This window comes from Marmota flaviventris, chromosome 8 (genome assembly GCF_047511675.1).
Source record: "Marmota flaviventris isolate mMarFla1 chromosome 8, mMarFla1.hap1, whole genome shotgun sequence".
NCBI lineage: Eukaryota > Metazoa > Chordata > Mammalia > Rodentia > Sciuridae > Marmota > Marmota flaviventris.
Genome location: NC_092505.1, coordinates 37,419,701 through 37,563,879, shown reverse-complemented (window position 1 = coordinate 37,563,879; position 144,179 = coordinate 37,419,701). Strand labels below are relative to the sequence as shown.

At 33.8% G+C, this 144,179-nt stretch overlaps 2 protein-coding genes, 2 long non-coding RNA genes and 1 other non-coding gene across 5 annotated transcripts; 3 read left to right on the top strand and 2 right to left on the bottom strand.

The window, feature by feature from the left end:
• Positions 1–59,104: 59,104 nt before the first annotated feature.
• Positions 59,105–71,518, top strand: Pou1f1 (POU class 1 homeobox 1). The gene is given in 5 exon segments (XM_027929204.2): positions 59,105–59,297; positions 67,143–67,367; positions 69,337–69,501; positions 70,280–70,340; positions 71,200–71,518. Coding segments are annotated over 5 exon segments (855 nt in total). The 3' UTR covers positions 71,411–71,518.
• A 2,054-nt stretch (positions 71,519–73,572) lies between these two features.
• Positions 73,573–108,721, bottom strand: Chmp2b (charged multivesicular body protein 2B). Its single transcript, XM_027929265.2, has 6 exons — positions 108,436–108,721; positions 92,239–92,330; positions 85,558–85,752; positions 80,815–80,917; positions 76,767–76,873; positions 73,573–76,575 (listed from the first exon to the last, which is right to left on the bottom strand). The coding sequence occupies exons 1-6, from the start codon at positions 108,467–108,469 to the stop codon at positions 76,465–76,467; spliced, it is 642 nt and encodes a 213-aa protein (XP_027785066.1). The 5' UTR covers positions 108,470–108,721; the 3' UTR covers positions 73,573–76,464.
• Positions 108,722–108,766: 45 nt separating this feature from the next.
• On the top strand, positions 108,767–116,960 carry LOC139706699 (uncharacterized). Its single transcript, XR_011708308.1, has 3 exons — positions 108,767–108,841; positions 116,489–116,554; positions 116,909–116,960. It is a non-coding gene; the product is annotated as an uncharacterized lncRNA (long non-coding RNA).
• LOC114087853 (small nucleolar RNA SNORD43) lies at positions 113,571–113,631 on the bottom strand. Its single transcript, XR_003581910.1, has one exon. It is a non-coding gene; the product is annotated as a small nucleolar RNA SNORD43 (small nucleolar RNA).
• Positions 116,961–117,412: 452 nt separating the features above from the next.
• LOC139706698 (uncharacterized) lies at positions 117,413–119,458 on the top strand. The gene is made up of 3 exons (XR_011708307.1): positions 117,413–117,495; positions 118,704–118,848; positions 118,958–119,458. It is a non-coding gene; the product is annotated as an uncharacterized lncRNA (long non-coding RNA).
• Positions 119,459–144,179: the final 24,721 nt, after the last annotated feature.

The window sequence follows — 144,179 nt, the reverse complement described above, 5'->3', positions numbered from 1 at the left end:
TGTTCACCTCAAGGAAATTGAAAAATATTAAAAACCAAGGCTTCTTTCCCCAAAGGGTTGGTTGTTATACATTTACCATAATAACACTGATGGCAAAGCATAACTTCCTACATAAAGGGGAAAAACTGGAAAGACAGACTGAAGTCATATTGTCCAGGGTTTAAATATTGATCAGACCTGTTTATTGTTGCTGCAGAACTATAGTAATTCACTAAAGTTTAGTTGCTTTAAAAAATTGTAGAATTATACTCAAGATTGCAGTCAATAAGTATTTTTCCCATTGCCTTTTTTTTTTTTTTTGTACTAGGTATTTGTACTAGATATTGTAGAGCACTTAATCACTGAGCCATATTCCCAGCCCATTTTATATGTTGTTTTGAGACAAGGTCTCACTTAGTTTCTGAGGGCCTCGCTAAGTTGCTAAGGCTGGCTTTAATCCTTTTGCCTTAGCCTCCAAGTTGTTGGGATTACAGGCATGCGCCATTCCATTGCCTCTTAATAAAAGGAAGCAGAGTTATGATTTGTGTTTTTATCCAAAAAAGGAATACTATTGTGGACTTTCCCAATTTAGTGACATCTTAAAAACTTTTCTACTCTAATTGAGGATCTGCCTCTCTTTTGCATTCTGGAGAAATGTTAGGAGCTGGAATGGCTGACAAAGCAGGTACAGCAAATGATACTAGGGGGACATCAAAAATTCCTGGAAAAATTGTCACATTGGTTGTTAAATGCAAATTTTATGAATGTTCAGGGCAGTTGAATGTTCCAAGAATTGTTAGAGAAAACAGATGGTAAAAACTGCTTGTTAGGAACTGCTATACATTGGCCTATAAAGAACATCATAAAAAATATTATAGACTGGGCAGCAGGGAATAACAATGCATGAATGGGAGCTGAAGAAAAATATGGCTAGTGGCCAATTCCCAAACTCTGAGGAGTTAATGAGGAGGAAATGACAATGCTGAGCACATCTTCATAAGCATAAGTTCTACTCCCCTTATGTTGAGCCAACACAGCCACGTTTTTATTAATATTTTATTAGTACAATTAATTATACAGAATGTGGGTTTTATTGTGGCATATTGATATGTACATTAAAAAAAAAAACTTACCTAGCACAAGTATTTTCTCCTCCTCAAGAAACATCACAGACTTCTCATGTTTAGGAACAGTAGACAGCACATCAGTCCTATACTTGGGGTTCATTTTAAATAACAACTCATGAAAAAAAGTCACAAATGTAAAAAAAAAATGACACTAAAATTACCACAAAAAAGGCTTATTTACAATGTAAGAGCTAAAATAAGAAAGCAGAGCTGGACCTTATTTGACCTCAGTTGTGAATGTGGGCATTTGAGTGACTCAAAGATGCGCCGCCTTATGCATATTCACAAATGATCGTGAATGATCATGAAAATTCCAAAAGTGTTCATATTGCAGTTACAGAAAAATTTTAGTAAGTAAACTAATTCACAAATACAGAAATCCAAGAATAATAATGATCTCTTGTGTGTGTGTGTATGTGTGTGTGTATACTTGTTTAGCATGGTTATGTTATTTAAGTGCCTTTATACATAGAGATATAAGATAATTAGATAAGAAACAGATTTTATAAAATATTTTATAAAATACTTTTCCATAAAAATAATAATCATTTCTGTATATGAAAAATTTTCTCTCAATCATCACAAAAATAATAAATGCATTAAAATTCTACTGATGAAAATTATTAACATTTAAATACATAATAATTTTCCATAATTACCTATTTAATTGATTAATCCCAATAAAATACCAATAGTTTCTTTGGGGAAATATTTGGAATAAATCTGCACAAATATATAAGAAATTGCTCTCTTATTTTCAAAAGAATAATATTGAGGCAAAATTTCATAGCAAACATAAAAAAGCTTTAATCTAAAAAAAAAAGAAATGATGGAGCATGGTACACTAACCAGGAATATATCTTATTATATATAAGCATGTACCAATCAATGACGAGATATTACACCTTCAGAAAATTAAGCAATGAAGAATAATGGGTTAATGTCAACTCCTATTAATTAAAGTGAGTATGGATTTACACATATAGTTTAGAGTTTCTGTTCAAATGCTACTTCAATATTAATGACAAGTGTCACTAATATTGAAGTAATTATTAAGTATTAATTACAAATATTTCTATGTGATTCTCTAATTTAGGATAAGTCACTTAAACCTGTGCATCTTGAATCCCTCATCTGTGTGATATGGTGGTTGGTCTATTATTCTATCAAGAATGATTGAAAGCCTTATACTCAGTGGTTTCAGGCTCAAAGGTTCATGAAAGCTAAATGTGTTCATCTCTTCTTAATTCCACTTTTAGTGACAGCAAGTTGGTAGCTTGATGCTGATCACAGTGGGAGGTTTTACACCAGTGAAACTGACAGATGCTACAAATCCGACCTCAGCCACTGAAAATCAGTGTTTAAACATTATCAGCATTCCATTTCTCATACCTTTATAGATAGATAATATCTGTTATAAAACATTTGTTAATGCAAAACAATTTTGAATGAGTAGAAATTGTAAATAGTGAGAAGGATTTTTTTGTGGAACAGAAGAATCCTTTGAAATTTTTTCTGGTATATACAGTTAGAGATTGAGAATCTTGTGGAGAGATATTTAAGATATCTTGAAAGAAAGTCTTGTTAAAAAGTCCAGTCCAGGGCTGGGGATGTGGCTCAAGTGGTAGCGCACTCGCCTGGCATGCGTGCTGCCCGGGTTCTATCCTCAGCACCACATACAAACAAAGATGTTGTGTCTGCCGAGAACTAAAAAATAAATATTAAAAAAATTCTCTCTCCCTCTCCCTCTCTCTCTCTCTCTCTCTCTCTCTCTCTCTCTCTCTCTCTCTCTCTCTCCCGCCCCCACTCTCTCTAAAAAAAAAAAAAAAAAAGTCCAGTCCAGTGTTGGTAGGCTATGCAGGTGCATCTCTATTTAGTAAAGTGCCTCCAGTGCCTCATCACAAAATAGCAACTTCTATACTTCATGATGTTTTGTCCAGGGACAGATGTCTGTGCAAACATTTCCCTGTAGACTATGCTCTGATCCATGCCACTTACTGTAGAGAAATGGCTATAAGAAATTGCTGTCTTATTTTCAAAAAGTAATATTGAGGCTACAGAGACAGTGACATCATTAATTTGCTTAGTTTGCTTTGTTCCTTGTGTGATCAGCTTCCCAAGGAGTAGTTTTCATGGCAAGAGTGCAAGAAAGCAGCTTCTACAGTAAACACTAACTTGCCCTTGTTCCCAGCATACATGAGAGAAAGATGGTGTCCTTAAAAATGTATGTATATATGAACATTACAGCCCAGGCTCACACTTATTGTTCCGTTAACATGGTTAGGTTTCTGGAATGGAAAGGGGGCATTAATGACATGTTCTTTTGCAGCCCCCCCCCTTTTAAGGATTATATAGACAGTGACACCCAGATGACTATCTATTAGAGTGACCTGAGCCTACTCATTAGGCCTACCTCTCCCTCCAGTGTTGATGATTTAGCTGGGTGGCAATAGAAGCAGAAATCAGTGTTTTTCCATAAGTTCCTGAAATAATCCTACTGGACAGTTAGATTGATGAAAGGTAATAATGTTTCTAACTATACAATTAGGGGACCTAAACTTCAAATTTCCCTTTTATGATAACATGTGCTTGATTATAAAGATTTATTTATCTTTTTAAAAATTTCAGTCTTTGTACCTCTTTGCAGATCTATAAGGGAGAACATGGTATTTAAAGGACCATAACACTACTTTCTTTGATGATAAATAAAAGACAGGGTGATCAAACTAATGAAGTAAGCTATGAATGGAGTGAGTATTCTTCTAAAGCTAGTATATTATAATTTGCAAATCAATAGAGGAGAAAATTGGAAATAAGGTAAACTTATTAAACAGATAGCAAACAAAAATGAAGAAAAGTAAGAGATGCACAGAAATAGCAATATTTTCAAAAACACTGAGATTGTTATGGGAAGCCACTCCAGAAAATACTCTAAGTTCGAATTTCAAATCAAAGAGAGTTTTATTTACCTGGTCAGGGACTGCTTCTTCCAAAGAGAATATAAGCACAAAAACCATAATTCAGTAACTTGCTTACCATCATGTAAGCTAGCCAATCATAGAAATTAAAACATTTGTAAGTGAGACCTGTGGGCTTTAGGCAGGACTGGAATTTTCCAGTCAGCAAGCAAGCAATAAACAGAAGCTAAAAAGAGCATTAGCTTTGCAGTTCAGTTGACCACAGCCCTGGGTTCAAGCAGGTGCTAGACAGTCGCATCCTGAATTTGGGCGGGGGTCGGCAGGGTGAGAATCTACTTCAAAGTCATGTAGACCCACAAGGGCATTCAAAACCAGGATGTAGCTCACCACAACTACCACTGCATCCTGAGTAGGGTACAATTTGTGGGGTACAAAGTACAGAAAGACAACTTTTTTTATAAGAAAACAGCTTTCATTTCAGTTTCTCAGAAACAGCTCTTATAACAGTGTATTATAGAAGGCAGCAAAATGGAATCTTAGGTCTGTCTATGACAGTTCTTGCTTTACAATTGTCTTATCTCATTTATCAAAATTTTATATCTATAATCTATATTTTTTACTAATCTATAAACTTCCACTCTTATTTATTGTATTTATCAGTTCACCCCACAACAAGATGTTAAAAAGAACTCTACATACCAATAATTATAAATATAGGTGAACTAAACATGGCAGTTAAAAAATGAAGAGAGAACACATTTTAAAATTTTCCAATTACATGTCAATTATGAGGTATACATCAGAAAACTCAAGAGAAAGCTTTAGTCATTCACTCTTTTATTTATTCTACAAATTTTTACTAAACAATATTCCATGTTCTAGCAGTACAGTGGTGTTAGCCAGCTTTGTATTGCTGTGACAAAATACCTGACATAACCAACTTAGGGAGAAAAGATCTATTTTGGTTCATGGTTTCAGTCCATAGTCATTTGGCTCCACTGTCTTTGAGTTGGTGGTGAGATAGAACATTACGGTGGATAGTACATGATGGGGCAAAAACTTCTAACCTCATGGAGGCTAGGAAGCAAAGAAAGAAAGAGAAAAAGAAATTGTGTCTCAACATCCCCTTCAAGCACATGCCCTTAATGACCCAACTTCTTTTCACTAGGCCTCCCATCCCCAAAACAACAAGGCTGGCAACAAAGCCTTTAGCATATGGGCCTAATAAGCATATGGGACTATTATCTAATAGTCTTAACCAAATCCTCACCTTCTTGGAGCTTCTATTCTTGGTGAGTGGGGGTGAATTAAAGGAGATCAAAAGATAATATAATAAAACTATGATTTACAGTTGGTTTATAGTATATTAATAGGGGAAAGTGTAGTGGGAAAAAATTAAGTAAAAAGATCTATAAAATATACAGAGAGGGCAATTTTAAATAGAATGGACGAGGAAGCATGACTGAGAAGGTAAAACTTGAGTGAAAAGTGAAGGAGAGAAGGGATCAGCAGCATATCCCCAGCTAGAGCTCCTCAGGAGAATCACCCAGTCTGGGAGCCTGGATGTTCAAGGACTCACAAGGAAGCCCCAGTAGACAAAGAATGAATAGAGGAGATGAGGGGAGGGAGATTGAGACAGATTGGAAAGGATATTTTGTACTATTGTAAGGGCTTCAGCTTTTATTCTGAGGGCAATTAAAAAGCCACTGAAGTGTTGTGAGTAGTGGATGGGTCTAGCTTGTAGTATAAAAAAAAAAATTCTAGCAGCCCTATTGAAAATAGAGTGAAGAGAGACCGACGAGATAGGAGTATGTAGCATTCATTCATGTTAGAGAGAAGGATGACTTAGACTGGGATCATGGCAATGGAAGTGCAAAAGGGTTAGGCCTACTAGATTTTCTGATAATTTCATGAGAACAAAGAGGACTCAAAGATGACACTAAATAACTGGGAGTATATAGTTACCTCTGAGATGAGAAAGTTTTCAGAAGTTACAAATAAGAGTGGATGAAAATAAAATGTTGATTCAATTCACTAGTGACCTTGATAAGGACAGTTTCAATAGAGAGTAAAGATTAAGGAAACATGTGACTTTGAAGAGGATGAGACAGGATGGATTAGAGTGAGTTTACCCAACTGTAATTATATTGTAAAGAAAGTGCTATAATGAAAAAAAAAAGAATGGGGTAGCAGTTGGAGGGCAAGGACATTTTTAGACTTTTTATTCATGGACTATGAAGTGAATGTGTGCTGAGGAAAACCTCAGGTGGGGACAGACTTTAGATAAAGGGAGAGGACAAAATTGGTACATATAGGCTGATATACAATAAGGTTAAAGAAGCTTAAGGTTCACATTCACAGGTCCTTTCCAATGTTCATGGATGTGCTCTAGCCATAGGTTGGCATTGTCACATACGTTGGTGAAATATTTATATGTAAGCAAATTATTAAAATCAGCATTTCTACCTGATTCATCTTTCCTTCCTCACATTAAGTGCTCTCAAAGTGGCCACATGTATGGGAATTAGGCTAAAGGGAATAGAATTGAGAGATACATTTTGTTTGGGTTCAGCAAGATATACTTTTGTAGTTGGCAGTCACTTCTGCATGATCTGATGTAGAATGGCTTCCAGAAATTCTGTCTACCACTCTACCACAGGTACTGACTCACCTGGAATCCTGACACGAAGGTACAGGATCAGAGGTCTTAACTCCACATGAAAGCCATATACAATGCCCAGACATGAATTACGTTAGTAACAGGGGAGTAAAAAACTTACAATGTGTGGAATCAGAAACTGGTCTCTGAAAAATTCTTCAAATAATCAGGTATCTAAAGTTAGAAGTGGAGGATTTCTTCTCTTATCTGGGACATATATGATTATACAGTATATAAAATCATAATTGTACTATCCAGTGAAATACTTTTCATATATTCCTATATTAATGCAATGTGAATTATTTCTAACATTGAAAACCCAAATTGCTTCTACATTTTCTACTAATATCAAAATCAGTAATTCGTGAAGACAAGACACATTTTCAGGCTGGGATTGTGGTTCAGTGGCAGAGCACTTGCCTTGCATGTCTGCGGCACTGGGTTCAATCCTCAGCATCATATAAAAATAAATAAATAAAATTATTGCGTCCATCTACAACTATAAAAAAATTTTTTAAAGACACATTTTCTAATAAAAATAAGAAAAAAACTGTCTTGGGGTTTTTGATAGTCCAATTAATAAAAGAAGTGAATCATGTGAACATATTGAAAACTATTTAAATACTTTGAAAATTAGCAACAAAATAATGACATTGATTTTTTAAAAAATATGCCACTAGACTTGGTCCTGAGATTTCCCTGTTGTGGAGGATGCATAGAGTAGGCAGAGTGGCCTTATTTATGTGATTCTGTAAGAGAGGAAACAGATAGTGGAAGAAGCGTACCAGAGACTGATTAGAGTGCTTAAAAAGAATGTTCAGTTGGGTAAGAAGGAAAATTAGAACACAGGAAAGTGAGAAATAGTCAAAGTAGTGGTATTAAGGAATATATGTCCTTTTGAGGTATAAGTGATGTTAAAGCTAAGCTACAAACAATATAGTAAGTGATTAGGGGAAGCTGAATGTTTCAGATAAAGATAATGATGATATTACTGTTATAGTGATGACATCACCTATGATATATGTACACTAATTGTGGAAGTAAGTGGGGGGGACATCAAGGTATTGAGTGGCCAATATCCTGGACTAGATCATTAAGTGGATATAGAAATCAACAAGTTTTACAACAGGAATAATGCTGTAGAAAGTAGCAGATTGCCAGGGGCTCCTGTGGTTAGAGTGGGTACAACTCAGTGTTCTTTGATGACAGAAACAGGAGATGGGAGGAAATGGTGGGGTCAGATTATATGAGAGTCAAGACTTCAGAGAGAGGAGTTGGAGAATGGTCTTAAAACTAGAATGAGGAACAAGTGGAGATCTTCCCCTACTGAATGCCTTCCCAATGACACCATTGATGTACAGAAGGAACTGCAGAGAGATCATTGTTCCCTTTAGCATATCAGCAGAAAGTGAAACCACAATAAGAGCAGTGAAAGTGTGTAACAGAAAAATGAAACCAAACTACTCAAACTACTTGATTATGATGTATTAAAACAGCCCAAACCCATTTAGTCCCTCTCTATGGATCTTGAAAGCCTAGGGTCTCCAAATCCCTGGAGCATATCAGTGCATGCTAACTTCAACTGCATTGTGTTGTCTGTTTTCTCCAAAAACCTGAATCATTTCTTCTTATTCAGATGGCTGTCTCTTATGCAGCAAAATTCAGAACAAAGATTCCAAAATCTAGTTATACTTCTTTTGAAAGAGAATAGACAGTTAAAAGATTGTTTTTTTTTTATTAATTCACAGTTACAAAATTGCCAAAAATAAGGGGAACATGGGGATAGATTCATTAATCAATTAGCCAACATGCTCCCTATAATGAACAATTATCCATTTTAAAACATTTATCTAGGAGAGACTGCCAGAACTAGAGACTAAAGCAATGTCATGAAAAAAGTGCACTCTGTTTGATAAACCCAAGCAAATTGAACCACTTATAGATACAAAAACCAATAAACACTGTAGTTTGCCTTCATTATAGCTGACATTATGTTTTAAAGAATTTTCTATTCAATAATGATCACGAAACTACTACTGTACTGTTTCATGCCCGCTGCCTTTTCATAATAGCAGTCTGTAATTTTTCTAAATTATTTTATTAACCACCAAATGGAAGAGGCCCATTGTTTATGTACAGTTCTCATTTGAAACAGAAATTAATGTTTAATTATATTATCATCCATTGAGAATAGTCATCTGAGCAATTTACAACCAGGGAGTCCTCATTATCTATAAAAGCCAAGTGTAATCAATTAAGTTAAATGCTTCAGTGAAGCTGAAAGAATTGCCCCCTAAATATTTATTCTGATTACCTGCCAAGAGTATAATGTACACATAGCTAAGACACAAGTGTCAGAAAGATAATATTAAGCAGATTGGTCTCTCTAAATCTTAGTATTAAGCAGTTAACAATGACCACAAAATTGAATAACAGCCAATGTTGAAAAATAATATCAACAATAGATTAAAATGATTAAACATGTCTGTAATAAGTTGCAGGAAGTTTACCCTCTGAAATCATGAAGTACATCCTATTTTCACCAAGTTAAATCTATGATAATTACAGCTAAAGTCATTTGCCCTGTTAATTCAACTAGTAAATAGTAATGTTTTGTGGGTGTTCCAGTTTGTCTTCATCTGACTGATTTACAATTGAGCAAAAATACAATCTGTGTTTGAATTGCTCATGTCTATCTATAGGAGATATATATATATAATCTTGATCTCCTTTTTTTTTTTTGTACTAGGGATTGAATTCAGGGACACTAGACCACTGAGCCACATCCCCATCCCTTTTTTATTTTTTATTTTTTTATTTTGTATTTTATTTAGAGATAGGGTCTCACTGAGTTGCTTAGCATCTCGCTATTGCTGAGGCTGGCTTTAAACATGCAATCCTTCTGCCTCAGCCTCCAGAGCTGATGGGATTACAGGTGTGCACCACTGCATCTGGCTTCTTCATCTCCTTTGGAATTTATATTCCATTACCTACTGGCTGTTCATGGAAGATTCATTCATATTATACAAAATTAAATTTTTATCTCTCATCCATCCCTTAACCTATCCCTAGTGTTTTCTATCTCATTGTCTGGCTCCACCACCCTCCCAATTTCCTACCCCAGAAACTCAATTGCCCTCCTTGAACATTTCCTCTACCTCAGTCTGTATGTTCCTCCAACTGCCCTCTTTCATCTACTCTAACTTAATGTTATCATAAAATGTCTGTTGCCGTTCTGGAGCAAACTATGCCAGTGCTTCACAGACTTTATTTAGTATATGACTCACTTGAAATCTTGTCAAACAGTGGCTACTAAGTTAGTAGTCCTGGAGTACAGCTTGAAATTCTGCATTTTTTAAAAGGTCCCCAGTGACAACTGTGCTGCTCCTCCACAGACCATACTTGGAGTAACAAGGTGCTAAACATCTTCTAGGAACCAAGGATGCTACAATCACTCAAATTACTGTCTTCAGGTGGACTACATCCTTGCTAGAGAAGGAAGAGAGAAAATAAATACACGAGGAAAAGAAGTGCTATGAAAAGTCAAAGCCGAATAAAGGGATATAATACTAAGGAGGTAGGGAATGAAAGAAAGGTGAACTACTTTTTTTAAGAGAGAGAGAAGAGAGAGAGAGAATTTTTTAATATTTATTTTTCAGTTTTCAGCGGACCCAACATCTTTATTTTATTTTATGTGGTGCTGAGGATCGAACCCAGAGCCCCGCACATGCCAGGTGAGCGTGTTACAGCTTGAACCACATCCCCAGCCCCAAGGTGAACTATTTTATGGGTTGCTTGGGGTCAACCTTTCTGTTAAGAGGACTGAGACACATAAATGAGGGTCTGAGACATTTGGAAATACAGGAAGAAGATCCCAGGAAGAAACTGTCTACTTATCTCCACTTCTACCAGCTTGTTGATGTACCTTCATTTCTAGTTTGTACCACTGCTGAAGACCTTCCACTTGTGCTGGCATCTGATCCATCCTCTACACTATACCCAGAATGGTCTTTCTAAAGCATAGATATGAACACGCCATTTTTTTTTTTTTTTAGCTGTAGATGAACACAATACCTTTATTTTGTTTATTTAGTTTTATGTAGTGATGGGGATTGAACACAGGGTCTCACACATGCTAGCAAGCACTCTATTACTAAGCTACAACTCCAGCCTCCATCATGCCATTCTTCTTCTAAAAGCCCCAGACAGCTTCCGTTATTCTCAATATAAAATATTATTAAGTCCCTCTGGGCTAGGCATATTCTACCACCTTTCCCTCTTTCCCAGCACTATCATAGTGAAGTAAACAGTGGTTGGGTGTGCTTAATGTGTAACAGATTCGATTCCATATTTTAAATTACTGCTTACTGTATCATTGCTAGATTTTAGAACTACCAAATCTTTCCTTTCACCGTTAACTTAAGTAAACCTAAGACATTTCTTTTCCTTTACCAATTTTGCTTTTTATAGAGAAAATGTAGATTACTTTAATTCTGAATACTTGCAATAAACTGAATGTGAGAATCTTTATATTTGAAATTTAAATTTCTCTGAAACTTGGGTGGGTTACAAATTTAGAACTTATTTAATTGCTTGTAATTTTCCAAGATTTCCAAATTTCTCTTTCTGTGAGAAAATATGGGGTTAGTATACATCTTATAACATTGTCTCAAAGTTTAAACTTAACAGAATGTTACTATAAATTTCTGATTATCTTTTTTAAAGTATAGTTTCTTTTACATTTTTTATGTGTTTTTATGCCTGGTTAACTCACAAATTATAGCCATAGAAGTAAAAAATCAACAAAAAAAAGAACTATTAATGCATGCATCCTCAATTAGAATGAGTAATAGATATGCTAATTTCTATATTGAGATCTGCTTATAAATCTATGGATGCTTATATCCTCACATATAAACAGTAACGATGAGAGCTTTGGGAAACGAGGCCCTTGAAGTGTAGTGTTTCTCCTATTTAATTCTAATCAACTGTTAGCTATAATTATTTTATGTCAGATACTGGCCAAGACAAGGAAAGTCAGGGATTTTTTTGTCATTCAGTTTTCATAACACTTGGTAATTTGAATAGAAGACATTAAATGTACTCTATCTAGCAAAACACAGGGGTTAGAAATATCTGAAATGAATGAAATGGGGCTCAGAATCTCAAATGCTAACATGCATCAAATTAGTTTCTCAGGAAATTTCCATAGAATACAGAAACAAACTATAAATAAGTAAATTTCAATTTCAGACCCATATGGATGAGCATTCTAATCTTGTTTCCTGTGCACATTTTATTCTTTTCTTCTCTTTCCAATTAAAACTCCCAGAAAATTTATGACATTATAGTTTAATTAAATAATGTCAGTTGCTTTGTAAAACTTAGTGACAAAATTTATTAGTTTTCATGAATATTTTTGAGCAGGCTTGGGTCAGCTAGATTTTAAGCTTTGGGAGTGGTCAGCTTAGGTAATATGCAAATTACCTAAATATGGAAATCCCTAAATTATCAAAATAATATACAAATATCTTTAGCTAGGCGGTAGCTTGAAGCTGCACCTCCAAGATGGCTGAAGTTACCTGACTTGCACTGCAGCTGCTGGATGGATAGAACTGCTATAGACTTTTTTTCCAAAAGGATCCAACATATTACATGAAACCTGGTTTTCAAAACAGCAAAAGTGGAATCTGTCAGATCTCATAAATTCTAGTCCTGGAACTAATAGAGGGTCACTGCTGCTGCATACTATGGGTCAAAGCAAGTTATAGGCTAAAGCCAGAATAAGGAGAGGATAGTTTCCATCTCTTGGTGAGAAGAATGGCTTGCATTTAAGAAATGGAAGGAATTGATGGTACCCATTTTTGGAAACATTGTACAAAATACTGATTATTTTTTCCCATGGGCTTATTCATTTTTAATTTTATCTCTAGAATATAATGCTTTCCTATTGTGTTAAAGAAATTCCAAGCTTCCTTTAACTAGTAGAAAAATCTATTAACAGTGATTCCTGCAGTGATCCAATCCAGAGATAAATAAGTTTGGTCTTTCATCTAGAAAAGACTCATGAATTTCTACAAATTACAGTCTCAGTCTGCATTATTCATATATAAAATCTTTATTCCTAACTTACAGATTAAAATAAAATAAAATTACCAAAATTAAAGTGTTTTATATAGAATAACTGTGTAATTTGAGAGGTGTTACTGAAATTCATTGGCTCACAAGAATGATGACAAAGATTAATTTGTCTTACAAATCTTTGTGTTAGATAAGGCATCTCTCATGGACACTTACCAGTCTGAGACTCAAGCTTTTGGTACAATCCAAAGGCCTTCTCTGGGACAAGTAGCTATCCAGGGCATACTATTTTTTTTTTTTTTTGAAAGGTAACAAGAACATAAGAAAGCAAGCAAGAAGAAATACAAATGTTTTCTAAGATCTTTTAAAAAGTATCCATGTTGTATTTGCCAAAGCAAGTCACTTGGCTTAGCATAAAATGGGTGGGGAAAGGCCACACTTTTCACACACTCTAGTGAACTGCAAGGTCTCATGAGATAGGGAAGGAAGTAAATAATGGCAAATGGCATTCCTATTGTTCACAGTCAGTTTTGGTCCTTCTCACAGAGTGGCAGATATGGCTACTGATGCTCAACAAAGTAAAAAAAAAAAAAAGTTCATAATAATGATCTTGAGTCATCCAGAAAATACTACATCATGTACAAGAATTGTAATTCTTTAACATATCCAAATGTTATTAAAGTGTTTCAACACTAAAAGGGGTTTTCTCTAACTTTACTCACACAAAAAATTTATTCCTGTTGGAATAAGAATTAGAATGCAAATAACTAACACATTATTGCACTTAAATTGTCCCTGTTCCAGTGTCCTATTTAAAAATATAATTCCTGTAATACAGATCGTATTGTTCAGGGTTTTCTCTGTATGCACAACCCAAAACTGTTGTAAAATTGAATAATGAGTCATTTTATCCTTAATTTTATTTTTATCTAAGAAAATCCTAGGCAATGTATTCTGAAATAAGAAAAAATATAAGCCATCAAAACTGCCTAGTATTTTCACTCAAAACAAAACATTTTTCACCATACTGAAACTGCACATAATATGTTTTTTGGCCTAAGTTTATTTTCTTTAAATTTGTAACAGAACTCAACATTTTGAGAAATTAAAATATCCTAACCTTCACTCCAATAATAATCCATTATACATTTTTATTAACTTGATCTTAATAATTACCCTTAAAATTAAACCACATGCATTAAGTTGGGGATAAACTATATAGTACTATTCCTTATTTTATTAGCAAACTCTATTTCCTTAACTGTCTTTCTTGACATGCTCAGATAAAATACCTTTATGCCTATGCTTTTAAAAACTAGAGCATAAGTTCTACTATATCATATTAATAATTATATTTCACTGATTTTAAATTTTACTCTCTTTGTAGGGGAGGAGAATTTAGGAACCCATAAGCCATAAATTTTTTGTAGTCATCATGCATTCATTACTTCTTTATAAAATATAATATTTCTTGTAGGAATTATTATCCTTTGTAAATTAGACACAAATTTCCACTGTAAGTTAAAACACCAATAAATTTCCAAAACTCTCAAGACTATATAAGTATATTAATATTAATACTAAATATATTAACCAGAGTATTTATACTCAGAGTAAATTAAATTATAAAAAGCTCTGAATACATATAGCCACATCAAAATGTTTCAAGAAATTTTCTGGTCTGGAATTTTCTCTCTTAACCTTGCCAAACTCATGAATCCTACTGTTTATGAACAAGCAAATTCTCCATCTCTAACATTGTTATTTAAAATATGGCACAAATTTTAATTACCTTAAACAAGGATCTCTTCTTTCCCTAAATTCCTATAGCATTATTGTCTATACCTTCTTTTTAGAATATAACTCAGGTTGGTTGATTTTAGTAATTCATTTTAAGTGTATCACACTGTTTGTATACTCTGGACTTCATGTGGTATAAACATTTGGAATTAACAGAGGAAGTCAGAGGAATCTGCCATTGATGAATGCTTTGAGGCTTCATTAAATCACATGATGATTGGTAAGGAGAAATAACAAACAAAAAGATATATCATTGTATTTTTTCATATTTTATTGTTGCATTATAGTTACACATAGTGGTGGGATTCACTGTTGCATATTTGTACATGCCCACAATATAATGATATAATTTGGCCAATATCACTTCCCAGTATTTCGTCTTTCCCTCTCTTTAACTCCCACTGTCTGTTTCTTCTACTCTATTGATATCCTTTCAATTTTCATACGATCCCACCTCCACTTTTCTTTTCCTTTTTCCTTCTACATATGAAAGAAAACATAGCACCCTCAACTTTCTGAGTATGGCTTATTTAGCCTAATATAATGTTCTTATGTTCCATCCATTTCCTGCAAATAACATAATATCTTTATGACGGTCTTTATAGCTGAATGAAACTCCATTGTTTATATATACTACATATCCATTCAATCATTCACAGACACCTAGGCTCATTCCATAGTTTGACTATTGTGAACTGTGTTCTAAAACATTGGTATGCATATATAGCTATATTATGATGACTTTAATTCTTCAAGATAAATATCAAGGAGTGGGATAGCTGGGTCATATGATGGTTCCATTCCTAGTCTTTTGAGAAATCTCCAATACTGATTTCCACAGTGATTGTACTAATTTATAATCCCATCAATAGTGTAGAAGTGTTACTTTTTCCTCCACATACTCTCCAGCATTTATCATTGTTTGTATTCTTGATGGTTGCCATTCCAACTGGAATGAGATAAAATCTCAGTGCAGTTTTAATTTGCATTTTCCTAAATGCTAATGATGTTGAACACTTTTCCATATATTTGTTTAACATTCATATTTCTTGTTTTGAGAACTGTCTGTATAAGTCATTTTCCCATTTATTAATTTTTTGATGACTTTAGGTTTTTTTTTTTAGTTCTTTATATATTCTGGACAATAATACTTTCTAATCCTCTTTCAGAACAGTAACTAGCAAAGATATCTCCCATTCTGTAGACTGTATCTTCACATTCTTAATTATTTCTATTTTTGGGAAGAAGCTTTTTAATTTGATTCCATCTCATTTATTAACTTTTGGTGTTATTTCCTGAACTTTAGAGATCTTATTGAGAAAGTAGTTGCCTGAACTTATATATTATAGTGTTGACTCTATGTCTTCTTCTAAGAGTTGCACATTACATTTTCTGATCTAATTTCTTCTTATTCTTTGATCTGTTTTGAATGTTTTTTTTCCATACTGTTTGAGTATAGATCTAGTATCATTTCTTCTACGTATGGATAACTAGTTTTCCCATACCATTTGTCAAAAAGGATATCTTTACTCCAGTGTACATTTTTGGCACCTTTGTCAAGGACCAGATGACTATATCTGTGTGAGTTTGTCTCTGTATATTAATCTATGTGTATAATTGATCTATGTGTTGGTTTTTATGCCAGTACCATACAAGTTTTGTATCATTGATCTATGTGTTGGTTTTAATGCCAGTACCATACAAGTTTTGTTAATATAATTTTGTAGTATAATTTGATGCCACCAACATTGCTTTTTTAGTTTAGTGTGCTTTGGTTGTTCTGGGTCTTTTATTCTTCCAAATAAATTTTAGTACTATATTTTCTAGTTCTGTGAAAATGCCACTGGCATTTTTATGGGAAATATATCAAATCTGTATATTCCTCTTGATAGTATGGTCATTTTATTTTTATTTTTCATTGTTTTACTATTTTTTATTTATATATATTGCAGAATGAATTACAATTTTTATTACACTATAGAACACAAATTTTCATATGTCTGGTTGTATACAAAGTATATTCATACCAATTTGTGTCTTTATATATGTCCTTTGGATAGTAATGTTCATCACATTCCACCATCATTTCTAACCCCATGCCTGCTCCCTCTCTTCCCAGCCCTCTGCCCTATCTAGAGTTCATCTAATCCTCCCATGCTCCTCCTCCCTACCCCACTATGAATCAGCCTCTTTATATCAGAGAAAACATTCAGTATTTGGTTTTTGAGATTGGCTAACTTCACTTAGCATTATCTTCTCTAACTCCATCCATTTACCTGCAAATGTCATGACTTTATTTTCTTTTATTGCTGAATAATATTCCATGTGTATATCTGCCACTTTTTTATCCATTCATCTACTGATGAAGGGCATTTTAACAATATTAATTCTGCCTATGTGTGAAATGGGAACTCTTTCCATTTTATTGCGTCTTTTTCATTTCTTTTCTTCAATGTTCTGTAGTTTTGATTATAAAGGTCTTTCAACTCCTTGATTATATTTATTCCTTTTTTTGTTTTATTTTCTTTTGCTTTCAGGCTATTCCTGATTTCTTTCTCAGCAGATACATTATTAGTGTATAAAAGCTATTGATATTTGTATATTAATCTTATAACCTGTTATCTTGCTGAATTTGCTTTTAAACTCTATCAATCTTATGGTGTAGCTATTTGGATCTTCTATGTATAGAATTATATCATCTGCAAACACTGATAATTCCCTTCTCCTTTGCTCTTTTAATCCCTTCTATTTCTTTCTCTTCTAATTGCTCTGGCTACCATTTATAGTACTATATTGAATAGGAGTGGGGAGAGAAGACATTCTTGTCTTTTACCCAAATTTAAAGGAAATGCATTCAGTTTTTCTTCATTCACTATGACTCTGGCTTTGGGTTTGTCATACATAGCCTTTATGATGTTGAGGTAAGTTACTTCTATCCCTAGTTTCTTCAGTATTTTTTTTTCTGAATGGGTGCTGAATTTTGTTGAGGGCTTTCTCTGCATCTGTTGAGATTATCATGTGATTCTTGTTCTTAATTCTATTTATGTGGTGAAGTACATGTATTGGTTTGTGTATGTTAAGCCATCCTTGAATACCTGGGATAAAATAAAAAGTTAATAATGTATAATCTTTTAAATATGTTGTTGAATATGATTTACTAATATTTTATTAAGAATTTTTCCATCTAAGTTATCAGGATATTATTCTGTAGTTTTCTTTCCTTGATGAATCCTTATCAGATTTAATATGAGGGTGATACTGGTTTTGAAGAATGAATTTAGAAGTGTTCCATCACTTTCTATTTCATGGAATAATTTGAGGCACATTGACACTAGTTCTTCTTTAAAGGTCTGGTAGAATTTAACTAAGAATACATCCAGTCCTGGGATTTTCTTCATTGGAAGGTTTCATTATTGCTTCTATCTTATTGCTAACCATAGGTCTCTTTAGGTTTTCTAATTTCCTATTGATTTAATTTTGGCATGTTATATGTGTCTCAAAATGCACCCATTTCTTCTAGGTTTTCCAATTTATTGAAGCATAAATTTTCAAAATAGTCCACAATGATCTTCCAGTTTTCTGTGATATCTTGGTGATTTCTCCTTTTTCATCTCTAAGTGTATTAACTTGGGTCTTCTTTATTTGATTAGTTTGGCTAAGGGTTTATCAATCTTGCTTATCTTTTCAAAGAACAAACTCTCCCTTTTATTAATATTTGGCAGTATTTTTTACTCTCAGTTTCATGGACGTTAGCTCTGACTTTAATTATTTCCTTCATTCTACTATTTTGGAATTGTTTTTTCAAGAACTTGAGATGCATCAGTAGGTTGCTTATTTGAGATATTTTCAATTTTCTTATGTAGGTACACATAGCTATAAACTCTACTCTTAGAAACATCTTCATAGTGTTCCAGAAGTTCTTATATGTTGTATCACTCTTTTTGTTTATTCTAAGAATTTATACTGGCTTCTTTTATCATTCATTCATTATATGTTGTATCACTCTTTTTGTTTATTCTAAGAATTTATACTGGCTTCTTTTATCATTCATTCATTATTTAAAAGTGTATTGTTCATTCTGCATGGGTTTATATAGTTTCTATAGGGATTTTTGGTGGGGTTTATATAATTTCTATAGGGATTTTTGGTGTTGATTTCTGATTTCTTTTCATTATAATCTTATAAGATGTAATTAATTATATCTTTTTTTTATTTGCTAAGAGTGGCTTTTTGGCCTAAAATATGATCTATTTTCAAGAAGGCTCTCAGAGCAGTTGAGAAGAAAGTGTATTCAGCTATTTTTGGATAAAATATTCTACAGATGTCTATTCAGTTCATTTGGTTTATATACTTTTTATGCCTAAAGAGTCTTACGGAGTTTGTCTTGAAGATCTAACTATTAGTGAGAGAGATGTGTTGAAATCAGTCAATATTATTGTGGTGGTGGTGGGGGGTCTGAGTTTTTAATTTGAATAGTGTCTTTTTTATGTAATTAGATGCTTCAATGTTTGGGGCATATATATTTATTATCATTATACACTCTTGTTGGATTGTTCCCTTTGCAAGTATGAATTGATCTTATGATGAATTTTGACTTGAAGTCTGCTTCATTGAATATGTGAATATTTCCTTCTGCTTGCTTCAGGGCTCCATTTGAATTGTATATCAATTCTCATCCTTTCATTTTCAGCCAGTGACTGGTTTTGCCTGTAAGGTGAGACTCTTGAAAATAACATATAGTTGGATCTTGTTTTTTAATCCAATCTGCCAGCCTCTGTAATTTAATTGGACAGCTGAGACCATTTACATTAAGGGTTACTGTAGAGAGATGTTTATAATTCCTACCATTTTGATTTATTTATAATGTTTATTTTGGTCCTGTTTCTCATTTGCTTAATTACTCTTCTAATTAGATTTGTCCATTTGTGAACTTTGGGGTTTGTTTTAGATTTCTTCTGTGAAAGTATTTCTTTAAATATTTTCTGTAGTGCCATTTTAGTAGTCACGAATTCTTTTAGTCTCTGTTTATCTTGGAAGGTTTTTATTTCTTCTTCAATTTTGAAGGATAGCTTGGTTGAATATAGCAATGTTGGTTGACAGTTCTGAAGGATAGCTTGGTTGAATATAGCAATGTTGGTTGATAGGATTTGTAACACATTACTCTAAGCTCTCATGGAATTTAGAGCTTGCGCTAAGAAATTAGAAGTAATTCTGATTGGATTACTGCCGCAGTCCGGCTGCAGCAAAATAACTGGGGGGTGACGAACAACTTGTGTACATTGATACAGCAGGAGTAGGAGCCGTTTATTGTAGGACAGGAGGGGTATTTATACATTCCACACTGCTTATCTTTTTTTAAAAAAATAACTTTTTTTTTAAGAGAGAGAGAGAGAATTTTAATATTTATTTTTAGTTTTTCGGCAGATACAACATCTTTGTATGTGGTGCTGAGGATCGAACCCGGGCCGCATGCATGCCAGGCGAGGGTGCTACCGCTTGAGCCACATCCCCAGCCCTGCTTATCTTAATTAACATAAACTAGATACAGCAGTCAACCAATAAGAAATCTCCACATTTAATGGCTCGCTGGCATTACTTCACAAACCACTCCCTCTGGCATTTTGCCAGGCGCCATCCAGACTTGTTTACAGACTAACATTTGGCGCCATCCTGACTTGTTTACAGACTCTAACAGATTACTTCTAAATATGACCTGATATTTTTCTCTTGAGATTTTTAAATTCTATTCTCATCTTCATGTTAGCCATTTTAATTATAATGGGTCTTAGAGAAGTTCTTTCTTTAATCTTATCTACTTGGGGTTCCAAATGCCTCTTACATCTGGATACCTACCTCATTTTATAAGTTTGGAAATTTTCTGTTATCATTTCTGTGAAGAGATTATTCACACTGTGACCCAGCATTTTACAAATCTCTTGAATCCCAATGATACTTAAATTTTGTCTCTCAGTTTTGTCTCAGAGTTCTTATATATTTTGATCACAGTTACGTATTTTCTTTTCTTTAGTATTGTCTGAAAGTCCAAGGAAAGACATTTTGTCTTCCAGCTTTGAGATTCTGTCTTCAGCATGGAATAGAGAGACTTTCAAGTGAACATTTTATTTGATTTATTGTGTCTTTCATTTCCAAGTTTCTGTTTGGTTCTTATTCAATGTCTTTATCTCCTATAAAATTTCTCATTCATATCCTATACTGACTTCCTTAATTAATTCAGTTGTTTTTATGTGTTCTCTTGGAATTCATTGATCATTTTTATGATCATTTTATGAATTCTTTATCTGATATTTTATCCACTTGAGTATCTTTGGAATCATTTTTTGGCGAATTATGAACTTCAGAAGACATTATATTATCTTGTTTTTTTTTTCATATTTCTTGTATTCCTGTGTTGGGTTTCTGAGCATGTTGGGAAGGATTTCTCTTCCATTCTTATGTCTGGGCCTTTTCAGTGCATACCCATCTCTTTCCAAAGTGTCCTAGAGTGATTTAAATTGATATCTCTCTTATCTGTGGTATTCACAACCTTTGTGTTAATTCTGTTTTAGCTATAAGAGTGGGTAGGGAGTGAGACCTGGGGGGTCCCCTGTTCCAACTTGGGGCCAGCTCATTAGTTTGGGGTGTTTCTATCTTCTGTCATTTGTATTAAACTATCACTGGGTGTTTGAGTGTGGTTAATTTGTAAGTGGAGCAAGGAATACTGTCACTTGCCTGGGTTTAGTTCAATAGCAGTCACTGTCCTGTGGCCCTGTAGATTCCCAGCACCTCACAGCAAAGGGGTAAACCCAAAGTAGCAACAACCAAAGAAAACAACATAAGACTTTAAAATAAATACCCAATGACCACTATACAATTGCAACACAAATTACCACAAAATTAAGAATGATGGGGTGAGCAATTATCAATAGCAAAACAGTAGATGGTCATGAGCTGATCTGGCATTAAATAGCATATGTCACTTTTTCCACCCGTAGTACTAATAATTGGAACAACATGAATGATGGGAGGGGAGAAATTATATAAACCAAATAGTTGTAAAAAGTGATAAAAATACAGCTCATTAAGAGAAAAGAAAATATTATAGGAAGATAGAAGAAGCTTAGAATGTTCAAAACATGAATAAAAAGAATGCAGAAGGGATGCAGACAGTGATGGCTGTAAAGAGGAGGAAAAAAAATATAGATCATAAAGAGTAAAGGGAGAAAGAAAGACAGACAAATAGAATGGGGCTATTGTGGGAGAAGGAAGGAGAGAAAAAGAAACAAACAAGCAAAACTCAAACCAAACCAAACCCAAATAAACAAACAGAAAACATAATTCCTCTAAAGAGAAGTCAAGGAAAAATAGCTATCATTAAAAAATGTTAAAAATTGGGAAAAAAAAAGCAAAAAGTATGTGTGTGTTTGTGCATAAATTAATGAGCATATCAAGAAGACCAAAAAAGGAATAAAACAAAAAGAGATTCTTAATGAAAAATGAAACAATTGTCTTCACTAAAGTGATCAAAACTATTCCTGTTTCTTCTTAAGCTATAGAGAGAGGGAGGGAGAGAGAAAGCATCCAAGAGCTAAGGTTGTTAACCCTTTTCTCTTTTTCTGTTGCTCACTGTGGTGCCAGTTGGAAGGCCTAAGACTGAAGCTGGTTGAAATAGCTCTCAGCTTCTCTCCTCACCCATATAAGATAGTATGGATTGGAGTTCTGTATGCACAGACTGGATCAATACACCCCCAGGGTGAGGCTGCTGCAGAGTTCTAAGCGGGAATTTCTGCTGACTGGGCATAGGTCCAATCAATCCTCAGGGACTTTGTGGGTGATATCTGCTCTGAAGAGATTAGATCAACATATCCTTAGGGCCAGGCAAATGCCAATCTCTTCTGGGAGTCTGCATCTCCAAAGCCTCCCAGGAATTCAATTTATGGGACTTCCACCCACTCTTCTGCCAACAAACCCAGCTTTCCCAGGCTTAGTCTCTGAGTATATCCACATCCACCTGTTCTTTCCTGACCTTCTCAGTTGATCAGTGAGCAGTTAGATTCAAAGGGAAAGTGAGTTTGCACTTTTCTAGATATTTCTGACTTGAATCCCCCTGGCGAAGGATATGGAAATGACAACCCCTAAAACAGTGGCCTGGGAAAAAGGAGGGAGGAACAACATTGATAACATTGATCCTTTCCCAATACATCCTTTCCCAGTGACAAGACTATCCCCGGGAAGAAAGCAAACATCAACTAATGATAAGACAATCCCTGGAAAAGAGCAAGCATTGATCCTTTCTTAATATATCCTCTTCTCAGTGTTGGTACAATGGACCTTCCATTCTTGTCCTGTAGAAACAGTGCCCAGCAAAAAAAAAATTTCAAATTCTCACAACCTGTTTCCTGAATGCCCAGACTGATATGTTCTGTTAAAGTCTTCAATGGTTAAGTCACCTTTCAGTGTATAACCTATACCTCCTCTGTAATCGGCGCCATTTCCTACCCACAAAGTGAGCCCTTCGGTGCCTGAATCAGCTGCTGAATAAAGACTTTGCTGAATTCCTGAGGTCTGTACCCGTCTTCATCACGTTTGTGTTTACACCTGGGTACAATCTTCTCTGTGCCTCTTTCACCCATATTCTTCTGTGTACACACTTGGCTGCAGAGTAAGCACTTGTCAGGGCTGAATGGCAATATTTGCTATGATCTTCCAGCTCTTGAAGTTGCAAACAGCATGGTATCCCCCCGATAGCTCTTGTTTCAGTTCTATGCTTGCCAGTTGAGAAAAAATAGAGCATTTTTCAAATAAAACTTCACTGTGCAACTTTTAGATTTGCGGGCTGTTTTCCTGTGTCAAATTTGTCTGTTGTGTTTCTCTCCCTGTTTGTATTATCCTTCTCCTCTATGGCAAACCAGCATCACTGCTGCTGCTACTACAGCCAGCTTAGCTCTCCTTCTTGTTTTTTAGTCCAATGCACTTGAATTTCTGAGTTTCTAAGAGATTCTGACTGTACAATACTGAATTTTTATGAATTGCCTCTTCTACTCACCTGAGAAGCCTTACTCTCCACTGCTTGAATCCTGAAATGTAGCCTAGAAATGAATCCTAAAAATGTAGCTTTCCTCTTTCTCGCCATCTTGAATTAGCCCTCTGGTTGTACTTTTGTTCACACAATTTCTTTGTGTAATTTGAGGAATTAAAACTAAATTAAATTTTTATTTTGCAGCTGAGTTGGCACACTGCTTTTTTAAAGGGCCAGATAATAAGCATTGTAGATTTTTGCCGACAGTACCATCTCTGGTACAGTTGCTTAACTCAGCTATTATGCTGTGAAAGTATCATACACAATACACAAATGGCCATAGCTCTGTTCCAATAAAAGTTTATTTAGCAAAACAGGAGGTTAGCCAGATTTGTCTACTAAGTATTTTCCTAGTGTGTCATTCTAGCATGCTGACAAGGAAATATTAACTAAAAAGGTGTCATATTTCAGAGTAAATAAAACAATTTTTACTCAGCATTTTTTTCTCCTACAATTTCTGATATTCAGCAAATTTTATGAAGACTTTGGCATTGTAAATTTTAAAAATATTTGTAGTACAGCGTAACTTTTAAAATTTCATATTGCTCCAACTATCTATGGTTTCAGTGGTAAGATTATTCAGAAAAAAAAATAAAGTAAATGTTGCCTTTTTCATGAGAATCGAAGCAATTAATTGATTACCTTTTATTATTGACTTGGAGTTCACTCTAAAGAGTTTTGCTATGGGGTATATTACCTCCAAACAATTACCACTTAAAGGTTATTCGAGGCACCAGGCAAAACTTTTCACAATTATCTGCCTTCATGCAGTTGTTCTAGAAACACAATGTGCATTCTCAGTGCTTCTTTTTATGTGGCTTCAATTTTTCTTCTTAAGAAACAATTATTTAAATGAATGTTTGGCTTTTTATGTATAGTTGTTATCAAAGAAAAATAATAAAACTAGATTTGTCTTCATGAAAAGCCCAACTAAATGTTGACAGTTCCTTGCTTGAGGTGTGTGATAGTGCCACCTACTGTGTACTTAAGGCAAATGTCAGTATCATGATAGGAAAAATGAAGTACATGATGAACATAGTATAAAAGTGAATTCCAGGATCTAGAAAAATAATACTGGACATTATTCAAAGTGCTTAAAATACTTTACCTGTTTGAATTGTTTTTTTAGAATTTTAATTTTTTTTTTTTTTTTTTTTTTTTTTAGTTTTCGGTGGACACAACATCTTTGTTTGCATGTGGTGCTGAGGATAGAACCCAGCCGCACGCATGCCAGGTGAGTGCGCTACCGCTTGAGCCACATCCCCAGCCCTGAATTTTATATATTTTTAAATTTCACTTTAAAATCCAATAAATCTGTCCGTTTCAGAACACATAGTGAACTTCTTTATAATAGTGAAATTTCTAATGAAGAGTGGCTCACTTTTGGTTATAAGAAAGTTGACTGTTTTCATTAATTTTTTTGAAAAAAATTTACATACCTCCAGGATTTTTTAGAAGAGTCAAAAACCAATTTATCTGCTGTACACTTATAAATTGTAAACTTCCCATTGTATTTCCTGAGTCTATGGAAGGACTGATGACTACATGATATCCTTATGACATCTCACAGTAAAACCTTCTCTCTACCCATCTAATTTTCTTTCTAAAACCTGTTGTATTCCTGGAAAACACCTAAACAATAGAAATTTAAAATTTCTTCTTAAATAAAATTTTAGAATAATCATAATAGAAATAAGTGTCAGCTTACAAAGCCTTGCAATTTAATTCTAGAACATTTACAGGGGAGAGCCAATCCTTGCTTTAGGAAGTTGAATTTTTGGTTTGTTTTATTTAATGAATGAACAAATCAAAAGCTATAAATATCTGCCAGATATCTTTTGGATATTTTGTATAGTTATTTACTGCTTTTTTTAGTGTGGCCCAAAAATAGAAAAGAGATGGTAAAGCAGATACTCCCGAAGATGAAATTGTGTAGGCAAAGATTACAGAAAGTCAGCTTTGGGAGCACATCTAGGCATCTCTCTGGCAATCTGTTTATTGCTCCTAACTTTGTGCTTCGGCCTTCTTATACAGTAAATCACCACTGAAACTGAGTATTTGGAAAATTGCTATCTCCTTTAAGGCATCATCAGGGTACCTTCCCAATCCTGGAGACTGTGGTACCCAGTCTGCCTCCCTACTACCTTGTGACCTTCAGGATTACTTTAGTACATTTTTACTTGTCTGATTTTAAGTTCCTTCATTTTAAGCAACCTTCAATACCTTTAAAAATAGCCTAGGTACAAAGTATGAACATATTCAATAAAGAAATACTTATTGTATGTCTATAGTAAACAATATTTAATATGTTATAAAGTTTATATATTCTGCTGAAATGTAATATTTTTAATCACTATTCCTATGGAAACACATTTAGAAACACATTATTTAACCTGTATATAGAACGTGCTATTTTGATTCAAAGGATTGATTTCCTTTTAAGGGGTATATTCATGCTGTCTTGTGTTGCTTTATCATTAAATGACGGTCAATGCTGTCCATCTGCTTGAAAGAGCAACAGGAAAAGTGACTAATTCTATTTGCTGCTAATTTGCTGAGGATTTAAGTTGGCATAACATTGAGAAAGTCTGACTCTAATTTCTAAAAAAAAAATTCTTTTTATACATTTGCTGAATGTACTTGTTCTACCTTTAAGGAGCTGTTTTAAAAAGATAACTTCAGCCTGAATTTAAAAATACTACTGAAACAATCACACTTTAAGTTCTACATCTATGCTTAGAAAATGCCCTATCCCACAATATAGAATTTCTTAGTGGATATACTACTTTTTAGGACTAAAGTCGATGTCTTTAGAAGATGCTCAGATGACCAAAAGATAGCAAAGTAAGATGTAGTAAAAAAAAATGCATGCTAATTTAGTGAAAAGTGTCTACAATAAAAGATTACTGCTTATGAGATGATGACAAACGTTCTCCTTGTGTGTTATTATTCTGACCAACTAGTGGTCATCTGTCACAGGCTAAAGACGGGAAAGACATGCCTGTCATTCTCTGCTTTGTAACAGTGTTTTAAGCTGTGGTGTAAGTGCCCAGTGCAAGTTCTGGTGGCCCAGTGCCAGAAATTGTGACCTTGAAAAACTTGGTAAGTTTCTCCCCAGTCATAAGGGTATGCTAGGAAATAGAGACTCAAGGGTAGGTCCATTTGCCTACCTGAGCTGAGATCAGTGTTAATATAATTTGCTGTTCTGGATACCTATTTAGTATATACATTTTTAACATATTACTTGCTGTTTTAAATTTAGACTCCACCAAACTTTAAAGCAGTTTATGACATCAAGGTAAACAACTTTTAACCTAGAAATGATTTAGATATTTTCTAATCAAGGTCTTTGCTGCTTGAAACTTTCAATTAACTAGGATAATGAATGTTTAATATAAATATTTATGCATTATTACTCTGAGATGAATTAATTTTTATTAATAATTTTTTAAAATATCTTGATAAAATACTAGATTTAGATATATAATGATGTTAACAGATTTTTCTCTGAAATAATTAATATAATAATGCATTCTATAAGCATATTATTTTCTACATCTTTTGTAGCTGCAAATTATACATTTTTTGGATTATATCTGACATGATCGTACTTTGGTCATATTTGCAATTTGAGAGAAAATTGCAAAAAACTGTTTCAAACAAATATGTAGATACTTTGAGTCATAGTTCATGAAAAGGGATAACATACTACTTGCTTTGGAAAACTCCTTATTATAGGCATTACCTTTCTTGAGTCAAATTATATATAGGACATCATGATAGCTTTGGTGGCCTGGCATTTTTATTTCAAGTCTGCTTTTTACAGTAATATTTTAAATTCAACTTGTTTTATCACAAGTTTATTTATTGCCTTTTTCACTACAAAATTTTCAGTTCTTCATACAGAGACTAGACTAGTGATTTTGTTAGCTTCAGAAGTAATTCCTCATCTGATTATATGGAATAAGTCACCCATATTAGTATATGAAATTTGAAATAATTTATGGACAGATCATAGATAATACTTTATCTTCAATACAATAAAATTGTGATTTATTTAATATATTCACGTAGCTCATTCAGTTTTGTTTATACTTGATATTTTACTTTAAAGTCAACTTTAAGCCCATAAATTCTAAAATTATACTATCTAGTATAATTTCATGTGGTATATATTTAATGTGCATTTTACTTCTTTCTATTTTGGTTAAGGATATTTTTACAAACAGTGAGGCAATTTTTTAATTTTAAATTTTTTTTAACGATTCAGCTAGCCAATAATCATAAACATAAATTATCTTTAACTTAACATTTTTTAAACATTAATTGCTGTACACACCGGAGTTTTTTTTTTCTAAGAAACAGAATCATTAGACCATAGAGAGACAGATTTATTTTAAGGAATTGGTTTGTGCAATTGTGAGAATAGACAAATGTGAAATTGTAGAGCAAGTTAGCAAATGGGAAAGTCAAGCAGGAGTTAATATTGAATCTTGAGGCAAAATTTCTTGTAATATATATATATATATATATATATATATATATATATATATATATATATATATATATATATATTTTATTCTTTGAGAGGGTGGATCTGGTGCACCACTACCATCTCACCCTGACCAAGTGAAAGTAATCTCCTTACTTCAGATCAACCAATGGTGGAAGTTATCCACATATTTATAAGTCCTCAGGACAACAATTAGTATTGATCACTAGGCACTACAACTCAGTCCAGTTAAAATTAAAAACCAAGAATCACAGTAGACAATAAAACAAACCTCTCTTTCCTTGACATTTTTTCCTCAATTAGTTTTGTATAAAAAGAAAAATTGTTTTAGGCATTAGATTCAGACTTTCTCAATGTTATGCCAACTGAAATCCTCAGCAAATTAGCAGCAAATAGAATTAGTCACTTTTCCTGTTCCTCTTTCAAACACTTTAGATTAAAAAATCAAATTATTAGTCATAAGGAGGGTTACTATTTTTGAAAAATTTATTTACAAATTTTCATTAAAATAAAATTACTTACCTAAAAGGAGAATTGTTACTTGCTTTTTGTTTGACAAACTGGGTTGGGCAGGAGTAAGAAGTAAGAAGAATAAAATGTTCTGAAAATGGAATGATGAATGCAAACGACATAACTGTGGAAAGAAATGTTATGGTGTACATATGAGGTGTTTCTGAAAGCTCATGAGAAAATGCAAGAATTTTCAGAGGTGAAATGATTAGCTTTGAAACCAAATCAGTGGATTAATCCATTGATATGAATTAACTGGGTGATAACTGTAGGCAGGTAGGGTGTGACTAAAGGATGTAGGTCACTGGGGTGTGCCTTTGGGGTTTACATTTTGTCCCTGATGTGTGGAGCTCTCTGTCTCTGCTTCCTGGTTGTCATGTCCTGAGCTACTTTCCTCTGTCATGCCCTTCCACCATGGTGTTCTGCCTCATATTGGGCCCAACTTAACTTCTGAAACCATGAGCCAAAATAAACTTTTCCTCCTCTTGTCAGGTCCTTTGGTCACAGTGATGCAAAAGTTGACTAAAACAAGAAATATTTTTAGCAAGTTCAAAAAATAAAAGTTTTAAAAAAGCTTGTATACACAAGACCTACAAAGGAACTTAACTAATAGTGACTTTGTAGTTACAACATACCCTTTTTTTTCTTATTTTTTGTCCTATTGGGAAAATAAAAATGTAGAAATATTAAGTTAGGTCTAATAAACACTAGAGAAATATATGTTTGTTTCACTTTCTAGATAAAAACTAATTATTACAATGCAGAGATAGAATTCTTTAAACCTTGTGTTTCATTTCCATGATGGTTTAATTGAAGTATTACTCAGGATATGTTCATGGTTCCAAGATTATTAGTCAGCTTTCCATGCCTGTTAGAAAATATCTGAGAAAAACTCCTTAAAGGAGGAAAGTTTTATTTTGGCTCACAGTTTTAGAGGTTTAAGTTCATGGTCACTTGGCTGTATCTTTCTGTGGCTATGATGAGGCAGTACATCATGGCAGGGAGCCCATGGTGGAACAGGGCTGCTCACTTCATTGTGGCTGAATGAAGGAAGGTGGGGAAAATATACCTTTTAAAGGCATACCCATTTTTCCCTTTCTGTTGCTCATGGGTCACTCCTCACTTCCCTGGTACATGCATGACTGTCATCACACTGTATCTGAATGTAATCCCTAGAAACATTTTCTATGCCCTAATGATTAATTACCCTTTGAATCTGACATTCTTATTTAAATACTTCATAGAACTCCTCCTCAAATCAGAGAGACCTTTTAAAAAAATAAATGTATTACTGTGAAGGAAAATTGACTTCAAAACAAGAAGTATTAATCAAAGAGGAAAACAAACCATGTTTAGTAACAGAAATAAACAAATATGGCTGGAAGAACAACCCATATCTCAATAATAACCCTAAATGTTAATGGCTTAAACTCACCAATTAAGAGACACAGGCTAGTAGAATGGATCACAAAACAAGACCCAACAATATGCTGCCTACAGGAGACGCATTTGATTGGAAAAGACATACATAGGCTGAAGGTGAAAGGTTGGGAAAAATCATATCACTCATATGGACTTCGGAAACAAGCAGGAGTGTCCATACTCATATCAAATAAAATAAATTTCAAGCCAAAGTTAATCAAAAGGGATAAAGAGGGACACTACATACTGCTTAAGGGAACCATACACCAACAAGACATAACAATCATAAATATATATGCCCCAAACAATGGTGCAGCTATGTTCATCAAACAAACTCTTCTCAAGTTCAAGAGTCTAATAGACCACCATACAATTATCATGGGAGACTTCAACACACCTCTCTTGCCACTGGACAGATCTTCGAAACAAAAGTTGAATAAGGAAACTATAGAACTCAATAACACAATTAATAACCTAGACTTAATTGACATATATAGAATATACCACCCAACATCAAGCAGTTACCCTTTTTTCTCAGCAGCACATGGATCCTTCTCAAAAATAGATCATATATTATGTCACAGGGCAACTCTTAGACAATATAAAGGAGTAGAGATAATACCATGCATCTTATCTGATCATAATGGAATGAAACTGAAAATCAACGATAAAAGAAGGAAGGAAAAAGCATACATCACTTGGAGAATGAACAATAGGTTACTGAATGATCAATGGGTTATAGAAGACATCAAGGAGGAAATTAAAAAATTCTTAGAGATAAATGAAAACACAGACACAACATATCGGAATCTATGGGACACACTGAAAGCAGTTCTAAGAGGAAAATTCATTGCTTGGAGTTCATTCCTTAAAAAAAGAAAAAACCAACAAATAAATGATCTCATAATTCATCTCAAAATCCTTGAAAAAGAAGAGCAAAACAACAGCAAAAGAAGTAGAAGGCAAGAAATAATTAAAATCAGAGCTGAAATTAATGAAATCGAAACAAAAGAAACAATTGAAAAAATTGACAAAACTAAAAGTTGGTTCTTTGAAAAAATAAACAAAATCGACAGACCCTTAGCCATGCTAGCGAAGAGAAGAAGAGAGAGAACTCAAATTACTAGCATACGGGATGAAAAAGGCAATATCACAACAGACACTTCAGAAATACAGAAGATAATCAAAAATTATTTTGAATCCTTATACTCCAATAAATTAGAAGATAATGAAGGCATAGATAAATTTCTTAAGTCATATGATCTGCCCAGATTGAGTCAGGAGTATATAGACAACCTAAACAGACCAATATCAATTGAGGAAATAGAAGAAACCATCAAAAGACTACCAACTCAGAAAAGCCCAGGACCGGATGGGTATACAGCAGAGTTTTACAAAACCTTTAAAGAGGAACTAATACCAATACTTTTCAAGCTACTTCAGGAAATAGAAAAAGAGGGAGAAATTCCAAATTCATTCTATGAGGCCAACATCACCCTGATACCTAAACCAGACAAAGACACTTCAAAGAAAGAAAACTACAGACCAATATCTCTAGTGAACCTAGATGCAAAAATCCTCAATAAAATTCTGGTGAATCGGATACAAAAACATATCAAAAAAATTGTCCACCATGATCAAGTAGGATTCATCCCTGGGATGCAAGGCTGGTTCAATATACGGAAATCAATAAATGTTATTCACCACATCAATAGACTTAAAAATAAGAACCATATGATCATCTCGATAGATGCAGAAAAAGCATTCGACAAAGTACAGCATCCCTTTATGTTCAAAACTCTAGAAAAACTAGGGATAACAGGAACATACCTCAATATTGTAAAAGCAATCTATGCTAAGCCTCGGGCTAGCATCATTCTGAATGGAGAAAAATTGAAGGCATTCCCTCTAAAATCTGGAACAAGACAGGGATGCCCTCTCTCTCCACTTCTGTTCAACATAGTTCTCGAAACACTGGCCAGAGCAATTAGACAGACGAAAGAAATTAAAGGCATAAAAATAGGAAAAGAAGAACTTAAATTATCACTATTTGCAGGTGACATGATTCTATACCTAGCAGACCCAAAAGGGTCTACAAAGAAACTATTAAAGCTAATAAATGAATTCAGCAAAGTGGCAGGATATAAAATCAACACACATAAATCAAAGGCATTCCTGTATATCAGCGACAAATCCTCTGAAATGGAAATGAGGACAACCACTCCATTCACAATATCTTCAAAAAAAAATAAAATACTTGGGAATCAACCTAACAAAAGAGGTGAAAGACTTATACAATGAAAACTACAGAACCCTAAAGAGAGAAATAGAGAAGATCTTAGAAGATGGAAAAATATACCCTGTTCATGGATAGGCAGAACTAACATCATCAAAATGGCGATATTACCAAAAGTTCTCTATAGCTTTAATGCAATGCCAATCAAAATCCCAACGGCATTTCTTGTAGAAATAGAGAAAGCAAGCATGAAATTCATATGGAAAAATAAAAGACCCAGAATAGCAAAAACAATGCTAAGCAGGAAGTGTGAATCAGGAGGTATAGCGATACCAGACTTCAAACTATACTACAGAGCAATAGTAACAAAAACAGCATGTTACTGGTACCAAAACAGGCGGGTGGACCAATGGTACAGAATAGAGGACACAGAAACCAAACCACAAAACTACAACTATCTTATATTTGATAAAGGGGCTAAAAGCATGCAATGGAGGAAGGATAGCATCTTCAACAAATGGTGCTGGGAAAACTGGAAATCCATATGCAACAAATGAAACTGAATCCCTTTCTCTCGCCATGCACAAAAGTTAATTCAAAATGGATCAAGGAGCTTGATATCAAATCAGAGACACGCCGTCTGATAGAAGAAAAAGTTGGCTACGATCTACATTCGGTGGGGTCGGGCTCCAAATTCCTCAATAGGACACCCATAGCACAAAAGTTAATAACTAGAATCAACAAATGGGACTTACTCAAACTAAAAAGTTTTTTCTCAGCAAAAGAAACAATAAGAGAGGTAAATAGGGAGCCTACACCCTGGGAACAAATCTTTACTCCTCACACTTCAGATAGAGCCCTAATATCCAGAGTATACAAAGAACTCAAAAAATTAGACAATAAGAGAACAAACAACCCAATCAACAAATGGGCCAAGGACCTGAACAGACACTTCTCAGAGGAGGACATACAGTCAATCAACAAGTACATGAAAAAATGCTCACCATCTCTAGCTGTCAGAGAAATGCAAATCAAAACCACCCTAAGATACCATCTCACTCCAGTAAGATTGGCAGCCATTATGAAGTCAAACAACAACAAGTGCTGGCGAAGATGTGGGGAAAAGGGTACACTTGTACATTGCTGGTGGGACTGCAGATTGGTGCAGCCAATTTGGAAAACAGTATGGAGATTTCTTGGAAAGCTGGGAATGGAGCCACCATTTGACCCAGCTATTCCCCTTCTTGGTCTATTCCCTAAAGACCTAAAAAGAGCTTGCTACAGGGATACTGCTACATTGATGTTCATAGCAGCACAATTCACAATAGCAAGACTGTGGAACCAACCTAGATGCCCTTCAATAGACGAATGGATAAAAAAAAAATGTGGCATTTATACACAATGGAGTATTACTCTGCATTAAAAAATGACAAAATCATAGAATTTGCAGGGAAATGGATGGCATTAGAGCAGATTATGCTAAGTGAAGCTAGCCAATCCCTAAAAAACAAATGCCAAATGTCTTCTTTGATATAAGGAGAGTAACTAAGAACAGAGTAGGGACGAAGAGCAGGAGAAGAAGATTAACATTAAACAGGGATGAGAGGTGGGAGGGAAAGGGAGAGAGAAGGGAAATTGCATGGAAATGGAAGGAGACCCTCAGGGTTATACAGTGGAGGGGGTAGAGAGAGAGGAGGGGAGGGGAGGGGAGAGGTGGGGAGGGGGGAGGGTGGAGGATGGGAAAGGCAGCGGAGCACAACAGACACTTATGGCAATATGTAAATCAATGGATGTGTAACTGATGTGATTCTGCAATCTGTGTATGGGGTGAAGGTGGGAGTTCATAACCCACTTGAATCAAAGTGTGGAATATGATATGTCAAGAAATTTGTAATGTTTTGAACAACCAACAATAAAAAATAAAAAAAAAAATAAAAAAATAAAAAAAAAGAAAGGGAAAAATGGAACATACACTGGATGAAACTATCTGTACAATAAATTTAAAAACATATAAAAAGAGGCAGAAATTACTGACAGTTAAAGAAAGCTTTGAATAACCAGTAATATAAATATCTTAGAAATTCAAGGATTTCTTTCTTGAAATACAACCTTGGCAAAATACCCTTACAAGATGCCTATAAATGTCAAACACTTTTGCAAATCCAAAGATATTTCAATCATACTTTTCAATCAGTGAAATGAAATATTAGTTTCTCAAAACATTTCTCTCTCAAGAGAGAACATATTGGCTATCATGTACACAGGGGGAGATACAAAGATATATAAGATATAGTCCCTTACTAAGTTTAGGATCTTTTTTTAAAGCATTGTTATAAGAAATATTTTTGTTTTTGTTGTTACTGATGGGGAAGTATAATTATTTTGTTTGGAGAAATTGGACAAGACTAAAGAGGATTGGAATAAAAATCTTCTTTCACTGTTTATACAGTCATTCTAATTCCAGCCTTATTTTGTTGCTAGGCTCCTGCGTCTCTGATAAATCACCTGAGTTAGAAGCCACCTCAGAGAGTATGTAGCTCAACTCATATGGAATCAGACTACTTCCCTAGAGGGTCAAGGTCACACGAGCCATATTCTAAAATATGGCCATTTTCAAAGAGTGGCTCTTTTTAAAAGTCCAACACATCTGATTTGATCCAATCAAGTCATCTAGGGTGTGGAGGTGAGCTGTGGTTTGTTGAAAAAAATCCTGTTGCAAATAAACAGAATATAAATATCATATAATCCTGCTGAAATATTTTCACATATACTAATGTCTGAAATAATGATTTTGACTATCTTTTCTTTCTAGTTACATCTTTGAGATAAGGAAGAATCCTGTCTGTTCCTACCTCTTTCCTGACCTTAGTCACCTCATTTGGTGGAGCCATGTCCTGGCATAAGTACACAAGAAATTCAGGGATATCATGTTTGTCTGTTGGATTTAAATGGCCATTTTCAATGTTGCAATTATCCCATTTACTGAGTGTAGCCTTGTGAAAGAACATCTATACCTCCCTTAATTAATATTTAGTTTGAAAACTGAAAAGATTATATTTGAAAATGAAATGAATAATTTCATGGGAAATTTAAAATAAATCAAACTTAACCCTTTTGGCAAGAAACATTCCTCCCAAATATTACAGTACCCAGTATATTCAGAATAAATATCAATGCTTTGTGAGTACAGATAAATGAGTCACATTAATTTAAATATTAGAAGTAGTCAAAATAGTGTAACAAAGACACAAATATTAATAAAAATAATGTTATATATTTCTCTTCTAGTGAAATTAGTATTCAGTTTATTGAATTGCACAAACTATTTTTGTTAAGTAGTATAGGAGATATCAGTCTTAATTTGCAACCCTTAAAGAGTTGTTTTCCTAGGAAGAAAAAGTAGAATGTGTAAGTGAACATAATGCACAAAACAATTTCATTTCTGACACTAGGTCAGTAACAGTACTGTTCTTAACAAAGTTGCTTGTATTATATGATTGACTATGACTTCTTATACCATAATAATTATTTCCACTGACCAGTCCTTTTTTCATGACTACAACAGGTTTTCCTTTTTTTAAACAGTACCCTTCTCATACTATTAGGGTGACCATGTAAGTTATCATACACACATAGACAGCTTTAGAAGGAAGTAGGCACTGTTAAAACTTGCAGAGTACAAGGTGTGGACTGTGTGAACTAGAATACAGGGCCATATATTTATGTTGCATATATGTCACCATTCAGAAAATGTAATTATGACTCATCATAAATGCAACTTCTAAGATTTATATAATGTGAAACAACCTTAAGTGGATCTGAAACAAGTATATTTTAACTTGTTTAGGGTGTTAGGATTGGATGGTGGGAATATTTAATTTGGACATCCTTGTGAAACAGTTCATAACTGACAATCTAGGAGCACATTCGAATTATGGGGGAAGGCAATAAAATTTATTTCCTAAAGATTAATAGGAACAAAATAAAAAACATATATCAACTATGAAGACTTACCTATGAATGCATTAGGGACTGAGATTTTATTTTGGTCTTAATATTTTCTGATTTTTAAAAATCAGATATGTTTCTTCATTGTATTAACTATATCATGATAGTGAAGTAAAATATTAAATTTTGTATTTGAGTTCTGATTGAGTACCTACAATGTTTAATTGTAGCCTATTTTATTTGTCCAGTACTTTTAGAGTTCCATATGTCCTAACAAAGATCACCCCTCTAACATACCTTTCCTATCTCTTACCAGGTGCTTTCTACTCCTGTAGATTATACATACCACCAGCAAGACCATCAGTAAGAAACCAGTGGCTGACTGTAGTATATATATATAAATAAAGATTCTCTCCTCCATGGACTCTAGTCAAGATCCTTTTTTCAACTGAGCCTCAACCTTAACCTACAAAGACTAGAACTAAGCACTAACATAGTTTCTAACAGCTCAAGGTCACGTCCTTAAAATCTCCTAAGATGCCTGACTGAGAAAGCTCAAGGCTGCCAAAAGAATTTGCCTTTGGGGAAAAATGTTTATTTAGTTCCTATTGGATATGGTATTCAACAAATATTAGTTGGATCAAATTGGTTCACAATGAGGGTAAGTGTTCTACATCTTTGTTTGCACATATTCTATTAATGGGAGACAAGTATTGAAAATCAAATATTGTGATTTTTAGTGTCAGTTTCCTTTTCTAATCTACTAATTTATACTTTATCTACTTTGGAGTTATATAATTAGTTATTTCTATATTTATTACCTATGTCTTTTGTGATACTTATTATCATTGTAGAATGTTCTTTTTTGTCCCTAACAATACTTCTTGGTTTGTTTTTTTTTTTGTTTTTTTTAAATTTTTTATTGTTGGTTGTTCAAAACATTACAAATTTCTTGATATATCATATTTCACACTTTGATTCAAGTGGGTTATGAACTCCCATTTTTACCCCATATACAGATTGCAGAATTACATCAGTTACACATCCATTGATTTACATATTGCCATACTAGTGTCTGTTGTGTTCTGCTGCCTTTCCTATCCTCTACTATCCCCCCTCCCCTCCTCTCCCCTCCCCTCCCCTCTTCTCTCTCTACCCCCTCTACTGTATAACCCTGAGGGTCTCCTTCCATTTCCATGCAATTTCCCTTCTCTCTCCCTTTCCCTCCCACCTCTCATCCCTGTTTAATGTTAATCTTCTTCTCCTGCTCTTCGTCCCTACTCTGTTCTTAGTTACTCTCCTTATATCAAAGAAGACATTTGGCATTTGTTTTTTAGGGATTGGCTAGCTTCACTTAGCATAATCTGCTCTAATGCCATCCATTTCCCTGCAAATTCTATGATTTTGTCATTTTTTAATGCAGAGTAATACTCCATTGTGTATAAATGCCACATTTTTTTTTTTTATCCATTCGTCTATTGAAGGGCATCTAGGTTGGTTCCACAGTCTTGCTATTGTGAATTGTGCTGCTATGAACATCAATGTAGCAGTATCCCTGTAGCAAGCTCTTTTTAGGTCTTTAGGGAATAGACCAAGAAGGGGAATAGCTGGGTCAAATGGTGGCTCCATTCCCAGCTTTCCAAGAAATCTCCATACTGCTTCCCAAATTGGCTGCACCAATTTGCAGTCCCACCAGCAATGTACAAGTGTACCCTTTTCCCCACATCCTCGCCAGCACTTGTTGTTGTTTGACTTCATAATGGCTGCCAATCTTACTGGAGTGAGATGGTATCTTAGGGTGGTTTTGATTTGCATTTCTCTGACAGCTAGAGATGGTGAGCATTTTTTCATGTACTTGTTGATTGACTGTATGTCCTCCTCTGAGAAGTGTCTGTTCAGGTCCTTGGCCCATTTGTTGATTGGGTTGTTTGTTCTCTTATTGTCTAATTTTTTGAGTTCTTTGTATACTCTGGATATTAGGGCTCTATCTGAAGTGTGAGGAGTAAAGATTTGTTCCCAGGGTGTAGGCTCCCTATTTACCTCTCTTATTGTTTCTTTTGCTGAGAAAAAACTTTTTAGTTTGAGTAAGTCCCATTTGTTGATTCTAGTTATTAACTTTTGTGCTATGGGTGTCCTATTGAGGAATTTGGAGCCCGACCCCACCGAATGTAGATCGTAGCCAACTTTTTCTTCTATCAGACGGCGTGTCTCTGATTTGATATCAAGCTCCTTGATCCATTTTGAATTAACTTTTGTGCATGGCGAGAGAAAGGGATTCAGTTTCATTTTGTTGCATATGGATTTCCAGTTTTCCCAGCACCATTTGTTGAAGATGCTATCCTTCCTCCATTGCATGCTTTTAGCCCCTTTATCAAATATAAGGTAGTTGTAGTTTTGTGGTTTGGCTTCTGTGTCCTCTATTCTGTACCATTGGTCCACCCGCCTGTTTTGGTACCAGTAACATGCTGTTTTTGTTACTATTGCTCTGTAGTATAGTTTGAAGTCTGGTATCGCTATACCTCCTGATTCACACTTCCTGCTTAGCATTGTTTTGCAGGCGGTTAGTCACGACACCCCAATTGGAGTAGGGGCAGAGCGGCTCTGCCCGTGCCCGAAAGGTGGGCAGACCTTTCTTTTTTTTAAAGAGAGAGAGAGAGAGAATTTTAATATATATATTTTTTTTAGTTACCAGCGGACACAACATCTTTGTTTGTATGTGGTGCTGAGCCACATCCCCAGCCCCATTTTTCCCTTTCTGTTGCTCATGGGCCACTCCTCACTTCCCTGGTGCATGCATGACTGTCATCACACTGTATCTGAATGTAATCCCTCGAAACATTTTCTATGCCCTAATGATTAATTACCCTTGAATCTGACCTTCTTATTTAAATACTTCATAGAACTCCTCCTCAAATCAGAGAGACCTTTTAAAAAATTCTCCTTAAAAAGAATAAAAGTTGATAAAGTAATTGAATTATTTATACTCAGTATTAATGTAAAGGGAATTGTTTGATCAACTAAACCTGAATTCACCTAATAAAGACAACAGAAGCAAATGACAAAACCAATGTACAAATAGGAAACAACCCATTAAATCTTCTTGAAATGTCCCTTTCTTGATTTTCTTTTCTTTTTATTAGTTTGTATTCCAGGTGAAAGAGATTTGGTGAATCCTAGTTTCTAGCTTAATATCTAATTCACCAGGAAATTGAAATATCTTTATTTAATGTTGATTTAATGATAAAATTGTTAAATTTTTACATGCATTTATAAACACTTTAGCAAAGCAGAAAATTAGTGTTCTTACAAAATTCCAAAACTATCAATGTGCTCTAAAAAAGTATTGTACTACAATCTCTGTGAAAACTCTCCACCTTACTTTATTTATACACCTTTATATGATGAGATACTTTTCTTATGCCATTAAATATTCTTATAAAACATTATTTTCAAATGCTACATACTATTCCTCATATAAAAATATGGATTGAGAAGGGTAAGGTGGTGCACACCTGTAATCCCACATACTCAAGAGGCTGAAGCAAGGGGATTGTTAATTTAAACCAGCATTTACAACATAGTGAGACCCCCATCTCTCTCTCTCTCTCTCTCTCACACACACACACACACACACACACACACACACATACACACACACACACAAACGCACACACACATATACAGAAATACAGGTTGAATATCTTCTCTCTGAAGTACCTGGGACTAAAAGTAGTTTATATTTTTCAGTATTGTTGGATGTTGAAATATTCTACACAAGGACATATTGTGTGAGAAAGGGATCTAAATCTAAACATAAAATTCATTTATTTTTCATATATATTCCATACATAAAATCTGAAGGTAATTTTATAGTGTTTTTAGTGCAGTTGGGTTTTAAGTGTAACCCATCCCATAAGGCCTAGGATGGAATTTTCCATATCCTTTCCCTGTTCAAAAAATTTTGGATTTTGTGGGCTAGGGTTGTGGCTCAGTGGTAGAGTGCTTGCCTCATACGTGTAAGTCACTGGGGTTCAAATCTCAGCACCATAAATAAATGAGTAAAATAAAGGTCCATAAACAACTAAAAAATGTTTTTTAAAAACTTTTTAGAGCATTTGGAAATTTAGATTTTCAGATTAGGGATGCTCAATTTACCATTTATTTAAATATTCTTCTATAATCAGATGTATAGGTGTTCTCTTTACTTACTAATAAAATAATTGTTTTGTGGAAATTCTTATACAGAAATATTTGTTGGCATTTCTACATATTTATGATAAATTCCTTCAAGAAAAAACAATTAACATTTTGAGTGTCTTCATACATAATTAATGATGATCCCAAATTGACCTATAAAAATGTTAAGCACATTTACATTTCTGCACAGTTATGTGAATACATTTTTCAACTAATTTTTACTCTGTCTTAATATATCATTAATCATATAGTTATCTTTGCATTCCTTTGACTATTAGTGTAACGAAATTATTCATACTGTTTAATGACCATGTGTATGCTTTGTAAGTGTTTCATTCACTGCTGTATTTCCATGGCCTAAAATAGTGCCTTCCACATAGTAGAAAATCAACACACTGTACAGTGTTGCAAGCTGTACAAATATGTTGTATTTCAAGTGTGTAGAGAAGCTCAGACACCAACATACTTAGCCCCAGATTTAATAGTTACTGGTTTATTCTATGAGCTTTAGATCTTTTTATTTTATTTCTTCTCTAAAATATTAAAACATTAGAATTATAATTAAGTAACAATCCCTATCCACCTACTTTTTCTTGTTATTTTTACTTGTTCACATATGTAAAGAAGTCAAACAACATATAGCATTATATTAAGTGTTTTAAATTTTTACATAAACATTGGTATATACTTCTCCCTTTGTATTTTTTTTCTTTTTTATTTAGCACTATGCTTTTGAGATTTAGATGTTTTTACAGGTCCTTCAGTACTTGGGAGGGATTGATTCCAGGACCATTCTCAGATGCCAAAAACCCTTAGATGCTCAAGTTCTTATATAAAAAGATGTAGTATTTATAAATAACTTGTATGCATCTACTTTGAATTATCTATAGATTGCTTATAGTATCTAATGCAATATAAATCATGTAAATAGTTGCTATGCTGTATTATTTAGAGAAAATAATGTCAAAGAAAAAAGTCTGTATATGCCTAAAACACATTATTTTTCAAATGTTTTTGATCTGCAGTTGAGTCCACAAATACAGAACATGCAAAGACAAAGGGAAGACATTTAATTCATTTTAAAGGAGGCATAGGTTCTTGTGAAGGACTATGCTAGAGTTCTTCAATTTTCCATTTCCTTATTGTTGAATCATTTCCATTTTTTACCATTATAAATAAAGCTAGAATTAACTTCTTTAATATGTGTCCATGCAAAGTTATGCTAAAGATCTTCTAAGTTGTTAAACATACAAGAATTCTTCATCATAAGTTGAATTTATCTTTGATTTTACTAGGTATGATCTAACTGCTATCCAAAGTGTTTTTAATACATGCAATGCACAACTCAAATTATGTTTTTTTTACAAATTAGCATTATCAGACTTTTAACGACATGTAATGAGTATGAAATAGTATCTTATGATGTAATTTTTATTTCACTGCTTGCTAGTGAGGAGGAACATCTATCTTCCATTTGGATGATTTCTTTTGTGTTCTTTTATCTAATTGACTCAATACAAATGTGTTTCTGGTTTTAATGATTTCTATTCCTTACTAATTTTTCTCTTTTATATTTTGTGTTTAATTTGCTTTTCTTTTATTACCTTCTAGAAAGAAGACTTAAACCTAAATTTTCCTTATTTTTGAAATATTTGATCATTTCTTCTGTGATAGCATCAAAAGTATATTGCTTAATTTTCAAATTTTATTGATTTCCAACTTAAATCTTACTTTTATCAGGGCTTACTTTTTATTATTTTAATCATTTACCTCTTACTTATAACTTATTTTCTGGCCCAGCATAAAGTTTCTATGCTAGAAAAAAATGTCTTTTCATGTGCTTAAGAAGACTGTGCATTTTTTTTCTGTTTTAATTTGTTTTTTTTTTAATTTATTTTTTTTATTGGTTGTTCAAAACATTATAAAGCTATTGACATATCATATTTCATAAAATAGATTCAAGTTGGTTATGAACTCCCAATTTTACCCCAAATACAGATTGCAGAATCACATCACATCGGTTACACATCCACATTTTTACATAATACCCTATTAGTAACTGTTGTATTCTGCTACCTTTACTATCCTCTACTATCCCCCTCCCTCCCCTCCCATCTTCTCTCACTACCCCATCCACTGTAATTCATTTTTCTCCTTGTTTATTTTCCCATTCCCCTCACAACTTCTTATATGTAATTTTGTATAGCAATGAGGGTCTCCCTCCATTACCATGCAATTTCCCTTTCTCTCCCTTTCCATCCCACCTCATGTATCTGTTTAATGTTAATCTTTTCTTCCTGCTCTTCCTCCCTGCTCTGTTCTTAGTTGCTCTCAAAGCTACAACTATCTTATATTTGATAAAGGAGCTAAAAGCATGCAATGGAGGGAGGATAGCATCTTCAACAAATGGTGCTGGGAAAACTGGAAATCCATATGCAACAAAATGAAACTGAATCCCCTCCTCTCGCCATGCACAAAAGTTAACTCAAAATGGATCAAGGACCTAGATATCAAATCAGAGACTCTGCCTCTGATAGAAGAAAAAGTTGGCGCCGATCTACATATTGTAGGGTCGGGCTCCAAATTCCTTAATAGGACACCCATAGCACAAAAGTTGATAACAAGAATCAACAAATGGGACTTACTTAAACTGAAAAGTTTTCTCTCAGCAAGAGAAACAATAAAAGAGGTAAATAGGGAGCCTACATCATGGGAACCAATTTTTACTCCTCACACTTCAGATAGAGCCCTAATATCCAGAGTATACAAAGAACTCAAAAAATTAAACAATAAGAAAACAAATAACCCAATCAACAAATGGGCCAAAGACCTGAACAGACACTTCTCAGAGGAGGACATACAATCAATCAACAAGTACATGAAAAAATGCTCACCATCTCTAGCAGTCAGAGAAATGCAAATCAAAACCACCCTAAGATACCATCTCACTCCAGTAAGATTGGCAGCCATTATGAAGTCAAACAACAACAAGTGCTGGAGAGGATGTGGGGAAAAGGGTACTCTTGTACATTGCTGGTAGGACTGAAAACTGGTGCGGCCAATCTGGAAAGAAGTATGGAGATTCCTGGGAAAGCTGGGAATGGAACCACCATTTGACCCAGCTATTGCCCTTCTTGGACTATTCCCTGAAGACCTTAAAAGAGCATACTACAGGGATACTGCTACATCGATGTTCATAGCAGCACAATTCACAATTGCTAGACTGTGGAACCAACCCAGATGCCCTTCAATAGATGAATGGATAAAAAAAATGTGGCATTTATACACCATGGAGTACTACGCAGCACTAAAAAATGACAAAATCATAGAATTTGCAGGGAAATGGATGGCACTAGAGCAGATCATGCTTAGTGAAGCTAGCCAATCCCTAAAAAACAAAGACTGTGCATTTTTGCCATTGAGAAAATTGTGTTTTGTTAATGTTCATTAAATCAAGTTGGCTTCCAATTTTCTATATTCTTATTGACATTTCCTGCCCCCGCAAGTTTCTAGAGGTTGAACCCAGTACCTGCACATTCTAGGCAAGTGTTTTACCATTGAGCAGCACCCCAACCCTTTTAAAAATTTTATTTAGAGACAGGGTCTCACTAAGTTTCCAAGGCTGACCTCAAACTCAGGTTCTGCCTGCCTCAGCTCACAAGTCTTCACATATCTATCATTCTTTCCTCTGTTCTAGTTACCCTATCAGTAACCTAGAAGAGATATTGAATTATCTAAATATAGTTGTGAACTTTTCTATTTTTACTTTAGTTCTAGGAACATTCATATATAACTTTGAAACTGTGCAATTAGGCAGGCATGCAATTATTATTAATATGACTCCCTGATGAATTGACCTATTTTGTTCTTTTGCAAATACTCTCATTTAATTCTCGTTTTGGTGTGAGGGAAAAAAAGTATGAACTCAAAATTATTTTAAACATGAAAAGATAAAGAAGACTGAACATAAAATTTGCAATAGAATTTTTTTATTTAATTCAGTTCCTCTATCTTAAAACTTTAAATAAACTAATTTTCAGGAAAATGTCACCTGGGGATAGTGTAGGGAACAGATGACTCTAGAGTAGGAACACAAACTAAGTCTTTGCCTTCAGATATCCCTGGTTCTATAGCATTCTGGCTCTTGGAAACCAGTTTCCTTTTTGTTTAAACAATGCCAGAGAAACATCCAAACATTCATCAGCACAGAGGTTGCTGATGTGAGCAAAAACTGGAGGTAGGAGAAAATTCCTTCTTATCTAAGGAAGCCTAGAGACTCAGATCCATTTGCACTATCATCTCCATCTTCCCCAATTCAACACCTTTTGCAGTCTCTTTTCTTCTGACAGTGGACATCCAACAGCCTCCCCATGGTCATGTCCTGCCTTGCACTGAGGGATGCCCTCAGAAGGGAATATTGAAGCCATTCTCTCTCCATATCCTCTGAGGCCCAAGCAGTCATGCAGCTTCCTAGGTCTTGGTTTCCTCCAAGATGTTTACTTTTCCCATTGTGCTTTTTCCTTCTTGTTGTTCCAAGATGGCTTCTTTCTCCTTGACTTCTGTTTAGAGGACTTCCTTTGTCTATTCTTTTAAGGAAGGCTGCTGGAAGCAGATTCTCTTCATTTTCCTTTCTCTGATGATGCCCTCATTTCTTCTTCAATCTTAGAAGATATTTTTACTCCATATGGGATTCTGGGTTTATAGTTATTTCCTCTAGCACTTGAAAGTACTGGGAAACTTCTTCCTGACCTCTACAGTTCTGATGAAAAGCCTATTGGCATTTGAATTTTTTTCCCCTAAAGATAAGATGTTGCTTTTCTCTTACTGCTTTCAAGAATTTTTCTCTTCTCTTTAATTTTTGGAAATCTGATTATGATGTGTCTTTTTAAAAAATTTATCTATGACAGCAGAATGCATTACAATTCATATTATAGAATTATATATAGAATTATATATATGGGCACATATAGAGCCCAATTTTTCATATCTCTGGTTGTATACAAAGTATATTCACACTAATTTGTGTCTTCATACATGTACTTTGGATAATGATGACCATCACATTCCATCATCATTTCTAACCACATGCCCCCTCTCTTTCCCTCCAACCCCTCTGCCCTAAATAGAGCTTGTCTATTCCTCCTATGCTTCCCCTCCCAACTCCACTATGAATCAGCCTCCTTATGTCAGAGAAAACATCTGGCATTTAGTTTTTTGGGACTGGCTAACTTCACTTAGCATTATCTCCTCCAACTCCATCCATTTACCTGGAAATACCATGATTTTATTCTCTTTTATTGCTGAGTAACATTCCATTATGTATACATGCCACATTTTATTTTATCCATTCATCTACTGAAGGGCATCTAGGTTAGTCCCACAATTTAGTTATTGTGAATTGCACCGCTATAAACATTGATGTGGCCGTGTCCTTGTAGTATGCTGTTTTTAAGTCCTTTGGATATAGATTGAGGAGAGGGATAGCTGGGTCAAATGGTATGTCTCGGTATAGATCCTTTGGGATCTTTCCTGGTTGGCCTTTCTTATATCCATACTTTATACATTTTACCCAGTTTCAAAAATTTTCAAACACTATCTCTTAAAATACTTTTTGAGCTCCATCTTTCAACTCCCTTCTGGCACACAAATGACAAAAATCTTAGAACTTTTGTTATAGTCTCCAAGTTAGTGAGGTTTAATTCTCTTTTTTTGTTTGCTTTCTTTTGCTTATACTGTATAATTGTATTGTTCTGCCTTCAAGTTCACCATTCTTTCTTCTATCCTCTCAATTCTGCTGAATATGTCCACTGAGATTTTGTATTTCAGTTCTTCTGAAATATCTTTTATTTCTAAAATATTCACTTGGTTCATTGTGTCTTCTGTTTGTTTGCTGATACTTTCTACTTTTCATTTGTTTCTAGTGTTTTTGTAAATGTTTTTATCATGTCGCTTTACAATCATCAGGAAAATTCCAACATCTCTGTCACGTTGGTGTTGACACCTCTGGACTGTCCTTTCTCATTCATGTTGAAATTTTCCAGGTTCATGATAATAAGTAATTTTAAAAATCCTATCCTAAATATTTTGGGGACTGTATTATGAGTTTTTTTTAACTTATTTAATTTTTTTTTTGCTTTAATAGTCTTCCTCTGCTGATACTGTGTTAATGGGGAAGGGGGCCATTGCCTGATTGATGTCAAGTGTGCATAGAAGTCCAGGTTCTCCATTTGGCCATTTTTGACACCCAAGTAGAGCACCTCACTGCTGGTGGATGACAGTAAGTTTGGGCTCCTACTGGGCACCACTGATATACTCTGGCAGGGAGTGGGAAGGGTGCTTCAGTTTCGCTTTCCATGTGGCCTCCACTGACACCAAGGTAAATGGAGGGCCATCTTACTGAGATAAGGTAGGTAAAAATCCTCTCTCCCACTAGGCCTCCTCTGACACATGCCCTGGGTGGGGAGAGTGGTCCTTGTAAACAACTTTTCTGTCTTGTTAGGCTGCCCTTTACCTGGTCCTTTGGTTAGAGCAGAATTTTCTTGGAGCTTGTTTTATCTGCACCCATTGTTGTAACTGGGGTCCCAGCTTCTCCAGCACTAAGCCTTAGATATATAAAAAACAAAACAACAAAAACATGCAGGAAACTTGCAGGGAATAAGCGGGAAACCATTCAACCAACAAGAAGGGAACTCACTCCCCTATTTTCCCTGAAGTCCTTGGGTTCTTAGGCCCCCCCATTTCATTGTCTTATTTTGTTTGTACTAGTGGTACTTAGAGAAAGAAGTAGGAATAGTCATGCCTACTCTGCCCTGTTGTGGAACCAGAAATCCAAACTGGCATTTTTATCATTATGAAATGCCCATCTTTATTCTGCTAATGCTCCTTAACTTGAAGAATACATGTCCTGACATTGACATAGCCACAGAATCTAACTTGTTTTTCTTAGAACATTGAACATGTTATTCTTTTATGACTATATAGAAGCATTTTTTAAGTCCAAGTGTTTCCTTTGTATTTTGCTTTCTTATTTGTACATTTCATTTGATTTTAAAATCTTTTGTTTTAGCTGACATATACAACTCCACTATATAGTGCTCTGGATTTGTATTCCAGTGTTTTATTCAATAACTTTTTTTTTCCTGCTGCTTTTAAAGATAACTTCGTCAAAAACTAAATGCTCACTATAGGCTTGTAGACATTATTTTGAAATTATTAGTAGAATTTTATAATTTTTGTAAATATAGAATGTTAACAATTAACTTTATTTGAAACAAACTTCATTATAGTGTTTTTAGGTTAAAATCTTGCCTACTGTGTCTTATGTTTCAAAGTTTTACAAGCGACCTTTAATGGATGCTGGACATTAATTTGAATATGTTGATGAAATCACTTGGCTTACAAGATATTTGATAGAAAAATGAAACCTTAAACTACCAACTCTGTTTGAACAGATGATGTTTTTCTGCCTAATGCATCAATATTCATTAAACAGAAGTATGTGCCCAAAGTTCAGGTATGAATAAAAATGAAATGGATTTTCTGAGTGCTTACATGTTAATCTCCTTTTGGTCATCGTTTCTCAACACTATTATGATTTGCCCTTTGTTCTTCAATACAAAAGAAGCAATTAAAATATTACAAAGTCCCCATGAACCCTAAAGAACTTTTGTTCTCATTACTAGTCATTTTTAAACTAGAATTCTGTAGTTGGCTTTACAAACTTGCGTCATTGACTAATTCTAGGAACTCATTCTACTCCTTCTACTTCATCATTCTTATCTCCTTAATTTTTCTCTCTAGATTATGGATATCAAGTGTAAATAAAATAGGTACTAGGAAGAATAATTTAAGAAAATAAAGACAAAATTATTTATATTATTTTACCTTGTGCTTTCTTATTCTTTTATGTGTATCACAAGTGAAATATGATCAATGTTCCCTCTTGCATAATAAGTCCTGTTTCTATCCTACCTAACAGAGTCACTAAGTTTTCTAAGGGTCTTTTAAACTCACAGCTTATTCTCAGTCCTCTGCAGTCTCTCCAATCCCCTTCTCCTAGCCACCTCTGCTCTTCCTTCTGTTTTTCCCTCAATCACTCCAATGTGTTTAATCCCTTGAACGTCTTTAGAGTCAAAGTAAGACGCATAAGAAAATTAAGGTACCTGTTATTTCACTGTGTTCTGTTAGTGAAGACAGGAGCTTAATAAGGGGGAATGCATTTTACAAAATAATTGTCACGCTTTTTATATTCTATAAACATTATCAATATTTTTAGTCATTCATTATTTACAACTTCTGAATCAGTAACTCATTAGAAAATAATTGTCGTAAACAGTATAACGTATAATGTCTTTTAAAATGATCTTACTTCAGAGAGTGAAGTAACTAGATGATCCTGATCAGATTCAATTTTATATTTTGTCATCTTACTCTATAAAAACACACTTTTTAATGCTCACCTATCTGTATTATCCTAAGCATTTCTATAACATTGGCTTTTTTTTATTTTATGCATTTAATTGTATTCTATACAAAACTTTCAGGTAGCTTAACTGTCTTACCTAGATTAAATACTTATCATCATTTAAAATTCAGAATTTAGCTAGCCCAGTTTTTAAAAATTCTGTCAAGGCACTCTGTTTCCACCCGACATGTTCTCTGAGAACCGTGGGAAAAACAGTTTTAGCCCCAGAGATGGTACCTTCCTGCAATGTACAGCAGAGCGGTTTTCATTTGCAGAATCAATCTAGTACCAGGCAGGTGTCTGAGTGAGAGAAATTCTAGTTTTATTTACCTTTTATTCAATCCTTCAATTTTTCTTAATTAAATGTCCAGGCTTTTGTCAAGAGTAATATAATTATATTCGTTTTATTCAGAACTCTAAGATCTAGACAGAAATTAATCTCATACACACACATATACCTATGTATACACACACATATACATATGTATTTCATTGCTATTAGATGGGGCATGAGGAAGCATTTTCTTACAAATTATCCCAATCTGCTCTCTCCATTTTCCTCTGCATAGACAAAATACATTCTACTTGCTCAGTAGGAAACTTAAAGAATTAATTTGAGTTTACTTCTACCGCTTTGTTCAGTTTCTGTGCTGAAATAATTCTCCTATACAGAGAGATTAAGATTTTCATTTTAAATATAAATCAGAATATTTGGATTTTTCTATAACAGTTACAAAAAATAAGAATATTGCTTTGTAACCAAAGAAACAAAAATGATAAATTTACATTTTAGTAATCTAACAATGTTTTGAAAATATGCAAAAGAGATTAGCATATCACTTGAAGACCACTAAAATTACATTAATTTAAGTAACATGCGACTGAATAATGTATTTCAAGGCAGTTTACCAAAATGAGGAACAAATAGATGTTCAATAAACAAACACTAAATGAATCTGGTTTGGCGTTCAGAAAAAATGTCTTATTATGGAAAAAAATTTATTTTTTAACAATTGGTTATTGAAAATACATACCAGGCACAGTCCTCAGCAATATTTTAAAATGTATCCCGGGGTATTTTTTTCAATAATTCAATTATGCTGCCATTAACTTCTCCCACATCTATCAAACGATTAACTTTTTTCCTATTTGAATTATAAATTGAGTAAGATTTACCTACATCTCTTTTCCTTAGTGATTCAAAATAATAGTGATTTATGATAGTTTATTAAGTAAGAGATGTAAATCTCTTACTCAACAGTATGAATAGAAACTTATAAATACTTCGTCTACCCACAATATTCCTACATGAGAACAGAAAGAAGGGACGGGAATAAATTATACATTTAAGCATGATAGTAAATACACACACACACACACACACACACACACACACATACACACAGAAGGATAACTAGAAATGGTGTAGACTATTATTTTAGGATAGATAGTCCAATCATAGAACATGGTAAGAATATATCTTTTAAATGCCCTTCTTATTCTTCACCATGATTTGACTTTGTAATAAGTCTTTTTAACCTTCATTTTCATGAATATTTTTAATCAAATGCTATGAATTATACAAAAATTTCTGAATATCTCTTCCACCTCAACAATACTGATAGATTGATGAATTTTTCTTAACATAGCCCAGGCCCCCCCAAAAAACACAACAAAACACTGGGGCAATCCCAAATAATCAGATGTATCCTTTGATCTCTATCAGAGGAAATGAAACACCTTTCTTCCTCCCACTTTGCACCCGTTTACCTTGTTCCCTTCTAAAATCCCTATATTAGATGATCTTGTATCATGTACTAAGCCATAGCCAGATGATTATAATTAAATAATCTCATTGAAGTAACTAAGACAACATTCTCCTTCTTTCATCTTTAGAGACACCTGAAAGAAAAAAGAAGATAGGCTCACTCAGTACAATATCAATTAATTTGCTGTGTTCTGCATTCATTTCTTGTTACACCATATGATATCCTTGTGTCACCCAGTAAGGAGCTAATCATTTCCCCCTTTACATCATGAGTTTAAGGAATGAAAGTCTTCTCATTCAATCTCAATAGTAAACATATCTCTTTTGAAAGATTTATACACTCTGAAATGTACCTCTTTGCATCACCTATTAATGCTATGTAATGAAACTCAGAGCAAAGAGGTTTTCCAATTTAATTAACCCAGGCACAGCAGTATATTGTTTGGACAAGACTGAATCTATTTAAGTGAGTGAGGCAAATGATAAATCCACCCATGAGTTATAGTACAACAGGGATATGGTCCTTATGGGTAAGCATCATTCCTAAGTCAGTGTCTCACCTTGACGTTTATTTTCCGAAAATTACAAGCTTACCCTTTGGACAGCGTTATGAGAGCATTCATCTTCAGCAAAGTTGCAAGCCTTTGACATAATGTCTACCTTGGGCAATAAAGAACTTTAATTTCTGGGCATGAAAGAATCTAAGCAAGAATGAACTGCATAATGTGAACATTCATTGCTGTGTTCACAATCAATAAACAGCCAAACATGGCATGCATGAATGATATGTGCTTTGAATAATGTGTGCTTCCAGTGTGACAACATCCCTTTTCAAACCATATGGCTGTATAATCTTTTCTTTAAAAAACTGCTTTGAGTAAAATTCATCATCTTTTCAAAAGTTATGAGTTGTGGGAATACTACATTTTATTGCTACTTAGGCTAACTGAATAAATTAATTTAGATTCATCTTCACTTTCTTATTCACGTGGGAGTTCTTCATCTTAATCCCTTCCTCTTTATCAATTTCTTAATATTTAAAATATCTATAGCTTGAATTAGTTCAAAGTTATTTGAATGCAAGTTGGCAGCAAAAGAATTACCAACATTGATTGAGTATATTATATCATAGTATTAACTTATTCGGTTTGCCTCATAATTGCTCCACAAGAAATAATGCCCATGCCACTCAGGTAATACAGCTTTGTACCAACCAAGATTACAGAGAAATGTGTTATTACTTGCTCATAATTCCATAGATATAAAGGTGTAATAAACTGAGACAGTTGGGCTCCAGAACCTGCTGATGTGCTGAGCATGTTATACTGCTCTGAATAATAAAAAAAAAATTAGAAAACATAAATATGAAAAAAGACCCTTTAGTTCTACTACCTAGAAATAAATAGATTAGGATATTATTACATAATAGCATTTTTTCTGGGGCTTATATATTTCTCAAAGTGTTATTATTCTTTCAAACCTAAGTGTATTTCAAAAAAATAATCATTTTCTTAGTTTAAGAAGAGCTACAGTAAATGAATTAGGTTAACAAATACACCATTATCAATAATTTCCTTGTATTTATTCTTTTATTACCTTAATTTGAAGTAGTCTTTATTTTTATCTAATATTTTTAATTTAGCTATATTTCTCATTAATATCTAAACATTTATAAAGAAACTCTAGAAACATAATGAATATATTAGCCTAAAATGTCAAGAGGAATTTTGTAAGACTCAAAATTATGAAAGTGAAAAATAAGTAAATAAGCCTTTGGATAAAGGAGAATTTTAAAATTTTAAATCATTAAGAAATACAGAAATGAAAAGATCAACATGTTTATATCTTACATAAAATATTGTGGATGTTGGGTCGGGTTGTAACTTAGTGGTACAGCACTTGCCTAGGATGCGTGAGGCACTGGGTTTTATTCTCAGCACCACATATAAATAAAATAAAGGTGCACTGACAACTAAAAAAAAATTTAAAAAAATATTGTGGATGTTAATGTCTAGCACAACTTTAAAAGACATAAAAAATTAGAATTTTAATAATAAATTGAAAACTGAAAATTAATATTTTTAGTATATTTCAAAATATACAAATGGTAATAAAACTGTGAATGGCATTAAATAAAATGGCAAAGTGTGGAACTAATAACAATCTGATAAATATAAATAAAATGAAAGGATAGCATATTAGCAATCCAAAAATCAGAATAAAGCTATAAAATTCCATGGTCCTATCAAACTGATAAAGCATCACTACCTAGTCTTTACTACTGACATTAAGAGCATAAAATAATTCATAATTCTATTAATGGTGCTAGCATACAATCATATAACAGCATCAGTTATATTTTAACTGTCCTCCCAGACTATAACCTATCCCTCTATCTACAAATACCTATGTGCATTCAGGGCAAACCCATTCATTCCTAAGCATGGACCAAAAGGAGCCAAACTTGTGCTTCTGTATACATCAAATAGCCACATCCCAAAAGAATATTTTTGTCATTAATGTAAATAAAGAAGCTGCAAGATCATCCCTTTGCCTACTTGAAAGTTTAAGATGATGCGTGATGTGGCTATGGAGGAAATATCAGCCCAGGCTACTCTGCAGAGGGTAAGAAAATTGGAGACAGAATAAAAGAAAATAGAAAAAGCGAACAGCTGTGCCAAAACAAAATATGAAAACAAAATCATTAGAGAACAAATTATTTTTAAAATGATAAAAGTTTGGAAAACATAGTGTCTACCCCTACATCTAAAAATCTATCTTTAAAGGGAACATGCAAAAAAATCCTACGTTATATTATAAAAATACATCATTAAAATATTTTGGATGGAAATGTTAATTACATTCTTGTTTACAAAAGTAAAAAGAAGAAAGTAACACAAATACCAAAAATAAGTGAAAAAATTTTAATTGCTACTTATATACAATTCAATATTATATGAGTATTAAAATTGCTTACAAGACTGGTAATAAAATTGGTAAATAAATAGTTTATGATATTGAGAAGATTATAATGGAAATATCTGTTTCTTAGCTTGAGAGTATTTTAACTCTATCATTGAAGTTTTCATTTCATAGACAGGTGTTTAATTTTTTTTTTTTTTTTTTTTTTTTTTTGCAGTACTAGAAATTAAACCCAGGGCCTTGCACATGCTAGATGCTAAGCCCACTATCCCTGAGCCACAACCCCAATTCTTTGAGGCAAGGTCAGCCACATTGCCCTGGCTGGACTTGAATTTGTGATCCTCTAGCTTCAGCCTTCAGAGTAGCTGGAATGCCTATCTTAAACTTTTTAAATTACTTTATTAAAGCAAGACTGTCTAATATTGCAATTTCATAATTTAATTATTGTGATGAATTACTAGGAAATTTTTTATTATTTGCTAGTCAGATTTGATGGTATTCCATTATTACTTTATTGATATAATTTACAAAAATATTCCCATGATTTTATATACTACTAGCAAAATTATTAAGGGTGATTTTCAAATTGTGATCACCATAAATATCATATAGCTTAATCTTTTCATTAAGTTATTCTCAATAAAGTTATTTGCATTTAGTTTCTTAGCATATTAATTTTATAAACATACTGGAAGACCATGTTTTTATATACTTAAGTCTGCATGTTTTTATATACAATTCTGCAAAAGTATAATAAATGTTTTGGTTATATAAATCTTCATCTCATTAGAACAGATTAATAGGGATTATTATAATTAATATAATAGAGCAGATTAATTCAGAATGGAAAATATATCTTTTTAGAATAGTATTTTTAGACAATATCTAATGATTTAGGCAATCTTTAACAAATTTTCCTACAAGCTTTCAATTGGTTACGAATTTTTCTAGTTTTTAGAAGATATATTCTTTTCAATATTAATGTTAAACTTAACCAAAAGCAACCAATTCTAACTTGTCTTGAAATATTCCATAATAAAAAACTTAAGAGTCTAGTGAAGCATGACCTTCACATCAGTAATGTCTAATGTCTATCAGATAACTCTTACTATTTTATCCTAGCATATATGCTCTAAACAATATTGCATTCACTCAGGTATAGATAGAAATCATGATCATTAAAAATCTTGCTGCTTATATTTATATTTGAATCAACTGGTTTTGGTATTTGTATTTTTTTCATTCCTATATAATGTCAATATATTCAGTGTGAGAAGTCTGCATTCAGTGCTACCATGGTCACTCCAGGCTCTGGCCCAGACTTCAGTCTCTGGCACAGTCTGGCTTAATGAGGATGACCTGGTACATAATTCACAGAAGTGCTGTGAGATTTACTTGATATAGCTATAGAAAGTACCCTTGAATACTGTCAGCATTCTAATTAAAACTTAGTAAATGTTAGTGGTTGATGAGTAAACTGAAATCAAGAGAAAGATGTGGACACTCATGTTTGTCTTCTATGTACCTTACTACAATTTATTCCTTTTTTTCCATTTTCCACTTAAATATAGTATCAATTTAATTGCTTGTCATAGTTTTTCAAAAATGTGCATTGTTGGTTTAAATTAGTAACAGGCAACATATTCATTCTCATATTTAGTTGCATCTGCTTTTCTCAGTAATTGTTCTCCAATAACACTTAAATATTAAAATTCTTAACATTACATAGTATGTGTTTCTCTTGTTTCATGTTATTTTGCAGGTTTAATGATAATTTAGCCAAAAAAGGGGGAAAATTTATAAATTTGTAATTATGTTTGCTAGTAGCCAAAAGACACCTACTATTTTTCAATTAATTGTAACATTATTTCTTTGAGAAACACTTTTTCAAAGTTCTTGAGTCCTCTCCAAAATATCCAGATTACTAAAGTTGTCAGAGTTTCAGATTTCTCCCTTCCCCTCAAGCTATTCCCCAGAACCAGCTTCCTTCTTGGGCATGGATATGTTTGGGTAAGAAAGGAAGACAGTTCAGGTTGATAAAGCAATACTCCTGGGAAAAGACTATTAACATGTATAAAGGGATTTCCTTGCAGTATAAATGCAAGCACGCGCCCTCCTGGTGCCTCAGAGCCTTCTTGATGTATATATGCAGGTAGGGAGAATTGAATCAGCCCTTTGATACAGTAATATAATAAAACTTTCATTTGGGGAGCAGCAATTCTTCTTATTTTTCTACTCTCTTGTGGGAATGAGTTGCCAATCTTTTACTCCGGCTGATACCTTTATACCTCTGAATTCTGACGCTTCTGCAACTCTGCCTCTGATAATGCATCACAGTGCTGCCGAGTGCCTACCAGTCTCCAACCATGCCACCAATGTGATGTCTACAGGTACTGACCCCTTTGAGAGTTTCCATATGGCTAGGCCTAAAATTTTCAGAATGAATGCTTTGACTCTTGCTACTGAATAATCTCTTAGTTTCTTTTATATTTTTCCTTCAATTTAATTTGATTTGTTAAATATTAAAGATATTTTAAAAAACAAAATGCCTATAGACTTTTAAAGGAAATATTAAGGAAATCATCTAGATTATTATTGATTTTATTATAATAAAGAATATCTCTTTTAGACATATGAAAGCAATGGGCAGGATTTTTTTAATCTGAAAAATATTTGAATGGAAACATTTATGTATAACAAAAAAATGAAGTGACTATTCTAAAATAGTTTAATATTTACTAGGTACTACTCCTTTTATTAAAGATTTATTTGGTTTTTAAATCACAGGTGGAACTGTTTAAAAGTCATACATTTGATAGTAAATACAATTGGATAATTTCCAATGCCAACAACAGTAGATTTTAAGGAATAAAATAATTAAATGTTTTAATAAACATGTCTGAAACATAATAAAAGTCACTAGAAGTAATATAACAGTTAGAGTATATTAACTTAGTTAAATTTCTCAAGATTGAGTTCCACAGAGACTATATAAACAAGCTCTTATGATTTTCTCATCTGTTTTAAATAGAAATTAAACTTGGGAATTTAAATATTTTGTCTCACCACAATCAGCCAAATATATATGCTTTCTTACTGCATTAATTCCTTAACTATATGATAACAAACTGCTTCAAAATTGATTTATTAATGGATAAAGGCTTGAATAGAGTATATCTCTTCCATTAATTAGTAATACACTATTCATTTTTTGTTTGTTCTAGATGTAATTTGCCTCACGTTTAAAAATAAAATAAAATTTTATACATCCAGAATCAAAATTTGAGTTGATAAATATATGTTCTGTTTTAAAAGATTGAAGGTTTAACTTTCACTGTAGTTAGAGAGTTTCAAAACATAATGTCAAACATGTAAGTTTGATATTAATCCTTAGAAGAATTTTTAAAAATCTAGAGATTGGATATTTGGACTTTTATAAAATCACTCAATGTAGGGGTTTTTTTTCCATCTAAAAATGTTCCTATAATTAAACTAAAAAGACAATATTGGAAGTATCCTCAAACATATTTTTTAAAAATAGAACCAAGTGTTTAATACAATCATTTGTTATATTATATATATATATTGTTATATATATATATAATATTACATATATAGTTATAAATACTTTTTACATATACTATAAATCAATCTAAAAAATTGCCATATAGTTAATCATATATTTTAAATAATAAATCATTTTACATATTAGGTATAAGAACAATATATTGCTTCTTTTAACTACTGCTGTATAAAGAAATATTAGTCAGCATGAAAATGAACTTTAGAATTGAGGTAGTGATCTAGCAAAGGGATCTAATTTTAAGCTTAAAATCCTACTGATTTGTTTGATTTTAGGCACAAACAGAGAATTTTTTTTTTAAAGCAATGATTTTTGCAGTCAAAAGGAAGGAGTATGGGCTTCTCAAGAGTAAGAAGCCTATTTATTTTAGAAACAAATACCAGAGCATTTAGTAAATTAGCTTGTTCTTTACCCAACTTCATAAAACCAGAATAAAAAATTATTCAAAAGTTGAAAGTAAAAAATTTTCATTCCAGCAAAAATGGTTAAAAAACCTTAAATTGTTTTAAATTGATTAATACTTTTTTAATGAAGTTATATGTATCTAATTGTCTACAAATTGGAAAAACTGGTTTTAATTAGAAAATTTGGGTATTAAATGTGTTTATATTTATTTGTTTGATTTTTTAATACATAGTAAGATTTTGTTGTCATCTTTATATTGCAAAACAATTTCAGTTCTTTTGATGTCAGTTATAAAATGAATTTCAGACATTTAAAAAAATAAAGATTGTTCTGTATTTAGACAAAATATATTTTTCTTTATGAATAGTCCTCAAGTCTTTAATCACTAGATCATATCTTAATATTTATTTTTTTCCTTTTTGGTACCAGGGATTGAACCCCAGGGTGCTTAACCACTGAGCCAAAGCCCAAGATATTTTTAAATTTTATTTTTTAGACAGGGTATCGCTAAGCCCTTAAGACCTCTTTAAGTTGCTAAGGTTGGCTATCCTTGTGCCTCAGCCTCTCAAGTTTCTGGGATTTACAGGTGTGTGCCACCATGCTCACAGTCAAGGGAAAGAGTATGGGCCTTTTGTTTTCAAAGGATCCTAGTCCTATACTATATGATATCTCGTTTATTCATAAGATTGGTTTATGTTATGATTATGAAAATCTACCACCTTATCCAGAACATGAGGGAAAAGTGAGAAAATGTATAAAGAAACATTGAGAGTTTAATATTTGATACTCCTTGCTCTTCGTCAACTTGATTTATATTTAAAACTTGATAAAATTTCAGTAATTCAAATTTCTGTTAAAATACACATTGGTTCCATGAAGCATATATATAAATAAGATTATGTTTACACAGAGCTTTATGTATATCTTCAATTGACAATGAACTTATTTTCCAATTGAATTTATCATAAAAATGGTTGAATAAATGTGTGCATAGAAAACCTGCATAAATATATCAAATCCATCATACCATTTCACAGGTTTTGCTGAACACCCTGAAAGCAGGGATATTGTTACAATCGTATGCACTGGCAGGATACTGTCATTTCCTCTTCTGTGAAAGGAAGTTGTTAGGAAAATAAGCAAACCTACAGACTTCTATTCAAGAGTCAATTTCAGTATTTATTCTTCCAGAGAAAAATTTCTAGCATAACAATGTTAAGAGGCTATTCTTGGTTGTTGTAATGTCTGTATTGGATGGAAACTCCCCAAAAAGCCAGGATCTACACTGACCCGTCACCCCTTTGTGGGGTACTTGTAGCTATAGCACAAATCACAGGATAATTAATGGAAGTTATAGTTCACTCCAATAACTTAAGATCTCATTACTAGAAGTGAAGTTTGATCCCTAATTTTGCCTACTCACTAAAAACTTCTCCCCAATGAAAAGAAATTATTGGCATATAGCTTTAAGAATCACATAAATGTGTATCTTTGAAATGAACTGAATGTGTCTTGAATCCTCATACATTTTCTTACCAGTCCCGTCTATTTTGTCTTTGATCCAAACTCCTAAATGTTCGTGCACATATTTCTCTGTGACAACGTTGGGAAATACAGCAACAGGACTTCATTATTCTGTTCCTTCCTGTCATTATGGAAACCAGCCATCAACCTATGGAGTGATGGCAGGTAAGAAAAATTATCTTTGTATATGATATTGAATTGAGGGAAACCAATGAATTCTCTGGTCTTTTGGGAATGGTGACCAGTACATAACATAAAATTCTTCTGATATCTTAACCTTGAAATTTACTGGTAAAATCACCACTTATTGAGATGTTCCCTGATCTTTGATGTCCTCAGAGATCATAGAGGTCATATCTGATTGCTCTATTCTATATATACTCATAAACTGTTGTCCTTCTAAACTCTTATGTTTGCCTTGCATTTTTTAATTTGAAAATTAAAAAATCAAACTGCCATTTGACACCTGAGGCTATTGCGGGCTTGCCTTCAATATTTATACAGTAGCATTTAAATTTAAATGCAAATTAATTGAAATAAAATAAAATTTAAAATCCAGTTCCCTCAGGTACCCTAGCTACATTTTGGGTGCTCAATTACCTCATGTGGCTATGACTGCCATATCAGACATAAGAGATTTGTTGAACATCTCCCTCACCACAGTATTTCTTTTGAACTATTTGATCCATAAAGATTAATAAGATACTGTCTGAAAGCTGACAGTAATCTTCGAGGACTTTCCTGATAGCTATTTGGGGCTTTGGCCACCCTTTCTGAGATGCTTGAGAGTCTTAACTGAGAATGAAATTAATTAAGTTACATACTTATCTCTTCTGGATAAGTAAAGTATCACCATTTCAAGCATAATTGCTGATTTACTTATGCTCATAGGAGCACATAGCATTTTTAAAATTTAAGTATTATTCATAGTATTTGGATTCACTTTGGCAAAATAATATGTGCAAGCAATTTGACTTCAATCTTCATTCCATGCCCATTGCCTGCCCTCCTCCTTCCCCCATTCTGTCTACTTTCCTCTATCGATCTTCCTCTCACTCCTTTATTTATTTATTTTTGATTGGAATTTTCTACAAATATGTACAGGTGAAATTATTCTTGATACATTTATATTTGTATGTAACACATTATTGTTAAATTCATTCTATATTTTTACCCTTTTCCCTTCTTTCCTCCCTCTCTCCCTCTGGTTCTTCTTCTACTCCACTGATTTACCTTATATCTTCATAATATCTGATCCCTTCCCTCACCACTTTCCTTCCCTTATTTTGCTAGCTTCCTAATATGAGAGAAAACATTTGACTCTTGATTATTGAATCTGGCTTATTTCACTTAGCATGATTTTTTTTCCCCATTTCCATCCATTTACCAACAACTGTCATTATTTTATTCTTCTATATGGTTAAGTAGAACTCCATTGTGTGTATACCATAATTTCTTGATCCATTCATCTGTTGATGGGCATCTGGGTTTATTTAATAATTTTTCTATTATGAGTTGTGCTGCTATAAATACTAAAGTGTCTGCATCACTGTAGTATGCCAATTTTAGATCTTTTAGATAAATACTGAGGAATGGGATAGGTGGTTCAAATGGTGGTTCCATTCCTCGGTTTTGAAGAGTCTTCACACTACTTTCCATAGTGGTTGTACTAATTTGCAATCCCACCAGCAATGTATGAGTGTACTTTACAACCCACATCCTCATCAGAATTTATTATTGTTCCTTTTAAACTTGACAATCCTAATTCTGACTGAGAAGAAATCTTAGTGTAGTTTTGACTTGCATTTTCCTGATCCATAGTATAGTTTTTAAGGAAGATAAAAAATCTGGATAAGAGATCTCCTCATGAAAAAACTCATTACTCATTTTAGGGCATGAGCAGATAAAAAATTTTAATTGATTAATACAGGGCACAATTTGTTGTGCACAAATTTTTATTTGTTGTTTATTTTATAAACAAATTGGTTAATCTTCCATGTTTATTTCTATAGCATGAAAAGAACTCTCATCAGTTATATTAAACAGAGACTCGTGTGTGTGTGTGTGTGTGTGTGTGTGTGTGTGTGTGTGTGAGAGAGAGAGAGAGAGAGAGAGAGAGAGAGAGAGAGAGATGATACTGAGAAATTTTGGATGAAGGAATCATATATTTAACTTTTAAATATCTTTTAACTTATGTTTCATTATAATCTAGATAAAATTTGAAATGAAGAAACATCAATTTATGCCTATAATTTTGAAATAAAAAGAAATAATTTAATCCTCTATTCTTGAATTTCTTGAAACATCTCAGTTTAAGACTCAAAAACAGTTAAAACTTTAAAGTATTTCAGAAAAAGATTAGTTTTTTTTTACATTCTGTCATATAACATTTCAAATAAACTAGCATCCTCACTTTTATGGTAAAATGAAGCCTGATGTGATTTCTAATAATTCAGAAATAGGGAAAGCCAAAGATACTCTTTGCCTTTAAGAACTGACCACTTATGACCCATGTCCTAAGTTAATCAGTGTTCATAGGTGATAAGAACAACCCTCCTCAGGGATGAACTACTTCCCATTATAAAATGGTCAAATCTGTGCATTGAGCTACTGCAGTTGCAGGTGGACCGCTTTCTTTTGTCTGTTGATTATGTAGATATTTTGATTATGTAGATAGGAAATGACAAGCACATAGTTAGATGCTGCTGTCTCTTGGAGGAAAGTTCATTGACGGTGATTTCTAGGAACCACGGGTTTACCTTTTGTTTCTCTCTTATTCCAGCACAGAAGCAATCCCTGCCCCTTGTTAGAAGACAGCACAAATGAAAAATCGGCCACAGACCAGTAGCCAATAGTTTCTTGCCATAATACCTTCAGCTCCTTAATGATAACTCTTCCCTTCCACCACATCAAAGAGGGCCACTGCTGGCCCAATGGGTTTGCAGCTGGCCTCAGAATCCTAACATCCATACTGTTCCTGGGACTGGAGCCAACAGATTGGGTTCACAATAAAATTCCACAGGCAGTTCAGGTTTTGTGGGTACAAGTTCACTCAAGCAGACAGTTAACAAACTCTCTTTCACTAATCCCTTCTTCATCACAATTAAAAAGGAAAAGTCCCTTGAGAAAACCTTTTAACCAGATTCAAAACCTGGCTTAGGGGCAACAAGAGCAAAATTGTTAATTTGCAGGTATAATTGCGGCCTTAAAATTATTTTTTTCACTGAATGAAAAGCTCACTATGGCAAGCATACAGTTGTATTTGAATATTTCTGAGAGAGATATCATTAAAATGTGATATGCTTTATAATTTGTCAGAAAGTCTGTATTTTGACATTATACCCACCATTAGCATTTTCTTCATGGCAGATTAAACCTTAAAGAATCTATATTTTCATGCCTTCATTCTCAGAGAAGCAGCACAAATTGAGTCATAAAATACAGGAATTCATAAATAAGAAAAAAATATATAAAATACATAATAGAAATCTGGTTGTTATTTGAATTTTCTGAAGCATTAGAAGGTGTGAATCAGCTACTTTCTCCCAGTCCACAGACGCATCTTATCAACAACAAAGACAGATTGTGTCACATGCTCTGCATGAAAATGAAGCTCCAGAAAGAATTATATTTCAAAGGATGTGAAATTACTATTTTAATTTATTTATTTTATTACCTATACTCTGATGCTTTCATTTGAGCATTTTATTAAATTAGCTCACAGGAAGGGAAGAGCTACAGCTAATACTTTGTTAGTTTAGTATGGGGGATTTTAATCATCAGATGAATCCATTGTACCTCCTCATTCAGGCACAGGCATAAACAGAATGACTAATTGGGAGCAAAAGCCACACCATTAACTAATTACTAACCTTGTTCAAGTCACATAGCACCTCTGAGCTTCAATCTTTCCATATCTATAAATCTAGCAGCAAAATTTGTACCCGACTCAACCTGCTTTCTGTTTTGATCTCTTCATATATTCTTGTTGCTAAAATTCCTTCTTCTGTTCCTTCACTTCTAACAATTTAGACGATTCAACAATCTACAGTGCAAATAACAGGAAACAGAGAAATATAAATGCTACTCCAATCTTTTCTAGATTAGCACAGAACGAAATATTAACAAAAATCTTTAACACTGATTCTTGGGTATCTGAGATTGTTTGTGTTCTCCAGCTTCTAAAGCAGAGTTTTGAAATTTAGCTCATTGGGACGTCACTCCTTCCTAGGAATTGAAGCAAATCAGCCTCCTGGCACTGAATATTAACTCTAGCTTGGATATAAGATGCAATGGAGAACCAAGAACTGGCATGATAGTTCTTGTTTTATTTTTTTTTTTAATATTTATTTTTCAGTTTTCGGTGGACACAACATCTTTATTTTATTTTTATGTGGTGCTGAGGATCGAACCCAGGGCCCCGTGCATGCCAGGCGAGCGCGTTACCGCTTGAGCCACCTCCCCAGCCCCATGATAGTTCTTGTTTTAAAGTTTAATTTTAAGAAGGAAGAAAGAAATATGTTAGGGAATTAACCAAAAGGATGAATATCCGTCCTCTTTTGATGAGAAGTGGATAATAAGGGAAAGGATAATTATGAATGAAAATGTCCTCCTCCTGACCTGAATTAATACAAGGGGCACCCAAAATTACTTCAACCAATGAGATGGGGAAAAACGTCTACTTTCAAGTCCATCTCTTCATTAACAAAAAAAAAAAAAAAAATGCTTTTTAAATTTCTTTTGTCCAGTCTGTTCTTTCCTCTCTCCCTCTCACCTCCTTCCATCTCTCCGCTCCTCTTTCATTTTGTTTTACCCTAAAGTGTTCCTATGGTTGTTCAGAATTATCCACTGTGAGGGAAGGAATAGTTCCAACGTCTTTTGCCTCTCAACCAATCACAAAAAGGTCTTTCAGTAGCAGTAACGTGAAGTATTTTCCCTTTTAGACTACAAATTGGTGACCTTTTCCTGTCAGGAGCCAGACAGTAAATATCTTATGCTCTCTAGACTCTTGTTGCAAGTGCTTGATTTTTTCATTGTAGCAGGTCAGTCCCAAGCTACATGGGCATGGCTATGTTTCAATTAAACTTAATTTACAAAAACTGGCAGTGGACCCTGTTGCAAATAGTTGCATTCACCAGTGCAATAAAGGTGAAAAGATCAGAATTGGGATTTATGATTTGCTTTCAATTTTTATGCATGGGGAAAAAGATGGAATAAATAGAAATATTCAAATACATGTTTTCATGCATTTCTATGGCTAAGTAGTTGCTTCCCTCTCCACCCCCACCAAGCCCATAACCTGAGAAGTTGTCAGCTAGTCACATGTTGCAGAAGAACAATTTGCCCCATGCCATGGTACAGAATCAGTACCTTGCAAGGCAAGCCCTACCTCTGTCCTCCACTGCCTGCTTTAAAAGAGTTACCTCTATCCTTCACCTCTGCCATACAAAATTACATACAGAACAATTCAGAAGGGCTGTGGTGGCTTAATCTGCAATGTGAAGACATATTTAGGCTGTGGAGAGGATGAGAATGAGTCCGAGCTATATTAAATATGTGCTTGTCTAGTGCACACTCTCTTTAGATCCTTTATCTAAAGACACAATATTGCTTTATCAATGTTTCCAAAAATGTGAGAGATTTGCTGTGTAAGAATAGCACATCTTTTACTTTCTTTCTGCTTTTCTTCCTCAGTAATCCAGACTCAAAAAAGATTTGAAAAATTTCTTGCCACATATACCATACCAATTACTCCCCACTTCCCTTAACTAGAGAAACACATGCTATAAATGTCATTTTGGTTGTACTTGCAACTACTATGCTGAATTGTGTAAGGTTAGTTCTAAGAAAACTGTTAGACTGATAATAATTGTGGAAACTTTTATATAACATAGAATAAAAATGTATTGCACATCATGTCTTTATTCTTACTTTGGATGCCAAACTGAAGCATAGTGTTTCTTATACACATTTCATGGACTTTGTTAAAATTTATTTTCTAAGTGTCCACTTCTTTGCAGTATTTATAATGTATAAACTACTTTTGAATATTCCTGGAAATAGGGATAATACACTTTTTTAATTAATATTTTTGTCAGAAAGCTTTTGCTTAATGTAGCCAAATGTGTTTAAATGCAGGAAAAACCTTTAAAGGAAAGTCATTTAACTTACCTGAGTGCATACAGTTTGGAAAATAAACTAGGTAATTGTCTTGATGTAGTTTATTTGAGTGCTTAGTGGAATTCTGTTCTATTTACTATTGAATAGTTCATTGTGGCACTCGAAGAAAATTATTTAATTTCTTCTTAAATTTCCTAGATTTTAAATTTTGGGGGAAAATACATATTCTAACTCATTGGTTTGTGTAAGAATGAGGACCATTACCATGAGAAATAAGCCCAAAGTGTTGCATAGAAGATTTGCAGTAGTAAATGATTCTGATCTGAAAGACAAATTGAAAATAGTAATCAAAATTGCTAACAGATTCAGACCTTATGGTAGAAGGCTTAGGTAGAAGATACACAACAATTTAACTGGATAATTTTGGTTTGTAAATGCACACATTTTTAAAGACAAAACTAGTGTCTTCCAAATATTTTTCATACATATGAAGCAACCAAATTTATTTAATATCATTTTATTTAATCTCTCATTTGTATCTTTAATTTTCATTAGGAAATGATATATTCTACTGGATAAGGGTGCACTTTATAATTACATGTTCTCATATAAATAAGTCAACACTTTGCTTAGTGATAACTTTATTAATTACATACTGATATATTAATCAAAGATTTATTTTTTACATTATTACTCATGTCTGATTTGTGAATATGTTTATGGGTTTATGGATTTTGTAAGGAGCATGAAGCCTTGATATATATTTCCACTGTTTTCAAGAACAATTATTGCACATATTTTATAATAATTTGTTTTTAAGTATTTGTACTCACAAGTTACTCGATATTTCTGTACCAAAATGTCTTGGTTATACATGTCATTTAAAATAAACAGAAATGAAATCTTTATAAAATAGTAATGTACCAATGAAGAAAGATTTTAAAAAGTATGTTGGAACTCATCTTATATGCCATACTGTCACCTATGCTCCTATATGGAGATAGATTCCTTTTTTCCTAATGAGGAATGGAGTTGGACAGCATTTTCTAAAATATCAGAACAGTGTATCATTTTTGTTATCATTTAACAAACTAATCAATAATTCATCATTTATGAGTGATTACCTTTAATATCTAGAATTGTATCTCCCTTGCCATTTGTTTTTGATTTTCCTTAAATAATCACCAAGAAGTTATTCCATTCTATTACATATTTTCCAAAAAGTTTGTTGACAACTTTTTAATAGAACTTGTAAAATCACCCTTTGTTGGACTGTTCATTCCTAAAATCTACTTAAACATATTAATGTATTTTAAGTTCTCATAATTTCTTTTACCTGTTTTTGTTTTTTTAAAATATGATTATTTCCCAATTGAAATTAAACATTTACTAATTCTTTAAAAAGTGCAACTTATTAATATTGTAAAATCAATTTCCCAGTCACAAGAAAACTTGTGGCACAGCAGCTAGTTCAAAATGATTGGTGCCTCAATTTTACCCAGCACTAAAGATTATTTGTCTAATTAATTAAGAGAACAGAGATACAAACTCAGATTCTCAGGAATAGGTAAGAGAGAGAAGGGCAAAAAATATTGACAATCTTAAACTTCTGAGAGAATTGTAAAATATTTCTATTTTAATTATTTGCAGTCTCTTGCTACTTGCCTTTGACATTATTTCTGTTTTTGCTGCTCTGGAGAAGGTGAAGATAAAAAATTCCATTTCTACTGAGTTACTGTGACTCCTACTTTGGGAGGCTGGATGTAAGGTAACCTTGAGGAATTGAGACTGGCCAGGGAAGAATAAGGGGTTCTAACAGGCAAGACCCTGGCTTGTGTAAAAACAAGGGGTAATAACCAATGGCCTGTGCTTTCCTCTGTTTGCTCACAGGTAGTTTAACTCCTTGCCTTTACAAATTTCCTGATCACACCCTGGGTCATGGGTTTCCTGCCCTCCACCAGCCTCTCTTGGCAGAGGACACCACAGTCTCTGAATTCAAGCAAGAACTCAGGCGGAAGAGCAAACTGGTTGAAGAACCAATAGACATGGATTCTCCAGAAATTCGAGAGCTTGAAAAGTTTGCCAATGAATTTAAAGTGAGGAGAATTAAGTTAGGTATGTGTTAAGAGCAAGGATTGTTAATATGACAATCCTACTCTGTCACTGTGAAATTTCTTATGCTCTGTTCAAAAGTCTAAGACAGTTCTCATTGTACATCTCTACTGCAGATTTCAGTTAGTCAAACTATGAAAATCCACAAAAAACATTATTTCCATGTAAATCCTTAATAGCCAAAAAACGTGTTTTTCTTTAATTTGTTTGTTTGGATTTTGTTGTTGTTGTTGTTTGTTTTTTAAGTAAAGGTACTGTTTTAAAACTTATCTACCTCAAGATTAGTTTGGGAGTGCCCTTTTAATCTATATTTTATGTGAACTTTTAAATAGACCATATATTCACATGATTAAAAATTTCTGCTTACCAATGTTGATAGTTTCTCCTGTATTTTCCAGATATCTTGTGCATATATAAATTAGCACATATTCTTTGATGCAGTTTTATTTGGAAGAGTTTTGAGTTTTTTAGAGCTTTTTTCCTTGTATGGATCTGTTGACTTCCATTTTATAAAATATACTACAATGTATTCTACAAATCCTCTTCTGGTATAATTTAGGTTTCTTATCATCTGCTGTCAAAAACAATGCCTAACTTTAACAATGCCCACAGTTCTAACTTTAAATATGCATTTTATACCTATATAAATATATACATAAGAAAAATGTACAAAGGGACTTTCTGATTAAAAATTTTACTTGTAACAGATCTTTGTTGAACTAGTCTCCACAGAAATTGTACCAAATTTTACTACCACCAATAATAGTCTGTTTTGCCACTCTCACAATATAAGAAAATAGGTGTTAGGTGTTTTGTTTTGTTTTTTTCTTATTTCTTTTTGTTTTCTCTTTAATGGTATATCCTCAGCATCTAGAACAGTGACAAGAATATAAAGTCAATAATGGTTGAAAAATATTTTATTAATCTTTTATATCTTTCAAAACAAATAAGTAAAAATGACATCTCACGGTATTTCCCCCCACCCTTCTGTTTTTACAATGCTGGTGGTGGGGTGGGGGTGGGGGAGGAGTTGTACATGCTAGGCAAGCTCTCTACCACTGAGCTACATCCCCAATCCCTCTCATTTTAGTTTCATTTCAAATTTCTCCTTTGAGTGAGGCGTATTCTTTTACATATTTAATGCTCATTTGTATTTTGTTTTCTGGTGACAGTCTATTCAGAGCTATTGTTCATTTTCTATTGAAAAGTGTTTTTAACATAACAGCTATAACAATTAATTGTCATTAAAATTCATGAAGTAGTTTATTTTAAAAAGTAGAATGAAATGACAGTTTGAACCGCTGAACTTGTGAAATGAATCAGAGAATTTTATAATGATACTTATTGATGGCATCATATGTAGTCACTTTATAGGTATAGGTATATAGCTTTAGGCCCTGAAAATAATATGTAGTTACTAATGTAATAAACACAACAGTAGAAATCTTTATGACATTCATTTTCAGTCTTCTGTTTGTATTGCTGTGAATGTTTCAAATTACATGTTGATGGTTTATTTTAGCTTGTATTCCAGAAATGTTTGGGACAGTCAATAAGGATCTTTTGCTTGGAGACAGAAGCATTACCAAACAATATAATAAATGTGCTTGGATGTATGCATACAATGTATGATCATAACCTCATTATAGACATATTTTTAGGGAAAGTATACATATTTCTTAGTTTTATTTGGTACTTTTCAACAATATAGTTTAATATTTCACTCATGTTTGGAGTTAAAATATCTATAACATATTTTATGCATTATACTTGATATATTAATGTTTTTTATCATATATCATCAGATATTTAATAATCATGATAAAAGATAAGAATATTTTTCTTATAATTATTTAATTATTTTTAAAAAGTAATAGTTGGCAAAGAAAGATGCACAAATATTTGTGATAATGAACCAAAACTGATGCTTTTTAAAAAGCTGAAGCTAATGATCTTTATTGCCCTTTCACAGGATACACCCAAACAAACGTTGGGGAAGCCCTGGCAGCTGTGCATGGCTCTGAATTCAGTCAGACAACCATCTGCAGATTTGAAAACCTACAACTCAGTTTTAAAAATGCATGCAAACTAAAAGCAATATTATCAAAATGGCTGGAGGAAGCTGAGCAAGTAGGAGGTACTAAAGCTAAATCCCTGAAGACTGTGCTGAGTTTTAATCTAAAGTATTTACTGCAAGTGGGAGGATTAATGCTAAAGCAAGAGGCTTGAGGTTTTTCTCCCCTTTTCTCTTTGAGATGAAAAGTAAACATCTTGTTACATCACAAAAAGAGACAGGAAGGAAGGGAGGAGTAAAGGAAGGAAGGAGGGAAAGAAGGAAAGAAGAGGGGGAAGAACAGTGCAAAGAAAGTATAGAAGTCAATTTATTGAAGACAGAATAAGCTATATAAGGAAAACTTTTAGATAATGTGACATCAGAACGAAGTGGTAAAATATCTGAACACACCCAGATGTTTTACCTCTGTGCTCCACTGACTTAACAGTACATGAATACCTTTACAACCTAAAATTGGTATATGCAGAGCATTTGTACACACCAGTCTTCCAAATAAATAACATAAGGAATTTCTCAATGAGTAATTTAACATTTTTTACACGTACTAATGTCAATGCTGGATATAGAGCAAGGTTTGAATATACTTATAGTAATGTTTGAACAAAAGTAAGGTGGGGATATGATTTGCAAAAAAATTATATTTGCAAAGTTACTATTTGTTTCAACTTTTTAAAAAAAAATGGAATGTAAAATAAAATGGCAAAGACTGCAAAAATTGAAGACAAAAATGAAAAGTAATTTTATTTTTCATTGCTTCATGAAGAAAATAAGAAATCCAAATATGATAGTTATTTTCTTTTAAATTGACTTTTTGTAATTATCTCTCTTTTCCACATTATAGCTTTGTACAATGAAAAAGTGGGAGCAAATGAAAGGAAAAGGAAACGGAGAACAACTATAAGGTATTCCTTTGCAATATTATTATAGGGAAAAAAAGATATTTTACAAATGGAATCATCATTTTAATATAATGTAGGCACAACATAACATACATATAAAATAAATAAAATTGAAGAAAAAAAGATTATAAAACAATTTAAAAACTTAATAGTGAGCGATAGAGAGCTGGTAATTTTTAACAGTTCATGAAAAATATATATTGTTTGATTAAAAAACATTTTAGTTTCAGAAATTTTGGATAAAAACAAAAACCAAATAGTCACTTCTAAGAAAGTTCTAAGAGAACTTTTGTAGAAAATGTACTTGCTCTGATAGGACAGTTTCTATCTGACTAAAAATAACAAAACTAGCCATTTCAGTGTATTTCAGTCTAGTATTTCGGTCTTTAACATTGAATATGACATCTTGCATTTCAACCCCAAAAGATTTTTTTGTTTTTTGTAATTTATGTGGGGCATACATATAGAAAATGATAGAAGGCAGGTTTTGCTTCCATTGGTTAGTTGTTCGCAAGATATTTTGTTTATTAAAAATAACCCAAACAATTTGGAGAAGGAGGGGGATATTTACAAATGCCTATTGTTCATTTCCTTTTTCAAGATTTTGGTGCCCTCCTGTGGCAATAAATGGAACAAACATAGAAAAGCTGGGACCCTCATTTTTTTCCTGAGGCATCAGTAATGCTCTCTGGAATACAATAAACAACTAAATGTTAACAAAATGTATTTTGTATTTACAAGTGTTTAACCTTAGAGTTCTTTTTTCATATCAATATGTAAGCAATTCAACTTGATTTTGTTCTTCCAAAAAATTCACTAAAATCAACATAATCTCACTCTCATCCCTACTGCTCCGTCCCAGTATTGCTGCTAAAGATGCTCTGGAGAGACACTTTGGAGAACAGAATAAGCCTTCCTCTCAGGAGATCATGCGGATGGCTGAAGAACTGAATCTTGAGAAAGAAGTAGTAAGAGTTTGGTTTTGCAACCGAAGGCAGAGAGAAAAGAGAGTAAAGACAAGTCTGAATCAAAGTCTATTTTCTGTTTCTAAGGAGCATCTTGAGTGCAGATAAGAGTTCCTATTGTGTGACAGCCATATTTTCCTTACTGTTTTTCATTTTGTTCTCTTTCCCAACAAAAATAGAAATTAGGTACGTGGTTGACTTCAAATTTATTTTATATCAATAACTTATGCAGTTCTGTTTTTTTAAATGAATTCAACAATTTAAATTATATTATTTTCTTTAAAATAATTATTCTCAGAAGCTACAATGTACATTGTAAACAAAAGTTACTAATAGAAAAAAATAAGACTGCACACACACATAGACATCAGTTTGTATGTTTTTTTGTTTGTTTTAGTTTGAAACTTTTATTAAGCCAGGTTATTAGCTTTGTAATTTTTAATTGGTAATATATGTAAGGAATATGATCAGGGAAGAGCCATTTAGAAGATTCATTAACATTGATTAATGAATTGGTTCTGCTGATCAGCAGAGATGTCTTAGAATTTTATTACTCCATGTAGGAATAAATTCAATCAGAACTGATGCCTTTGAATCTAATATTTATGGCATAGAACCCACATAAATCCTTCAAAAGAGATGTATAGAAACACTATGTAAAACCTTTTGATTTTCCCCAAACATTGGCTTTTTGATGTTCAGCTACAGAAAATACATGGGCTAGGAGTGTTGCTCAGTGGTAGAACACTTGCCTAGCATAACAGGTTCTGGGTTTGATCCCCAGCACTGCCAATTTTTTTTTTCTGTGTGTGTGTGTGTACATTTTTAAGCTATATATAATTGAGCCCCAAACCATTAGTCTGTAAGCTGCAACAGGGCAGTGAAGGTATCTGGCTTGTTTGCTGTTATTTCTCCAGTGCTTGGAAGGTGTTTGCTCATAATAGCATGTAATTTTTGTTAATAAAGGGATGTACTGTTAACAATGGCTACAAACATGAAGGGTGCTGTCTAATTTAAAAACTAAATCTATTTTTGAGATCTCACAATCCTGAACATTATCAGGGTTCCTATAAAAAAGACAGTCAATTGGTTAGAATCTGATTTATTATTAATAACAAAGTTTGATATTTGGCTTTTCAATTTCAGTAATTGTATCTCAAAGAAGACATTTATTTAACTTTTAAAAATTAACTTATTTGAACTTGCAAGTAGAAGCAAACTGTAATATAATATAAATCTAGAATAGTCCATTTTTGGGGCATTTTGAATGTCTGCTGGCAATGTTACCTAACTTATTTTATATAACAATCTGGAAATTGTTGACATAGAATGCTTACTTAATAAATTATTCTGTACAGCCTCCCCTCCTATTTTTATATTATTAATCACTTAGAATAAGATCCTTTTATAGCTCATATATGTATATGCACAAATAATCCACAACCTTAATCTTACTAATAAACATAGATATGTTACCAAGAAGTTTTTGCATTTTAATTATACATCTGCTGGTAACTTATGATCCAACCAAGCTGAAACACACATTTAGCACCTAATAAGTGTTAGATTTTATGCTTTTATTCAAGAGTAAATTCCAAATTATTCAGCCCTAAAGGTATTTTCTTTGTAGGTAACTCAGTATTTGTCACCTATGTAAAAACCACATAGAGGAAGAGATTTTATAGTTTTCAAAAGAATCATCATATGTATATATGAACACATATTATGCAAAATTACATATATGTATTTTGAAAACTTAAAATAGAAACATAATGCAATATGAAATTAGATCAATGTTTTTGCATTTTAATTATAGATCTGCTGGTAATATTTAACATGACTTACTTTATATAATATAAACAAGATTTTATACACATCCACCCACACCCACTTTCTAATCATAAATTCATCCATAAGATCAGACTTTTCAAATTAAGGTAAAACCAGCACTGTGAACTAATTTTTACCACTCCCCCGCAAAAAAAAAAAAAAAAAAAAAAGCAATTATCTTGAAGGAATACTTGGTATGTCTTTAGGAATTCAGTGCATTCATCCATTAAACTAGAAAGGTCTGTTAATTACGCTGATACATTAAGCTTTACTTAGAGATTGTTGACAAACTGATTCATGTAACTTTCCATTTTTTGGAAAGGATTTATCAAAGAAATGTTTTTAGCATTGGGGGATGGGAAGGTGTGTGCATTTCAAGTTCTTGAGAGACCGTGGAAGGTATTTTGGGGTGTCTGAAATCAGATTTCACAATACTTAGGTTTGCTTTTTTAAAAAAATTTTATTTGTTGTTTTTAGTTATACATGACAGGAACTCAATTCAATTGACTCAAGGAACTAGGGTTAGAAGAATGGCTGATAGAGAAGATATAAGAAGGCTGATCTTTTTCTGCAGCTGAGAAACTTTTTTGTGCAGAGTAGCGGCATCAAAGAAGAAAGTCACTCCTTTTCATACTGGGACAAATCTTGTTTTGACATAGAAGTATCTAAAATAGTGGAATATATTTAAATTAGGTCCACAAGCATCAGGCTAGAAGTGGGGCAAGTGGATGTAGGGAATGTACTTTTGGCCAAAGGGGGAGTACAGGCTCCTATTGGCATTCAAATGGGAGTAACAAAATATAAAATCACAGTGTGGGTCAAATAACACAAAGCTGGCTTCCTACTCCCGTTCTATAGTGTCAAAATCCTGAGGCCCTTTCCACTAGCTCCTGCCATAACCAGGCACTCATCTTAAGAGTATAAAGTACAGTCTGTGTAACACAATCATCCTGACAGATGGTCATTTTGTTTCCTAATACCAGGTGTTATCATCACGTGTACTGACATTTTCATACCCCCACATTCCAGTTCTCTGGTACTCTCAAATCTCCTCCATCCATGACATTTACATCTGGTAACAAAATGTGACATTGCACTGCTTCCCATTTGGTACCAGAGATTTTGCTGTTATTATTCTGCCCTCTCTATTGGCAACCCCTTGCAGCTTGAATATAAATGTTTAAAAAAAAAAAAAAAAATCCTATTACCAAGTTACAGAGAACAGGGTTTAAAAAATAAATAAATAATCAACATTCATTAAGCTCAATCTATAAAATATCTTGCTCCTCAAAGGTCCAAAAGGAACTTTCAATATTTCGTAAAAGATAGAGTAACATTACAAATTTATTGTGATCATAAATATGCCACCCAAAGCATTTTATATATGTAGCCAAGTCAGAATGGAGTATACTCTGTTTTGAGTCCAAAATTCTGTGGTATCCACATTTAACAGAAATGAAAGCAATCGCAAGAATTATGAGCTTAAATATAAAACTTAAAATTTAGTCCTTGGAAACTCCAGTAAGAGATTATCAGAATAATTTAACATGAAACCACCACTTCTTAGGCTTACTCCATTCACAAACATCAATCCTGTACCAAATGCTAATTCTTAAAAAGACAATTTGTTTTGTTGTGAAAATGTTATGTAGCAGAGTTTTCCACTTTCCTTCCAAGAAAATAATAAAAAGCACTCTTTTGAAAATTACCAAACATCATAAGAATTCTAATTTTAGCAGAAGCCAAAAACAGAGTAAAAGAGAGTTTTTTTTTTTAAAAAGGATAACAGTAATAAATCTTTATTCAGTTTTTTTTAACAAAATAGTTTAAAAAAACCAAAAGCCCCCACATGTAAACAAGAAATTAAAGTTAAATGGCATTATTATGTATATTCAAGAACCAAAACATGTTCTGGGTCAACATTCCATAATCCAGTAAATTGTTTTGACTCATCTCTCTTCAGGGAAATTGTGAATATGTTCTTAGTAAACACAGTATAATTGATGGATTCTAAACTTAGATGGCTTAGTTTTCTGTTCCTTCCACAATCCACACAGTACATGTATACTAGTCCTAAAATGTGACTTTGCCAACATCAGGCCAAATGTCCACCACCCCAAATCCACCAAGTTATACATAAACAACTCCAGAGTTTTTGTGGTTGGATGTGTCAGAATCCATATATTGTAACATTATTTTCAAAACTAACCAAATTAAAAATTCTAACTATTGTTCTCTTATTCTCTGTATACATAAAATACCATAGCAATTACACCTCAGAGAATGCTAACATAGTAATACACATATAGGCAATCATTTCTGACAAAGTTGTTTATTTACCACCAACCCACCCAAAAAAAGTTAAGATTTTATTTTAAAAGTTTAGGTCAAGTATTGTCATAGTAGTTGTATAGTTGTACTTCATTAAGAATAATGCCTTCAATTTAGAGTATACATTAGAATATACATTAATTCAATTTAAATTAAACAGAAATTAAGTTACATGGAGAAAATCTCAGTTCTTGGAAGAAAGACAAAAATATACTATGGATTACTATGAAGCATTATGAATTCAGTGTCTTTGTTTCTATTATATTTAGTTCACTTTCATAAGGTTTAGAAGAGAGCCTGCAAAACTGTTACAAGAGGCCTCAATTTTTAGTTTAAAATGAAATTCTTTTCTGCCAGGTAAAATAATTTAAAGATGAGCACAATATGTTTGTGCTGTTTAAGGCAGGTCCCAAGCACATTTTGAAAGGTAATAAACTTACCAACTAGAATGTTCTCCCAAAGGAAAAAAAAAAAAAAAGGAAAGAAAACCTCATGGCAGTTTTAAGACAGATGTTGAAACAGCACTGTTCTTTTTGATCATTTAAAAATAATTTGGCAGATGAACTGCCTATGGTCATAACACATAATCATTTACAAAGGACAAGCAACAGATACAGAATTAACGACATACTTTTAATATTTTTACAAGTCTCTTTCCATAAGTTGGTGCCTAGTGGCATTTAACAAGAATTTTGTATTCAGTGTAAAAAGATTTAGAACATAAACAGACACTAAGTAATAGTTATAATTTCTCTATGCCATGCAGAAAAGAAATCCAGTTTTACACATCATCACTCCTAAATAGTTCTAATTAAAATTCAAACTGTTTCCATTTTTGCATCATTGTTATTCTTTGGCAAGACTCAAAATGGCCATGGGTTAGGAAACAACTGTTCACTCATGGTTTTCATTTTTGCAAAATAAATGTGTTTTTGTAAAAGGAATCTGCACTGTGCTTGCTTTATACTAAATCAGTACACAAAAATATCATGACTTTTTGATTAATCTACTCCTAAGGCTTTGAGTTGCCGTTCAATCTCTTCATCGGAGATTGTAGCCTTTGAAGTAGAGGCAGATGGTAAACTTCGGGCAGCTGACGGAGCTTTGGCCATCTATAATAAAGAAACAAAAAGAGAAAAAAAAATGTTCATTTGCAAACTCTTGGGTAAGAACAGAAGGATAAGCTGCAAAGTAATTTACTTTTGAAGCAAATATAAAAACATGTTAACACTAATGGACAACCTAAAACAATGAATAAAAGTGGCCAAAACTATTTTCATCTAAGAAAAGAAGATGTTCATACCTTTCCAGAGATTTCAATTCCAATTTCATCAAGAACTTGATTCACAATATCCTGGCTTTCTTCTTCATCATCAGAGCCATCAAAGATGTCATCAAGTGTGTCGTTGACTTGGTGGAGGGAGGGGGAATAAAACAAAGCTGTTACTTTCAAACAGATTTCAGATCAGTTTCACATTTTTAGAAGATAGTCCAACTATGTGTACATATTTTTTACATTACAGAAGGCAAATTTAGGTCAACCAATGAAAGACAAAAGTCATTTTGAAATGTCAGTGAAGTATACTGATTAACACATTTCTAAACCACTAAATTTAGAATAATGTTCATATCTAGAAAAATTATCCTATAATGAAATAGTTCTACTCTGATTTTCTAAAAAATCATATCTTTAGGGCTGGTGACATATCATAGTGGTAGATTGCTTGCCTAATACATGAAGGCCCTAGCATGGAAAAAAAGAAAAAAAAATTAATAAAAACAATTATATCTTTAAACAAAACCCAGTGATATTCACAAGGCTTCAGGTCTTTAAATATGATCCACAAATTGTGAGCTGCTAGCTGTTAAACCTAACCAGGAAAAAATATACAAGAATCAAATAACCTGTTAGTATGTGGGTGACAATTTACTCTTTTTATACCTATATCATATTTTTCTATTTTTAAGTATACTCTCAATACATAGGCAGAATATTCTAATAGGGTCAAAGGTTCAATAGTTTACTGAATTTGTCCAAAGAATAATGTCCAATTTAACATTTCAAAATTATTACTGCTGTAATCCTTGATTTTTTTTCCCTTCCCTGCCTAAAATATTTATCAAAAGCCTTCTACATAGAGGGCAGCATGCTGAGGTGAGGGGAAGGAATGTTTAAAGTCCTGGGATTATGTCTCATTTATCTTTGACACTGGCATGTAGTACAAATACAATGGAAAACTGGAGAAAAATAAAGATCTTAGGTAGTTTATTCTTGAGTAGGAAACAAAATACATTATAGTACATGGAGAAATAGATGCTTATATAGTTTCAGAGGGAAACTATATACATTCAGCTAAAAGGAATACGTGAATGACAATCTTAGAAGCATGCCTAAGGTTTGACCAAAAAGAGATGCAGACATGTGAAGCAGTCAGAACACATACAAAGAAGAGTAAATTTTTCAGTTTGATTGGGATCAAGGTACATGAATAGAAAAGGGCAAGATGAAAAATATTAAAGTGGTGGGCCTCTAATAGTACCTCAGAGGAAAGACAGGTAGTGTAGGCTGATCTTCTTGAAACCACCTTGATAAGTGGCTCTTGGGAAAAGACAAAATATCTGCTACTGAAACAATCCTCTTCTACTGAAACAATGCTCATAGCAGAATGTCCTCTAGGATAGTAATAGCGACAAACCTACAACCTGTGGGCTTATGATCCATGGATCCTGGAAAATGCCATATGACCATTAAACATCTGCGGAATTAACATGTTGGAGTTATTTCATAATCTAAATGCTCCTCTTCAACACAGGATGATAAGCAATTTTATCTGCTGCATTATCTATTATTCTATATGATTACTGATCAGAGATCTTGTGTCTGAGATAGGATGTTGAGAGCCACAGCCGAAGGGGCCCCAGCAAACTTCCAGCTGCCAGCAAACTTCCAGCTGCCGGCTGATGATTGGCTCACAGCGGCCCCAGCAACATCTAGCTGATTGGCTCCTCTGCGGTGATGCTCATTGGACTGTTTCCCTGCCCTTTCAGACCACGGAGCTGCTCATTGGGGGACTTTTTTGGCTCCGCCCACGTGACCCAGCCAATCGGCCTCAAGAGCAGGAGGATTGTGGGAGGTGGGGAGAAGCTTGTGTGGGAGAGAGAGGCTTGTGGAAAGCCGGTGGTGGCAGTTGAGGCTCTGAGGGTTTTTCCTGAGAGGCTGTTTTGTTTGGCGTGTGTGGTTCTAAAAATAAAGTTAGTTTCTTTTGACAAGTGGCTCCTGATTGTGCCCAGCCAGACTGCGGCAATAGGAAAAATAGATACAGAGAATCATTTGTGATTCCAAATCTTCTCCCTGCTTGGCCTGTATTACTCTCAGCTGCTTATATCCTTGACATCAATAATAAAGCTTGATACTGGTTATGATTTCTGGTCTGTATGAACATGATTTGAAAAGCTGATTTTTTGTGTGTGTTAATTCAACAGTATAAAATTGGATAAGGCTCAAAAGCTAATGGATAAGAAAAAAAATCATAGACTATCATCTCTGAAGAAACAGAGTGAACATTTTTAAGACATGAATTAGTACCAGTTGTTCCTTTCAGTATCCATTCAACTTTTGGGAAAAAGGTATTTTACTTCTCTGGAGTTCAATATTGTCACTGGCAAAATAAAAGAACTTCACTGGAAAATTGGTTTTGATTTATGATTTATTATTTTGAGGGTGTTACTTTGTGATAAATAGGAAGTCATTGAAAGAATCTGTCAAGCATACCCTAGAGGTAAACTTCTGTGCTACCTAGATGGTGGGAAGTAATAGGGAATGGGAAGCCCAGGTCTGAGTTTTTAAGGGCCTGAATAAAGAAATGTTTGAGAAATAATGAAAAAAGGGATAGATGAGAACAAACACAGAAGTATAACCAGGGATTAACAGAGAAGAATCCTTTCAGAAAAGGCATGACAAAACTAATCAAAGACATAATGAAGATTTCCCAAAGACCTTGTTTCTAAAACTTGAATGTGGACAACTTTTGGAACAACATAGCAATAAATTCTCATTCAAAAAAGACATATTCATTTCCATTTTCAATGTATCTTTGGTGAAAATTTTGTTAATGTACTTTATTTACTAATCTATTGAAAAAACAACCATAAATTACTGCTTTACTTTGTACTGATTTTCAAAGTACTAAAATACTAATGGAAACAACTGTGATAGATATGATAGATAAATAAGGGCTTGATTCTTTTCATTATAGCTTAATGGAAAAGTTAATTCCTCTAAGATTTGCTCACACCTGTGTCATCACCGGAAATCACATGCAAATTTGTTAGATACTATGATCATTATATAAATGATAATTCTCTCAGTCATTAGACAATTACTAAAATGTTTCAAGAGCCTCGAAAAAAAAAAAAACTACATTTTCAAAGTAAAGGCATGAAGTACAAAATAAAAAAAGGTCTGGACCTATCAAAGATACACATACAGTATCATTATACCCTTGGAAAAAATTTGATGCTCTGAAAAAAAAAATCCTACAGCAACAGTGAATATGAAAACCCTAGCAATTTAAATAGATACTGTTTTATACATCAAATGCTGTCGAACTAAAATGCTGGCAGATATGCAGAGCCAAATCAGCATATCCCTACATAGTTGTAAAATCACCAAGAAGTATTTTTCCAAAACAGTGGTGCACATTTTTGACATATGAGTAATGATTCAATATTGACCAGGGAGTTGTAAGGAGTTACTCATCCATTTTTGACAAAATAAAATTGGTGTGGTCTTTCTGTGAAGAATTTGGTACTATAAACCAAATGCCTCATAAAGCTTAGTCAATACTCTTAAGAAGATAAAAAAAACACATATATACACACATATATACTTACAAAGAAGAAAACTAAATATAAATGACATTCTGTGAAAGAAAAGAAAAAAAAAAAAAACGGTTCCATTAATTCTACCTATAATACATATATCTCTTTTATGGTATGACAGAATTTATATAATTCTGAAACTACCTAACTTACCCAACACTTATTTTATTCACAATTTTTTGGGTATGATAATCAATAAAGTAAGACTGTTAAAGCCAATATATAATAGAAATATGGTTTGACATCTTATATTTATCCCTCAGTTATACAGTAAGAGTTTTGTGCCTTGAACACTGCCAATATAAATGTATATTGAAGTTATGAAAATAAACATTTATATAGTTGCTCTATCATTCCTTGTTTCCTCATTTGTGCCTTCATGTATGAGAATATGAGACTGCTAGCAAATGCACCGGGCTAATTCAAAGATGGGAAAATTGTACATTTCATCATAACTTCCTGAAACTTACTCATTTCTTCAGTCATTTCCATTTTCATGTTTTCCTTCTGGAAATTCTGCATTGTTTGTAATGTCTTTTGTGGATCCATTTTCTTGTTAACTGCCTGCATTGTCTGTAAATATATAAAAAGATTAATGTTAGCTACACAATTATGAAACTTTTACCATGGAGTGCCAGGCCACTGTGGTACATGTCCGTAATCCCAGTGACTTGGAAGGCTGAGGCTGGAGGATCACAAGCTCAAGGCCAGCCTCAGCAACTTAGTGAAGTGAGGCCCTAAGCAATTTGGTGAGACCCTGTCTCAAAAACAACAACAACAACAACAAAAAACAGTTGGGGTTGTAGCTCAGTGGTAAAGCACCTCTAGTTTTTTGTTTTGTTTTGTTTTGTTTTTTAAGAGAGAGAGAGAGAGAGAGAATTTTTTAATATTTATTTTTTAGTTTTCGGCGGACACAACATCTTTGTACGTAGTGCTGAGGATCGAACCCGGGCCGCACGCATGCCAGGCGAGCGCGCTACCGCTTGAGTCACATCCCCAGCCCAGCACCTCTAGTTTTAATCCACAGTACCAAAACAGAAAATTTTTACCATGAAATAAATCTAGGGAAAGCACATCACACAATCACATATACATAGGCTTTTAAAAAATACATACTCTGACATTCTAAAACACAGTGTTAACTATTCTAGAAAAAAACGGAATAGTCATTTAAAAACCACATGTTTAACATCTACATAATAAAGACCAGTGCAAACTACTTCATCTGAATAGCAGGCAAAAATTATATAGCAAAAAAATTATCAATATAAAACTTATTTCTATTCTAAAGGGAAAACTAAATTGACCTGTTACATGGTGTTGTGGTTTAGATGTGGTGTCCTCAGCCACAAAAGCTCACATGTGAGACAATGCAAGAAGCTTCAGAGAAAAAGTGATTGGGTTGTGAGAGTCTTAACCCAATCAATGAATTAATCCCTTGGTAGGGATTAACTGAGTGGTAACTGAAGGGGTAGGGTATCACTGGAAAGATGGGAATTGGGGGGTGGCTATGGCATATATATTTTGTATCTGGAGAATGGAGACTCACTTTTTCTGCTTCCTGATAACCATGACATGAGCTGCTTCCCTCTGCCACCCTCTCCCACCATGATGTTCAGCCTCACCTCAAGCCCAGAGGAATGGAGCCAGCTTTCTATGGGCTAAGACCTCTTAAACTGGGAGCCCCCAAATAAACTTTTTCTCCTCTAAAGTTGTTCTGGTTAGATCCTTTAGTCACAGCAGTGAAAAACATGTGGCAAGTAGGTCATATTTAAATTTAAAAGAATTTTGAAGTTTAATTATAATTTTTCTTAAAATTTTCAATGTGTAAAAGGATTAGAGGTTATACTAGCATAGCTACTCAGGCTATTAATACACTTTAAACCATAAAAAATTATGAAAAATTGTTTTGCAAAAATATGTAAAAAAATTCTTGTATATACTTAATAACATTAATGTATATACAAGTATATACATTTCATTAAAAGAGGTTATTGTCGGGCATGGCGGTGCAGGTCTGTAATCCCAGTGGCTTGGGAGGCTAAGGCAGGGAGATTGAGAGGTAAGCACTCAGCAAGACCCTGTCTCTAAATAAAATATAAAAATGACCGGGGATGTGGCTTAGTGGTTAAGCCCCTATGGGTTCAGGATTCAATCCCAGGTACCAAAAAAAGAGAGAGAGAGAGAGAGAGAGAGAGAGATTACTATTATCGCGTAGTCACAATTTACATATATGATGTACTATATATGCATGAATATATATGTATTTTATTCATAGTTAATCTGGTATATTAAAAGATTATTATACACTGACAATATACTGGTATCAAATATATAAAGAAAAAAACAGTCTTTTCTCACACAATCTCTACTCATGCTGTGCCAATGTAATCTTTCATCAATATGCCACTGCACTCGACTCCTCCAGTCCCCCACTGCCTCCTATACCTAACTCTCCAAAACCTTTTCATTGCTCTTAGTGTTAAAAGTCAAATTCCATAACTTACCAAAGAGACCCATCATCAGCTGCAATCTATTTAACAAGAGGTCTGATTTGCTACCATTGTCTTACAGGCATACGCTGATCTTTTATTTCCTTAACTACTATGCTCTCTCCTGCCACAAGACCTTTACTTTTCCCTCACCTGTAGTGTTCCTCTCCACCTGCTTCACAATCAACACTTCACACTGCAGTTAGAAGCTACTTTCATAAGGAAACAGCCACTGACACCCAAGATTAGAACACTCTTGTTAAAACCCAGCACTACAGACAAAATTTTACATTTGTTGGTTTAAATTATATTACTTTAATTGCAACTTACATTATTGTGGTAAACAATGCTAATAACATTAATGAGGAGGATGGTGATAGAATAGCTAATGCCTGCATAAGTAAGCCAGACACTGTTCTAAGCATTTTACATATAATAATATTAAAGTTAAATGATATTTTTGCTACGTTACAGAGAATCAAGGCACAGAAAAGCTAAATAATATCCCCAAGATCACACAGTAGCTAAGTGAAATGAGATTTGAACTAAGCAGAGCTTTCCTACTACCTCTTAAATGTGCTACCGCTTATATAGACATTAAGCTCTATGAAGGTTAAGCCCTTGCCAGGTTTTACTTTCCATTTCATGCCCACTATCTAGTGTAGTGGCCACATAGAGAACCTAAACAATATTTGGTAAGTTAACACATTTCTAAGATATTTAAGTGAGAATTCCAACTGAGACATCTCTACAAGGGAAAACTATATTAAATATGTTTTCCTAGTCTATTAGTTACAGAAAATTAAAAAATGAGTAATTGTTCCCCCCTAACACTACTGCCTACCTAAGTGATCTCCAAAATGATCTTTCCCCAAAATCAAACGGATATTAACTGTCAATCTGTAAGGCCAAAAAGAAACAAAAGTTCTGAAGTTTTGCCCTTAACTACAAACTTTTGATTGTAAAATGACTAAAATCCATCAAGAGTAAGTTAACTGAGAAACAAAACTTATGCTGAAACTTTCTCTATTTTTTACAGAATGTGTTACTACACTTTTTATACCTCATAAAATAGATGCATTCTATTTGCATGTTTTTCGTAGTCTAAGCAGAAATCACAATTGATTTTTGTTATTCGTGGAATACATATGTATAAATTTTTCTAGTTGCTAAAATTTATTTGTAGCTTCACATCAATATTTACAATGCTTTAATATGGTGACAAGGGCAGAGAGACAAATTAAATTGAGTCACCCAACAGGCAATGCACTACCTTCTTGTTTCAGCTTTCATACTGTAAATCAGTATACCTTTGGCAATCTCTTTAGTAATACATTTTTCTCATTTTTTTTTTTGCTTATTATTGGTGATTTTGCACTTTAAAAAGTCCCTAAGCATAGTACTAATGTGCTGTTTAATGTTCCTAAGTGAAAGAAGGTACAGTGTGCCTTACAGAGAAAACACAAGGTAGATAAGCTTCATTTATGCATGAGGCATAGTGCTACTGTCACTATGTATTAATAAATTGACAATATATATTAAATATGGTATCTTTAAACAGAAACACACATAAAATAAGGCTGGGTATAGATTAGTCAATGCAAATGTTGTGAACAAAAGCCTCACATGAAGCTGTCCACAATGTTCCCCATAAGAGCAATAGTGCAATATTTGCTATTTCATTATTCCCGAATTCACAGACTATAACTACTGTTAATAAAGAGACTCCACTACACATATCATTTTCATAATATATACACCTCATAATTTTCTCTGGATTTTTTCCCTTTGGCTCTTTATATTCATACTCCCCCTTACCTACATCTAACACCTCATAATTCCTTTAAGACTAGGTATTTTACAAAGTCCTTTGAACCATCCTACTCAAAGATCTGTGCAGTTCAACAAAGCTTCATACAGACTAATGTATGGCAGCAAGTTTCCTATCAGATATACCTTATGCTTCCCTAAGCTGAACTGCAAACTCTGCAAAAGCAAAGTCTTTTTGTAAAACCATTTTTGATTACTCACAGTGTTTGATACATATCAAGGACATTACTTATTAAATGATTATATACTCAGATTTTAAACTCTACAATGAAAGCCATATGTGTGTGTTAATATATATGCTATGTTACCTATATATAGTTAAAATATAAAACTCCTGAAAAAACATTATTTGATAAATCCTTTTGACACTATCCATACATCCTTCTAATACATTCATAAAAGTGAATCAAGAAGAAATTATTACTAGAAAGTAGTAAAAAATGATAACTTAATGAAATGAGAATCCCAATGATCTGACAATTTAATTTTTTTCTAAGTTGTAGATGGACACAATCTCTTTATTTGCTTATTTATTTTTATGTGGTGCTGAGGATCAAAACCAGTGCCTCACACATGGGAGGCAAGAACTCTACCACTGAGCTACAACCCCAGCCTCAAGATCTGACAATTGTGGAAAAAAGTTAACACTGCTTTAAGGAACTATTATAAACTTAGAAACTATATGTGATCTTGGGAAAGCGGAAATGTCCTTATTTTATATTAAAACATACCAACAAAGAATACAGAGTAATTACTAAGGCCTAGAATTCTGTACCATACACACACACACACACACACACACACACCCCCCAGAAGGTGCTTGGAAATCTGATTTGAATATTAATATTTACATATCTTTGATGGAATTTGGACACAAAGCCTCCCACTGACCTTTGCTGTGGTAGACATTGCTCCAGCCATCTTCATCTGGGAATTCATCACTTTCGTTTGTGTGGACATAGAAGTGACCTTTGAACTTACAGCAAAAGTTCTTGTTTTCTGTTTCCGTAGATGTACAAGCTGTTTGGCTAAAACCCTGCAAGCTTCTTTATTACCAATCTTTGCCATTTTCTTAATTTCTAATTCCTAAAAGGGAAAAGTAAGAGGAGGGAAATAAAATCATCAAGTGGTAGTTCTGAATGACTCATTTCAGAAGAAAAGATCTATAATAAGTTATACATTATTTTTCCCTAAAAGGAAGAGGTTGTCATAAAGGACATAGAGAGGAAAAGTAATTTGAGAGGGCTATTTATTCTATATCTATATGTTCACATGGGAAGGGGAGAACTAGCGCCTCCATCTATGAATACAAAGCAAGTCTACAAAACAGGAGATACATAGAACACAGAAAAAAAATGTTTTAAAAGTGTCTAAAAGTAGGTAGGCAGATATTTGGTGACTGATTTAAAGATAATAATATAGTAATAATATAGATAACTGCACTAAATGAAACAGTCCATCTTATACATCAATTAAAAGGGCAAGTGTCAGATTAGATAGATAAGTTAATCCAATTACATGCTACCTCAAGAAACCAACTTTAAATATAAAAGCAAATTTGGATTAAAAAGTGAAAAAATAAAAATTATATAAATATTTACACAAGTTTGCCAATCTGGATGGCTATAATTAATAACAAAACAAATACACTTGAGAACAAGGAATATTATCAGAAATTTTAAAAAAGCATTTCATGATAATAAAGGAAAAAAATACAGATCTCAAGGCAATCATAAATGCATATGCACCTAATTAACAGTGCTTGAAAATACAGGAAGCAAAACTAACAGGATTTAAAGAAGAAACAAACACAAATAGCATAAGAGATATCATTATCTCCTCTCTCAAGTACATAGCTATAATTGTTAAAATTATAGTAGTCCCTCCTTATCCACAGGAGAGATGTTTCAAAGTCCTCAATGAAGTCTGAAACTGTGTGTGGTACCAAACCCTATATATTCTATTTTTTCCCCTGTACATATATATCTATGATAAGTTTTTACCTTTTCATTTAAAGGAAGCACATTATAGTTTGTCTTTGGCATATGTGAATTGTCACCATCATTACTCTTGCACTTGGGGCTCATTATTAAGTAAAATAAGGGATATATGAACACAAGTACTTTGACACTGTTACAAATGAGTTGATAACCCAGACAGATATGAAGGGACTAATGGGTAGGTAGCATATACAGTGTGATACATTGGACAAAAAGAAAATTCATTTTTAAGTGGAACAGAGCTAGATGGTATAAAGGTACAAGATTTTACCAAGTTACTAACACAGTGTACAATTTGAAACTGATGAATTATGTTTTTGGAATTTTCCTTTAATACTTTCAGATCACAGTTCATCATGGGTAACCAAAACAATGGAAAGTGAAACCACAGCTAAGGAAGGAATACTGTGATCAAGACATCTGTAATGATAAAGAAGACTTTAAAACATCATCACTCATTTGACCTGATTTACATTTATAAGAAATTTTATCACCAACAGTATATTACACATTCTTTACAAGTATATACTAAATGATTACTGAAATATTCCATATCTATATCACAAAGTGATTTAGTAAATTTAGGAAGACTGAAATTATACAAAGTACATTCTCTAACAAAAGAAATTAAACTGTCAATTAATAATGCGAATATGGAAGGGAAATCTTAAGTGGAAATTTAAAAACACAGTTTTTAGTTAAGTCATGGACTAAGAAAATCAGAGTAAAAATAAGATAGTATTTTGAACTCAATAAAAAAGCAACATCAAAATGTGTAAACTACAATTAAAATAGTTCTCAGGAAATTTATAGCATTAGAGCTTATATTTGAAAAACATGAATTCAAAGTAACAAAAAGAAGGAAATACATAAATAGGAAAGAAATTATAAGCTAGGAAACAAAAAAATCAGTACAGAAAAATCAGTGAAAGCAAAAATTATTTTTCTTTTTTACAAGATTAACCAAAAAACCATGAGCTAAACTGGTGAAGGAAAATAACAAATAACTAGGGCAGACAAAGAACATATAAATTATAAATAATAGGAATGTATAGGAGAACATCACTTCCTAATTTAAAGATGCTAAAAGGTAACAAGGGAATATTACATACATCACTATGTCTTTACACTTAAAAATTTAGTAGAAATTGACAAATTACTTCATATATTCAAAAAAAAAGGTCCTTCAACATAACAGATAGCCCAATTAGCCCATTAGATATCTGCTTACAATAAAAAATAACTTGTAGTTTACAAAGCTATTCCCAAAGAAAACGTTGTTCACAGATGATTTTACTGATGAATCTATCAAATATTTAAGAAACTAATACACAAATATCTTAGTAAAGAAAACGGTAAAGGACATGTGCCAGTTCAGCATTTTTACTACAACAGCCAAAAAAAACCAAAAAACAAAACCCACACACAAATATATAATTATGTATATGTGTGTGTGTATACATATATATCTCACCAAAAAGAAAACTAAAAATCAACATCTTTCATGAACATAAATGCAATGTTCTTGACAAAGTTTCAGTAAATTGAAAAAGTTGAAAATACATGAACAAATGCATCATTACCAAGAGGGGTATATTCCAAGGAGCAAAAAGCTATTTTAACTTTTATTGCTGTTGTTTTTGGTTTTATGGTTTTGTTTTGTTTTGTTTTGGGTTTTTTTGGTTCTGGTACTGGGGATTGAACTCAGGGACATTAACCACTGAGCCACATCCCCAGCCCTTTTTTGTATTTCATTTAGAGACAGGGTCTCACTGAGTTGCTTAGTGCCTCATTTTTGCTGAGGCTGGCTTTGAACTCATGATCCTCCTGCCTCAGTCTCCCAAACTGCTGTGTGCCACTGTGTCCAGCTCTGTTTTAACTTTTGAAAAATCAATGTATTTCACTGTATTAACAGACTAATAAACTACACAATCATTTCAATAGATGCAAAAAATACCAAGTGAAACTTAATAAAATTCATTCCTGATTAAAAAACTCTTGGCAAATTAGATAAAAACAAAATTGAACAAGCTGGAAAAGGGCATCTATACAAAGCCTGTAAGTAATATTAGACTTAATCATGTAAGGCTGAATGTTTTCCCTCTAAATTCAGTAAAAAGATAAAAATGTCTGTTAACATCACTTCTATTCAATATTTTATAAGAGGTTCTAGATAGTGTAAAAAGAAAAGAAAAAAAAATACGGAAAAAAGATTGGAAAAGGAAATGTAAAGTTTTAATGAGTCAAGATGACATACCAAATTCTTTAACAAGACTCCTAAAGCACAAGAAATAAAATCAAGAATTAATAAATGGGATGAATTCAAACTAAAAAGCCTCTTCTCAGCAAAACAAATAATCAATGAGGTAAAGAGAGAGCCTACGTTTTGGGAACAAATTTTTGTCATACACATCAGATAGAGCACTAATTTCCAGGATATATAAAGAACTCAAAAAACTTAACACCAAAAAAAACAAACAACCTAATCAATAAATGGGCCAAGGAGCTGAACAGACACTTCTCAGAAGAAGATATACAAATTGATCAACAAATATATGAAAAAATGTTCAACATCTCTAGTAATTAGAGAAATGCAAATCAAAACTACTCTAAGATTTCATACCCCAGTCAAAATGGCAGTTATGTCAAGAATAAAAACAACAATAAGTGTTGCTGAGGATGTGGAGGGAAAAGACACACTCATATGTTGCTAGTGGGACTGCAAATTGGTGTACCCACTCTGGAAAGCAGTATGGAAATTCCTTAGAAATCTTGGAATGGAACCATCATTTGACCCAGCTATCCCTTGGTCTATACCCAAAGGACTTAAAATCAGCATACTAGAGTAATGCAACCACATCAATGCTTATAGCAGCTAAATTAACAATAGGTAAACTGCGGAAGTAACCTAGATGCCCTTCAATAGATAAATGGATAAAGAAAGTGGAGAATAAAATTATGGCATTTACAGGTAAGTAGACAGAACTGGAGAATATCATGCTAAGTGAAGTAAGCCAATCCCCAAAATCCAAAGGCCGAATGTTCTCTCTGATAAGTGGATGCTGATCCATAATGGGGGAGGGCATAGGAAAAATGGAGGAACTTTGATTGGGCAAAGGGGAGGAAGAAGAGGTGAGGGCTATGGAGGCAGGAAAGATGGTGAAATGTGATGGACATTATTACCATAGGTACATGTATGACTGCACATATGATGTGATGCTACATCGTGTACAAACAGAAATGAAAAGTTGTGCTGCAATTATGTACAATGAATCAGCATTCTGTGTACAATCAACAGCATTCTGCTGTTGTATATGCCTAATTAAAATAAATAAATTTTTTTAAAAATACCACTGGAAATAAAAAGAAATCTCATGAAATCTACAAAAGGGCTACAAGAATAAATGAGCTCAGGAAGGCTATGGGATTCAAAACGAACACACAACAATTTAATGTGTCTGTATATATACTAGTGAAAAATGTCAGAAATTAAATTTGTTCTTAAAAATGATAAAAAATAAAAATTTAGCAAACACTGAGATATTTAGGGATAAATATGAAAAATGAAGTACAAGACCTATACTTAACAGTACAAACCACTGCTGAGAAAAATTAAAGATTTAAATAAATGCAGACATAAAATATTCATGGATAGGAAGACTTATTATTGTTAAAATGTTAATTCTTCCCAAGGGTTTATATATTTAATGTAATTCCAATCAAAATCTAATTGTTTTTGTGGTTGACAGGTTTACTCTAAAGTTCATATGGAAATATAAGCACCTAAAATAGCCTAAACAATTATGTAAAAAAGAAATACAAAGTCGAATGATTAACATTGTTAAACTTGAAACCTTACCATCAAAAATATTAGTAAAAACAGTGTGGTATTGACTTACATAAAGTCAGATACTTCAATGAAACAGCATAGAGCCCTGAGATGCCCCTACATGCTTGGACATGATTTCCAATAAAAATGATAAGGGAAAGATTTCAGCAACAAATCATGTTGGAACAACTCAAGTTGCACATGCAAAAAAACAAAAACAAAAAACCTCGAACCTTATTTGACACCAAGGTGAAGTTTAATTCAATATGGTTCCCAGTTTTAAATGTTAAAACTAAAACTATGATAATTCTAAGGGACACATGAGAGAAAGTATTAGTGCCTTTGGGTTAGGCAAAGATTTCATAAGACACTAGAAGCACTAGTCAAAGAAGAAAATAATAATAAAATACTTTGGTTCCCCCCAAACATACAGGAAAATGAAGTAAAAGACCAGAAACTTATTTCTGAAATATGCATTGAATAAAGCATTTATATCCATAATATATAGAGAACTACCACAATTGAATAATAAGAAAACACCTAGATGAAAAAACATGGGTAAAATAAAGTACTTGAATAGGAGCTTTCACAAAGAAGATAAATATATGACCAAAAAGTACATAAAAAGATACTGAGCATCATTTGTGAATTAGGAAATGCGTTCCTACCAGAAAATTGTGATTCTCCTACACTGTTAATGGAAAGAGAAAATATTAGAGGTACTTTGCAAAATAGTTAAACATATATTTATCATATGACCCAGTAAAAACTCATTCTTAGAAAACCCCCCATGAAAATAAATATTTACACAAAACTTCATTTGACTGTATATAGCAACTTTATTCAAAACAGCCTAAAACCCAGGAAAACCTCAAATGTCCATAGGCCAACAAATGGATAAACAAACTGAAAAATATCCACATAATGGATTAACACTCATGAATAACAAATAATTAATTCTGATACATGTAACAATATTAATCCCTCAAAATGATTATGCTGAAAATAGCCATAAGAGTTCAGATAGGATTCCATTTTTATAAATTTTCAGAAAAATAAATTAATCTACAGTAACGAATCAGTATTTGCCTCACTGAGGAAAGAGAGGGAGGGATGTGCAAAAGGTATTTCAAAAGGTATAAGAAAACTTTTGAGGACAATGGCTCTATTCATTACATAAACTGCAGTAATGGTTTCAGGTGTTAATACTTATACCAAAATATATCAAACTGTACCTTTTAAATATGTACAGTTTATTGCATGTCAATTATACTCTCAATAAAACTGCTTTACAGAAAAACATCTGAAGCAATATACATTTAGAAACATCAATAATATGTTATTTATAAAAAATGTTATTCACTGCCACAAACACAGTGATCTTTAAAATATCATAAGACACCTCTGAATTAATTTAACTTTTCTATAACTCTCTTGTTTTTTTGTGACAATTTTATCTTTGCAGTTAACTAAAAAGAAGGTAATTCTATTTGAGAAGCATTTTTTGATTTTCACAAACTGAGGAATAATCTGATTCTATATTCAGAAGAATACACAGAATTGTGATGAAAGCAGAACATAATGAACGTAAGCAGAAAATGCAGGAAAGCATTAAATGTCATTTCTAAGCGAAGTAAATCACTTACCACCTGCCATGTGCTTTTTTCCTGGTTAGCTAATGATTCTGACACCAGTTTCCAAATTTGTTTGAAAAGTTAAACTGAAATTTAATGTTCTACTTACCAGCTGTTTTTCCTGCTTCTCTAAAGCTGCTCGATCTCTGATTATAGCCCTCTGTGTACCTCGTAACTCACGATTCTGTTCCTTTATTACATCTATAAGAAGCACACACACACACACACACAAAAAAAAGCGAATTTATCATTATACAATTTACTTCGTTAAAATACTGGACTAAGAAATTGTAATAGGAAAAAAAAAGCCTTGCTTTATTAGATGTTAAAAATGTTTTCCTTCAATTTAATACACTAAAAATTACTGAAATAGTAAACCATGGATTATAAATACTGATTATAAAGAATTGACAGAAGATAAATGGAAATATGATAGTCTGAGGTTTAACCACAAGTGCATATTACATCACAATGAACTATTCCCTTTTTTAATTAGTACATGATTTTATATGGTAGATACATATCACACACACACACAAACCATCTCTCCTACTCCAGTGATATAGGAATTTCAGAAAGAAAGGCATGTCTCATATTTTATTGCCTTTTTTTCCTACAGTAAGTCATAACATAATGAAACCTTTTAATGAGGCAGATGTGGATTTGCATCACACTTCTATCACTTTATTATACAATTAATTATATCTTGGCAAATTTAGCTAACACTCTAAAACTTTCATTTTGTTAATAAAATAGGGATTGTTTTAAGGAGTAAATAATTCACAAAATGCCCTGATATACTGTATGTGTCCACTCAATCATAATCTCTTTTTAACTTACCTCAATACATTTGGATTCTTTATTTCCACTTTTGGTAAAATTGACATATAACCTAGGATTGATGTGCTATATTTGGGTTATATAACAGCAATATCTTAAAAGGAACACAATGTCACTGTTAATTTTGCCAACATTGATTTCTTATTGTCAGGAATCTTATTAAGTGTTTCACTCATATTACAAATCTGATGTTCAAAATGTTATAGAGTTGATTTTTGCATTATTTTATATATAACAAATTGAGTGTTAGGAAAGTTAAATAACTTGCCAACATCCCATAGGTGGTAAAAGTGATGACATCACATTTGGACTCAAAGCATTCTGTCTCTTGAACCAGTGATATTATCCACTTCACTGGAGCATCTTTTCAATAGAGATAGATGAAAAATAACAAAAAGAACAGTCTCTTAAAATGACATAACTGGACATCCACATGGTAAAGAACACCCCACACCATGTACAAAAATTAACTCAAAAAAGATCAACAACCCAAATATCAGAGCTAAAGTCATAAAATTCTTAGACTACACTGATGTAAATTTTCATGTCTTCATAGAATTGGCAATGAGTTCTCAAATATGACATTAAAAGCATAAGCTTTTAATGAAAGAAATGAATGAAAGAAAAAAACTTATAAATTGGACTAAATAAAAATGAATGTATTATGCCTCAAAAAGTACATTATCAAGTGAAAAGATGACCTATAGATTGAGAGAAAATGAATGAAAAACACATATTTGATAAGAATCTGGTACTTGGGCTATATAAACAATCTGTATAACTCAAGAACAAAAGACAACCCAAATATAAAAGGGGCAAGGGCTTAAATAGACATTTTCGCAAAGAAAATACAAAGAGTCAACAAACACATAAAAAAGATCTAAAACATCATTTGTCATTAGGGAAATTAGGAGCCACTTCACATCCACTCAAATGGTTATAATAAAAAAAAAAAAAAAGGAGAACAAACTGTCCATAAAGATGTGTTGCCTGGACCCCTTGTGTGCACGTGGTAAGAATGTAAAAAGATCTGGCTGCTGTGGATAAGAGTGTGGTTATCCTTAAAGATTAAAACTAAAAATAACCTATAATAGAGAAATTCCACTCCTACATATTTACCCAAAAGAATTTAAACAGGAGACCTTAAAAGCACAGAAAACAAAAGCAAATATAGACAAATGGGATTAAATCAAATCAAAATGCTTATGCACAGAGAAACAAGCAACAGAATGGAGACTGCCTATAGAACTGGAAAAATATTTCCAAATTATATATCTGACAAGAGATTTATATCCTGAACACACAAGAACTCCAAAGAACTCAAGAGCAAAAAAACAAAAGAATAAAAATAACATGATTTAAAAATGCACAACAGACCTAATAGACACTTCTCAAAAGAACATGGTATATGAAAAAAATGTTCAACATCATTAATTATCAGGAAAATGTAAATTTAAATCATAATGAAATATTACCTCACCCTAATGAAAATGGCTACTATTAAAATGACTAAAGATAAGTGTCTATGAGGATGTGAAGAAAAAGGAAACTCACACACCCTCAGTGGGGATGTAAATTAGTACAGCCATTATGGAAAACAGTATGGAGGTTCCATTAAAAAATAAAAGCTGACCCACATGATCCAGCAGTCTCACTACTAGGTATACATCCAAAAGAAATGAAATCACTATGTGAAAGGGACATCTATATTACCATGGTCTTGGAGTACTCACACAAAAAGTAAATAACATACAACAGCCAAGAAATGAAAACAACCTAAGTGTCATCAACTGATCAATGAATAAAGAAAATATGGCACAAACACAATGAAATAATATTCAGCCACAAAATAATGAAAGCCTGTCATTTGCATCAGTATGGATGGAAACAGAAATTATTACACTTAGTGAAATAAGCCAGTATTAAAAAGACAAGTCCTACATGATCTCACTTGTATGTAGAATCTAGAAAAGTTGTTCTCATTAAAGTTGAGGGTAGTGTGGTGATTATCAGAGGCTGGAGAGTAAAGAAGGAAAGAAGAGATGGGGGAAAAGCTGATCAGTAGGCACTAAGTTAAGGTTAGAAGCAAGAAGTTATGATATGCTAGTACATAATAGGGTAATTAACTACAGGAAACAATATACTATACATTTCAAAAATCTCTTAAGAAAGGATTTTGAAAGTGTTCACCATGAAGAAATCATAAGTAAGAAGACAGACATGTTTTCCCTGATCTGATGTGTACATGTACCAAAATATTACGTTACTCCATTAATTTGTATAATATTTATATTCATATGTATCAGCTAAAATAAATTTTAAAAATTGACACAGAAACTCAAATACTTCTTCATGAATGTTTATAGCACTATTCATATACAAAGGTGGAAACAATCCAAAGGTCCATGAAAAGCTGAACAAATAAACAAACTGTATTATATACATTCAACAGAATATTATTCAACTGTCAAAAGAAATGAAGTAATGAAATGTACTACAACATGGATGCACCTCAAAACATTATGGTAAGTAAAAGAGGCAAGATAAAAAAGATGACAACCTATGATTCCACTTAAACCACATAGCCAGAGTAGATAAATCCATAAAGTCAAGCAGATTGGTAGTTGTCAGGGAGTGGGAAGAAGGGAGAAATTTGAGTCACTACTTAATGTGTTTACTGTGAGGTAATAGCAATGTCTTGGATCTATATATTGTAGTCAACACACCACTGTGAATGTACTGAAAGTCACTGAACTTCCCAGTTTAAAATAGTTAATGTTATATGAATTTTACCTTTAACACAACTAAAATAAGCCAGCACTCATCCTTTTTTAGTATAATATGTAACTAGTAGTTACATTAATAGTTATTATGGTTAAATTGTTGATATAAACCAGTCAACTACAAGGGCTTTTGGAATAAAATTTAAAATAAGATGCCCAAACTCTTATATCTTATCTATAAGAAATCTATTTTCTCTCTTTTGTTGACCCTATTTCTCCATTAGATTATAGGGTGGGCCTCTACTGCTCAAGATTTACTGGGTCCCATTCTTGATGTTGGTTGCATATAGAAACACATGTGCAGGGGTGAAGGGAAATCTCCACTCTCTGAAGAGTCACTGGAATAAACTGACAAAAATTAAATAGGAGAAAAAGCATACATTTTTTTTAACACACACACACAAAATTCATGGAGGAGGGGATTTACAGGAATATGGTTACCTACCAGCTCGAAACTATCTGAATTATTATTACCCACTATTTAGAAATTTATATACCTCTTTGTGGAAGTGGAGGACAGGGAATGTCAAGGGACGAATAAATGACTTCTAGGGAAATCGGACTGGGAAAAAGTGTAGCTGGCATGCAGAACACCTCATAACATGTAAATGAGTGAAACAGAGGATGATGGTATGTGACTAAGTATGTCAACAATCTCTGGTTTCTTTTCCTATGATGTGAGTTTAATTAATGGCAGCTCAGGGAAGAGATATGGAGGTAGCTGTTTTCTTCCTTAGGGGTTTAGACTATAAGTAGACAAGAAGACAGCTTCTTCCAGTGTTTGCTATTAAGTTCTTTTAATTTAAAATAATCAGCATTCTTTAGTGCCATATTTTGGTATAATTCCTGGATTATTTTTTCAATAGTATCTCTACAGTGAAGATGTAGAAAGTGGGGGCTTTTTCTCCTGCTAATAACTTTCTTCTCCTAAAATGACTAGGACTTGATGGAAAACACTTCTTATTTAAAAGAGAGAGAGAAGATGTTATGTAGACAAATATTTGGGAAATGTTGAAATTGAAAAAAAAATTTCTTTGCTTCAAGATACTGTATGTTTAATACGTAAATACATATTGCAAGTCTTTAAGAGGAAAATATAGATTATTTGTCAAATTTACTAAACCAAGAATCCCTTTTAAGAAATACCTATTAACATTTCCTAGATATTACTGTTTCATGGAGCATTGGTTTGGATTCTAATGTAAAAATAACAGAATGTATTAGTTACTAGAGTTAAATAAAAATTACAGGAGGTCATCGCTTTTGATGAAGTTCCTGTACTAGGTCCCAAAAGACCACTAAAAATCAAAACAGACTTACTCTTACTACATGTTTCATGTCATTAAATGTAAAGTGTTAGCTGACTTTCTAAGAAATCAGGAGACAAAAGCCAGACTTCCAAAGTTAGTTTCAATGAAGTTCTCTAAGTTTAATCTTCAAAAAGGTATCTGAAGTAACTGATGTTAATTATTTATTATCAGATTATTATTTATCTCTCTGTCCCTGCCTAACTAGGAAAGTAACTCTGAAATGACCAATCTATGAAATTCTATTCATAAAATTCCATAGAATAAAATCTAGAATCCCAATCTAGAATCATAATCTAGAAACCCAATCTAGAATCACAGATAAAGCCAATTAAGATCTTTTAGTTTGTTGTGGTTTTGTCTTTTTGACGCCAGCACTATCAGAACAAAATATCACAAACTAGAGGCTTAAACAAAAGGTATTTCTCACAGTTTTGGAGAACTGAAGTACAAAATCAAGTGCCATTAGGTTTGCTTTCTCCTGGGCCATTGTCCTTGCCTTATAGATGATCACCTACTTGCTGTGTCCAAACATGGTCTTTTTTCTCTGTGTGCCTTTTCTGATGTCTATTCCTCTTCTCATCAGACCAGTCAAGTTCAATCCAGACCCCACCGTTATGACCTCACTTACTTTTAGTTACCTCTTTAAAGGTCCTATTTCCAAATACAGCCACACTTGAAATCAGACCTTCATCATACATTTGAAAGTGGAGAACATAATTTAGCCCATAAATCAAAATCTCTTTCCTCAAACATCTATGATCGACAAACAAACAATGAAGAAAAACTGTTCCCTTTCAAACCAATTATCAGCCTCTTCATCCTCAACTCAAACACACCTAATTCACTGCTTCTGGACCAAGCTTCTACCTTGCCATTGCCAACAGGTTGGTATGAAGGAAGACATTTACCACTTTACCCACTATTTTGATAGAAAATGTGCTCTAAATTTAAAACTAAAATTACAAATATGAAGTACAACCCCTTTGTGTTACCAAAGTCTCCCAAACTCACCTGGTAAGAGAAAGTGCAGTGTTAGTGATTATGGTCTTCAGCCACAACAACACTACCCAGGAAAGCAAAGTCACTATACTGACAAGTTAACTGTGGTCAGATAATTGACATAGGTGTACACAGCTGATAAAGCCTTGATTGCTAAGACTTAGAATTCTATCAATACACATTGTTTAATCACTAGATTAGTAAAATCAAAAGTATAAATTTGGTTTTTATTATGGGTTCCTGACACAAAGGGCCTAAAACCCTTGGGATATTCTAAATGATAACAAATCCTTTTTATCTTTCAGAATAAGTTCCTTTCTACTACATATGAGTATGCTATTGTATGTGTGGATTGAAGGAGGAAGTGGGATAAAGATGGGGCTAGACACCAGAAACATCAAACATTTGATTTTTCAGCCCCTTTCCCTCCCTGTACCTTAAGGGTGGGAGGATTTCAGAGACTTGAATATAAAATGCCAAAGAGATTCAGAGCTTCCTAACAGCAGTGAACACATTTATTTGATGGGAAGGTGGCACACCCAGAGTGGGCACGGAAGCTCTGCATTTCTCCTTTAGTTCTATATATCTTCCACATGACTGTTGCTGAGTGATATTCTTTACAATAAACCAGTATTTGTAAATAAAGCACTTTCCTGAGTTCTGAGAGCGGTCCTATCAAGTTATCAACCCTGGAGAGTAAGCTGTGGGAACACCTGGTCAGAAAGAAGCATGAGTGGCAGGCAACCTGGGAGTTGCAAGTGGCATCTGGGATGGGGCAGTCCTGTTAGACTGAGTCCTTGCTCTACAAGGTCTACTCTAACTCTGGATAATTAGTGTCAGAATTAAAATATATTATTGGACACCTAGTTTTCCAACAATCAAGGGTGTAGATTGGTATAGCCATCTTTATTGAAAAAAAGAAAGTGTTATGACAAAAACAAACATGAAATTTAATAACAGTTTGATTTTAATTTTCTTAGTTTTATATAACTACATGTACATTAACTATCACTATATATCATAAAAGGAAAAATAAAGAAAATTAACTACTGTATATTCCACAGTCTCACACTTGTTAATAGACCTATTAATATTTAAACAGTTCCACGCTATAAATTCAGAGCATCTAATGTTACATAGTGTTATGATTATAACACTTTAAAACATATTATGGTAAATAGAAAATGAGAGTAAAACATCTTTTCATAGGGAAACAATAGGAATAGACTAAAACAAATAAATTGCTCTTCAATTTTTCTTAAGCAGCCACTATGTTAAACATACATTTAATGATTTGGCTTCTAGATAATTCAGAATGGATAAAATGAAAAAAGTAGAGACATATTTAATGTTTTTTAAAGCCAGATTTCTTTTCCACTAGATTTATTTCTTTTTAGGTTTCATATCATCACAAGGCTACAAATTCTTCAAAAGCAAGAAATACATATAAGAAGAGACCCCCTAAATTTAATTACAAGGGCCAGAGAATGGAGATGAGGAGAGATGGGGGAAATTAATCAACAACAAAATAACAAAAACCTACTTCACAATCCTGAATGTATGTTAGAACCTTATATAGAAAATTCCATCATTATTCCCTAGGCATCACCACATTCTATTTACCATCACAACCAACCAAAAAGCAACAATTATTTCTTCTTATCTGTCTTCTTATTCCAAAGCTTTCCCCAACTCACATTATTCCAACTCTCTTATTGCAAGTCAATAAATATAAAAACTTCTGCTAATTCCCCAAATTTTCATTATAAAATCACTCTTCGCTAGAGGTCCAGTAGACATTCTGCCACCTGTTCTCTATAATTAATGCTGGATGTGGTGGCAACTTGTTTCAGGATGTGTAAGGTCCAATAAACTCTTTTATTTCAAAGATTCTAAGAGTGGTTTGATAACATATTTATTTAGATGTTTGTCAATACTCCCATTTTTTACTTGATGTTAAATACTATCTCAATATATTATACTTCATATTCTAAGAGAGTACAGTTAAAATGAAATGTAAAAGGACTGGTCTAAAAAGCACATTTAACATGTTCCTTTAAACAGAAAAATAAAACCTACTGATTATCAAGAAAGATGACTCATAATTTAACAGCAGTAAAACCTGAACTATGAAAAGATGTCTTTCTACAACAGAAACATGGATCACTTAACTAACCAGCTAATCTCTAAGATGTTAATTAACTTTCATTTCCATGTACAGAACCCAGTATACCTGATGACCTTCAGATAACATCTCAATGTGTAATGCCTCTCCTTGTTTTTCAATCCTATGTACAGACTAACACAAAGCACATAAATTGTGGTGAGGCAACATATCTGTTTAAGGAAAACACAGTAACTAGTCCCAGGAATCAAGATCAATTGTGATGTTCAAGTTAGGCCAGAGAAAAAAGAAGACATGTCTTGGATGATGAAGATTCTGTTCAGCATGCAGCCTTCCTATTCACTGTCTTAGTTCCCTTCACTTCTCCCTATAAAACCCCTTTCACTTACCTGAGTTCCCCAAAATGGAGCATTGATGGACCATAGCCTCTCTATCTTAACAGGCCATCCCTGAATGAAACTGATTCATTCTCATCATCTTTCATGTCCTAAGTATTGGCTTTCAAGCAGTGAGCAGCTGAACTTAGGTCCGATAATATGATCTCCATCAAGACAATCACAGAAACATGTACAGGTACTATTGATACCTAGGAGATAGATAGAATATATGGTTCCTGTCCACACTCTGCTTCTTTCTTTATGCAAAAAAAAAAAAAAAAAAGCCTGAACTTTTTAAAAAACTTTAACACTTCATCTACCTTGTGGGGCTATTGAGAAATACTTCAGAATATGTGATAATAGAAAACTTTCAAATGTGAAAATGCTAAAGGTATATAGGTCTGTTACAGCATGTTCTCTCCATTACCGTTCACTCAGTGAGATTAATAAGGTCCTGGAAACAGCCCCACCCACCACACTTTTCTGGCCTATGCCAAGAACACCACTTAGGGAAAGTTCACCCAGGCCAGCTCAGGGATCAATGTGTACCTCAAGATTTTCAGGCTCTTTTTTATCAATGAAATAGATGTGACAACATTTAAGTTTGGGACTTTAAAAGATACACTGAAAACTCTTTCTGCCTTCTTCAATTCTAAGTCAATTGGGTTTACTTGTTTAAGGTCAAAAGATTTAACCAAAACAAAATAAGCCAAACCCCAACTTGAATTTTGGCTTACTTCCCTGTACCTTGCTCATTCACATAAAATTTGCACATTTGAGAATTAAAATAAAAAGCAATTATTAACTATAATAGGAACATTCATTAACTTGAAAGTCATACAGGTTGAAGTACCTTTCTTTGGGGACAAGGGAAGAGGCCTGTCTCAAGTTTGCAGGACAGTTCGGGATTGCTGTCTCAGGAGTGCGGAGGCACATCAGGGAGATCCCAGTATTCATGGGGATTCAACCTGGTTTAGTAGACAGCATTTGTTCTACTGAATTCTGTAATGTGATTTACTATAAGGACACAACGGATTAAAAAAAAAAAAACCTAATAAGTCATATTTTCTACTTTTAAATGTATTTCTTTGTGAAAAATCATTTTATCTTTACAATTTTATTGCCTATCAGTTATCCTGATTCTAGCCAACACATGAATAAAACAGCACTTAAAATATTCCTATATCCTGCTTTCTGGGAAGTTTCTACTTTAGACTTTACCTATAAACTCTGTAACAGCTGGCATCAGTGGGAATAGTGGGTATTGTGGTACTGGTATTAACATTAGACAAACTCCAGTTAGAACTATGGACAGAAGAAAAACCCTGAGTAAGCGTTAGTTCAGATAAAATAGGTTAAAGGTGCAAAAAGGCAGAACGTGCCTAGAAGAAAGAAGTGGAATACTAAAGAGAAAATGGGAGACTAAAGCCTTTGGAAGCATAATAGGAAAAGAAAACAACATTCTATTTGATTTTGTCTGACCAATGAATCTCAAAAGTCATTCAAACCTTGAGAAATTCAGTCACACAAATTTATTATCATTATTATTATTAAACTTTAGTGTTTTCAAGAGTTTAAGAAAAGTTCTGAGATGGGCATGTACCAGAAAACCGCTGAGTCTAATTTGGTCTTAGGAGTCATAAGAGGAATGGGGAAATACTGAGGAAAAAAATTTTTCTACAGGAATATCTGTTCTAATAGTATAGAGAACTTTTACTAAGAAAAATGCTCTAAAGAGCATACTGTGCTCCTCAATCCTACATTCAATTATTTTTCTTCGGTGTGCCAAGAATGAAGGAGCAAATAGAAAGTAAAATGAGTTTTTAAACATTCAGAATAATAAGCACTAAGGGGACATATGGCATTCTAGGGAAGATACTGTAGATGCCACCATAAGAATGCTTTTATTCTGGAAGAAGGAGGACATGTTTCTTATGGTAATTCAGTGTGTATGGCTGGTAGATTTTATTTACTCTCATCATCAATGTGGCACCACAACTGACTTCTTGACAGGACATTCGTTCCAATTTAGTCAAAACACAGACTGCTCTTGGACAGCTAGCCTATACTGACATCACTCCAGTGAGACCAAACCCCAACAGTTTTGCTCCTCTAATGTGTGTAACATTTCTCAAAGTATCTCTAAACCTGCACCAAGGCTCAGAGAGGGTGCCAATAATGTGAATGTATAGAATAGTAAGCTCTAAATATGGAAAACACTTCTCATGTTCCCATTGTTTAGCATCTCTTTTCTCATTTGCATTCACTAGAACCAAAGTAGATTTTTCAGCATTATGCTTAAATGAACTTGCATTATGCTTATTTTGGGACTTCCCTGTATTCCACGTTGGTTTTAGAGAGTCTTCATCAGATTTTAAAATATCTCTACGGTAATTTACAATTTAGAGAATAGACCACATCATTAAAATAATAGTATTTACTAACCAAAAGGAGTACCTTATCTAACACAATCTTAAGTAACATTATAGAATACGTTCTGAAGAAGGCTTTTGCCTCAGATGGTTCAGCTGGGTAGAGGAAGGGGAAAAAAATCTAGGAATATGGGCACTATAAGCAAAAAATATGTCAGAATAAGAAAGAGTATGATATACAGTATACTGATAATAGCATTACTGCTGGAGAAACAAGTGGTCAGAGCCATGGCTAGAAAGAAAGGCAACAACTAGATCAAGGAGAGCCATGCATCCATAATCAAAGAGTTCACACTTGATTTATTGGTGCCAGAAACTAAATAGTATTTTTGAGGAGTAGCACAGTCAGATTTAGGTTTCAGGACTGCTGATTACACAACCAATTTTGTAGGTAAAGAATTTAAGGGTTATGAAGCTTCAGAAAAGAAAAGAAGAAAGGTGATACAGTAAATTGCAAGATAAGTGGGATCTGAACTAGAGCAAAGAGTTGCAGACCCACACATTTACAAGTATGAAATACTCAAGAGGAAAAAAAACAGCAGGATTCGGTAGTTAGTAACTGGTTAATTAGCTGAAAGTAGAGGGCAAAAATCAAATACTGCTCACACTGGAAGAAGAAAACCCTGGGAAGAAAGTGATTTTCCCCACCATTGGGGATTAGCAGGGGAGCATTCCACTAAACTACATCTCCAGTTTTTTAATTTTTGAGACAGGTTCTTACTAAATTGCTGAAGTTGGCCTCAAACTTACAATCCTCTTGCCTCCACCTCCCAAGTCACTTGGGATTACAGGCATACGCCACCATTCCACCTTGGGAAGGAACCAATTTAAATAAGATGAAAAGTTCTGCTTGGGATCTCTAACTAGAGATGCTTTGAGACATCTATTTGCAGATATTCAGCAAATTGTTGGACATACTGCTCCGAGAAATAAAAACTCTAGGTATTTGTATCTACAAATACACTTTTGGAATACATTAGCACTTAATTTATAACTAATATAGATATGAATGGACAGTGCATCATGCAAAGATAGCATGCACTGTTAGAACAGTGAGAGCCCAAGATGAAACAGCAACAACAAAACCCACTAATATTTAATGCTCAGGTTTAACAAATAAAAAAGAAAAACTGGAAAAAGAAAAAGTAGTGGTCAGAGGCAAATTAGGAAAGTGTTTTAGCCATGGAAGCCACAAGGGAGACTTTCCAAGAAGAAATTATTATCAGGATCAAATATAAAACACAGGCCCAAGAGATTATCATTAAAATAAGTGGTCACTGGAATTGATGACCTAGAAGTCACTGATAATCTAGGTAAATGAAGAGGTCCTAGCTCTTCTACTTTGTGTCTTTATAATTTGGGGCAAGGTAGTTCCTTTCCTCTTAATTCCTCATCTATATAATGAGGATAATAGTGGTACTTATAGGCTTTATAAGAATTAAATAAGATAATGTATGCAAAATTGTTAGCATAGTACTGTCTTAGAATAGGACCACAAGTTTGTCTTTATTGAACATACCAGATAAAAATTATAAAATGATTAAAGAAATTCACTGTTTGTTTGTTTTTTTTTTTAACAGTGCTAAGGATCCAATCCATGGCCTCTCTAATGCTCTACCCCAAGCTACACCTTCAGCCCCAGGAAATGTCCCTTTTAAAAGGCATAGATGCATCAGATAGAGCTCTAATCTCCAGGATATACAAAGAACTAAAAAAGTTAAACAACAAAAAAGCAAATGGCCCAATCAACAAATGGGCCAAGGACCTGAACAGATACTTCTCAGAAGAGGATATACAATCAATCCACAAATACACAAAAAAAATGCTCACCATCTCTAGCAATCAGAGAAATGCAAATTAAAACTACTCTAAGATACCATCTCACTCCAGTAAGAATGGCAGCCATTATGAAGTCAAACAATAAGAGCTGGCAAGGATGCAGGGAAAAAGGTACACTCATACATTACTGGTGGGACTGCAAATTGGTGCCCCCAATTTGGAAAACAGTATGGAGATTCCTTGGAAAACTGGGAATGGAACCACCATTTGACCCAGCTATTCCTCTTCTCAAACTTTACTCAAAGGACCTAAAAACGGCATACTACAGGGACACAGCCACATCAATGTTTATAGCAGCACAATTCACAATAGCTAGACTGTGGAGCCAACCTAGATGTCCTTCAATGGATGGATGGATAAAAAAATGTGGCATTTATACACAATGGAATATTACTCAGCACTAAAAAATAATAAGATCATGGCATTTGCAGGCAAATGGATGGCATTGGAGCAGATTATGCTAAGTGAAGTTAGCCAATCCCTAAAAAACAAATGCTGAATGTCTTCTCTGATATAAGGGAGGTGACTCAAAATGGGGTAGGGAGGAAGAGCATGAGAAGAAAATTACCTCTAGATAGGGAAAAGAGGTGGGAGGGAAAGGGAGGGAGAAGGGGAATTGCATGTAAGAGGGAAGGAGACACTCTTCATTATACAGAATTCAGGTATGAAGATGTGAGGGGAAAAAAAAAGAAGTAGGTCACATTAGTTTGGGTAGAGAGCAGTGATGGGAGGGGGAGGGAGGGGAAGGAGGGAATGGAAGGACAGCAGAATAAAATAGGCATTATTATTGCTGTGGGTATATATGTGACTGCATGACCAATGTAATTCTGCAACCTGTACACTCAGAAAAATGAGAAATTATATCGCATCTGATTCAAATATATGATATGTCAAAAAAATTTAAAAAATAAAAGGCATGGATGTTTGTGCATTTATGACAAGTCCTTATGGAATCCTGATTTACAGGCTCGTAGTTAGCTTCAATAAATAGGTCACTATTAGTCCACTGGGGGGCGGGGCACATTGTAGATAAACAAAATAACTCTACATATGTGTGTATATATTTTACAAGTCACTAAAAAAATGTCAAATACTTGATTGTAATTTCAAATTGGAAAGAATCTTCCTCTTAAATGGCACTGAGATACACCTCCCATTAATTTCTGGAAGAAAGTATACACTGAGGACACTTGTTCATCTTTGTGTCAAAAATGAATTAAACATAACTCTGAATAGTAATAAGTGCTATAATGTTGTCTCTCTTTTTAATTTACATGCACAGTCGTCTTTAATGATATAGTATATAACTCTCCCAGCCAATCCAAAGAGACCAAAAGATTCAATTATTCCCCAGATCCACAAGCAGTTACCTATTTCCCTTATATATCAGAATTTCATTACTGCTAGAACAGACAAACAGTCAGCATATAGTAAAAGATCTTATGATCAATAATCAACATGCCTGAGAATCTAGAGGCATGCATAAAAATACATTAAATTTCATAATATATAGCCTCATTACTGCTAAGAGTGTTGTCATCTTTTAAACAAACAAAACAACTTCCCTTTAATAAAACAAGGAGTAAAAACATCAGTAAAGCTCTGCATTAAAGTAATGAAAATATAATCTATAATTAAGATGTGAATAAATGATTTGATTAATAATTTAAGAAAACATAAAGTATGTAGCTTGGTAGTTGTAGTAAACATATATGATGAACAAATTACATTCAGGAATTTTACACAAAGGTATTTAGTGGTATGGTTCCTAGCAAAAGTCCTTAAGACTATTTCCCCCAGAAAATAAGTCTATTCAGCAAAATCATTCCTTAGAAGGATTTACTAACTGCAAATGAATACATAGTAAAACACCCTCACTGCACATCTTCATTGTCCTTTTTTCCTCTCCTCTGTACTTCAAGTACAATAGTCACTAGACTGCCAAAAGCACCAGAAAGCACAGACCTTAGATATCTGTTTTCAAAAATATTTTGCAGATATTAAGCAACTAAAACTAAGATGTATGGACTCTATAACTTAAAAATGAATTCATTTTGTAACATCAAATAGGAAAAAAATGTTTTTTCCTCTGTTTAGCATTCTCACTACATAACACTAATCAAGAAAAATTCTCAATATACAAAACTCAAACAATAAGAAAATAAAAACCCTCCCCTCCTTCAGCCCTGGAAATACTACACAATAACTGAGTATTGACACTGAAGCACTGAAAAAAAAAAATAAAGTGCTCTGTTAAGGATTAAAAAGCATTTTCAAGAAAAATACACACAAAAAAGCTATTTCACATAGTTGTACTACATCATATACCAAGTGAGTAGCTATTCCAGGTATTGTAAATGGTACTTTTCAATTAGTAAAAAAGTCAATGATCTGAAAAAAAATATTTTTCAATCACAGAATAAGCAAAAGTGCATTATGATTTATGAGAGATTAGGGATAAAATGGCATTATGTGTTGAAATGAAGGACAGAGCATCAGGGTAAATATGATGTCTTTGTTATCTTCCCCAAAACAATTTAGCTGGCATTGGAACAGTCAACACAAAGGAAAGAAGGAGTTACCTCCAAGTCAGGACAGAGCACTATGGTTGTACCAACCACTGTCTAGCTGCCACTGCTCCTTTTGTGGCAGGGTTATACCCTTACAAAGAAGTGATTCTCTTGGTTGAACCAACAACAACTTAGTCTCAACATTTAATGGGAAACAATTTTTAAATAACTTGAATGAATTTAATACCTATCAACTGTCAATGAAAATATTAAGACTAATTAAGCAGTGTTGTATAAATATACATGACAGTCATTGCATATGAACTCAAAACTTGTACACTTCAGTACATTCATTTTTTCTTAAGATGACATTGAGCTAAACATATGAAACAAAGTAAGAAGAGTCTTTGTAATGTAAACTTCTATAAAAATAATATATAATACATCCCTTACTTTAGTTAGCAAAATCACCAGGGAGAAAAATCCATTATGAAAACTAAACCCAGGCACTTCCCTAGTATTTCTTTTATGTTTCTCCTGGAGTCAATTAAGAAACATTTGTTTCACATGTCTACTCAGGGGTGTTTAAAGGGACAACCGGCCCAGACCCAAGTTCATTTTGTAACTGGAGTGGGCTACCCCTCTCCACATCCAAGCACACAGATATACGGTTAGAATGCCTTATGTAGTACTATCCTAAATTGAAGGAAGAAAAAAAAAAAAAAAAAAAAAAAAACAAGCAGAAGACAACAACAAGAAATTCATCAAATCACCCCAAGTCTAATGACACTCAAAGGCCAGCAGTACCCTGCGCCTCAAAATGCTCAAAACCCTGCTACAGAAAAACTAAAAATAGTAAATAAGAGTGGGGGAAGTGTTGGAGACAGAAGTCAGACTGTCCAGGTGAGCTTGAAGTAGGTAGAGCCAGAGGTGATGGGGAAGCAGAAAAGTGACGCAGCCAGGGCGGTCACCTGTGGGGCCACTTGACCCAACCCCGCCCCCAGGGAAAGCAGCCAGAATTGCAGCCGGAAACCCTAAAAGACGCCGGGAAAACACACAGCTGGGCCCTCTAAGCCCATCCTGGAACTTACCATCCACTGTTTTCTTCTTGAAGAGGGACGCCATGGTTGGGGACCGCGCCCGGGCGGCCCGGCTCGGCCCGGTCCGGCCCGAGACTAGGAAAGGCAAGAAGGGAAAGGACAGGCCTTTGGAGGGCTCGGGGTGGCGGAGCGACCGAGCAAAAGGACAAGGGCAGGGTCGACACGCAGGACCCGTGGAGGGCGTGTATCCGCGAGGCTACCGCAGCCGCGTCGCGGGGAGCTCAGGTGACCGGGAACTAAGACACTTTTTGGAGAAGTCACTTCTAGGCGGCGCCTGCGCAATCTGCACGCACGCCTGCGCACTGCGCCTCTGAAGCCGCTGTCTCTTCCCTCACTTCAACGGCTGCCAGTTCCTGGGCGCTGCGGGGTCGTGGCTGGGGTATACCACGCTGGCTCGGTACGGCGTCCGGAGCTGGCGGGCGCGGCTGGGGCTCCAGTGGGTGTCCCTGCTGACTGCGGACAGAAGGAAGCCTGGTTTAGCGCTTTCCGTCCTGCCCCGGGGAGGCTGGAGTAGGGGGTCCCCAGGGTCCTAGGGAAAGTGCTGGTCGTCCCGGAACCGCCTGGGCCCACTCTTGATTTGTAACTGTCCTGTTGCTGCCAGTATTAATTTTTTTTTTCTTACAAAAAAAAAAAAAAGAAGAAAGAAAGAAAAAAGTAAGAGGGCTGGTGGGAATGCTGAGTTCAGCGCTCCGCGGTTGCCTTTGGAGTTCACGCCCTTTCCTGCAGTATCTCGCTCAGGGATCTCTTCCTACTGGGGGACCCTAAGCTTTCACGTGTCGCCCTTGACCCCGGGCTCCGGTGACCTGGTGTGGGTCTCGGATGGTGTCCAGGATTGGGGAATGGCGCGGGGAAGGAAGGCATGAGAAGCAAGTTTCTTTATGCACCACTTTCTGTTTAATGCTTTTGCCTGGAAACCTACATAAAAATACACAGGTATTTCTATGCGGGTTTAAATATCTACATCTCTATATCTTTATTTCTTGTAATTATTCAGGAGAAATTCATGACTCTTCAGTGGACCTATGAGAATGCTATACAGCTGTATATTGGTCTTTGGTATATAAAAAAAAAAAAAAAAAATCTCCATATCATTTAAAGGAAAAGTATAATAAAATATTTAAAGAATACTTGCATGTATAAGTATAAATATGGAATATACAATCTTGTATTTCATATCTCTTTTTAATGTATTATTTCACTGTTTGGAATCTTAATTTTGCTTTGAACTTATTTTCCTCCCAATTTACTGCTTAGCAACACTGTCTTCCACAGGATAAAAATAACAGCTCTAGCTTGGGGTATTGCTGACTGGTAGAGAGCTTGTTTATCATGTGCAAGGCGTGAGGTTCAATCCCCAGCGCCGAAATAATAGTAACCATAGCAGTGTTGTTGTTGTTGTTGTTTTTAAAGTATATATGACTTCTTGTTTGGAATTTACTCCAATCACAATATTAATATTATCACTCATTTTGGGATTTATGAATCCTGTCTCAAGAATTGTTAACCATTTGGGAGCATCAGTTGCCTTCTCATTTCTTTTCTCTTTGTAAAATATCAAAGCCCTCATGGCCAATGACAATCACTTTCTGGTACTAGTCACAAATATGCTCAAGAAGACTTTCATAAAATTATATAATATGTGAAGTATAATTGTCTTGTTCCTCCTCAAGTTATTTATGTGTTCTTGGAAGAGAAAGTAAGGAAAAATTAGGGGAAAATGTACTTGACATGATGGTCTACACCCATTGCCTGGCCTTTCCTGGAGTAAGCTCTATAGTAAAAAGGCAGATTGCCGTGGCATCCCGTTGTAATGAACAGCACAGAGCCGTGCTTGAAGGCATGAGAAGCAATAAGCTGTTATGTGTGTAGAAATCGTACTTCTCCCTGCTGTAGTCACCCTTGTCTTATTACTCCTACACAATCCCCCCCACTGACCCAATTGTAACAGTTGGGAAAATGCCAAAATACTTAGCAGCAACCATATGGAAACCCTCCAAAAGTGCACAGCAGGAGCTAAAGGCAGGGCTTGTTCATTGCAATAAAGATAAAACAGAAATATGTACTATTTAAACTCAGCACTTTAATAGCTTGATTCTCCCATATTGGAACAGACTGGCTGGCATCCATTCTGATTAATTGGTGCCCAGTCTGTACCCGTTCATATTTTGTATATCATTCCTTATATGAAGGGCAAGATACATTTAAATAAAGCTGAAATTTGGTACCCAAAAAGTTGTAAACCAGAATACAATACTGTTCTTCATTTATTTAAAGTCCCCATTGTCATGTATAAATTTGCTGAATCAGCAAGACATGTATAGAGGATAGAGAAAACATTTTAATTTTTATCTCATTAAGAATTAATGAACTAATGTCCTGTGGTCATATCTTTATGACCTGATGCTCATTTTCTAAATTGCTCAGTGAGAAGTGTTTTTTACATACCTAATGAAACATACCATTCTGTATGCTGGGGATATACCAGTGAAGAAACAAATACCATCTTCTCCCCTTGGCTTTTACCTCCCTCCCTAACATTTTTTGTCTTATCTTTTCTCAATTGTCCATCACAAAGAGGCAGGCTTTGACTCAGTATAAGAAAAGACTTCTGAAAATGAGCTATTCAAAAATGAAATGAATGCTGTATAAGGTAGTGAGTTTCTTGTCACTGAAGTGTTCAAGGACTATGTTATTGTAGACAGGATTTCTTTAAAGAATCAAATCCTTGATTAGAATATTAATAAGATACCTTTAAAATCTGAAATTATGGGGCTGGGGTTGTGGCTCAAGTGGTAGCGTGCTTGCCTGGCATGCACGGGGCGCTGGGTTCGATCCTCAGCACCACATAAAAATAAAATTAAAAAATGCTGTGTCCACCGAAAACTAAAAAATATTTAAAAAATTCTCTCTCTCTCTTTAAAAAAAATCTGAAATTATATACTAAATAAAATATAACTTAGGCGAAATACCTTGGCTTGTGGTGTTTGAAACCCTATGATAATACTACTAAATCTTGGCTTTACCTATAAAAATATGGTGGAACCAAATGATATAGCAACCCACCATTTCAAATCACCCCAACTCAGCCTTCATCTCTGTTCTGCAACTTTACCACTCATGTTTTTCTGCTTCCATCCTTACCACCTCTGTTCTTTTAAAACATAACAGGCAGAGTGTTCTGCTTAGAATGACATCATGTTATTGTTTGGCAAAAAAGATCAACATAGTCTCAATACTTATATCTGAAACACTCATGTGCACACACCCACCTGTCTTATTGGATAAACTTCTGTTATATGTTCATTAGATGTCCAGATTTTCACTATCTAGATTTTGCCCTTCTGATTATATTCCTTCATTATAGTGTCATCCAGATAAAACATATTCTTTAGATGTGACGTCAGGATAATGTGATCTATTACCTCTCTTGTTCTATACACTGTGTTTCTGATAGCACACCAATTGCATTAGCAGTTTTGACAATAGTTTCTTTGACTCACATCAAACTTTTACTCTAGTAAAAACCTTTAGCACTTTTTTAAACAAAATTCCCACTCAGTCCTACCCATCTTATACTTGATTAATGGATAATTTTACTCCAACTACAGAGTTTTTCTTGCATCATCTAGAAACACCCATACATCTTCGTACTGATTCACTTATGAACACCTTTGAGGCACAGTAGCTATCTATGAATCCATTCATATAAAATAATATTTTGTAATTAAAACCTTCACCTTTAAGACCATTTTGAAGATTTTTATAATCTTTAATAATACAGAAGCAATGTGCTGATATAAAGGTGTAAAATGACAATGTTATATTCATGTTTTATGAGTTACAGCAGTCATAAAGTTAAAAATTAGTTGAGTTTGGCATTAATTCTTTCTTGGAGAAACATGATTCATCCACATGCTCAAGACTTTTTCCCATGCATTAAAACATAATTCAATCCCCTACTTAAATTTGTTTCCTAGGGTACTCCATCATATAGTTTCCCCCTCTTTGAAAACCAGATACTTGCCATTTCTCATTCTTTTTGGATGTCGTCTTCTGCTCTTCTGGCTCTGGAAGGCAGGCTGCATCATGGTGAATGCTGATTGTGGACAGAGACTGCTGGGTCTACAACAGGTTCCTACTATAATATAAATACATTTAGTAGCAACTCAATGCAGTAGCATTTTAAAATTACCTATGGTTCAAGATTTTTAATTACAAAAGGACAAATGTAACTCAGTACATTCATATTAACTTGACATGATTTCAAGTCTCACATATCTAAAGAAAAGCCAAAATTATCAATATTATATATCTCCATGAACAGCACAGGTCTAGAGAGCTGGTTTCAAAGTCAATAAATAGTTCTGTTTTAGCTCTAGATAAGGATTTAATTTTGTGTACATTGCTTTTTTTGTTTGTTTGTTTTGTTTCCAGTTTCACTTAAGGCTCAAATTTGAACATACTGAAAATTGTTTTACTATTTTACTAACTACCTTATACCATTTTCCCCCTAATATATTCAATGATGCTACAGTATAAATTGTCATTATTCAAAAACAAAAATTAAGATTGACATATCAACTTATCTAGCATTTAGATATTTTTTATAGAAGCATGGAAAAAGTCATAGTCTTTCCTTTCTAAAAGTGTCTTAGTCCTTTCAGACTATAGTGGAAAATACTTAGACTGAGCAATTTAGAAAAAAACATATTTATTGTTATAATTCTGTGAAGTTCAACTTCAAGGGGCCCTCAGTGTTGATGAAGGTCTGTTCCTCATGGATGGCACCTTCCATGTGCTCTCACAGTTCTGGAGCAGCAAACAAGCTCTCAGGCTGCTTTTGTAAGGGCACTAATCCTATCCACAAGGGTAGAGCTTTGGGGAGGTGAATAGGTCACCAGGGCTTCCACAAATATTACAAATTAACATTTTAACTGCAAATTTAGGGTAAGGAAAACATTCAGATCACAATAAGAAATAAGTATCAAGAGCGAAATTAAAGTTTCTTTAAGTTATATAGTTGGTGAGGAGCTAGAGCCAAAGTACATAAAAACAGTCCCACCTTTCCATTCCTTCTTTCCCTCTCCTACTTCCCTTTCTTCCTTTTTATGTTTATTTATTTTTGTAGGATCAGAACGTGACAATCAGTACATTGATGTCCGCCCACCAATAAGTTTGTAATCTTCAGGACAGATTCCCTAAGTTGTTCATACTTCATAGCCAACAAAGTAGGCTCTTTGTCAAGGTCATTGTGACAATCAGTGTCTAGGTAGGTGACATATGTTCAGGGGACAAGCCAGTCAAGAGTATGGTCCTGTCTAGGGTTGCTATATCTAGTACTTACTCGCAGAGGAATAGTTTCAGGGAAAGGCTAACTAAAAGCTAGCCCTGTGTGCCTTCCTTTCCTGTCCCCATCCCTTCTCAGCAGCTCAGCACCTCCACACAGGCACCATTCTGTCAGCTTCTCCAAATTCAGAGCAAGTAGACAGCACTATTCTACCTGACCTAAGGACAACACTCAAATGAGATAATCAAGCACTTCTATAATTTTTATACATTTTGAGCCAAATAATATGTGCAACATTTCCATGTTTCAGTATGTGAGTCTTAACATTTGGATTTTTTTCCCATATCTATATACATGCTTTAACAATCCTAGAAATTTATTTCTTTTCTCTCTTTTTCACATTTTGCTTTTAAAAATATTTGCCATAAAGAATGAGTCAGACTATTGAGACACTTAGTCAATGAAAAGCTAAATGAATATCCTAAATGTGTATGGCTGCACATCATTGGTTTTATAGTCTAAAAGACTTCATGTGTTATTTGCTATATGTAGCAATATGATCCTTCTTGAAAACATAAACTAAACTTTGCCCTGAATTCCTCTCAGTGTTAATACAAGTTGCACATGACTAAATCAAAACAGAATTTGTGCCCCCTGGCACAACACAGCATATGTATATATTTGCTCTTCAATTCAATAAGGACTCTAGAGTGCAGAACTACTATAATACAAAATAGAAATGAACCTAAATATGGGGGTAATGGGTTTGATTCTTCAATAAAATAAAATTGTAATAGCTATCACATTTTATATTTTAAATGAGTAGGAATTAGAAAGGGCTCAGAATGTTAGATCTTGGCAAATTAGCGAGTATGAATAATTTCCTAAAGCAAAGGTATTACATTTTCTATACAAATAATGTGACCTTTAATAATGTGACCATTTCAAGCCATACTTAAGCCTTCTTTTATTATTCTATTCAGTCATGTAACAAATCCTTAGATTAAACCCAATGTATGAAATGTGTGGTGCTAGTTAGACAATCTGAGGAATCTAAAATAAACAAGCCTTGGACTCTATTCCAAAGAAGCTAAAAATCTAGTAAAGTTACTGGAGGAAAATCAGGAATTAAATGACAACATGTGATATATGGATGTATAACTTGGAGTCACTAACAAAATTATGAAATTAGTTGAATTTGTGGGTGCACATTTTGTTTGGAAAACTTTCAAATGATTGCTCTATAAGTAAATATATTTTATTTAGAAATATATCATTTTTAAAATGTCTTCTCTTAATTTTGTTTCTTTTATATGTGAGGAAATACTTCACAACTCAGACTCCTAATATCAGATGAAATATTGGAACAGTTTGAAAATAATTTTAGATATTTTTGATAAAAAGAAATAGAAGTATATCCTAAATTTGTAAGCCTGATTAAAATAAAATAAAGCTCGGAAACCTGAATTTACTGATAGACACAATGGTAATGATAAGTAATATCTGAACGTTTGTGATGTTTAGATTCTGGGCACATACTATATCATATTTTCATAGTTTAATATGAAAATTGCTTATCCTTCTACTTTGTTATAATTACAATTTTAGGGTACACAGCATTATTTTCAGAACAAGTACTAAAAATTAAAATTTGAATACTACTTTTATGTTTTAAAGTTTTAAGTTCATTGCTTAGAAACAAAAACTTGAGCACTCAATTCATTGGAACCTTGTTGATAGTATGCATTTATGCCCACTGTGGGTTCCTCTCTACTAAGACCAACCTTTAAAAGGTACTTGTGAAAAAAGTAAAAAAATAAAATAAAAAATAAGGTCCTTGTGTATAATAATCAATTTTAGTTATAGACAATTCTTTATTCTATACATGATAAAAAGAGCTCTAAAGAAGTATTCAGAAAGGATTTTTATCAAATTAAGAAGGATCTATTTTGGATGAGGATACAAGCAAATTAACATTAATAAGACTAAATCTGTAGTCTAGAATAACAAGTTGAATTGTCATGTCAGAACAGAATTTTGAGTTAAAATATCATTTTTTACAATAGCTGCTGCATTTGGAGATGTGGAGAGTCTCAAGTACAATTTTGAGTTTATGTGAAACAGGATATTGATAAATAAGGGTATCTATTGAATATATTCCCCTGGTTTCCTCTCAAAAAGATATTCTATTAATTTTTATGACTGCTTTACTAAATTACCATGAACAGTGAATTAAAGAACCCAAAGTATGCTATTTTACAGTTATGGTGACCAGAAGTACAAAATGGGTTTCACCAAGTGACTGTCAAGCTTTCATGAAAGCTGTGTTTCTTTTGTAAGTTTGGGGGCTGATCTGTTTCTTGCCTTCTCCAACATCCAGGGGCTGCAAACATTATTTGACTCCTTGCCCCTTCCTCCAGCTTAAAACTAGCAACGTAACATCTTCAGATCACTCTCTCTGACTCTGACTCTTCTGCCCTTCTTCCACATTTAAGGACTCTTGTGTGATGACATTGGGCCTACTGAGATATTCCAGGATAAGCTCCTTATTTTACTGTTATATTATTAACAAACTTTATTTAATTTGTAACCTTTCTTTCCCCTTGCCATGAGATGTATATTCACAAGGTCTGGAGATTAGGATGTGGAAATATTTGAGGGACATCATTCCATCTACCCATAGACAATACTAAGTTTTTAAATAAAGTATAAATTCATTTTCCCTGAATAACATTCTTTATGTTGTTTCTGTTCTAGATGACTTTCCTGGTGTTACCTAACACATTCCAGTGTAGTTATGAAGGGCACCTTTGACCCTCTGACGTAAATATGCTATTCTTTGCTACTCTATACACCCTGGTTAAATGTGTTCAAAAGGTTAATCTAACTGGTTTACATTTGGAGAGGAACTCAATGTATTCTCAGTTCCATCCTAGTAGATTTCTAGGAAAGAGATTAAAACACATTTGGATAAATCCTAACATAAAATTTTTCATTGGAACAGACTTAGTTTGATGCTTCATTTCAAATTCTTATGGATCCAGTGCATTTGTATTTAATAAAAGTTTTATTTAATTGACATTTAATTTTGGATGTGAGCTGAGTTCATAATATTTAAAAATCAACATATTGCAAATGCTTAAATACCTCATTACTTTTTTCTTTTATTCTTCACAGAGATCTAATTTACAAACATCCGATGATTGGTGTTATCTTAAGTTAAAAAAAAATCCAGGTAACATTTAGCTTTTAATTAAAATACATTTAAAATGTATATTTGAGCAATATCACACAATTTTTATTGTAAGAAAAATAAAATATGCAGAACTAGACTAAAATTCTCAATAATTATAGTCAGTCATTCATTTAGTCATTTTTTACTAACTCATGCTACAGTTTTAGACATTAAAGGGATTCCACAGGTCCTCTCTTATAAGCTCTTCATTTTATAAATAAATAAGATGGGAACTATAAAAAAGAATTAGCAACCAACCTCAGAGTTGGTCAGTAGAAAGTTTACAAATAGGATCTCAGATAACCTGGCTCTCAACCTCTCAAGCTAATGCTTGTATTGGACTATAACTTTTTTTTTTTTTTTGCAGTACTGGAAATTGAACCCAGGGGCAGGGGCACTCTGTCACTGAAATGTACCCCTAGACCTTTTTATTTTTTATTTTGAGACAGGGGCTCACTAAACTCCTGAGGAAACTGACCTCAAACTTGAGATCATCCTGCCTCAGCCTCCTGAGTAGCTGAGATTACAGGTATGTTACTGTACCAGCAGACCTTTCTTAATAAATATATAGGAAATGAGGAAGAGAAGATGAGATCTAAGAGGCAGTCTCTCAGAAATGCGTGGGCTTTGATAAATTCTGACATCATTTTAGCATATGAAGAAATGACAGGATGTTCCCTCCACCTTCAGTGCCCAAAGTTTAATTCATGTAGCTCATTAAAGCTAGTTTCATATCAGAAGCCAGCCCTTCCAGAAGACTACTTCTTATTCCACTGGGCACATTTGAACTAAGGATTGTTTTACCAGCACGTATTTTCTACCATTCAATGTGGAGATTTAAAAGAGCAGCAATGGATATTTTTATAAATATATTCTGATTTTAATGAAGACAAAAATTATTATTTTATGTCTGAAACATAACTGGGCAAATATGGGATCAGTCCCTAAAGAGAATTAAACAGAAATGGGATTTCAACTATGAATATCAGATATTTAAATTCATATGCACAATATGCTAAGGAAATTAAAAGGCAAGTCCCAAGAGCAAGTCATAGTGTATACATTTGCCCAGATCATCTTTTCACTTCTAACCCAGGAGAAACTGTTCTTAATTCTCACAGTTCCCTCAAATATCATCTGAGGGTATCCTGGTTGGGGTATCAGGATAGGGATTAAGAGAAGGTAATAATATTTCTATTGGACACATCCTACATTGCCGAAAAAAAAGCATAAATAAAATGGCAGACACTTGAACTCACTTAAAATTCTGGTATCCTCCAGAATATGGTTTTTAAGTGAAAAATAAATTACAACGGGTTTTATGTCAAAAGAAAGATTAATAACTAGGAAGACTTTTCCAACATAGAACAAAAATGTTGGCCAGATAAGAAATTACATAAATACAACACATAATATGATTAATCTCAATCATTTTAATAATACCTGACATTACAAGGAAGTATGTATTCTTTTTCTACATTGTGCACCTAATCCATTATGTAGAAAAACAGATCTAAGCCCAGGGTTGTGTTACCAAGGGAGGTTGAAGAGTCTCTCCTGGGGGGTCATAAATATAGTTTTCCATCTGCCTGAAACTGTTTAGGTGAAACATGCCTGAAGTCAGGGGCTGGATCAGATGATCTCTGGGGGTCCCTTCCTGCCTTTTGAATCTTTGAGAGAAATTTCTAATCAGCATGTTAATGAGTACTTTAAATTTGTATTCTGGTTTCCTTGAAGATAATTACCAGAAACACTAAGTGGAGAGAGCATTTCTGCATGCCTGCTTAAAAGAAGAAGATAAAGAAGAAATAAAGAATAAGGATTGTGCTTGAAAAGCAAAAGCAAAAGAAAATAAAAATGTGACCCACTCAATATCAAAGAGGTAATTACCTGGGAAGATGGTATGGTTCAGTGGTCTTGGTAACATCTGAGAAAGTCCAAGGTTACTAGTTCTGTTCCTTTCTCTCATGATGTCTTGCTGTGTGACCCAGGGCAAGTCACTTGACCTTAGTTTCCTCATCTGAAAACACAAGAGCCTGGGAGTTGTGCTTGATTACGTGACTAATATCCAGCCACAGGAATTGAATGAAGAATGGAATTTCATTTTTGGCTTCATCACTATTGCGGCAATGACAGATGGGGATCACATGAATTAGGTTAGTCCTTGCGCTTCATTAACTGACAGAAAAAAATCTAAAGGATGCGATGTTAAACTAAACTTTGAAACCCTTTTAGGATATCTTTATTTTACATATTCTATTGATAATAAATTGAGCAAAGATTTATTTTTACTTTTGCATTTGGAATGTCAATTGTGATATAATCCTGTGTGTTCAATTTATCCAGTTACTCTAAAGTTGGTGCTGGAAGAAGGGGAATGGATAAATTCACACTGGATTACAACATTTTTTTTTCTGTACTTATGTTTTAAGGGGGAAAACTTTTTGTCAATAGTGATGTATAGCTGTTTAATAAATGTGGAATAAGAATGTATCAGTCCAAATGATTTTTCTCTTTCTGTTCTACTTTTCTTTACCAATCTTAGAATAAATTTAATTTAAATTTTCATGTGTTTCTTGGCACAATATGTGATTTTTACTATATGACTAAGCTGACAGATTTTCAAACCTGATACATAGGGTAAATGCTTAGCTCCATACTATTTTCAGGAAAACGTTTTCTTCTTCTAGAGATTGTTGTTTGTTTTAATAAACATGCCCTAAACCAGAATTCAACCAAGTAAGGGATTAAACTTACATATAACACAGAGGACAATATATTCTCAAATCAGCTAAAAATTATGTTTCTGGTTGGGCATGGTGGCTTATGCCTGTAATCTCAGAGATCGAGGAGGCTGAGATAAGAGAATCACAAGTTCAAAGCCAGACTAAGCAACTTAGCAAGACCCTGTCTCAAAACAAAAGCAAAAAAATTAAAAATAAATTAATTAATAAATGAGCTGGGAATGTAGATCATTGGTTAAGTGCTCCTACCCCCTTCAATCCCTGGTACCAAAAAAAAAAAAAAAAAAAAAATCTCTGACACTCCCTTTAGAGAAAGAAAATTTCAGATTTTAAACAAAATATATAACAAAGAAATGACATTATGTCTGAGATCAGGCTTGGAAACCTGAAACATCTTTACAAGATTTGATCTCTGAGTACTGGGTTGTAAACATTACTTTTATTTTAAAACACTATATATTTCCACTAAAGAGAAAGACCCAAACCCATTCTAAAATCCTAGTTTTGTATTTTGGTGTGAGATTGTAATTATACAGTCTTTTGTTCATGAATGTTAAAGACAGGGTAGGGATATCAGAAAATACTGCTCTACATGAGGTTTGGGGAACCATAAATTCTGGTTCCAACTCTGCTATTTAGCTTTTAGATGGCATTATACCTTAGTCTCACCATCTGTACTGTATGAATAATCATACTTTGCTAAGTCACAGGTGTGTTGTAAAGAATACACAATAAAAAGTAACTCTGAACATGTAAATGTTCTCAAAGCCAATACAATAAGGAAACAAATGGTCAAGAGATAATAAAACAAATAGGTTGACACTCTAATGAAACTATGAGAATCACATTTAACCTGAAAAAAAAAAAAAAGACATTTTCTAAGACTATTTACTTACCTCAATTTTCAGGTGATTTTGTTTTATCCACATTCCTCAATCTGTGAGGAACAACAAAGGAGAAAAATGGGTTCTAACACTACAGTGTCTTTTGGTATCTCCCTCTCCCCACTTCAGTGCTGGTGATTGAACCCAGGGGAACTCTACCACTGAGCTGCATCTTCAGCTGGCCTTTGTACTTTTTTTTTTTATTTTTTCCTAGATAGGGTCTGCCTAAATTGCCCAGGCTTGTCTCAAACATGCAATCCTCCTGCCTCAACCTCCCAGTAGCTGGGATTACAGGAATGCTCCACCATGACTGCCCAACTATTTTGACACCTCGTAAAGGATCAGCTAATTGTGGGGTTTTGTGGTAAGTTTATGCAATACTTAATATGTGGAGTGATATCTTTAATAAAAGATGTATGAAGGAAAGAATGTGACAACTAAAAGGAACTCCCTCTCGTAACCCCTCTTTATCTCCTGGTATTGACTTTTATTAACATTACACTGGTAAAATGGGTAACAAAACCTTTGTATCTCTTCCTTTTAAATTTGAAATTCCAAGGATACCAAATCTATATGCCCAACTTAGGTAAGATATCTACCTTTTGGGTATTCAGGTTTAGAGTAGAAAGTTCAGAGTCGATATGGCCATTAAGTACCCACTTTTTCTTATTAACATGCCATTCCCAGATAAGGAGAAAATTACTATGAATCAAAAAATCTCCCCACATTGGTGAGTTCCAAAGGCATATTACTAAGTGGTAGCAATCCTTTCTCATATAGGCAAAAGATAACAAACTCACTTTCTTCATTTTATGCTTGAAAGAGCATTCTCTACCATATATTACCAGTCAAACACTTTTTTGTCTTAACCTCTTACCCTTCATGAAGAAAATCAGAGTTTGGAAACGCAGAGTTGGAATGTTATGTGTTTTGAAAATTCCTTCCTTTGAATAACTTTCGGGGAGGATTTCACTACCAACATAACCACTTTCTTTTACCAACCTCCCTTAGCATCTACCTTTTGTGAAATTTGAACTTCTTAAAAATAACAAAAACAAGCAGTTTAAGCTTATTTAGTGTTAGGAAAGTCAGAAGGAAAGAGAATTTCAAGGATGGGTAGTCAAACCTGTTAAAATCATGCACAGGGGATGAAGTAGAAAAAAAGGCCATTGTATCTTGTGATTATCATTTGTGACATTCAGAAATGCAGTTTCATTTGTGTAGGGGCACAGGGTCAAAACACATTGAGCTAAAGAGCAAGTGAGGCTGAGAAAGGAAATGGAGGAAGGAAGTATATACTGCACTTCAGAATCTGAGATTGAAATGAAGGGAAGCGGATTGTTTCCAAGACCCTTGAAGTATAACCTCTCCATCATGCCTCACAACTTCTGGTGGTATATATATAGACCTGGAAATCCTCTTTTATTTACTGGGTCCAAACATGCATGGCTTATAAAGAGAGATAAGAAACATGGTTAGATTTTGTCTAGCATTTCCTCGCGTCCAGGCCCTAGCCGATTTGAAGGGTACCCTGGAACACCTTAACTTTTACCACTCATTGCTTTTCTTTTTTGTCCTTCTTCACATCTCCTCACCCTCAAAGGACCAAGATTTATTAGTTTATCTTGTAGTCAAGGCAACAAATACTATGAATGCGAGGTTTCATCCTGTCCTTAGTTTGGAACAGTGTAGAGCACCTTTTGAGTGCAACATCTAAGAGACAAATATTGTTCTATTAATATTTATTACCCTAAAGGAGTGAAAAAAATAGAACAGGAAATGTATATTCTCCCATGGGTATATTTATAGCAACATGAAAGTTTTCAGTGGAAACACAGTGATGAAAGATGGAAGCACCATTATTTATCAAACTGATCTGAAGCTTACCTACATCATAGCCACCTAGGGTGCTTATCTGTGTACACAAATTTTTCAGGCAAAAACACAAAACAACAACAACAACAAAAAAAAAAAAGGAATTTTATCCTTGGAAAGAAAAAGGAATATATTTGCCTCAGAGATGTAAGCAAGGTGAAATAATCCACTCACAATGGATGATCTTTGTGAAAAAATATACAGGTAGATGCTTAATAACTAACCTGTAATACATTAGTTTTCTAAGCAATATAGGAACTAAAGTTCCCCATTGAGAAAGAAGTAAATGGGTGGAATGGTGAGTCAAAAAATAGAGAAATGTTAGAATGGCAGTTGTGTTTAATTCTCTAGGAATCAACGATATTTTCTTGTTTATAAGCAACATTTTTAAAGACATTTTTTACAGCTGATGATAACTTACAATCACGTCTGCCTAAATCTTAATGTGAACTTTATCATGTCTCTTCTTATAGTTACTTAGTTTGAATTATGTGCATTGCTAAAAATGTCATCAAAGAGATTACTCAGTGATTCAGTCTTGCAACAATAAGTTATTCTGTACTCAGAATGCCATGAAAATGGAGGTGGGGCATGAATTTGATATTAATGAAGCAAATACTTACCACAGGAAGGAGAAATGAATGCAATTTCACAATTTCTTGCAAAGAATAATCAAAGTTTTAATGAGATCCACACATATAAAATATTCAAATTACTAGAATATGTGTTATTAGATTAGCTATCTTATACCAAGAGATGAAACTATACGCAAGCATATTAATATGTCTAAGATTAAGTTAATGAACTTTCAATGAAAGGAGAAGCTGGAGTGACTACTTTAATTATAGAACAGGTTTGTCTTTAAAGATTTGACAGCCATTTGTCAGAATGTTCCAGCTAATTGAATGGTAGCATTTCTTCCTTTGGCAACAAGTGATTAAATTGAAGAATACAACAAATATAAGTTTATCCAAATAAGATAAGATTCTAAACTTGGGGCTGTTTGACAGACTTCATAATTTTCCTGTCAAAATTAAACACACTGAAAAGATAAAGATCATGAACATGAATGAAGAATGGCAATACTTCCATGGCCCAAAGTATGTCTTGTGTTGAATTTTTAACATCAAAATGCTTCTGAAGAGTATGTGCCCCAAGATGCTACTCTGTTTGTTTTGTGCATGCAAATGAGTGTGCACACATGCATGCATACATGTACACATGCATAAATATAAATAGATAATGGCTGAGCTGCTGAACTAGCTGTTATCTGAAATACACAATGAGGATCCCTTCTTAAGTGTCAATATTTCACTTTTTTTTGTTTGTTTTTTTAGGTTAGTGGACATGCATCAACTGTTTAAAAGTTTAAAAGTAAGCTAATCCCCAAATATAGTTGTTGTTGTTACTCTCAGTGTAAGTGGACAAATGCAAATTCATAATTTTCAATCATCAAGGAAGGGCATGCATCTGTGTTGTTGAAAGAAAATGAATTCTTGAAACAGACTGGTAAGATTGATGGAGGATCAAGTTTCGAAGTCTATAAGAGACTCAGTTTTATACTCAGAGTCCAAAACTAAAATTGGGTAAAGGGTGGATAGAAAATGCTTGTAAATTCTTTGCAACTTTCCTGTGAATAAATAAAAGAAATCTGAAATTAAAGTTTGTTAGAAGAAATAAAATATAGAAGAAAATAAGGAAGTCATAAGAAATAACTGGGTATCAGTAGCACATAGAAACACAGAGGAAAATAATGGGTAGAAATACAGTCATTGATTAGTGATTCAAAAGATTAAAATTCTAAAATGGGAATATGTTGTAAGAATTCCATAAACATTAAAATAGATGCTTACTAAAGTCATATAATCTGCACAAGGGATAAAGTCTGCTTAAATTTATCTAATATGCATTCATAAAATAATACTTTAAAAACTTTGGTACAACCAAATTTAAGGGTTTTTTTTTTTCCAGTAAGCATAAATATTTTTAATATAAATTTTAGGAAAGTATTATGTCATAACTTAATTCCCAGATTTGTTTTTCCTTTTCAGTAGGCCATAATAATCCTTCTGAGAATTGAAGGTATCTTAGATTAAATTAAGTACTGTAATAGGGATTTTACGCTGTTTGCCACTTATCTTTCTATTCAAGCTCACTGATGTTTCCATTTGTGTATCTTGTAATACATAAAAAACTTGTTCTAAGAATTCTACTAAAAAGTTAATGAAGACAAATGTGTGCTTAAAGTACTCATAGTCTAATTGGGGAGAAAAGTAGAAATAAATAATTATAAGATAATAAGCAGTGTAGTAAAGGTGTATGTGAAATGCTATTATTGAACATCTAGAGGGAATTCACTGGCTCTGTGTGGGAGGGTTCTAAGAAGACTTGAGAGGAGAGATTAGGACTAGATCAGGAAATGGTTCATCTGACTGAAAATAATGTACTTTGGACATAGGAATAACATGCAGAGTAGTGATAAAGTGACATAGAATATTCAGCAAAAGTGTGAGGGTTAGGGAAACAGAATCACATTAGCAGTGAGGGTAAGCTGGAACCAGATTTGTAAGATTTGGTTTGCAATGATGAGGCGGTTGTTGTAATATTTACTTACTTATTTTATGTTGGTAAAGTATGAGAACATGCAATTTATCTTTGTAAGTGTACATAAGGTTCAATAGCTTTAAGTATACCCATGTTGTGGTGCCAAGTTTTGATTTTTGAGAAGATAATTTTGTGCAAGATGAATTGAAAGTACACCAGATAAAGGATTAATTGAATATTTTATTTTATTTTTAATTTTTTTTGTGTGTGTGTGTGGTGGTGGTGGTGATTGAACCCAGGGCCTTGTGCATTCGAGGCAAGCAAGCTACCAATTGAGCTATAGCCTCAGCCCATGAATTGAATATTTCAACAGAGTTATGATAGACTGAAGAACATTTAGATTGAAGAACAGTAGAACTGTTAGAACAGTTAGATTGAGAACAGTATTAGAACTGAAGAACAGTATATTGAGACAATTAAGATAAAGTTTATAGGAGGAATATAATTTGGGGCAAATACAAATGAGTTCCACTGAAGACACATTTTGCTTCATAAGTATATGAGACACCTATGTGAAGCTCTCTAGTACACAATTGAAAATAGTTTAGAGTTTAGGGAAGATGCGGAGCTAGAGTCATTAACTGTCTTAAGGGACATTCAAGAAAGTAAAGACAAGACATCCAGAATGGAGCCATGATGAGACTCAGCACTTAAGAGCTCACTAAGAACAAGGAGTCAACAAAGGAGAGAATTAAGGAATAAATAGAAGATCTAGAAGAACTGGATGTTTTAAAAAGCAAATTTAACAGCATCAAATATTAATATAAAATCAGACAAAAATTTTATATGTAGTTTATAGGATTTGACAATTAGAAGGTCATTGGTAACTTTAGCAAGAGTGATTCTATACTATGGGGGGCAAAGTTGTGAGCAGAAGGGGGATTATAGTAGTGTGAAGAAAAACAAAAGGAAAAAAATAAGAACAGAAATGTGATGAACTAAGAATAATGGTAGATAATATTTACACTATGTAAATGGTAGATAATATTTACACTATGTCAGGAATTGTATCAGGTATTTTGTAATATTTTGCCATTTAATTCCACTACTGAGCTTGCACAATAGGTATCTACATTTTATTTTATTTAATTTTTTTAAAGAGAGAGAGAGAGATAATTTTTTAATATTTATTTTTTAGTTCTTGGCGGACACAACATCTTTGTTTGTAGGTGCTGAGGATCGAACCCGGGCCGCACGCATGCCAGGCGAGCCTTGAGCCACATCCCCAGCCCCGGTATCTACATTTTAAAGAGTAGGAAATTCAGACTTAGACAAACTTATGTCACCTGTCTAAGGACACATCACTTTCTATATCTTCTATAAGTGTTCAAGCCAGGTTTCTACTATATGCCCCTGACAGGAGTAAATGAAAATTCAGGATATGAAAAAAAGTAAATATGATGTATTATTTTAAGAACTGTGACCACAGATATAAAAAGAAAGGAAGGGAGCTGAATCAGTCCCTGAGCAGGTGGTAATGCTAAGGTGATGTTTGGTGCTGTTGTCCTTAGGATGGGGAGGGCAGTTGTTTATAGGTTGCAGAAGACTTGAATTATTTTAATTTGATTAGTAGAGTTTTACAAAGCAAAAGATAGAAATGATAATTATTGGAGTGAGATCACAGATAAAGAAAGAGAATTGAATTTCCAGCTCATGGGTGAAAGGTTTACTTTCTGAAAATAAGAGAAATCTCGTCTCAGAGATAGTGAAAAGGAGGAAAGATGTGTGGCAGTGTATATAGGAAACTGAGCCTGTTAGAGAAGCAATGCGATTTTTTATTAACGTGCATCTTTGATAATATTGTGGTATATGGTTAAGGATTTGAAGAGTATAGTAAAGATTTGGAACCAATGTTTTAAACAATCAGAAAAGAAGCTAATTATAATATCAAGGGTACACTTCAAAGGAGAGGCCATAACTTTGTGTGAACACAGAGGGACATTGTAATGTGATTCATCTTCCCCAGTATGTGAGACACTGATAATAAAAGAAGATTGAAGACAGGGCTTTTGAGATAGGGTCTCCTTAAGTTGCCCAGGCTGGCCTGCGACTTGCAATCCTCTGGCCTCCACCTCCCCAGTTGCTAGGATTACAGTTATATGTAGTATGCCTGGGCAAGTGGTCCATCTTGAAAGAATTTTGCTAAAGAGGAGGAAAGAAATATTCCCCAATAAAAATTATGCCTGGTAAATAGGGGTTTTGAGCAATTTGAGATTTTACCCCTAGTGAGTACTTTTTGATAGAAAATTGATTCTCAAGAATATGATTCCACAAATAACATACATAAACACACACACACACACACACACACACTCCAACACCTATCTTTTTTTTTCCTTAAAATTGTTCCTTCTTTTCACCATGCTCTGAAGCTCTCTACTAGTCCACAGGGTTGCCCCTTTGTCCCCTAGTTCTGGTTAATGGTGATACAGCTACTATCCTGGTTGTAGAGGCCTGAGTTTCCTCAAGTTTAAATCTTAGATCTATGCTAACCTCACCTTTAGTCTCTCCTCAAGGGTTAGTTTTTGTGTTCATAGTTAGTTATTGATAATTGGCAGTCATTTTTCAGAAAAAAATTTTCATGGTTTCATATCACTTTATTACTAAGACCATGTTTAAGAATTTACATAGTAGTAATTTGAATAATGATGTCTATTGGCATTTTATTATTTTATCTCTTCTGTATTCTTCTTGCCCTCTGTCTTATTATCACTTACTTTAAAGAAAATTGAAAAAAAAACATATCAATGAGGGAAGCATAAACACATATCCAGGTCTATTATTAATATGTTAGATAAAGTTCTGTATAAAAGGAAGGCCTTTATTATATAGTTGTATCTGGTTCACATTTTTTTTCAACCAATAAATACAGAACTAACTTAAAATGAATATATATATATGCAATCAGGTAAGTTCTGTTTCCTTCAAAGCTAATTTACTTTATGATGACCAATATAGAGTAATATGGACATTTGCCACCCTTCCTGATCCAGTTCAAATGCTGCTTATCATAAAATATTCCCTCCTTTCCCCAGACACAGTTGATTACTTCCTTGTCTGTTTTTGCAAAGAATTCTGCTCATATACATCTTTCACCTCTAATCACATTGTGTTGTACAATCTGTTTGCAGGTCTGACTCTTCAGACTTTGACTTGCTTGAAGATCAAGATTTTCTTTTACACTACAAAAGCAGAAACTTGTTCTCTGTGTGAGAACAAGGTTTCAAACATTTTTCTTATAGTGTAAAATATATAAAGAAAAGTTCACAGACCCTAAGCACTCAATTTGATGAATTTCAAAGTGTATAAAATTTTATTATGAAAAGACCTCTCTGAATTGCTGTCAGTCACTTCTTACTTTGAGGGACTCCTCAGACCTAACCTCTAGATCCCCCATAAGCCTATCCCTTCCTCAAGCCCCAAAGGAACCCCAACTATAATATCAATTAGTTTTATGGTAAATCATAAAAATTATATTTTACATAGTTTATGAATCCTTTATGTTTTTAAATAAATAAATTTGTACCTTTAATTTTTCCTCTTTATTATATTTACATATGAAAAATGCAAACAGATAATTTTAAGACCCAGCATAATTTAAAATTAATTGTGCCAATAAACATATCAAGAGGTGTTCATAATGCTTATTTAATTCGAACACACAATGAAGATATGAATGACATACTAAAAAGAAACTGACAGTTATTTCTCTTATAGTTCCAGAAGTTTTACTTAACCAACATGAGATTTCTAAGCTAGAAATTGAGTGGTTATTAGGTACTGAATGTTTGTATGTCCCTCTTCTTCCACCAAAATTCATATGATGAAATCCTAGCTCCCATTGTGAGAGGAACTTTTACAGACAGTAGATGAGGTCACCAGGCCCTTATAATGAGGTGGATATCATTATGACACACCAGAAAATCTTCTTTCTCACAAAGAAGAGGTCAGTGAACCCGGAAGATGGGCTTTGTTTGCAAGTCAGGAAAATAGCACTCACTGGAACCCTGCCAGGTTAACACCTTGTTACAGTTTGAATATAAGGTGTCTCCCCAAAGCTCCTACTTTTTATTTTTCTAGAAACAAATTGATTATTTTATCTGGAAAGTTCTGAGAATAAATTCCACTGAGAAATACACAGAAAAATAGAACAGTTTTAATAAACTCTAATTTTTTTTAATTATAATAAATTTGATTACTTATAAAGGTTTTTAAGTCCATTCATGAATGGCAGCCAAGGGCTGGGGTTGTGGCTCAGTGGAAGAGCACTTGTGTGAGGCATGTGTGAGGCACTGGGTTTGATTCTCAGCACCACATACACATAAATTAATAAAATAAAGGTCCATCAACAATTAAAAAAAATAATGGCAGTCTATGGGATCCTCAATGATATTAAAACAGAAGTTTCTTCTACACTGTATATAACAATTTACATCCCTAAGTATCATTGATTCCAAAAAGTCCCTTTCCTTTGTTATTTCTTCTTTATCATTTCTTTCTCAAAGTCTCTTTACTCTTGATAAGATGTAAGTTCATTTTCACGCCCTTCTGTCTGCCTCTCCAGCTCATTTTTCAACTGCTCACACTGGATTTAAGTCTGACAAGATCTACTCAGAGGAAGAAAAGTTTATTTTGGCTCCTAGTTTCAGAGGATCAGTCCATGTTCAATATATTCCATTGCTCTGGGCAGGAAGCAAGACCCAAAAGTTCCTATTAATGCAGGAATATTCAGAGGTGAAATCATGAGATCATGAGAGATGTAATCTAATCATCCATTCTAGTTTAAATGGACTAACTGGTTGGTAACTATAGGCGGGTAGAACATGGCTGGGGGAGGTGGGTCACTGGGGATGTGCCCTGGAAAGATCCATTATCTTTGTGGCCCCTTCTCCATTCTCCCTCTGCTTCATCACTGCCATGGGCTGAGTGGCTTTTTCTCTGCCATACTCTTCTGCCATGATGTTCTGTCTCACTGTAGGCCCAGAGCAATGGTAGGCTGACCATGGATTAAACCTCTGAAACTGTGAACCAAAGTAAACTTTTCCTCTCCAAGTTGTTCTTGTCAGGTCACAGTGATGAAAGCTTACTAACACACATCCTGATCTTGAATTTCTAGCCCCCCAAATGTGAGAAAATAGATTTCTGTTGATTAAGATACCCAGTCTATGGTATTGTGTTATACAGCCCAAGCAGACAAAGACATTGATATTTAGGAATGTTTATGATATTTGAACCGTAAGTTTTTCATGTGTTTTTCATAATTGTCAATTTCTCAGAATGTATGCAAGAAATAAATGAGAAGCCCAATTCTAAGGTAACAGCAATAGTATATTTGTTACTTTTTGAAACAAATCGAATTTTACAACTGAGTGTTCCATGATAGCTCCTTTTACAAATGTTAATGAAGTATTTATAATATTGTCAAATATAGATTAAGTCTTTAGCTTAAAGAAATGGTTCTCAGTGAGGGTGATCTCTCCGCCCACACCCTCATCTTCTAGAAAACATTTTTGTCACCACAACTCAGAATGTTTATGTGGGATGTGATGGGGACAGTGAAAGCTAATGACTTAACCAACAGCATTGCTAAAAGTCCTATAAATCATGGACAGACCCTCAAATCAAAGAACTATAGAGCCCTGCATGTCAATAATGCCAATGTTGGAAAAATGTAATTTAAAAGAATTCCCATAAAAAACTAACTTTTTATACCCTAATATTATTTGTTGAATTTCATGATGCTTAAAATTTTTAAATGTTGAGTAATTTGCACATGTAGTTTTTTTTCTTCTGCTGTGCATTTCTAATTTCAAGGGGGTTAACATCAATTTAAGAGAAATTAACATTGAAACACCTGGAGAAATTCAGAAACTAAAAACATTCAAACATTACTTCTGGTACAATATAACTTCTAAATTTCAAGAAAGGAGCTGCCTTGGTTTAAATATGTTTTGGATTATACTTAATATCAGTAATTATGAATATTCTGAATCTTCAGAACATAATTTTTATCTTTTATTAAGACAGCCAAAATTTTGTATAAACCATAACACCACAATTTTAATTATATTTCCATACTTTGTCTGTGCAAATTAACATTATGTGAGAAGACTTCTAATGTAAAAGAGCCCAGATAATTCAGTTTATAAAGCATGAGTCCTGGGATATTCCTATACTTGAATGCTGTGTTTGGCTTTTAAAAAATGGTTACATATACACAGTGATTCTTTATGTGACTTTGCCGAAGGTAAAATCCTACCAAAGGTGTCACTTTAGTAGAAAAATACTGCTGTTTACTTATCATGATTTACAATAAGCCATGTATATTAGTAAAGAAGGAAAGGAGGAGAGAGTCAAAGAGAGAGCAGCAGAGGAGACAGATTACACTGGGGCCGTATACATTATCACCCTGAAGTCAGTGGGGAAGGCTGCTAAATGCTCTTACAAGTGTAATAGCCTATCTCATGTTAATTCTAGCCTGAAGCTTCCTGACACTTCTTGTTCAGAGATAATGGGGACAAAACTACTCTTTTTTTTTTCTGGTTGAACAGCAGATTTTTTTTTTTTTTCCCAAGGACGTCAAATAAATTAAGCAGTCTTTGCAAACAGCAGCACAAAAGCCTTTTGCTTTGTAGGAATTCCCAGTAATAACATGCAAGAGTTATTACCCTTGATACTTAGTGGATTTTTTAATGGCTAGCAATAATCGTTTTGATTGAATATTGGCTTATAATAGGCTTGTAAAGGAATTTAAGCACCCTTAACTGCTTTCAACCTTAGCTTTGTATGCCTAGGGAAAATCTCTGAGACAATAGATCTTAGAGTCATTAACATGGAAATATTTTATAAAAATCAAAGCTAATACCTATTGACCTCAAAAGTGAAGCCCATTAAAATTGATTGGTTATATTAATTTTTAATAATTTGGTGTATTATTGATCCTCTTCTTTGAAAGAGGAGATTATTTCATTACAAGTTGTCTAGTTTCCTTGGACATTTACCTTTCTGTTTTGCAAAGACATTTCATAATTTTCATGATTCTTTGTATACAAATCAACTGGATTTATGTACTGAATCTCTGAATATTTCAAATGTCTTCAAACATCTGGGAAAAATGTTGGGATGTTTATTAAAAGAAACCAATATTATTTGAAATATTGGATAGCAAGATTGTTTTAATATTATTTTGTTTGATATTTATGTCTCCTCGGTGGGAATGCTTAGAGGCTATACTCTGTTTTACTAGATTTTGTGAGTAAAAAAGAAACACTCCAGAGGCTCATCTACTGAAAAATATGAGAAGTGATTCCACTTGAGGCAATAGAATCCACAAAAACTCAGCTTCCACAGCCTGAATGGGGTGCAAGGGAAGTGAGTTTGAGGCTAGATTGGACTCTGAAGAATTATGAAAAATGATTTCTTATGTTGTTTTATCACTTCCTATCTATCAGGGATAGTATCAGTAATTGAAAAGCACACTAGTTGAGACCCTGGAGTCTTACTGCCCAAAGGATCGTGTATCACAAAGCTATGGGGAAGATGGTTATAAATTGAGAAGTCCACATCTGCTGCTCTTTTCCTGCTTTGAAGCAATTGTTGGTAAAAATGATGGACTTTCTTAGGTTGCCAAGAAATTTTCGTTACTATCATTTTTGAGTCACAATTAAAAAGGACTTCTGGACTATTCTTGCCATTTTCTCATATATATTTTAGTATTTATTTTCTTTGGTTGATGATTTTGATTATATTTTATATGTGGAATACTAAAATGTTTACAATATCTTTACAACCAACAAAAATAAAAAATCTGTGCTTTCCTGCACAAACATACATAGTCTTACCAGTATGTACATTTCCTTAGTACAGGAAATAATATGATAATCCTTTATTTAATAACTACAGAATTCATAAAGAGATACTCAGATATTTTGTACATTTAAACAGTTGTCATGATTAAAACAATGCTGATCACTAAATTGATTAAAACTCAATTGGTCATAGTTTTAGCGTATATTTCATGACCCTCATGTATAGAATAACAGTGACAACCTATAATTGATGGGATGTATGTTCAATGACATAGATTCAGCACAGTTGGGTTGGATATGTTCAGTGTTACAATACATTTCAATCCAATATAAGTTATGCCACTTCCTTTACTAATCTCAAGGGCACATCTGTAAGATTGACTTCTGGGGCTGATGGCAAGGGCTATCACATAAAACATAACAAACAGAATAAAAAAACCTGCTGGTGGTATAAATCAAACATATTGCTTTCAGTTAATTTCTATCATTGTCCATGCACACATGTGAACATTACAGTGAATTCCAGATTATCCACAACATCTATGTTAAGGAGTGCTCATATATCTTAACATTTTCTTTGTCACCAGGCTTACTTCCCCCATCATTCCTTAGTGACAATATGCTGCCACTCTAAATATCTTGGGACTACAAACCTCCTTCTTCCCACCACACACCCCCTACAATGATGTCTCAGGCCAGACTCTTGGTTTACACCTGCACTAATAGCAGCATAGATTATCTACTGTTCTTAATTATCTCTCCCATAGCTCACCTCCATTAGCTTGGATAATTGACTGTATGTATAACATTCATAAGCAGAATAATGTCCTATAGAAAAAATACAGGAGGGGGAAAATGAATCTTTAGTTTATATAAGATTAGCTGTGTGTGGTGTCATACATTGCATAGCATCTGGAGTTTTGGGGGGAGCATCTGCTTTTCCTTTGTTGGGGAAGTCATTAAGAATTTAGAATGAGATTTGTCAAAGGATAGAATCAAGTGTTGCATCCATTTTTCATTAAAAAGGCATTCACAAAATAGTTTCAATGAAAGAAAGTTATTCTCTCATGAGTGAGAGGACAGAAAGCAGCAAACATTGATGGCAACTTATAAAGAACAAAAGGACTGGCCATGAGATACAGGGCTACTGGAGGCCTAGAGAAGGAGGGAAAACTTATCACCAAAGCAATTTCAGAAGAAGTACAAGATCTTTCCTATATTTGTTGACTCAGTCCTGCAGATTGCCTCTGCAACTTGTATCCCTCTAAAATAGATAGTTATCTTCCACTTAGCTATTAAAATCAAGTATTGAATAGATTTAGCAAGTTCTCCTAGTTGACAAATAATGGACACATTTGTAAGATTGACTTCTGGTATTTAAATCCAGGGACCATGATGCGTGGGGTTGCACTACAATCTAGCACACTATTTTTATCATTTGGACTTTTCTCAAAAATCATAGATTGAAGTTGTGTTGCTTTAAGAACAAACAAATAACAGCAAAGGCACAAATATGAAATTATCACTATAAATCAATATTATTTTATTTAAGTCAATAGTGGATATAACATATTAGGAAAATGAGAATAAAAATAAATTTGTAGTTGTCAGAGCACTTCTTTAGAAGCCAAGATATTTAAGGTTTCCTCAGATTACAAAGAGCATTAGGGAAATGTTCTACTTTAAAAATGGATTATTTCCCCTTCTTTTGTTAAATTCAAACTTCTTTAATTTTCATTTTTTTCAGATTAATTTCCAAAATAAAGAGTCAGGGTATTTTTAGGCTTATCATCATAATTACGTTATATTACCTACCAAGACTAATTATGCATTATTATTTAGATGTTAGGGGAAAATAAGGAGGGATTTTGCTTTCACATACCTCTGATGGTTTGACCTCCCAACAATGAATGTTCAAAGAAGAAAGTGTACTTTAAAATGATTTATTAACTGAAATTGTATGAGACATAGTTGTTTACAGCTTTTTAAAAATTCAGCTTTCATCTTGCTTTATTCATATTCTGTGCTAGTAGAAGTATTTAAATCAGAGAGGTTTTAATTTGTGTTTCTGCTGACTTTGCACATTTCACATGATAGGCCTGGTTATTAAGGGCCTGATCATGGTCAATGTGATTTGCAGTGTTAGCTAATTTTTGAAACTAGTAGTGAATTTGAAATTAATTACAGACTATTTTGGATTCATTAGTGTCCATGAAGGAATTTATGTCTGTTTGTTTGTTTTTAATTGAGTAGAGGGAACAAAAAATTTAAAATGCTGCTTTCTCTCCATTATAGGAACAAGTTGTGCAGCCTCCAACTGAAACACTGACAATAGTAGCCTCAAAGACAATAGAACTGTATAATTTGGCAGTGAGAGAACGTATGCATTTATCCTCTTAGCTCCTTGTACATTCCAAAGCATGGAAAAAAAGAGGGCAGATTTTAAAATAATTAAACAATAAAAATAATAGCAAAGTATTAGAATTTCATATATATTTACTAAAAGGGATCCAAGTTCTTAGTCCTCCATATAATCAAATAATTTATTAGGCTTGTGAGGTTAACTGCTTACAGCTAAGCAACTTGTAGCTTAATTGCTTCCCATACTACAGTGGAGTTAGAAATGTCTTTCTGGCCCCTATCCCCAAAGCAGGAAACCCAGCCTGAGGCACTGAAAGTGCTATACAGGAAACAGTAGGTAGCATAATTCAGCCATGTCAAATTAATGTTGCTACCCTGGGAAAATAGATAGAATAATGAAGGAAGAATAAGGACATTTAGGAGAGAGAGTCCTTCAGGAGGACATCCCTTCTAGTTTCTATTTATGTGTAGAAAAATAGTGTTTGTTTTGCAATAAAATAACATTTTAGAAATCAATTGTGAGACTAGATGTACAGTCTGTTCATTCTCCTTTTTAAATATCAGATTGCTTCTCCAGTGTAGCTATCTGACTTTCCAAAATTGTTGGGAGTACGACTGTATATATATAACTTGAGTAAGGAAATATTGAACTGAATATGTTTTATGTGTGAAATTCAATTAATAAATCTCCTTGTAAGCCAAATCCACAACTTCTCCTTGCTCCTGTCGTTTGAAGAGATCCTCACCCTTGTTAGATGATAGATTATCACCAGAGTAACACTGCAGGTTTGTGTTTACAATGATAGATAACGGGTTGAATGGAAATGTGTTCCTGAACTTAGTTGAACAGCCAGTCTCATCTCTTGAGACTTTAAAAAACATCCTGAAAAAAAAAATATATCCTGGATAAAGAAAAAGAAAATGCCCTTCAGGGAAAATAATTTCCTCTATGCACAGATATTCTGTCTTTTCAAGATTTTGCCTTGTATGAAAAGTGAAACTAAGGGTATACCAAAAGAAGTATGAAAAATTTTCTTTATATTCACAAAAGAAGAGCTTAAAACTATGGTGTAAAGTGAAAGTGGAGCAAAGACAATCTGTCCTCTAACTTTGGACTCAGTTATACTCAGTATGTCTAGTGGCACACTCCATACTGTTTTTATAATTCACCAAAAAAATAGAGGCTTGAGGTAATTCATGCAGAATTATCAAAGATGGTAAGTAGAGAGGATTTCACTTTTCTATAACTTAAGAAGTCACATTTTGGCATATTATTATGACTTGTGAAGATATGATTTCCTTGATTCAACAAAATATATCAAGTACCAATATTCAAGGTTTTCCTGAGTCATCATTATGAAAATGCTCAAAGCAACAGCTCTCAGACTGTTTTGTATGATTAAAGCAAATTAGAAAATCATATCTTCTTAAGTATTAAAGTATTAGATCTATTCCAAGAACAATCTTGGACACAAGAGCAGTGATGATAAAAAAAATAAGGAAAGATGGAAAGCCATCTTAGTCCATTATTTGTTTTAATCAGCAATAGTAAATGAGATATGACCTGTTCCAGATATTTGGATTTCTTAATGTGTTGTAGTAAATAGATTGTTGTTCATATTATAGTAGATTGGACTCATTGCCTGGGGAAGAGAGACTGCATTATAATTAAAATGTTGCCAGAGGGGGTTATAAGTGCATATTTCCCCTGGTTCTTAAGTTCCTTTAGTTCATTGTGTTTTGTAAACATTTATTTGTTTTCATTGAAGAAGCTTCTCAGAGGGGTTGATGTTTTATTTTCCTTTCTGAAAGAAGCAGCAGAGCATTTCAGATTATCTGTTGAAATATATAGAGTATCTGAGATAAAGAGGAGGTTAGTTCTATAATTGTGGGAAGAACCAAATACGGCAAATGTACATCTTCAGATTTTTATAAATCTCAGAATATTGCTGTTGTGGTTTGGATGTGAGGTGTACCTCAAAAGCTCATGTATGAGACAATGCAAGAAGGCTTAGAGGTGAAATGGTTGTGCTATGATTAATCCCCTGGTGGTATTAACTGAGTGGTTACTGAAGGCATATAGGGTATGGCGGAGAAGGTTGGTCACTGGAGATGTGCTTTTGGGGTATATATTTTGTATCTGGCAAGTAGAGTCTCTCTGCTTTCTGATCATCACGTGAGCTGCTTCCCCTTGCCACATTCTTCTGGCTCACCTTGAATGGAGCTTGCTGTCTATGGACTGAGATTTCTGAAACTGTGAGCCCCCCCCAAAAAAGGTTTCCTCCTCTAAAATTATTCTTATCAGGTTTTTTAGTCATAGCAGTGAAAAGCATGACTAAAACAATTGCCTATAAGTACATCTTCAAAAAATCTTTTAATTCATTTTCAAGGAAAGAAAGTTTGTGTTTAAAATATTTGTGAGGGCATATTTTCCTGATCTCAACCTGCTTTGAATTTCCATTTTAAAATGTTCCACAAGTCTCACTTCTTTGTCAGGGGTAAGGAGAGTTCATCCAGGGTAAGAATCATCTTTTTGTTCTGCCCATGTATCTCAGGGATGTCTCTGCTCCCTTTGAGTTTGGCAACTGGAGCAGTGGCGATGTAAGAGATGGGCAGGAGCTAATTGACAGCATGGGTGTAATCCAGTGCCAGCGCCCTGTGTCATTTTGCTAATACTTACACTTGGTGTTGGATTCTTTCTTGGGTTCCTCAGGTGCATGCTTTGCTGAGTTCCTCCTATTGCGGTGCCTCTGAGGTGGGCAATATTGTCTTCAAAGGATCCATTCCACTTACCATTCCCCAATCAGATCCCTGGGCATCGAGGCCCACAACCAACTGGGGTCACTGCAACCAACCAGGCACTCATCTATATTAAGATTTAAAAGTGTTGCATGCTGAACATAGTACCCATCTTACCCACAAGACATAAAGCAACATCTACCTTTTTTCTGCCTCTTACCTCTATCATTCAGCCTATTCCTGGACTTTTAAAGATTTACTTCTGGTACCAGTTTCTCTACCTCATATATACCAAAAGCCAAGAATTTTCCTTGAGCAGCCTGCTACTCAGCCTAGACCAAGAGGAACAAACCAACTTTCTTTTTCTAGTGTGAGTATATGATGTGTGTCTGGCTGTGGAGGGAGATTGTATGCTAAAACATTCCAAAAATATCTCTATAATCTCAGCTGAGATGTGAATGGTAGATTGAGAGTGGCAAATCTGGTTTTGCCACTGTCTTAGTAACCCTACCAAGATAGTGCATCACCTTGTTTTGAAATGTGGCCTCATTATTTTGTTCAGGCCTTGAAGTAATAGCTGACTAGTTGAATACAGGATTTATAATGTAAAATCCTTTTCCAGGCTTATTTGGGTTTGGGTTTTATCCTGAAGGCCATAAAGAGTCACTGTTTAATCCTAGGTAAATAAATGGAATAAATAGTATTGTTTTAGGGAATTCATTCTAGCAGTGGCAGAGGCACTGGATTAGAGGAAATGAGTCAGATTTTAGGGAGATATTTCAGGATACATTCCCATCCTGGAGGTATCGTCTAATGGGTAAACTGAGGAAAGATGAGGTGAACTCAGACTTCAGAGATATTAGGGAATTAGATTCTGTATGACTTGGTTATTTATTATATCCAGGGAATAAATAAGAGGAGATGTGAAGAACAATTTCTAGGTTTCAGGGTTAAGTAATTGTTTTAGTTTGCTTTTCCATCATTGTGACCAAAATACCTTTAGAGGAGGAAAAGTTTATTTGGGGCTCATGGTTTCAGAGGTCTGAGTTCACAGATGACCTACTCCTTTATTCTGGAACCAAGGTGAAGCAGCACATCCTGGTGGAATGGCCCACGAGAGGTAAGGTGCTATGCTTATGGTCAAGAAACTGAATGGAGAGAAGGGGCCATGGGAAGATGCACACTTCAAGGGCACTCCCCCAGTGACCCACTTCCTCCAACCACAGCTCACCTGCCTACAGTTAATTACCAGTCCATTCAAACTAGGATGGACTAATTAGATTAAGGCTCTCATAATCTAATAATTTACCTCTGAAATTCCTTCATTAACTGGAGGTTTTGGGGGACACTTTATATCCAAATCTTAACAGTAACAAAATGAAAAGTGGTGTAATTATTGAATTATTTTGGAGAACAGAAAGTTTGGGTAACACATGGGGGTCAAACATCCTATTAGTTGTATTGTAAAGACAGATATGTGTTGATATATGCATGTAATCTATACTCACATTAACTGTATACTCTGTAAATGCTTCTCATTTTTTTTCCTGCCACTCTTACAAAAGATCCAAGTTGAGAGACTTTTTACAAAGTGGCACAGGAATCAGGTGGCCTCCACTGCAACTTCAGCCAGGATTCTGGCACTTTGAACAGAAGAATAAATAAAAATTCTGTCTTTACATTTCCATAAAAGTCGCTATATTCCTCTATATCATTACATATATACTTTTTACCAAAGGACCCCGACATAAAGCTGAAATAGTAACTTTATGGTGCTCTATCATGCTGGATTTTAAGCAACCAATTCAACCGGAGTTCTATAGAGTAAGTACTTTTAAATGAACACAACTTCGTTACTATTACAATGATTACTCTTATTCAACTAACTTAAAGTCAAGGAAGGATAGACGTCAAGAAATCTTAATCTGAAATTCTTGTGAATCAACAATCAAAGAATTCAGTCAAGCCATGATTAAAATATGTCCAAAACCAAGCAGAATGGCTGTTATTTTCATACTTCGATCTGCTAGTTAATATCATCTAGACAAAGTCTAAGAGGTAGAAATAAATCCATAAATAAATGTCAGTCAATGACAAGGTACATGTATACACGACATTGAGATTAGACCTAAACTTGTTAAAAATACATACTTAAATTACCCAAAGCAGCTATGGTAGACTATAGAAATGGCCATAATTCTTCACTGTTACTCCCATAAAGGGGTGGAGTCTGTACCTCCATTTTTTACTTTGGGCTGGCCTTGCTTGCTTTGGCTAATAGAATTTGGTGGAAGCGATGTATTATTTCTCAGTTCAAGCATGAAGAGATCTTTTGTTTGTGTGTGTGTGTGTGTGTGTGTGTGTGTGAGAGAGAGAGAGAGAGAGAGAGAGAGAGATAACAGTCCAGTTGCCCTTCTTTCCCCCATTCCCCCAGGTGTCAGCTGACCAACAGCTAGACATGAGATAGAGTTAGACTATCTCAGATGACCAGCACCCACCCATTGTACCAGGGAACTGCAGATACATGCAGGAAGCCAGGTGAGATCAATAAAGGATGACCCAAATTGGCAGAATCATTTAGCTCACCTGAACAATGACGAATGGCTGTTGTTTTAAGCTGCTAAATTTTGGAGTTGTTAGTGACAGAAAAAGCTAACTGATAGAGGAACCATTAGAATGAATTATTATCAAGCTTAATTTGCCCAAATCTACTTTCTGAGACATTTACTGAAGTCTTAATATAGATATTTAAATATCTGCATAAGTCAGTGTCTTAGTCTGTTTTGTGTTGCTACAACGGAATTCCACAAACAGTAATTTGTAAACACTGGAAATTTATTTCTCACTGTTTGACAGGCTGGGAATTCAAAGACCAAGGAATTGGCACAAGGTGGTAGCCTTTTTTCTGCATCATCCCATGGTGGAAGGTAGAAAGGCACAAGAAAACACAATGTACACAAGAAAGAGAAATTAAGTTGGGCAGAACTCCCCTTTTATAAAAATCTATTCACTCTGCCCTTGTGACTTAATCATCTCTCATCAGGGTCCATTTCCCACCCTGTTATATTGGTGATCAACTTTCCAACACATTCTTTTTGAAGATACATTCAAGTCACAGAAGTCAATTATCAGAATCAATAGGATGTGTCAGGTATGTAAATGAAAATCTATGTTTTGTGAACAATTATAATTTTTATTTCTGTTTTATTTATATTTATTATAAATTATTCAGACACGATATAAATCGATTGGGGTGATTTCTGGCTTCAGAATTTTAGAAAAATTATTTGATCTTTAAAGGATATTAATGGTATTAGTACTTTTACAACAGGAAACAAAAGATAGTTTCTTGTGTTGTTTGCCTTCATTTTAGAACTTATCTCAAAAATTAGAATTAAGAACTTTTTTTTTGTCAACATTGCACTGTTTTACTGCTAATTATAGCTATGTTAAAAAATATTCTATCCTAAAATTAAATTTTTCAGATCAAGATTTAGGAAAAATCTATATCATGCCTTGTATATGTGGATTTTAAAGCACACATAAAAAGGAATAAATCAGCAAATAGTGAATAATAGGATTACTATTTGTTCTTATGTTCTGTGGTCTGTCTGTCATTAGTAGTTTAGATTTATCTAATTTCTACTGGGATCAGCAAAGAGTACTGTGACTAATTATCTAATCTATACCTCTAGGGCTTTAGTCTGGACTTCTGTTCAATTAAAAATATTCGCATGCAACACAACATTTTCTGCAGCTTTAAAAAAATATTTTTGTTACACTGACTAATAAGCACAATTTGTTATTATATTGCCATGTCTCATTTGGAATGTTTCCAAACACCAATGCTCAGTGTTAAAATAAATATTCTGTCTTTCACTAGAAACATTATATTTATTTATGATAAAATGTTGATAGATGTTAACTGAATTTATTATATCATGGCCTTATTAACATTTAATAAAATTAGTTTTGAAGGAATATGGTAGTAATAAGGATTTTATGATTAACTAGCACAAACACATCTATGGTCATCTTTTCGGGGCTAAAATGCTCAAAGATAAACATAATGTATGTGTATGTATGTGTGTGTGTGTGTGTGTGTGTGTGTGTGTATATATATATATATATATATTTATGGTGCTGGAGATTGAACCCAGGGCCCTTCTGTGTATATTACATTTTTATTTATTTAAAAACACTATATAATTTACTCTGTGACAGACACTGTCATAAATATTTAGGAATATTAATGCATTTAATCTTCACAACAACCCCAGAGATACTAGAATGATGTTCAAGTTACAGATGCAAAAAATGAGACAGAGGGAGAGAGAGAGAGAGAGAGAGAGAGAGAGAGAGAGAGAGAGAGAGAGGAAGGGGAAGAGAGAGAGAGGAAGAGAGAGAGAGAGAGAGAGAGAGAGAGAGAGAGAGAGAGAGAGAAGGACAAAGAGAGTTAAAGAAAAGTGGCTAAATTTACATGACTAATAAATAGCAGAATATAGAACTTAACATAGTAAGTCTGCTTCCATTATCCATATTCTAATGATGATTCTAGAAACTATTCTTACTTGCTGAGTTCTTCTCTTGTGAATATTATTGAATACTTGATCTCATAATCCAGAAAGAGACAAACTTCTTTTTTCAAACCATGAGATAATTTCCATAGAATGGGTTATTTTTAGTAGCTCTGTGTCATCTTTTATGTGTTATTGATCCCACAATACTAAGATTTGATTTAACTGTATTTATAAAGCTGAAGAGCTGCCAGATATTAGATGGAGATTTGAAATTTCTTTCAAATATCTGAGTATTTAGCCTAACCAAGGCTAGAAAAGGTCTTTGCTACTTGAGTCATTAATTTTATCTATTGCCTGTAGTACATTATGTGTGTGTGTGTGTGTGTATATATATATATATATATATATACACACACACTAAACTTCACGGCACTAAAATCTTTCCAAATGCTCAATATTCTAGTTGCCTCAAACTCAAAGTGAAGCAACAGATGGAGGGGAGGACACGCAGAGTTGCTAGGGGTGCCTGCTAATTATCCTGTGGTACTGTATGCACCAGCACTGTAGGTAATTGTCAGTTGTATATTATATTTATCACTAATGTCATCCTTTATCTGCAGGCTATTTTCAGAAGCTAGATACTTGCCCAAACTATTAACCACTTCATTTAGTCCAAAGTGGAAAAGGGGCTTTTATGGATAGAAATGTATGGAGGTGGCAGTCAAATTCATAATTTAGTAATGCATCATGAATCCTTAACTTTCTCATTTAAATATTCTCTTTGCGGGCAAATATAGGTTCTCTTTCAAATGTATAGCCATAAAATATTATCTGCAGGAAATAAAAAATTATTCTAATGTGGCATAGCACCAAGATATTATTTCCCAGTCAACTTTTAGCTATAGTTTTCCTCAGGGCAATATTTTATGCTGTCATTATAAAATATTTTGACAGAACATAATTTCAGTAAATCTAAATGCTGCAAGGGATCTTTTTTTCAGACATACTCAACTTTATTGTGGAAAAATCCAATTGCTCTTTTAAACAGAAAATTATGTATGCTGAAAGGAACTATGACTAATAATAAACAAAACAATATAACTTAAATTGTAACATAACTCCTGCAGTATCCTGTTAAGAATGCCTTCAAATTTTATGTTTAAGTCGAAAATGTAGCCAGATGATGGTTAGAAATATTAATGTAGGCTTCATTTAGAAACTATTTTTGCAACCAAGGGGATTTTATTAAATAGCAAAAGGGGTAGTGTTGTAGAATACCAGACATTTTGACAAGTGTTTGCAGACCTAACTGGATAAAAGTTAAGAGTTAAAAGGAACAACTTTGGGTGGCACTCTAACAATGAGTAGAAGGATGTCTGGCTGTGCTGCTGTGTGACAGGAACAGCCTATATCTTTGCCTGTGACTTCTCTCCTTATTTGGACATTTGAGGACAGAGTCAGGAGGAAGGTATGAGGGTTGCTTACTTTCAGGAGATTGTGCATCACAAATACTCAGAAGTTAAAAAGATTATCAGAACTTCTGGACAGGGATCTCCTTCTCTGGGAATATTTTTAGGGTACACAAATCTGCCCTCAGGCAATGGTGTCAGGGGGATTCACTCCTTAGGCTTGTGAGCTTAAATTCTGCCAAAGCAGTCAGTAATAGCAATCCAGATTT

What these genes read in the sequence shown, in the direction of transcription:
- Chmp2b (XM_027929265.2), bottom strand. Translation starts at nt 108,469, where the DNA reads ATGGCGTCCCTCTTCAAGAAGAAAACAGTGGATG. An exon ending in AGAAGCAGGAAAAACAGCTG is followed by an intron (nt 85,753 to 92,238) that starts GTAAGTAGAACA and finishes TTTCCCTTTTAG; the next exon opens with GAATTAGAAATTAAGAAAAT. An exon ending in GAATTGAAATCTCTGGAAAG is followed by an intron (nt 76,576 to 76,766) that starts GTATGAACATCT and finishes TCTTTATTATAG; the next exon opens with ATGGCCAAAGCTCCGTCAGC.